Genomic DNA, 144179 nt, shown 5'->3' with positions numbered 1-144179 from the left:
CATGGGGCTCATAGCTGGCACAGATGCAAAAAAACAGAGATAAGGACAAGTTGCCAAAGATGACTACTGGTGTCTGGTACTTCAGTGGGGCGTGCGACTGATGAACGTGCCTCGCCTCTGTATCCAAAGGGCTGAAGAGGATGTAATTGAACCATTTGCTCAGTGTGAAGACAGAGTTCAATGGCATGTCTCGAGGGATCACGCTAAACTGATACTGCAGAAGATAATTAAATTGTGTGACAGTTTATCACAGGAGATGCCCGAATAATCAGTGATTTTAAAGGCCTTTAAATCATGGGTTTGTAGCCTGACTGTATTTATGAACTATAAGGAACTCCTGTGGATTTTGCTTGGCTGTTAGATTCTGTGGAGGAGCAGTCTATTTCTGTCCGGTTGAGTGATGCCACCTCATTAGAAATGATGAAGTACTGACCTGGCCATGGGCAGCAGACTCTCCTGCTTTCAAATCCCCATCTGGAATTTCACAGAGGGTTAAAACCATCAAACACTTAAGTGAATGACTTGATATGTCACTTCAGTTCACAACTTCTCCTTTCCTTTGTCAATTATTCCCTCTGCATTTTCCTTTCTTTAAGCAAATCGGAACATATTGTCTGCAACTCCTGTATTATTCCTTCCCTTATTATGTTTGTTTCTGCTAGCGGGAAAACCGAGCAACAGAACCTTATTTTGCAAGAGAGGGAAAGCACCTCTGAGTGGGGTTCCTGGTTGCAAGGGGTAAGGCCAGAGCTGCTGGGAGATTTAGAGCACAAATTCCTGGGTGATGCTTGCCACGCTTTTCAAACCAACCTTTCTTAGCTAGATCCCAGAGCGCAGGCATCATGGGAGAGACAAACCTGTCAGGCACACCTGATTTTGTAGCCATGGAATTGTTATTTTCATTTCCTCTGTCATCAGATTGAGCCAAAACCCTCAGCCACAAGTTAGGACTCAAAATGATTTGTAATGAGTTAACCCATGTATTTGGCAAGACATCTCCAATATATCCTAGGCGTTTTACTTTGCAACAGCTCCATCTGATCCATTTGCGTGCTTCCTGCACCACCATTTTATTTCTTCTTTTCTGTATATCTTCCTCTCAGCATTTTTTTAATTCCCGCCCTAGTCATGCACAGATGCAAATTTCTACCTTAGGCTTCCAGACCTACATTAGCATATGTCAAACTCATCATGGTGACCTGGACCCTGGAAGCCCAGAGCATCGCACACTGCGAGAGCCTGGGATTGACTGTCTGTATTTGCCTTGAACGTTAATCTGGGACCTTAGCGATCTTCTTTCCTTAGAATGGCTTTTTTCCTAATTAATCTCCATACATGACTAGGTGTACATAAACATATATGGAGAGAAAGACAAGCACAAATGTAGGTGTAACTAATGCTTGCCTTCGTACAAGTGCATTTTGTACGTGCAGCTTCGAGGCTTACAACACTGATTAACTACAGATATCTTGTGGGATTTTTTTTATCTGCAGTCAATTATTATCTAGTTCCTGAATGAGGAAATGATAAATTTAAAAGTCTAATATTTTTTTCTGTAAGAAAGAGGAATACTAGAAAAAAAATGTGCAAATAGAACTTTTTTACCCTTTTGCTATCTGTAAGTGAGTCTGTTGAAATCAGTGGAACTTGTAGCTGTACGCTTCTACGGGAGAACTTATCTTGGGCCGCATACCTCCGGGACACAGGGCTCTACCCACCCTGGGGACAGTGATGCACAGACACCAATATGATGGATACAAAATGTCCGTCTATTTGGCTGCGTCACACGCTTATATAGCTCTTGCGGTTCCTGTTCCTGCCACTCCTATGGGGAGGAGTCTATCTTTCCGTCACATCCCGTAATCTTCCGGTCGCCGATCCCTGTCTATTCCCCTACAGGAACTCTGTTCAGTTCTTTCGAGATGCAAGGCATTAAATCTGCTATTTGAAGTCCATAAAATAAATCAGTTTTTAAACTCAGAACCCAGCTGGATCAACATGAAAAAGCTGTCGTACTTTGCACATCCTACTATCACTTAAGCATTTCTAAAAGCAAATTCAGTAATTGTCTCCTGCTTTCAAATACTATAGTTGAACTGTGAATTTAAAATATGCCAGATTTAGCAATTCACTAATAAGACAATGTCAAGAACTCTGTATTTCAGTCTCTTGATTGCAGGAACAATACTGCAGTCAGAAATGCTTTGCACACTCTCTTAGTCCTGCAGCTTCCATCTGTGTATGTGTAAAGATTAGATTTGCAAAACACCTTATTAAAAGCAAGGATTCTAAGGTTCAAGCATCAAACATGTATAAAGTAGGAAATGCCAGAATTAAGGCAGCCTTGTGCAGGTTTAATTTGCTATCCACACCTTTCCTGCTGATATATATACGTTCTGGTGCAGTCTTTAAAGATATAATCAGTTACTCTTTTTTACCCTAAGCTTTCTCTAGGAGTTAATTAAGGTTGTATAGTGAATGAGATTAATAAAAAAAGAAGGGCCCTGCTTAAAAAACTTGGGAGGTATGTAAGTCCATAGAAAAATAAATCTTTTCATGAACTACAGAACTTATAAAATGTGTCCTCCCATGATTTCCAACCTTCTATTCCTTAAACACCTTTCCCTACTTCTTCTTCTTCTGTTACTTCTCTGTTTGCCTAAGCAAACAGCTGCCCATGTTGTGTCTGAGCCCATTCTGGGTCCTCACCTCTACCCAAGCGTGCACAATCATAAGAGCGTTAACTTATCTTTGATGTCACTGACCTTCTGTGAAATTGGGCTGAAACTGCCCAGCAGGTTCACACATCATCAGCGTGGAGTGGCAGGCAGGTGAACAGAGGGATGGAGAGAGAATTTGACTAACCTCAAGTTTATTATTTTTCAATTAACTGTAAAAGATAAATATGGTACCAAGTAACTTGATCTTACTTATACAACAGATTCCTGTGATATAAGTCTTTTAAGCCAAATTTTTTCATAGATAATTACAAACATGTATTCTTAATTTTCTGAGCACCTTGTTTAAGGAGACTGATGTGTGAAAGTGCTACAGCATTCATGGCTGCATTTAAAATCAACGGGACTGTGTAATGTTAACTAGTCACAAAACATCAGGCCTAAAAATCTTAAATTAGGCCAGAACATGCTGACGATTCACCAAGATACTGTAGGGATGACTGCCAGCGATAACCTCTGGGAAAATTTATAATGGTCCTTTTACCAGGGTTTGGCTGGTGATGTTAATAGACCTTGGGGCTTTATGCTAAGCAAGAAGAATGCTGTCTGTTGAATAGCTGCTCAGTCATTCAGCTCTATCTGGCCATGTACCAAATGAGGTATGTTCCTATAAGAAAAATAATTTGTCATCATGACCTAAGATTGTACCATTTTGAATGCAATGAGATGATTTCCCACAGGCACGGTATGAATGGAAAAGGGGAGAAGCAGGAGGTTGGACAGCCTTAATTCGATGCCAAAATATTTATTTTGCAGCTTCTTAAGTGAACAACATTGTTCTCAAATAAAACATGTTTATGAACAAATATAACATGAATACTTTTCAGAAGCTTGTTTCTAGTGGCCACTATGAATAAAGACTTCCTGCAAGTGATCTGTATATAACTGCAAAGCAGAGCAAATTTTGAAAGGCAGCTTGGTGCCTTTCATAAATCCTAAGGGTGGGGAGAAAGGAGGGAGCAGGAGGAGGGAGCCATGGTCTAGCAAGTCACTTGTTGTCCACCAAAAACCAGACCCTGATATTCTGTAGAGTGAAAGTGAAGCATGAGGGAAGGTAGTTCTAATAACCTGATATCCCTAGCACACAATCTTCTTCCTGAAAAACAAAGCCTATGATTTCTGTGTTAGAATGCCAGCTTTATCCGTACTGCTAAAGAAACCAAGCCCTTACCTTATAATAGAAAAAAACCCCACATTTTCTCCTATTTCACCATCCAGACCATACCAGAAGCATTTCCATCCTCAGATGCTTGTTCTTACTCACTGTGGCTCTGACACTGGCCAGAATACTGGTTTTTTTTAAATGTTATTTGTAGTTTATTCACTATGGGATGTCCATAAATATAAAATATGCCAGCAACTCCTAAGATGACAAAATATAAAAGGATTATAGAATTACGGTTCTGTCCTCCAGAAATGAAAAACACATTTTAGAGACAAATAGAGAAATCTTAGTCTTAAAAAATGAGCCCTTATGCCATGCTGGCAAGCTTGTTAACAAAGTAAAAGATATTTATTGTTTGCTGTCTGAATGCATCAGTAACTGTCAATAGCACCCAATATCAAGAAAAAATTAATGCCAGCTGAAAGCTTGAGTCCAGCACATTCAGAGACAGCTGAAAGAGTATGATAGTTCCTAACTGTTTCGTTTACTCTAGGGCTAGTCTGGAATATTTACACATCAATTGAGTCCCAGTTTCTTCCATGACAGCATCAAAATTCACTGATTCTGTTCTCTGCAGGCTTCCATGGTACAGATGATGATCAGGATTATATGGATGTCTAACAACTTTGGTAAGACTTGGCATAGTTTGGTGATCTACCCACACAGAGAAACTGAACCATCAGTTTCCCAATGTGCAGGTGTGCCAGGAGAATTAATTACTTCCTTTTAAAAACAGCAAATTGAAAAAGAAAGTGAAATGGTCATTTGCAGATTTCCTCTTAGCAAGCCACAAGTACATCTTTATGGTCCTTCATATAAGTAATTTTCACCATACCAGGAACAGCTGGACAAAGAAAACAGAAACAAGGATCATATGACTCACACTCATGTCAGCTCAGAGAAGAAACCAGAGGTAAAGTTCACAAGTTCTGAAGGGTAGGAAAATTGTATGAGGTGGACTCATAAGCTTGCTTTTTGCCCTCCATGGAGCAGAAATAATGAGGAGTGAGGAAGATTGACTGAAAGATTAGGATTTTACAAACTTTATTACTAGTGTGGGTAGTGTTGAAAAGTGTTACTGACAAAGAACTTTCAGTATAAATTTTCGATGGGGACAATATCAGCAGTATGCTGGGCCAAATAAAACAAGTCATCCACCAAACTGCAAAACCCCTGTCCCCGTCCTTTACCTTTTAGACAGTGTTTTCTTCCTTTCCCAATTTATTTTGCTCTTGCAGAGTGACTCCTGTACTCAGCCGTGGAATTTTACTCTTCCCCTGGAAAAAGCCATCATTGATCTAGAAGGTGTCAGGGTCTAGGATGACTCTACTGTGGATGTACATATATCTCCTGTGCATGACAGAGGAGCCTTTAACCTGGTAAGTGCCAGCTGGGTGCTCTACACCTCTTCATTCTTGCAAGCAAAGGCAAAAGCAGTGAGATCCATCTGTTCCTTGTTCCTTCATAACTCAGATCTGAAGCTGATGGAGGGAGCAAGAAAGTGAGCACAGAGGGTGAGCCATGTACTCCGCATTGATGACAACTAGAAGAACCAGAGCAGCTTTAAGGAAAGTAATTTCCTTTCATGCTCACATGCCCATTTGTATCTGCACAAGCTAACGTTGTCTCCATGGCGGTGCAAATAAAGAACACTTGGTGCATCTCAGTTGTTGCATTGCTGCTCCTCTGAGCTAGCGACGTAACTAACGGTGAAGTATAATTCTTTCAAAGGTCAGTGGCCTAGATCAGAATTCTGCCTTGCCACTTTTTCATATTGACACTCTTCTAGATAAGACAGAAGTTGCCCCTGAACTTTGAAGTCTGGAGCCAGGCAGCAGACAACACAAGGAGACATTCATGCCATCTGTTTTGGACTCTGGGATAAGATAGCTGGCCTGTAGTCAGAAATAAGTAAGAACACTTTCTGAGAGATTGTCTTATCAGTGTAGTAAGCAAGTTATTTTGCCTACAATTAACTAATATATTTCCAGTTGATTGTTTTGCTTGTGATTTTCTGATTTGCAAAGAGCAGTCCTTACCCATAGTAGTAAAGCAGAGAACTGTGACAAACCCAGGTGCAGTGATTTCAATTTTGGATCATGGCAGCGTGAGTTCAGGTCCTTGTCCAAGGGCTGGATCAGAGGCTGTATGAGTCTGTTTTTACTACATCTGTAGCAAGTCTGTCAGCCAAAAGTATCATGGCCAATCGTAAGCTATAAGAGTGATGCTGACTTTGTCCCACTTGCTGTATGGAAAGGATACTGGCGAGCACTGGGTTTGATCAAAAGTATAAAACAGGATCTAAGATCAAAGCTGAAGAAAGTAATCTGACTTAATAGCTGCTGCAATTCGTTCACTTATCATCTGCATATTGGCCCTCTGCAAAAGGAGTTTTCATTGTGGACTATGATACATGTTGAAAGTGAGTCCCACCCAAAATAATTTTATCCAGCCTCACTTAAATAATGCTTGACAAGGCAATCCAGAGTAGTTCAGCAGTTGTAGTTTGAGCTCAGCATCTATTTATTGGAGGCACACATGAAAAAAAAACTTCATATAATCTGGCACTTGCAGGATGAGCAAACAGTTAGTCAAGAAGAAGAAACGTGATCATTAAGGAATACGGCAAAACCTGGGAAAGTTCAGTGCTGAACAGATGGATGGATAGTGCCCAGATTCCCAGCAGAGATGGGAGATACAGAGTAAGACCACCCAAGTGAGCTGAAGAAAGCTAACACTTAAAGATATCATTCAGGGTGGAAGATTTTGGGTGTTCTTTCAGTTCATGACATGTTCATGACATACAGGGATGTATTTTAGTAACTCTGTATTTTACAAAAGGATTTTATTGGTTTTTTTTCTCTCTTCTCTACCTTTGTTTCCAATATTTTAATGGCTGCTTACATTCAGCTACAATCAACATGTATTTTCCCCTTCAAATACTGTCTGGTTTAAGAAAGATCCTGGGTGACTGGCAGGAACAAGGTGTATTGATTATCCACCACACCCACACTCACTCACACCTGGATGATACAGTATGCATTGAGGCCATGCATTTACCAAAGGAGCTTCAAGGCCACCTTAGGCTGCCACCATGGCAGTCTGTTACCATCAAACTACGCCACTCGACTGCCACTGTGGCGGCAAGTATTTAGTTTACTGCTTTCTTTAGAGACAGTGACAGTCTGGTGATGCTCAGTTTCATAAGCATCTATATTTGGAACTACTATGTTTAAATTCATTTCATACAGACAATCAACAAGCCAAATTCTTCTCAGCTTCACCAGCACTTGCTTTTAGCAGCAGAAATCACAATGAGAATATGCATGTTTGTCATTGTACACAAATCCTAATTTTAACTGAAAGTCTCTGGCCTGGAATATGTTTCTTGTCAAGTCTTGAGGAACGGGTTAAGAGTCGGTATCATGAAAAGTGAAGTTTTGAGGATAAATCTTTCCTCTAAATTAATGTGTTAATCCGTGGTCCCCTGACAAGGAACAGAGAGTTGAAGGGAAGTTTCAATGACCAAGTGTCTTCAACCTGTCACAGGCTGTAAAGAGAGAAGCAAATCAAGTACTTGTGGATGCTATTCAATACTGAGGCACAGGCAGCCACCAAGGACATGAATATTCAAGGGATGTGATTTTGCTGGCCCGGAGTTCATGCAAGCTCTCAGTGAGATCCATGCTTTGTATTTCATTTGTAATGCTTTGTTTTTCAACCTGAATACTAACTTCAAGAATCAGAAGAAAGTGAAGAGAAGTTCACAGAAAAATGATAATGAAAACAGTTTTCAGTAAAGCAATTTCACAGGAATTTTTAAGTGAAAAATCTATATGGTTGGTATGACATTTTAAACTGCTGTTTTTACCCACACTTCACAAGTGCAAAAAAATTACAAGTGCAATGTTGTGTCTGTGTTTTTATATATCTATATATGTGTACATACTTGTGTATGTACATCTGTATGTATGTACATGTGTGCATATACACATACACATAGTTATCAATGTCACTGAAGAATCTGAAAACCCAGTATATGTTCTGGTGTGTCAGGTGTATGAACTATGTAACATAATAGTTATGCATAAGCAGGGGCAATTCCACTTGTTTTGTCATTTGTGGGGAATAATTTTTGATAGATGCACTAATAGAGTGACTATAGTTGAGACACAAAATTTTCATTATGGTTTTCCTTTTCCATTTTATATTACCCTACCAAAACCCTTACTCTTCATTTCTCAAACCCATAGTAGTAATGCACAAGGGCCATTACTCTAGTAGTCCTTATTTTGCTATCCTAGCTTTTTCCATTCCTTCTAAACGAAGTTTTCAGACTACGCTGACCAATTGTGTAAATGTAGGTTTTGCAGAGAAGTAGCATTCCTTTCCCATTGAACACCGTTCATACAAGTAAGTGAAGAACAGATAATACACAGATACACCTTACAGTGGGCAAAAATTGTCAGGTAGGGTGACGATATGCATCAAGCTAGGCAGGTACACAACTGTTTTGGCTACAGAAAGGGGTTCCTCAGGTTTCCCTGGGAAAACGCCCTGCAGTTCCTCCATGCTGTCACCTCCAAAAGACTTGCTGACAAAGGCTGGATTGTCACAGTTAGCAGTCTTTTATGCGGTGCCTCCTCCTGATAAGAGGGAGCGCTGATATCAGGCAGGGGTGGGGCTTTCAAGTTTTTAATGAAGTGCACTTTGTAATTAATATGTGAACTGGACGGTGTACAGTGTATTCCCCTTGCCCTGCTCTGCAGGGTGGTGAGGGTAGAAGGACAACTACCCTGACCATTTGAGCTTAGCAGCCTCCCTGGCTGAGCAGTAGTAGGACAGACAGAGAAAACAAATGGTTTCTGGAGTATCAGGGTTGCTCTGTGGGTGATCTGAGCTCAAAGGACAGGGAGAAGTTCTTCACACGCTTCCATAAATGCAAATAAGGGCAATCTATGTCTAAATGAGATGTTCTCCCCACCCCCCACCCCCACCCTGTATTTTTTATGCAGAATATACAAAAAACCCTGGCATATGGTAACTGTCATGCCTGAGCTTGAATTCTTGTTCCCTTTTGTACTTTGAAAGGTTTAAACCAGCTCTGTACATTTTTCACTAGCAAATGACTCCTACAGCCCTGCTGTTCTGCCACAATCCATTGGTTTCACGGGGTGCAGCACAAATGCATACATTTGGTCTTGTCATAAATCTACTGCGCAGTTTGCCTTCTTTCTGTGATGTTCTCCAGGAGACCCGTACGTTCACTTCTAGGTAATGATCTACAAGCATAAAATAGGTTTGAGGGCCTGCTGAATCCGCACTACGGTTTAATTGTATAATTGTTGATCAATGTTTTTCCACCATATGCAGCCCTACCCATCTCTTTTTCCCCTAGCAGATGTAACTAATTGTCAACACACCTGCAAGCAGTGTTTTCTAGAAGAACTACCACATATTTCTCTGTAATAAAGGAGTCAGGCTGACTGATGATATGCATATGGATGTCACCTCCAGCATAAATACTGCAGGAAAGGTCAGTATGAAGTGCTACGCTAAGGGAAGGGAAATGAAATGTAGAAATACTAATTGGGGAATATCTGGCAGAGAAACAGCATGGCAGAAAACAAGGTGTTATTATAGAGGATTACAAATGAAATATAAGCCAGCAATGTGATGCCAAAAGGGGGAAATGATATTCTGGGCCATATTAACAAAAAATGTCATATAAAACATATGGGAGAGAATTACTGTGCTCTGCCCCTGCTGTAGAGGTCTCTGTGGGAGCTGTGTGCGGGCCTAGGTGTGTGCTAGCTTAGGTCACTGTGTTCTGAGGAGGCTGTAAGAAAGAAGAGCGGAAAGAAGAGGTTCAGAAAATAGGACCGATGAATAAAGGTTGAAACAACTCGCTGCCTTTGGTCTAGAAGCAAGGAAATTTAAGGGAGATACATGTCTCCTAACTCAAAAAGGGCTATAAAAGTTATAGAGAAGGGATCGATAAAACTGTTGCTGTGTAATTGTTTGTCATTTCTGTTAAGGGAAATGGCAAAATGAAATCGGTTTAATCTCTTCCCACAGTGCTATATGAGCAAAGAGCAAAAAAGTGGTACTTAACCACTCCAAAAAGTTAAAGACTTCACAGAATCACAGACTGGTAGGGGTTGGAAGGGACCTCTGGAGATCATCTCATCCAACCCCCCTGCCTGAGCAGGGACACCCAGAGCAGGGGCACAGGAACACGTCCAGGCGGGGTTTGAATGTCTCCAGGGAAGGAGACTCCACAGCCTCTCTGGGCAGCCTGTGCCGCTGCTCTGGCACCCGCACAGGAAAGATGATTTTTCTCATATTCTCATACTCACCAGAAAGAGACCACTATAAGCACTCTTCAGTCTTTTACTGTGAACCATATTAGTACAAACTAGAGTTCTGATTTTACAAAATCCATTTATCTTTCTATTTAGGTATGTATGTCCACAAATTCTCTTCTAAACTGTACATGCAAATGCCACACAAAACTATGGGCAGTGTTTGTCCCACGGGTAATAAGGTAAAATATTATTCCCTTTTCTGAATTCTATCACATATATTCTATCAAAATGCATATTCTACAGTCCTGTTTATGCAAACTGTGAGTTGTTATCAATACATTAAAACAATTTTCCTAGTTCAGCCTTAGATTTCCATCCCTTTAAAGCCCTTGGCTGCTTGATATAGACTTGCCCACATTTCATTGGAGACATGAATAGTGAAATTTTACAACCAAACAGTATTTCAGGGCCTGCAGTAACAAAGCTTTAGAGTTATATAGCATTAGCCTTTCATCCCTCCTTTGCCCCTTTGGCTGTTGCAATATATTGCTTCCCAAAGTGTTCCAGCCAGGTGAAACTTTTTTAGGTTCCCAGCTCCTTTATAGCACAATTCAGTATCTATACAACATGTGGCCTTTAGCATTGCCAGCATGCTATAAGGGAACCAAAGTCCAACTGGAAATCTGAGAAGTTTCTCATAAAATAAACGAAGGATGTTTTCTTCTACTAGATGTCTAACCTACTTGCTAGCAGCTGTATCTGAAAGTGTTGTCTCTAGCTGGCCTGTACGTATACAAGACAATAGAAACACTTAAAGTTGAAAGGTTGAGGCTAGAGCTTTGTATGCCACAGATTAAGACCCTGAAGAAAGGTGAAGGAACTCGTTGATCTTTGCCATCTGCCCCTGGGAGGGTGCCCAGCCAGGAAGGACACTGCTTTGCTGGTACTCTGATCCCCACAGAGGAGGTACCACAGAAGAGTAAGCGTGATTGTGGTTGCATGAATGTTTTGAGCTAACTTAAGTAATAGCTGCTGCTGAAAGAGATGGTTGCTACCCCCCTACCTCTGCTTCATGCCATGCTTTCCCTATGCCTCCTTTGTGTTGCCACTCAGATTCATGCACTCTCATGCAACTGAGGTTGGGGGGCTGCTCTGTCTGAAAACACAGCAAAAAGCAAGTTTCCAGCCAGATCACTTTTTGCTCTCCTTCATGCATGAGCACAAGTGCCAGTGCAAAGCTGGGAGAAGCAACATCTCCTGGGGTGCTGGGGAAGCGTGAGATCACACATTTCAGCTGCTGTCTGCAGCTAGACTGTCTTAAAGATGTCATGAAAATGCAGCCTAGTCTGTCTGCTGGTACACCTCAGGATATTTGGATGAACATGGCAGTCACGTTTAAGGAAGCTTGAGCTCCTTCTTGTTCATCTGCGGAAAGAAAGTAGTCATGTCTCCCTTTCAGAGTAGGCAGAACTTCTGTGTGGCCACCACAAGGCTGCAGAGCCAGGACAACTCACTGATATCCTAGAATGCAGCTCAGGTGGGTACCTTTGCCATGTGCTTCAGGTGGACACATAGTTTATAAAATATGTAATATGTATGTCTGAAAATTGAAGCTACAAAATACTTCTATGATTTAGCTTCCTAATTAACTTGTTCTACTTTACTGGATAAATTCATAATACGATTTCTAGTTTCAGGGGGAGGGTGTTTCTAGAGGCAAAAGGTTCTCTGACTCATTATTTCTGTCGTTCGCACATTTTGGTGATAGAAAAGGGAAGCAAGGAAATTACGAACTGAATGGCCTCATGAAATTATAAATTATAAATGAAGAATATGATCTGAAGTATGTGACAGGACATCTTGCCAAGCTGCTTTCTCAATCTTTTACTCTTTTATAAATAACTTGTCCTTTTCTTGGCAAGAAAACAGAATAATACACAGACATCATTTTATGAAATGGTTGAATACCTTTTTAAATTCCAGTGAACATTAAGTAATGTGGTAGGTGAATTCCTAGTTCTGCTGTAACATATTCTCTTCCTTTTTTGTCTTCTTAAGTTGTACAGGAAGCCTTTAAACCACCATGATTAATAAGGAGTTTTCTAAAGAAAATTGCTCTCGATGTGTTATTCTTTGTAAATAGGTATGGTATTCAGCTTAGTCTGCTATGAACGCTTGCTTTTTGGCATTGCTACTGAGTCTGTTGTGATGAGAGGTGAGCAGCCTGCTGTAATCTGAGCTCGGGCCTCCAGGCAACTTTGCAGATTTCTACACAGCTCATTCCTTCCCTGTTTCTATTACAGTAACATTGGGTGAGACATCTTCCACTTGACTGCAAGTCAGCCTTCAGTCTTCATCCTTTCTCCAAACCAAAGCTTCCTTATGTAACTGAAAATGGATGTTCGTTTTCAAAGACATGGCTTCAAGCTGAAGACAGGTTGCATGCTTGGGCTTTGAGAATTATCACGCACTTCTTGACAAGGGGGTGGAAACTTCTCTTCAATGGAAGTGTATATATCTCTAAATATAATATAGGTACTAGCAAAGCTGATTGCCATTAAAATTAGCAAAAGGCAAATGCCATTTACATACAATAAAACAAACGATTTGCTCCAGGACCAAACTGTGCTCTCGCTTGCACAGGGAAGATAGATACAGTGTTGTAACTACCTGAACGCAATGAGTAGTGTCTGCCTAATGCATCTGCCTGGAAAAAGCACTTTTTATTTTGAGAGTGAAATGCCAGTCTGTTTTATGTAATCAGGTTCTGTCCCTTAGATTTCACTTATCCTGAATTTTGAGGTTTGTGTATGCGTGCACAAAATCCAAATGTAATTCAGTTAAAAGTGCTGAACGTTACCTTTTTGGGGGTTATGTGAATGTCACATCTTTTCAATCAGTATCAAAAAACCTGCTGGATGTTTTTCCTCAGACTTGGAAAATATCAGTCAAGGTAAGCACAAAGAGTATCCTTTCTTTCCTATCAGTTGCTGCTTTTTCCATCTCCACTTTTGTACACATAGTGTGAAGGTTAGAATCCTGTTAAAGTAGGGATTTCCAAAAGCACAAGATTATGTAAGTAAGCCTACAGAAAATGGATATCTGACTTCATTGTGTCACAGAAATGCCAGTTGAAGGCATCTCTGGAAGTCCCCTTGGAGCAGAACTATTGCCAGCCATGGCCTTGCCTGGCCAGGTCCTTAAAACCTCCAAGGGCAGAGGTTCCACTATGTCTCTGTATCTTCCTTAATGCCCAAGCCAAACCTACATGGCAATTGCCTCTTATTGCACTATCTGTAACTACCAAGAGGAGTTTGGCTCCATCACCTTTGTAACTGCCCTTCAGTGACTGGAGGCTGCTGTTCCTTTTGTTCCTTTAAAATCTCTCCAGAACTATCAGGGAAAGCTATGAATTTTTTGTTTTGTCTGCACTAGAGCCATGCCAGCTTTCTGTGCTAGCCAGCACCTAACACAACAGCAGTCTCTGTAAAGTGGTAAATTAAATACTATCCTGGACTTTGAATAACTTGGCACAGAGAACTGCCTGTATTCAGGAGGTTTGGGACTGATTGCTCATCTTCCACAGCATGCTAACTACTAAAGAGACAAATACAGACATAAAATTCCTGATCTTAAGTATTTGCTAATTTGGAGACAGATTCTGTTTTGTTTTGGCAAATGACCAAGAGTGAGCAGTACTGGAAGATTTCCCCACACCCTGCTTGCACAGATCAAGCTTGTTCAGATTTAAATAAAACTATGATCGAGCCTTTGCAAAAAGTTTTTGAGCAGAAAAACTGGATCCTTGCCTCGATTCTTTTGACTCTACCCCAGGTACCTGGGCTTAGTATTTAAAAGTTCATCAGAGTCTTTTCATAGGCACTAGATTGGGCTTTAGATCCAGAGAATAATATGTATTTTCTTAGAGTAGTCCAATAACTTAATACTGGGGCTTTTGAAAACTTTGGGGAGACTATGATCATATTAAAATCCTCAAAAGGGAAACAACTGAGCATCACCCCAGAGCTAGAAAGTAACTGTTATAGCAAAAAGGTAGTATACAAAAAGAACGCCAGTTGGACACAGTAGTATGTAATATGGCAGAATAGTAAATTTGACACATTACATGACACAGTTTGTTTAGAACTGTATTTTTTGAAAAATATTTTTCCACCTGCCTTGCAACCACTTTTCTTAGGGGAGGACAAGGATTGTGTAGATGCTATAGGTGTGGGGATCATATGTTGCAGGTTGTTTTAATTTTGTTAACTTCTAGCTCTATTCAAATGTCGGCGCTTTTGCAAAAATTTAAATCCGGATGAATAAGGGGTTCTAAATGTTTGGCAGTTCAAGCCCTGAACCTACAGAATGTAAACTGCTTTTACTGCAGGATCAATGCCTCAAGCAGGACTTTGCTGGAGCTCTGGATTTCACAAGTTTTGAGCAGATTTCATTGTCACCACCAAGCTCTAATCCTCCTGCTTTTTTCTTTATGAGAAATCAGTTGTGATTTCCTTTAAAAAAATCTGACAGATTGTTTTTTATAGCTAGAGAAGCAGGCTGTCTTCTTTGCCTTGAGGTTGTGAAGACAGAATAATTTTACACTATCTAGATACAAAAGGAAAATGAAAATTCCTTCTACTCGCTCTTCCCTTTGTAAACCCAGCCGAAGGAATATTTTCCTTTCATTCTCAGTAACATACACACACATATATATTTATATGTACAGTTAAAAGTTAAAGTCATCTTATCCTGCCAGTTTTCTTTGTTCAGCTTTCATACCTTTCATTTTAACAACAAACCTTTATCTGCCTGTAGAGTACTCTCTTATCATAGGGGTTTTTCCTAACACATCATGGCCCTATCAGGTGCAGGGAACATTACTTGGTGTGACTATGTCTTGCTCTTCATTTTGTTTAGAAATTCGCCTATACTCTATGCAACAAAAATCTGCCTCACAAATGAATAAAAAATGTCCAACATAACACAAATTTACATCTGTGTCAAAAATGACACCTTTGTTTTCCCTGGCTTTTGTAATCATGAAAGAAACAAAAAGTGTCTCGTTCAGATACAAAAATTAAACACGTCCCCAGATTCATATTTGGAGTTTCCATATTTGTATTAGAATATGTGCTCATTATGAGACCTGTACTGACTTCCCTAAGACATGTTTAATTTCCTGATCAAAGGAATTCTTCTGATATTTTATGGTCTGAATGTATAGCCCTTCAAATCATATTTCTGTTAATTCACAATAACAATTGTAGGATTAGGCTTCCAGGCAACTGTATAGTAGACTGTTTATGAATACAGACTATAATTAAGTAATTTATAAGCAAAAAATGGGAAAATGAAAGAACGTTACTAAGATAAGAAAAAAGAGCAGTTATTCCACCTCCTCTCCTTTTTTCAGATGAGGCTTGTGCTCTTAAGGATCCTATGCTGCTTCTCATAAAAACAGAATTTGATCTTACTGGCCAAATTCCAACTGTAATTTGCCTAACTAATTTCTTCTTGTATTCTTAATCGGAAAAAGCATTCCTCGGTTTCCAATCCTGCCTAATTTACTTTAATAGTGTTCTTAATTCAGTATAAACCAGGGACATCCTTCGCCAAGAGGTGATTGATCTTTGAAGGTAGACAATGACACACTTATGTATACTAAGCATGTCACATATAGCTCGCAATGTAATATCACAGTTATTGCTTCTGAATATCCGGCACACCTTGCAAAGTAATGCTCCCTCCTATCACTAGATTTGATCGGTTCTGTGAAAATTATTCAAAGCAAAATCCTCCTTTCTGTGCCTCAGACAGGCATGCAAATGAGAGGTGAGTTAAACTCCTTTCTAGCTCAGGAGCAGTAGTGAATTGCCAGGGCTAGCTGGGTCATCCAGAGCCCTCCCATCTCTTTGTCCAGCGCTGCAGATCTGAGGAAGAGGAGAGACAGATGGCATCCAAGTGCTTGGTACTGCACTGCAGAGTAAGCTTTCTGCTATCCTCTTAATCAGTGGTGCAGTTCTGCCAATGTATCGTGTATCTCTTCCTCTCCTCCTTTCAGTCTTTCTGAGAGCCAGGCATGGAAATAATAGAATCTGCACTTGTTAGGGTTACCAGCTTACTGACCCAAAAATGAAATTCTCTCATGATTTGTTAAATTCAACCAATCTACTTGAAAGTCGATGCTGCCAATTACTCCTGTAGTTCTTTACTTACTAGGTTTGATACTTTTGTGTATATGAAATGCATGAGTGTTGGCAGACATTGAGTTACATAGTGTTATAGCCTAATACAGAAATACAGTTTTAGAAATTGCAGTTATTAATTTTGAAATGTGATTTTAAAATATACAAAGTTCCTAGTTAGGCAGCTAGACTTGGGAAATGCGTGACAGGAGAGCTGAATGGAGAGATCTAAACCGGCTGCTGCTACAACTGCTGCTGCTGCTCTTTGGCTAATTCAGGGGAATTCTGAGGCAATGTAAATTTTTACAGGTCATTTCTGAGTAGTAAAGGGTACACAGTTGAGAAAGCATCTGGGTTTTAATGAAAGCATAGCCACTGTTTTGTATTTTGAGTTCGGGAAAGGGAGGTAATCTATCTGTGCCTCAGTTCTTTTTCAATGAAACTGGGGTAAAAATACAATTCTTCTTTCAAAAAGATACTGGGAGTCAGTATACTGTATTTCCACAGCAGCTGATCAGACCTGAGGTCATTTTTCTCAGACTTGCTGCTTTCAGAGAATGCAAGTGCAGTACCAAGGGCACTGAGGTTGCAGCCATAGAAGGGTCCTTTCAGATCCCTGAAATGAGAGATGCTGCAGTAGTAAGTAGTGGCAGTCTCTCAGCTGAATGACCCTTTCTCCTCTTCATGCATTGTTGCTTTATGAATCACATGCTACTGCAAGACGGTACTGTGGTATCCTTCCTTCCAGTTACCAGCACCACCACCACCTCTGTTTTGGTATTGTCACTGGAGAGAGAGTAACGCTGACCTTTCCTATTCTGCTGTGTGTTCTTTGTCTTGTCCTCAGTTCATTGGTTTTAGCAATAAAATCATATGACTCAAGACAATAGTTATTTACAGCATCTATTTGAAGGCAGTTTGACAAGGCTTGGGTAAATATAGATTTGGTGAAGTACCCTACACAGATTCATAAGTGACTGCTTTACATGCTTCAAAATCTGACCCATTCTTTGAAAACTGGCTATTTTCCACAGGGTAATTGGTTCTGACTGTGAATAAGAATTTTAAAAATGCTTTCATTTTGGCCTATTGCTTGAGGTTATTCCATGTCAGATGTGATAAATTCATGGTAGGCTGTATTCCCAATGATGTGATATGTTGCATAACAGAATCTGCATTTATTTAACACCAAGTTCAAAAAAATAATGTATTAATAGAGTGCTAATTTTGAGAAAGTAGTAGGGCCACTGTAAATTTGTGAGCTTTTCTTCTGAATATACCTTTTTTTTTTCTTCAGAGTCCAAGTGGATTTTCAGTAAATACAACCTGTATCTGGATTTTGTAGGCAAGGTGTTGAAATCAGGAGGGGACTTAGTTCCTGCTGGTAGACATAGGAGCACAGATAGCAAGGAGAAGGACAGCAGAAACAGCAGCTGACTCGGAAGAGCTGGCACTACATATATCGGAGGCTTGCGGGGAAGCTGGACCCAAGGAGGAGGCTCACACCATGGGGAGCGAGGGACTGTAGCATATGCTTGTGAGAAAAGGCAGGAAAGGAGGAGGCTTGCAATAACAGGCTGGAGTGTGCAGTCTTGTGGAGAACAAGTGAGGACTTGCGACTTGGGAGAAGGAGTACTCTAGGGGATGGGGTAGTGATGGGAGGAGTGGGGAGCGCAGAGTACTGCAGATCAAGAGTCACTGGGGTTACTAAATGGTAGTCTCTGTCCTTACCACCTTGTAAAGCAGGCACAGGTGTGGAAGCACAGACACGAACAGTGTTGTTTCCCACCCCTTCTAGTGCTGCTACAGGGATGTTCTCCTCTCCACCCTGTTCCATCTTTTTAACTTTTGGAAATGTGATAGCTCAAAATAAGTACCTTAAACTCAGGCAATCCAAAACACTGGCGTAAATGTTTTTTAACCCAGTGTTATCTGACATATCCTGTATATTTAATGGTGAACAAACAACTCACAAAAGTTTCCTTTCAACAAGCATAGTATTTTATTTGGTGTAGGTAGGTAGGAACTCCCCTTGCTCTCATGAATCCATTGCATTTATTTTTCACCCTGTTGACAAACAAATGCAGCTGTAGCAGCCTTCCAGTACTTAAAGGCAGCCTACAGGAAAGATGGGGAGGGATTCTTCATTAGGGAGTGTAGTGGTAGGACGAGGGGTAATGGTTTTAAAGTGAAAGAGATTTAGATTAGATATGAGGAAGAAAGTCTTCACTATGAGGGTGGGGAGACATTAGAACAGGTTGCCCAGAGAAGTTGTGGATGCCCCATCCCTGGAAGTGTTCAAGGCCAGGTTGGATGGGGCTTTGAGCAACCTGGTCTAGTGCAAGGTGTCCCTGCTCACTGGGGGGGGTTGGAACTAGATAATCTTTGGGGTCCCTTCCGACCCAAACCATTCTATGATTCTATGACTACACAAATATCTTTGTAATGTATTCTGGCAAACTTTTCCCATATGAAAAATTGCTACGATGTAAATTTATTACAGGACTGAATGTAAAATACTATCAGTCAGATGTTTATCTCATTAATAGCACTGTATTTCATTAGCAATGCTCTATAACTACATTGCCATAACTGAAATTACAATCTGGTTCAGAAACAGGAATAGAAACCTTATATACATGAAAGGCTGAAAAAATATCTTAATATACATTCTTAATCTTCTCATGTGCTCAATTCTAAACAATTAGTGCTAGCTTTGTTATTCACTTTCTTCAAATTAAAAAAGGGGAGAAGATAAAAAATACAACTGTATTTCTTTGAAGAAACCTGAATAAAACTGAAATGCTTTGGGTCAGCTTTGTAGCTTGTGAAAAATCAATGTTGCTTCAATTACTCCATTGACTTCAATGTGCTGGTGTTGATTTACAGTAGTGGGGAGCTACACAATGATTAATAATAAGAATACCTTGGACTTTGATAGTGCTTTTTGTCTTGAGATTCGTAATAGCTTGTCAAATTCTCTCTCTGTCTTATAGTTTGTGAAGATGAAGTATTTTATTCAAGACCGCATAAACACTTTTAATTCAAGACAATTACAGATTTATTCAGATGAATGTCTTATTAAGAAATTTTTTTAAAATTTCCTTATTTTTATGTACATGATATAAGCAAGAGAAATGCCTGGAGGCAGTTGAAATTGTTGCATGTGAACAGTCCTTTCAAGCACTGCAAAACCTATTTGAAACTCAAAAGCAGCTTTCAATCCTGCTGTTGTGTTGCAGACGAGTAGCTGTCTTAAGTCTAAAATCTTGGCAAGAAACCCTACAAACTATCATCCCTTGAGATGATCCAGGTTACTTATCTACTGCTCACTCTGTGTTCCCTTCAGTTTGCTGCATAATCCAAAGACAAATGTGGTACAGCACTTACCTTCCTCAGCAGAATTTTTTCTTGCTCCCATTAAGCTTTCCTTAATTGTTTTGGGGGGGGAGGCTCTATATCTCTTTATTCATTCCATAGTGTTTTTTTGCATGGACTGTAATGCATTGCAGACTCCAGTTCAACTTTTCATGGATATTCTAAGGAAAGAGGGCATGAGGATGTTCCTCTGTACAGCCCACGTAGGGCTCATAGATAATTATAGTTATGATCAGCGTACAAAATCCTCCAGCTAACAGCATTAAAGCTTCCAAAGGATGCCCTATGGCAAGCAGGGGCTGGCCAGGATGCTCGTCTGGTGGTGCCCTGCACCTGGTCAGCACAGTATGTCCTCGCTACTGGTTGGACCTGGGGACATGGAGTCGCATCACGCCAGATTTGGTATTACGTATTTTCCTCTAATATATAATTTCCTAGGTTGTTGTACTCTTTTAATTAACATAATGAAGTTCTACTTGATTCTGGTGAAGGGACAAAAGCCACTTTGGCCTGTGAATGCCTCTGAAGAGAAAATATTTGTTTATCCTTCAGATCTACTTTCTCATTATCAGCACTCTGTCCTTTCACACTGAGGTGTATCCACCTCCAGATGTGGCCATATTAATATTATTTAGGGCCATGACAGCATAAAATACTGATGAATCTGCTGGCTGACAAACAGCAACAAGCCACATTATATCAACATAATTGAAGAACTTGGAATCTGTTTCAGAATGATACCAACAGTAAAGCACTCTGCACTCTCCAGGAGTAGAAACAGTGATAAGCTTTACCCAAAACTTTATCAAAGTCCCAAATATGGGACTCTGATACTGTGTTGTACATTTTTGTAGGTATGCGTGATTCAAGAACAAGTTTCTGTTTTAAATGGATGATTTGACAGGTTAGTGATACCCATTTGAAATACCTCTTAGACTGATGCTGACCCATTTTAATATATGATGACAGCAGTTCTTGTTATAGAGTACTCAATTATACCTATTGTACAAATATGAAAAGTGGAGCTCGTATCTTCCATCTGTTGAAGTACCTATAGCGTTAGGACTCTGATCCATGCTGAAGATGCCTAAATATTTTAGTACTTCAAATAACAAAGAACAATAGTATCAGGTACTTTTAAATTTATAGGTTGTACTGCATGTCAGATCCCTAACAAATTATTCACATTTGAAAAATCATAAAAGATTCATTGAAATGTTAACTGAAAATGTTTAAAATAAAACCTCATTTTCTTCAATAAACTGTCTGCAAGATGTAAAAACAAAACTCCACACTCAAAATCCCTCAGTCCCTGTTCAATAATTGTTTGCCTTGAGTATGAATGATGCAAATCTTCAAAAGCTGTAATTGCACATGTAATCCTAGAGTAAATAGGCATTATTACTACATCTTCTAGAGCACAGACAATAATTTAATGGAACTCTACATAACTTTCAATAAAATTACATTCTGTTTTATTACCCCTGTTCACAATTTGTTTCTTAACATTGGAACATTTTTGTCTTGTTTTGTAAATTAGTCTTCATGAATTAGCACAGCCATCTGGCTAAAGTGCTTTACGAATCTGCTTTGCAGAGTTCACCCTACAATACTGTTTCTCTGCTATTATGGTTATTAGTTGGGGCTGAATGTAGACTAATGCCATCAGAAACTAGCATGCCGTGGTTGGAACAGGCTTCAAAGGCTATGACTTTTATGTTCTGGACCCTTCTTTAGATTTGCCCTGAAGAATGTATTTGGATTTATAACACCAATGTTTTAGAGAAGCACTGCTTCTGAATAACTGTGTTTTTTAAGAAGCTGGGACATGAGCCAGCTGCAAGTGGACACTGAGATCATTCAGAGACTTATGGCAGACAGTGCTGATCAGTCACAGTCAGATGGTGAATGAAGCAGGGCTCTGTCAGATATTTGGCTCTAAACGATTTTTTAACTATGGGATGTGATACCAGGAGTGGTGGTACAAATGAAGAAAATAACCTCAGTAAAGGGATGGAGCAGTTAAAAGCTCTGCGGGAGAGGTAAAGTGCAGAGGACAACTGGGGAAGGTTAAATCAGTGGATGCCAGCAAACCCAGGATGGTTGTTTAGAAGGTAGCTTTATTTTGGGTAACAGTATTGCACAATTTTAATTGTTTCCAGTTAGCTCAAGCAGAAAAAAGCTAACTATAAAACTTTATAGAAATGTAACATTATAGCATCTAGAAATAAAACACATGGAGAATACATTATTGAGCATTTAGGAGTACTCAGACTGCCTAAATTTAGTCATATAAACTAGGTAGCTAAATTAGAGGGATAGTCTTCCAGGATTATTAATGGGAACAGAGAGGAAGGGAAGGGCTGGGAGTGGGAGGCTCCTTAAAGAGTAATTCAGAGACCAGTTTAAATGCTGCAGTTGTCCTCATAAGGAATTCCTCTCTCTCTTCACTGACTGTATAGGAAGCTGTAGGACACGAGCCTTCTAACTTAGTCATCTAAAGAAAGGTGTGTAAATATTCACCAAAGAGTACAGAAAGACATTAGAAAAATGGAGTCTGCAATCAAAAGGAGAAGAGACAAAGTGATAATTTGGGGAGACAATTCAGGACCTAATAAAAGACCAAATTATAATGGGGACGTGGGAGGAAAACCTGAGGGTAGCGTGCATGAGAGCACAAGTGCAACAGACAGGCTAAAATTAGTCCATGATGAGATAACCAGAATTTGCTAGCAAGAAATTATTTTGTCCAAAACAACACTTTTAGAGAATATACAATGCTCAGATGATGCAGTTCTGGTAAAAGAAGCTTCAGGCAGGAAGACATGTGGAGGTCAAAGTAAGCCTGCAAAAAAAGCAGCACATGCCATGGTAAATAACACAAGCTAAGCTTGGCTTGTTAGTCATAACATAAGATAGAGGAACTTCAGTGAACCATATCACTTTGCAAGAATTTGAAAGTACTAGCAGAGCACACTGCTGTACCTAAAGCAAAGGAGAATGACAACAGCACCTTTATTTCAGAAAAAATATCGCCATCATAGCAAAAGCTGATACTTAGAGTAGAAGATGGAGACCTGACAGTAAACGGGATACTTCTTCGTCCATTTTAATGGGACAAGGATGTACAAGACAGTAAGTATAATGACCCAAAAAGCACTGAAGGAAAGCCTATCAGCAGTTAAAGAAACTACTTTAAGCCCCTACTTCTGTCTCCATGAGGCATGTAATTTGCAATAGCATTACATTTAAAGTACCCATTACTGACTTTAAAATTATGGCAAGTTCTTGCTTTCATCAAGAGGCTAATCTCAGGTGAAGTTCAGGAGAACAGAACAACTGAAGAAGAGTTTCAGGATATCTTCCAAGGCAAAAGGAAGATCTTCACAGAGCAGAACTGAAAGGGTCATGCTGGAGACCAGGGTTTGCAACCCCAGCAAAAGGCCATGGTAAAGCATATGCTAAAATCATGTCTGAAATGCTTTTTCCTCAGGGAGTGATGAGACAAATACAGGGAATTACATTTCACATTTAAAGAAGAGTTGAAACGCTTCACTGAAGTAATGCTTCACATAGCAAAAATAAGTAAATATATAAAAGGGGATACTTTCTACTGTTTACACAGGAAGAAATTCTAAATGAAATTATGCCAAATATTTTTCTCTCCTTTTTGTATCTGTAGGATTCTGTTGGACTCTGTTAGCAAAACAGAGTGTATATTAGTGTACGCTTAAATACCTGTTTTATAAGGTGCTTGTCACACACTGCCACATTTGTTTTGTTTCACGTGAGGTGCTTCACCACAAAGTGCCGTAGATTGTTTTTGATGTAGCATAGAAAAGATTGTAGAGAGGTTGGCTTTGATCTAAGACCATCTGAAAAGACACATAAAAACTGGGGTAGCAACAGGATTACCAGGCCAAAGCTGAACAAACACAAATGTCAATACATGATAATAGAATTAGCATGCTAGAATTAGCAAATGCCACAACATATATAGATATTCCCTGAGGTATTGGTCTGCATCAATAATTCTTTCCAACAGAGAAGGGGTGCAGGTAGCCATCAGAAAAGAAATTGCTGTAGAAAAAACTCCTGCCTAACCTAGTTTGCCTGCACGAGCAATCTGAGGGCAGTGCTCTACCAGGCAGCCAGTACTGCAAGATGCCTGGGACAGAAAATTTCTGGGAATTTATGACACTGAAGGGTAATTAAAGAATCTGTCCTATGGCAAAAGGCCACAGATAGTTCAAGGTTACCAACACACTTTTCTTACAATCGTATAGTCAAACCCAGAGGCTGCTAATTTATTCCTCATTAGTAAAAACAGATAGGCACGCATAAACAAATAGACAAGAAGATGGTGGCCTCAGTTCCTGGATTGAAAAAAAAAAAAAAAAAAAAAAAAGAGAACACTGAGCCTCGTTTCCTAAGTAGATATGGCACATGTATTACGCTCTTTGCTGGTTCCTAATCCAGTAACTTCTGAAACTTTTGACTAGTCTCAGCTAAGTCTGACAGAGAGGCAGTTGTCTCAAAGATATGGTTGTAGAAGTTTTTGTGAAATTGGGTACTTGTGTAGAGAAGAGAGACAGTATTAGTCTCTTCACAGCAAAGACTGTAGCATGAACTCAGCCTTTACTAGACACCAGAGAAACCACATGAGAGGGATATTATGAATGCTCCAGTTGAAGGAAAAGCCTCAGTTACAGGCAGCACGTTATTAAGCAGCTGGGAATCCAACCACAAGACAAATCCATAGGCTTCATTACTTTTGATGCTGATGGAAATAGTTGTTGTGTATGGGACGCCAGCACTCGCTGAAACGGCCCCTTAACGACTTCCTGCCATAGCCGAAAGCAGCTTCACAAACAGATATTTTTTCCATGTACCAAAATATGATTTGCAAATTGGATACAAAACTGGGAGTGGTTTGATGTTAAAAAAACCAACAAACATAACCTTTCTGAACATCTGATAAAAGGATAGCAGAAAAAGATCGAGAGCTATGTTATCTGCATGCTAACAGCTTAAAAAGGGAACTGGGTCCTTACAAAATGTAGGTTTTGACTCACAGGGTCCCTGCTGAGAATGAGTTCCCACAATAGTAATCAAGGCTAATGCACAGGACACCATATTTACAGTTGCCAGTTAATTGGAAGGCCTCAGTAATAAGAGGAGATAGATATTTAAAGGCACCAGGTTGGTGACTCTGAAGACACTACAGAGAAAAGAAAAAACTTCTAGAAACTATCTGGAGGTCATTTAGGGATTTAAAAATCTATGGGAAGAGACAGATGGTTTTGTACTGGCCTTAAATGAACACTGACATTAAAGTAGTTGTTAGAGCTCTGTGAAAAATATAGAGCAAGTCAAGTGAAAGAGCCCATGTTGATGGCACATGAAAAATAGGTTTCCACGAACAAGAGATATGGTCCTGTGCTCTTTCATGGGCATGTCACTCTTCTTTTTTTTTCTGGTTTGGTTTTGTTTTCTCCTCAGTCTAAAATAGTAATTAATATAAAGAGTATATGGTCCTCTTTGTAAATGGAGCTTCTGAATCTCTAAGACCTTCTGTAGAGACAGGGAAATGACATTTTCCATGCTGTGTTGTGCACGTACTATTTTGTAGTTACACTTCCTTTTCTTTAAACTTTTGTGAAAGCTGCCAGGTGGAAACATAATATTTTAGCCAAGAGTCTTCAAACAGACGCTGCCGTATGGATGTTGAATGGAGGTTTTGGAAATTACAAAGAATTGTCAGTTCTCAAGCACTTATTTTCTAGCTACAAGAATTGATATAGAGCTAGAAGAGTGAGTGGAATCATAAACCAGACATTTTCTTTTTAACCTTGGCCTACCCAGTAATGATGGGTTTACAATGGACGAGCTCTGACTTTAATGACTTGCACATGACTTACACAGACTACAACAAAACACACTGGAATTCTTTCAGAGCAATAGTTTTCTCGCAAAAAGTACAGATACAAAAACAGTCTGTGGAAATTATTTTTTTCCTTGCTAAGCTGTAGAACGTACAAAGTAGCCTCTGAGAATGTGGGTAATTCATCTGACTTCTACTTTTGTAGCATATATTTTATAGAAAACTCTAAAAATTGCTTTTTGTTCTCTTCCCAGCTACGGTCAACTGTAAATCAACCATCATTCTGAGATACCTTCATACAGGAATACCCACTTCTGCATTTCCATTTCACTTTTTGAGAAATGTGATTTTTTTTTTTGTTTGCAACATTAAAAGCACAATTGTGGTCCACTTTTCTTGGATTTTACCTTAATTTCATACCGATCTTACATGTTTTCACTTTTGGCATTAGAGACTATTAAGATATGTTTCTATCTACAGATAGGTGTTCTCAAACACTCGTCAAGCATGAAATCAAAATCAAAAGAAGGCAAATGCAGAAAAAAAAGAAATAATTGAAAAATCTTTTTTACGTTTTCATGATCCTGAATCAAGAAATTATGTTCTTTGTAAAGTATTGCATTCATTTATGTATTTTGCAGTTAATGTCAGAGCTCTCCCAGAAGACTCTCCATATATCTTTTTCATATAGTTTTCTTCATATTTTCAATTTTATCTCCCTTATTCCTCCAGTCTTTCATGAGGAAAGAAAATCAAGTTCTAATTTTCTTCTTTCATTATCAAGGCATAATTTCTTCATGATGTTTCTTTCTATTCCTAAACTTGTATATATTATTTGTTTGTCTGTTTTGTCACCGCAGCACTGGCTTGGTTTCATAGATCCTTAGCTCACTGCCAACTGCTCAAAGTAGTTTCCCAGATTGCACCAGGCAAGCAGCATCTTTCTCCTCCTACAAATGCACCTCCCCAAGTCCTTGCTGTTTTTTTCTCTTCACTAATGTTCTTTTCACGCTGCACACTAGATTCATCAATGCACTGTAGAACCACAGCAGTGCCCATAAGCTAAAAATGTGGCTATGGGAGCCTTTCACATTTATGAAACACATATGTCATCCTTAAAGATGTAAAACATTTGTGACTTCTGTTTGGATTATTTACCGTACTAGTTTAATCAAATAACATGTCAAGTTATTTCTCCCAGCTCTGTTAGCATTTTCATTATCTGCTGTAAAGGCAACTACAGCTAAGTTTGGGGCATTTCTATGAATAAAATATCTTTTTTCATGAGCTTATTGAAAATAGCTGTAATACGCAGTATACCTACCAGATTGCAACTTTCGGAAAATGATTACTGTTTTTCCTTTGCATTCAGGAATACATTAAGCAAGTGTCAGTTTGGGGCTCCGATTCATGCGAACAAATTCATTCACAACACAGTCAGTATCATGAGCTTTGCCTCTTTTCTAACAAGTTCCTGATCCTGCTAAGAATGTGTCATGTAACTGTGAGACAAATGCTTCAGAAAATCAATTGTCACGCTTTATCCTTTTCTTGAAACTGGCAATTTTTTCATTGACTTCGTAAAACAATTGGTATCACCCATTTAGGGAAACACTTACAATCAAATTAACTAACCTTTTACACTCAGAAGTTATTAATCAAAGTATATGTGCATATATACATACATACACACATACATATACACCTACACATGTGTGTATATTTTTAGCAGGAACTATTTTTTTCTAGCAGGAACCATTTTTTTCTTTAATTAAATGACAAAACAGCCTTTTTTTCTTTTTTTTTTTTCCCCTCCCAGCTGTCTTTGATATAAGTACACAGACTAAACAGCTAATCTGTGTGCTAATTTCCCTTCAGGGCTGTGAAAGAAGCCATTACCTACTCCATTCCTCAGCACAGAAAATCACTCTGTGCTGCCAGGATGGCAGAATTCTGTGTCACTTAGATCTTCTCTTTTTTGTAGAAGTGAAAGGTACTGGATTTGTCAAGTGACAGAATCACTGACTTTGACCTAAATTCTCCCTAAATCATGACACGTAGAGAGAAACCCCATACGCCACATTAACTTCTCCAAACCTACTCTATCTACAGTTGCTTACTTTGACTTTTCTTAGGGAAGGATAAGCTTATTCACAGAAAGGAATAATCATATCTATAAACAGCAGAGTTGAAAGTTTCTGACCTATCTTAATTTGCTCATTATATTTCTACTTAACTGGAATTACCACAACTTGATATCGGTTCCTCTTCTGCTCACAACAAATTCCATGCATGCTTCAAGCCCTAAAGAAGAGGCACTTTTGGTATGCTGTCCGATTAGAGTTTTGCTTTTGTTAAAAATAATGAGCAACATTTGAAAATTATGAAAATATTAATCCCTCCCATTAGTTTATGAGCTTTTTACTGTGGCCATGAAAGCTGTAGACCCTAAGCTTTTTCTATAATTATGAAATAAGAAATAAGAACATTGAAGTTACTGAAGATAGACCAGTTTGATCACACTGTAAGAGAAAAAATTACTAACAGTGGTGAGTTATGTTATTACAGAACAACAGAATTAGAAATAGTTCCTTTCATCTAATCAAAATTCTGGAGGACTTCAGCTCACCTAATTTCAGTGTCCTCAGTCAAACCACCAGTGTGATATCATCTGACCACTGAGTAGTCTCAGAAGCCTATATTTTCCAATCATAAAAGGAAAATGTATTTTCTTTTTTTAATAAAGTACTACTGCTATTAATAATTTAATCAGCTTCAGTTAGGCCACTGTGGTGGAGCTAATGTGTCTAGTGCACGGAAATGTCACACTGAGGCTGTCTGATGAGACAAAATTTAAGGGAAAGAAGAAAAAGAGGCAGGGAGAGGAGAAATTTTTTTCTTAGAAAAACAGTTTAAAGTTACCGTAATATAGTTTGTTGAATAGTTACTGTATTTGCAAAGTCATGAACTCCAAATTTTTAAAAATGTTACAAATAAGACCACCTTAACCATTAGAATTCACCCTGCTTGTATATGTGCCTTATCATACATGTTTTTGTTACCCAGAAAGATACTTAAAAAGCAGGGATGAACCCAAGCTCAGGTTGTACAGGAATTGTGAAATGAGGGAAAATGTACTCTCTTAAGTTCCCCTCTTACAAAAATTTATTATTCACACTCAACATAATTTCTTGGAATGGAGGTGGGGTGGGTTTTTATTTTTTATGCATGTAAGTGAAGCTGAAACCTGCAAGATCCCATAAAATAGTAGCAAACACCCCCCCCCATAAATGGATGAATAAATAAATAAATAAATAAATAAGACAGATCAATCTCATTTCATGAGCATTAGAAAAGTATTGCATCATGCAAAATATAATAAGACAATTCATATAAAATATATATTTATATTTTTATATACAAAATATATAAAATGTATAAAATATAAAAAGGTAGTTCAGTGATTCAATAATTGAACTGATGCTTATTTTATTTAGAAATATATATTCAGCACTAAAAATTAAGAAGTCAATGTACATCAATATCATCTAGCATATTATAAAGTGCACCACTGAAAAGGTACATATATCTCTTCAGCAGTCTTACACTTCCTAGCAAATGCCATACTGAAACTAGGTCTGACTTAGTTTTTTAAACTAAGTTTCATCTCCTGAGATCAAATAGTGTTAAAACTCAACCACTACTGAAAGCCCTATGCTTTACTCTTTACTGATGGAAAAAAAATTACACAGATTAAAAATCAACTTTGAAGAAAAACCTAGGAAAGAAGAATTGGTTATGAGAATTTACATTATTTTCCTGTTTTATATTCTCCATTGTCTTAACAAGCCTTAATGAAACTGTTGGGATTTTTCAATTTTCTCATCAGTGACAGTGTGTTGCATTTTCTCCAGACAAACTGATGGGTTTGTAATAGAGGACAGTGGAAATGAGTACAGGCAAAGTTAGGTCAATGCACAGATAAAATAAACCAAAACCAGAGAAATATGTATTTTGTCAAGTCTCTTTGTTAGGTATTACTTGCAATAAAAGCACTTTCAAAGGGTTACATTGATTGATTGACAGAGTTAAAAACACAAGGGTAACACTACAAGATTTAGAAAATTAATGTTTGACAGCTCTGATAACGCAGAATAAGAATAATACCTTTGATATGATTTTTATACCCCTTTTTATTTTGTGGAACTGACTTTTATTATTATGATAATGTAAAACCTTTCTAGATATATGTAATTTTTTAAAAATTGTGGTTATTATTTGTTCAACACATACAAAAATAGCTATTTTCCCAAGCCTTTCTTCATATTTTAATCTGTTTAAATGCCAACCCATTTTCCTCAATGTCCTGGCAGTTCTGAAAGTGGTGTGAGGAAGGGCAAACAGCTTTAATACAGGAGCTTACAGTGACAGTAGTAGGAACAAATATTAGTTAGGATATAATTTGTGAAAGCTTTGATTCTAGACCATGAGAGCACATTTTAACAACATGAAAATAATCAATGATGACTCCGTTCTACAAGCACTAAAGGAAGTAAAATGCTCAGAAGTGCAATCGATGACCTGGAAAACAAGCTCAAATTCAAAGGTGACTTGATGTTACGAGCTTCTGAAAAAGTGCAGACTGAGGGATTTCTTTCTGCTATCAATTATAAGTAAATTGGTTATGAAATGGAATTAATAGATTTCACAAGCAGCTGATACATGCCCCAAAACAAAGAATAGGGTTTCTGCAATGTATCTGGTCTCAAACTAGGAAGATTTTGGAGTAGGAAATGGAGTGCTACTTGACAAAATCATTTATCTAACACAAATATAGACTGGAAGTCCCTGAATGGCAAATCAGTGAAATCTGGGAAGGGGTTCTGGGGAGTAAGACTAAGAATTTCTTCTTATACTCTTTGATATACCATGAGGTATTGGCCTCGGGCACTCTGCAGCATATAGGCATCAACAAGTACCTCTTGCATGTTAAGCATGCTGTCTACTGCTGGACTAAATCCCCAAGAAATAGGATTCAGGGCTATGTGAATCCTTGGTCTGATCTGGTGGGAGTGTTTTTATGTGCTTAAAATGTCCCAGACCTCATATCCTAAGATTGAACTGACGTCCCTAACATTTTTTTTTTTTTATTTTGTCAAGAATCTTGGGGACAACCACCAGATAATGCTTCATAAAGCAGTCGTCTTGTGACCTGTTAGCTGCATGGACAACCTTAGCACATTATTCTGCGTTCATTATATAGGTAAAGATGAACCAGCAATGTGGGAAGCATGTCAATCACTGACACGTACTTTTTCCATAGAAGCTGATGAAGCGCTGTAGGTAGTGCGGAGCACAAGAATATTTTTCAAAAAGTTCAGACAGAGGCATGATACATATATGAGAACACTGAAAGAATCTTTTAGGAAGAAAAGAAAGTGTTTATGTGTTTATGGATGGATGATGGTCTTTCCCCTAACCAACCACCACTGTCAGAATAGTTCCTCATTTTTATGCTTCCCTCCATGCTTCTCAGTTTGAAAACCATCATCCACATGAGCGATGTGCATTTGCAACATGACCAGCAGCCTTGACAGTGACAAGAAAGAAGCTAGACATTACCATTTTGTTCATGCACAAAGCATTTTTACCCAGGGAGGAGACAGCAGAAGAGACTGACTACAGTCATGTGATCCCACTCAGTTTCATTTCAAATCATCCTAAAATGCATCGTGCTGAGTCCTTGGTTACTCAGTTTGATAGAGAATACAAAGAGACAGTCAGAAAATAAAAAGAAAAAAGGACAGCAGCACTAAAGTAACAATGGTGTGGTATGTGTTTTTCAGTGCTTTTCTCTAAGGATTTGTGTTAGTGGAAAATATACCTGATCTGGCAGCCTGAGAGAGGCAAGGCTGCTGACACTCCATGCCTCCAGGTCGAACGAGTAGTGAGGCTGAACAGGTATTCCCAGTAGATACACGCACACAGAGCACATGTACAAATATATGTATATACACTGCTGGCCATACAGATCACAGACAGATGCACAGAGCACTCACACCAACACTGACAGCGCCAGCAGCCTCATCCTGCTCCCTGCTCCGTCGAGCAGGACAGAGGTCCATAAGTGGGAATATACATACATATCTACATGGTGGAGCCCTCCAGCAGCAGGGCTTACAGTCTGTCCAGTAGCTGCCCCTGGATCCCAGTCCCGCCAGTTGCTGCCACCTGGACATGCAAGCTCTTGAGGCCACAGCCCCACTCCAGCTGCTTGTACAGACCATCACATACGCATGCACGCGCGTGCACAGCCAGAGCTGTCCAGGTCTCCCCTGTTCCCAATAGCCACCCCCCTGTGCTCTCACCCCTACAGACATGTATCTGCTCTCACACCCAGAGGTGGCCCCTAGAGACCTCCAAACGTGTCCTGGCCCCCAGACCCCTTTACCTGCTCATTGGCTTATCTGGCATTTACCTTTACTAGCAATCACACCCACACTCACTCCAGTTGCTGCACCACAGGCACACCCCCCACCCCCATACACACAGGGAGTAAAGAGCCCCTTACTGGGAAACAGTTGAAGGTGGAGTTTAGTAAAAAGACAGGACAGACTGTGCTGGTCAGGTGCAGGGCATCACCAGACAAGTGTCCTGACTAGCCAACTCTTTACGCAGATGAACCCTTTTATTCCCTTATCCCACACTTGCTACAGCCCAAATCTCCTAAATCCCTCCTTTGGCTCCTCCCCTGAATGTCCCATAATAAATCCTGTCCAATTGCCAAAAGTTCTTGCCCTGCATCCCCTTCTGTGTCCCACAACTGCCAGCTAGCAATCCACCCTACTCCATGAGGTAACCTGGAGAGCTGCTCCCCATGGTTCATGGTGATGGGTTTCACACGTGGACGCTGGGGCTGAGGCTTTGCTGGGACAGCCCTGGGAGGAGGCCAGACAGGCTCTCCTTTCCTCTTTAATTTGGGTTTCTGCCCGCTGTTGTGCCCCCTGTGCTCCTCTGGGCTTATGAAGGTGGGCCTTTCACGGCTCTCCTGTGATGGATGTAGAGGTAACCCAGCAATCTGTCAATAGTCTAACAAACTGTATGTATTTAAATCTACTTAACATCTCTTATTTAAGCCTAACAAACTGAGAATGCAATAAATCAGAACAGGAGAAGACCATACACAAGGCACAAGAATAGGCAAACAGAAAGCCAGGGTCTACAGCCTCATACAGCTTTTGATATATAAACTGGCATTACAATTAAAAATATTTTGTCATGCAGCCATTCATTCTTGCTAGAACAAAAGGCACCACACACAACCAGCACTGTGAGAAGCCTGTTGGGGTTTAGCTTTCCTAAAGAAGGGCAGGATGCTCTTGTGTACAGGGCTACAAGATGTCATCATTTGTCTGGGTTACTGTCTCCCTCACAGTCTGTAGAGCACACCTGTGGCAGCAAGAGCTGGGATAACACAGGACTTCCACGCATACCTTTAATGTGACTGCCACCATCGGTCAGTAAAGATAAATGATAGGCACTTCTAAATACTTGATGAAGCCTCAACCTGAGCACATGCAGGAGCTGAGCATTTGTAGCCTTTTACCCTACAGCATAGTATTCTGTAGCAGTACAGTACCCTGAATTTGATCAGAGTCAATACCATGGGCAACAAGCAATGCAAGAGAGGATCTTAGAGAAGTTCTTGCATAAACATCTGGGTAAAGAGACCATAACTACAGTACTGGACTCCTCACAAGATGGAGCATCATGGCAACTCAAGGTTGGAGGCAACTAGCTGGGAAATGTTGTGAACAAAAATCCATACAAGGAGAGGCATTAGCCTTTATTGGAAACGAGGGTCACTATTGCCATGTTGGGGTCTAAATTCAAACGTGTGTCTTCTCCAAACGATTGGACTTTTCACAGGGTTTCCATTCAAATGTCAGACAAGGAGGCACTACAACTAATATTTGCTATGTGAAGTAGGATGTGACCAAAAATGAACCTTGTAGAGAGATTACATTGAGGAAAAATAATCAACCAGTGTTAGGCAGGGAAATTTAGTTATATTAATGTATATAAGGTGAATTCTTATGCACAAATTGACACAACAGCGAAAGACTGACCCATCATAGAGATACTACTGTTGTGTAGCATGTAGCATTTCGTGACATACAGCACTAAGAGGACATGTTGATAAACAATGTTCTTTTACGATACACAAAGGGTGAACATCCATGCTGTGAGCAGTTTGACAGTGTACCTCACTGAATGTTGTTGATTCATCAAAGAGACCAGGCAGGAGACTGTATGATGTTCCAGTTTCTTTTCACAGACAGAGCCCTAAGGATTGCAACAGGCCCTTGTCACAAGAGCTGTCTCCTGTGTGCTAATGCAGGACTTGGTCCTTTTCTCCTTCCTGTACAGCATGAATAAAATAACACAGAGAGACTGTGAAATGGAATGTATTTCTATGAGTGTGGTGTCCAGATGACACCCTTGAAAGATATGCTTGTTTTACACAGGGCTTAACCAATCTATGCAATTTACTGCCACAAGCTATTTTTGTGGCTTACAGTTTAGCAGGTTTCAAAGCAGGATGACGCTTTTACAGACATAATAAGAACAGCTGCATTTACATTAAGTCAGATAAAAGGAAAACACAGAATGGATATTAATATATAGAGAAAAGGTAAGATCTCTGGGACAAGAACCATCTGTTTCTATTTGTCTGGACAACACCTGAACTGATTCCTAGTACAAAAGTAACACAGATAAATAAGTGAAGGTTAATCTATTAGGTATAAACCAGCTTTAACTGTTTAGTGCTAGAGAAAATATACAAGCACATTACCTCACAGTTATATAAAGATTTCTTGCACCTTCCTCTGTAACATCTGATCTGAGCTACTGTCAGGGAGGGGATATCAGAATACTAATAGCATGAGTCATCATGGCAGTTTTTGTGTTTCTTCTTCATAACAACTCCAGGGCTCCTTTGATTATGACAGAAATATAAAAATCACACAAAATGCCAGAACACTGCAATATGTAGAAGTAAAACTAAAATAAAACAAAAATCTTTTTTCATGCATCCACTCCAACAGAGACTAAAGAACAAGTGGAGAATCCAGGCTTTTTTCCGTACTAAACTATTTTGCGATTTTTTTGTTAGTGGCTAATTGCCTCATAATTAAGTCCCTCCCAAAGAGGGGTTTTCCCGTAAAATCACAGAGTTAACATACTTTTGCAATTTCACTCATCTTTCTTTCATATTATTTCACTTTTTCTACCCTTCATTTTATGAATATGGTGTTTTAAGACTCTAAATTCTTCAATTTAAACACTATAGACATGGGAATGAAAACCTGAGCTAGTAAGTGTACAGGTGAAATGCAGTACCATTCAGGTTTGATACCTCATGTCCTGACTCTTACTTGCCTCCTATTGTTCTGCCTGGTTCAGAACTGAGCAGTCTTCTAGTTACAGAGCTCACATGAACAAAATGGATAGAGCTCCATATACTGTGTTTGTGGAGTTCCCAGCAGAATGAGCATCTGTTCTGGGAGTCCCTTTAATACAAATAGAAAATACTAACAACCCCAACAAGCACAGCAGAAATACCTGAACAGAAGCAAGTGACCCATACACACAGGAACAAGCTAATATTCAGCCCTGTGGTGACCTTGTATTAGTGCTGTGTTTTGTTCTTCTTCCTGTTATCCTTCACCACATTTTCTGATCCCCATTTTCTCTCTCAGTTCTTCCCAACAGCCTACTTGTTCCTCACCACTGCACTGCTCAGTACTTCTTTGATATGCATTTTCTTCAGGGAACCTACACAGCATGCATTTTTTTTACTTAGTCCTCCCTGTCCTTTCAATTTACATTGTTAAAGCAGCCATAAACTACTTTATTTTATGTACCTTGGGTATGTTTGTCAAACATACTTAAGGCTTACCCAGTGCTAGTGTTCTTCCCCTTCCTTGGCCAGGAATCACCTACAAGCTTCATACCTAAAGAGTTCAACAAGTGTAAAAGCTCCACCATCCATTAGCATGGCTGTGCATGGAGGCTGCAGTATCACTTGACTGGTTCCTAAAATTGTCACATTTCCAGCACTTGCATAACTCAAAGTTGGACCAAGGCCAAAGAGCGCATGAGAGAGAGCATTGACGCGGATGTTGTTTCTCCCCTTCAACAAACAGGAGTGTTTGCAAATCCTAGAGATGAGCCATGAAAATATTAGGTTGTTGCATAGCTCACGGCCACTCACCCTCAAATTGGTTTTGTGAACAGACTGTGAACAGTCCCAGTCAAGTGGGGTTGGTCTCCACCTTTGCTTTGAAGAAGTTACTTTGCTTTGATTTATCCAGACATAATTACAGAATGACAGAATCACAGACTGGTAGGGGTTGGAAGGGACCTCTGGAGATCACCTTGTCCAACCCCCCTGCCTGAGCAGGGACACCCAGAGCAGGGGCACAGGAACACGTCCAGGCAGGGTTTGAATGGCTCCAAGGAACCCCTCCGGGCAGCCTGTTCCACTGCTCTGTCACCCTCATAGTAAAGAAGATTTTTCTCATGTTTAGGTGGAGCTTCTGGGGTAAGAAGTTCTGGGCTGTTGCAGGTGACTGCGGATGAAGGTAATTGGAGTCGCTGAATCTTAAAGAGGAAAAGGCCCCCGAGGACCGGCCAAACCACGGCGGGCAGGGCCTGCGGTAGGGATTTTGGGGGACGGGGAGGGTGTGGGCAGCCCACGGGGAACCCCGCCGCCGGCCCGCCGGCCCGCGCCCCGGCAGGGGGCGCCAGAGAGCGACCACAACAACCACCCTGCCGTGTCCCGGCGACGGCGTCGCTGATTGGTGGCGGCGGCGGCCCGCAGAGATGAGCGGCGCTTCGTGATTGGTCCGCAGGTGCCGCTCGGAGAGGGCGGGGGGAGGCGGAGGGTATATGTGGAGCAGCGGAGCCGGCGGAGCGCAGGCACCGGGGGAGCGGGGAACGGCCGGGTGGGGTGGGCGGCGGAGGAGGCAGTGACTGCGGGCGGCGTCCGGGCGTAGGCGGGCGGCGGAGGGGAACGCGGGACGTGTGCGTACCTCCAGCCTGTAGCGACAGCTGCCGTTCCCCGCCGGCAGCGGCGGCGCTGGCTGGCCCCAGCCATGCTGTGCTATGTGACCAGGCCGGACGCGGTGGTGATGGAGGTGGAGGTAGAAGCGAAAGCCAACGGCGAGGACTGCCTCAACCAGGTGAGGGGGGGCTTTCCTCTCCGCCGTCCTTCCGCCCCGCCGCCTCACGGCTCGGGGTCCCGGTGACCGCTGGGCAGACCGTTGGTGCCTGACGGGCGCGTACGAGAACCGGTGGGGAGGGGGAGAACGGAGGAGGAGCGCGGCCTCGCCAGCTCGCGGCGCGCGCCCCGGCCGCTGAGGGCGGCGGTGGCGCGAGGCAGGGCCGTGCGGCACGACGGGGTGGCGGTCGCCGCAGTCTCCCCGCTTTCCTTGTGGTGGGTTTGTTTCCCTTCCCCCACCCTCCCCACACCGCATCACCCACCCCCCCCACCCCTCCATGTTGGATGCAGAGGTTCCTGCATCCCCCGCCTCGGGGCTCCCTGGCCACTTCTACCTTCTCCTTCCTCTAGCGCCCGTGGGAAGGGGCAGGCGGGGGAGCCTGCGGAAGGCCTCGGCCTCACTGCTGTGGCTTGCTCTAAACGTTCCTAGGGTCGGGGGGGACACGAGCGGGACCCACCTGGCCGGGGGGACCCCGCCCGGGCAGTGCTGAGATGAGCCCCCCTTGGCCTGCTGGAGCCACGCTGGCTGAAGCTGTCGTCTAGGTGCTTTCTCGCCTTTCTGTCGCCACCGCCTCTATGTGGCTGCGGCGGCTGCCGTGAGGATGCTGTAGAGAGCCAAACGTAGCAGCACAGTCTGTTTGTGGCGTCTAAATCAAACTTGTGGGTTGTACTTTTGTCTTCTTGCTTAGAAGGTGTTACTGAATGTGATGCTGAGTAACAGATACTCGCCTCTTTTGGAAATCCACTGACCCTCTTAAGTGCCTGTCCTGGGGGAGGAATTCGACCGTGGAAGTCCATGTAGTTTTCGATTAGTGTAGAAATTACCAATTTATTCTTGGTATTTGTCTACGTGCTGTTTTGTACACAACTTAAAATCCACTCGCTAAGTTATCTTTGGTGTAAAGGTGCTTACAGCATGATTTATTTTTTGCTTGAAATGAGCAGTCTGAAACACTACTTGATTCAGGTGATATTCTTCGTAGTTATGTTGTAGGCTTATTATAAAGAACCTGTTTGTTTCAGGTTTGCAGAAGGTTGGGAATTATAGAAGTTGATTATTTTGGACTGCAGTTCACTGGCAGCAAAGGGGAGAATCTGTGGCTGAATTTGAGGAACAGGATCTCCCAGCAGATGGATGGTTTAGCCCCTTATCGATTGAAATTAAGAGTCAAGTTTTTTGTAGAGCCGCATCTCATCTTACAAGAACAGACAAGGTAAGGTGAAGATGATTGTAAGTAGATTTAACTTATTTTGTTTCCAGTTTCTGTAGCTTATGGAAGTGATTACACACTGGTTTTTTCTTCCATCTTCTGGTAGTCTTTCTTCACTTTTCTGTGTAGTTTTAAAACCTTAGTGTTATTTAAATGCATTATTCCTTTTTGGGGAAAAAAAGAAGAGTAAAACTGGTAATGTTGTAAGTATTGTGCAGCTACCGGTAAGTAATGAGTGTGGGTAATTGCATAAGCACTTAGTGCTGGGAGTGGAAGGAGCTAAGCTAGCAGTAGCAAATTATTTATATGGTATTTGCATGCCCGATAGTAACCCCTGCTCAGTGGTGTTACTCTAGGTCATTCTAAACCACTGGTACAGGAAGGCAGGAAACAATTCCTCCCACAGAGCAAAAAACTTGCTGAATTCCTTTTCGTCTGGTATTATGTTACAGTAACTTTCAAATAGCTGCAGGCCCTTTGAGGCTACAAAAGAAGCAGCTGTTGTGCTTCTTCTGTGGCCAGTCCTCTTAACTAAGTTCTTATACTGTTAACCAATTGTAAGAATTAGTCTTCTGAGATTAGTAGTCAATGTTTGCTTTAATCCTTGAGTTTGATAACTCAACTGCAATTCATGTGGTAATGTTTAAAGAAAGCTGTGTGCACATATATTTAATGCTGACCTTTCAACTAATTTTTCTGTTAGTTTTAAATAGTTAATATAAATGGGGCATATTAAAATCTAGTGTCTATATGGTAATGCCAAAACATGTTTTTCACTACTCACCCTAACTTGGTACTTTCATAATTAGGAATGTGGATATAACACAGTTCTGCACAGAATATTTGTCTGAAGAACTTGGTCAGAGGTTGACAACATGATTTGGTGTTTATTCAGTAGAGAAAAGGTTTTCAGTTAGGAGTGTGCATTGATTGTTTTGTTTCTTGAACTAGTGTGCAGGGGAGGGGCTTTTGGGGAGCAGTGTTTTCAGCTCCTCAGTCCAGCTGAAGTTTTCAGAATGCTATGGAGTTGGGCTGTAGTTGTCCTATATAATACCTTTAGTTAGGCAAATGCATTCTAACCAAATTTCAGTTTTGCTGTACCTTATTTTGAAAAAATAAATTCCATGGCATGTCTTTGGTCTCTCTTTGAGTAGTTTCCTTAAAGAAATTTGTCTTTTGTTTAAATATTCTCAGTGAGAATAAGTATAACACCAAGTAACAAAGGGTTTTTATGGAGAACAAAAGGAGCAGCGCAATTTCATACCTGATGAGGCAGAAGAGACTACCCTGAGCATGTTGGATGTGTCTCCACACACAGACCAAATCAGGGTGGATCTGAGAAAACCTAAAGCTGATAGGTTTGGTGTTTTTATGCTATCCTTGATGAATGTTTGTTGAACTTCACAAGGTTTTTACAGGCACCTGTGTTTCTGCCTCCAACACTGTCAATGCAAGACTTGGCAGGTTGTGCAGGTTAACAGGGAGCTTGAACTGGTGAAATGTACCCCAAGGGCATAAAAGGCAGCTTGTATAGCTAGAACATAACAGCTCACATACGTACACCAAAGTAGTAAGTACTTCTCCACTACAAAGATCACTTTAAAAGGTTGTAGGTGGGACAAGCTTTCTTTTATGTATGAATTAAGACTGTTCTAAAACTAATATTTTTAACAAACAATTTTAAAATCAATTGAGGCTTAGTCATCAGAAGGTCTAAAATTCTGCTCTGGAAATAATTATCATTTGGGAGAGCAACAGGCTTTGAAACTAGTATTTAATGTCACTCTCTTGCAAACATGAATAGTCCTGAGGCTTCAGCTAAGCTGCTCAATCTACATTGAGTATTTCTAGTGTTCTTGCCAAAAACATACAAGTTGTAAAATAGTTTGCATTAGCTGCCTTTAGTTTTGCATGCCCAGTAGTCTACATGTAGCAGACCTAGAACTCCACAATGCCTGTGGTTAATGTATATTTCTGTAGTGTTAACACTGAGTTTCAGTAGATTTATCTTTTTCTACTTGGATCTGTTTGTGGATTTATATTTGCATGTAACTGTGCATTCACAGAGTTTGCATGTAAGCACATGTGGTATCAAGAACACAAACTTAAGCCTGCCACTGAACTTTGCATCAATAGGTGTTTCATAGAACTGCAAGGATTAGCTGCACAGTTATAGCTGACACCTTGTTTCTTACCTTTACTTGCAAAGTCAGTGTGCTGGTCGATGAAGAAATAGCAATGGGGGTAGCCATGGTTTCCTTTGGTAGTTATGTCCGCAACTGATGTAGGGTGTTTCTGGCAGAGCTGTTGCCTTCTGGTCCCTTGTGTGAAGAACGCTGAGGAAGTCTCCCAGTCTTTTACTTGCTGCCTCTGATGTTTTTACATATAAATAGATGCATATTGAGACTGCTTTTGAAATTTGGGAAGCTGCAAGTAATTCTATATTTTGTTGATATGCTTCATCATTATGATAAGTGTTGTGACAGAGTTGTTACCAGTTTTTTCTATATACTTTGGAAGCTTTGTCAGCCCCAGTTGTACTGCTTCGTTAGAGATACTTGTCCTGCACCTCAATTTAAAGCCAAGGTATATGTTTTTACGTAGCAATTTAATGTTCAGGTTTCTACATGCTGTGTGCAAAGCCAATCTGGCAACTGAACATCAACTTCTGGTTCTGGTACCTTTAATCAGAGTGCAATGCAGTGGAAGATTGCAACCTCATACATTTTAATCTTCTTATGGAAAGGAGCTTTCTTGCCACAGGGTGCAAAGGCAGAGCAGGTTATATTTGTACTTTGACCATGATGGCAACATCCACCTTCACTAGAAGTGCCTCGTAAATCGAATTGTGTGTATGTGGAAAAAACTTATTACCCTTTCTTTTTACAGGGTTAAAAGTGGTTTATTTTTATTGTTCTTTGGATACCAATTTCTAACTTTTTGACTGCCTGGTACTGAGTTTCACAGCAGGATTTTGTAGTTTAGAACTGTTTTCAGTGGAATGGAAGTCCTTTGGTGCAAGAATGCTATTCAAATTTAATCTGCTGTCAACTAGAGTTTTACAAACAAGTCTGAAATGCGGACAGAGCGCTTGTTTAGAGGAGTTTGAGTAACTACAGGTTTTTTGAATGGAGAATCACATTGGCCTGAAAAAGGCTGTTATCATTTTTGCTTAAAGATCCATGTGATGGTCCAAGATCTGGATCTGGCTTATGTCATGTTTGTTTTCATTGCTTTACTGATTTCTTGAGAGGTAATGCAACAGCTAGTAAAAGAAGTAAAAAGTCAGGGTTGTTTAATCAGAATGATTTATTGGGTGGAGTTTGTATCAAATTTGATTACTATGCACTGAATTGCAGTTTGGCGCTGGGACTTGGAGAAATGATTACACTTTGCTCACCAGCATTTTCAGGTGACACATTGGTGGTGGGAGGCATGGGGCTTGCTGCCAGGCCAGGAGGAGCTGTGCTGTGGTTGCTGTACTCCTTGAGGGTGGTGTTTGCAGTAGTGGGACCCTGGAGCATGGTGTAACAGTGGGTGACTGGGGCTAATTTGGCTGGCAGCTGCTCGGCTGGCCAGGGGAATCGATGACTGCAGCACTGGGGCATGGCCCAGCAGCTACAGGAGTGTAACCCAATTGGCCTGTGCCTCTGTCTTGGGGCAGTAAGTTCTTCTCTGGCCAAAAGCTTTCTTTGTGAAATGTGTAGCAGATAAGTTCTGAAACTGGCATCCACCTTAACAATGAGTGTTTGCTGAGCCACATGTCCAGCAGTTTGTGCCAAACAGTTGTCCAGGAGAACAACAGCTTTAAATCTGGCAGGATAAAGTCAACATTGCAGTGATTGCACAAAAGGAGAAATAATTTTAAAGTGAGTCATCTTTTGAGCAATATAAGATTTATTCAGATGTACTTCAAAATGGGCAAAGTTATTTGTCTTGTGTAATATGACTGGAAATCAAATATTCATATCTAAGCCATGACAACTTAAAAAACATGTCAGATTCTAACATGCCACACAATCTCATGAAGCATTCAAGAGCTGTATTTGCCAGCCTTGAGATAGGTTACTATTCTGGAAGCTGTTGAAAGTTGTGTGTGATATTTCCTAGTATTTGAATTATATTTACGAAGTACATTGTTTTTGCAGTGTTACCCAGTTGTATTGATGAATTAAAGTTAAGAACTGGCTTGTAAAATATTTTGATCAGATGGATGCATGTAGTAGGCAGAAAATAAGAAAAACATCTTATCCTATAATGTTGGGTAGACAGAGCAGCGGTGTCATATTTATTACTGTGCAATAAGTCTGCTGTAACAGACACCAGGGTCAGTTTAATGGATCTGTTTGTCTAAATCAGAGTTGAATTGCAGTTGGTAACCTTTCACCTGCTCTACTGAGAACAAATAAGAACAAAGATACTGAGAAACATAATTGTAACCGCTCCTTTGTATGAAGTGGCCTTATATCTGCTTTTAGAAACAGAATTATATTCTATTGCTAAGAGATCTTTATCAATATATTTTTAGGGAGAACAATAGCTCTTAATTTTGATTCCTGGACTGCGGAGTTGTAAATTTACTTCACAGTAGAAAGAGCCTTACCCTGTGGTAAGGAGTGTCATACCCCAAAGAGAACAGACAGTTCCTTGGGACGTATACTAAGATTCTTGTCAGTAGTCTGGCAAAAGAATGGGTTCTTTTGGCTAGATTTCTAGTTTAGGAATCATTAGTCATATGCAGATACTTTTATTGGTAAAGGATTGGGGTTTATCACTTTTTCCACTGCCAGTTAAGTTTAGAGCTTAAAACTTTTAATATAGTCTTTAGCTTTCCATTTGCTGTTTTCTTTTCCTTGATTAAAATAGTAGTAGTAACAGTTTTCAGTGCAGAACTTTGATTCCTAATGCACATAAATGTCCTCAATGAATTAAGAAAGATAAATTAATCTTGTGTTACATATACTCTACACTTTTCATAGTACTTATTTTGGGAGGTTGTTATTGCCAGTTCAGTTGGATGAACACTAACCAGGTGATTTGTCTTCTGTAGGAATTTCACTGTAGTGAAATACTGACATCTGTTTCTGGTAGTGGTGTTCAGTATAGTCAGCCTACATAATCACTTCACAGGGAGGCAAAAAGCAATTGATGTGATATCTAGGTTGTGACTTCGGTTTGGTGGCTGTAGTTTTTTCATAAAAATGGCCATCTGCTGAAATCTTACAATGTCCCCTTTCTACACTATTTGTATCAAATTACTTATGTGCAACTAAAATACATTAATCACACTGTACATTTGATTGTACTGACTGTTTTAATATGCACATAGAACTTAAATTGTGTGGAAAGCACTGGGGCAAAAACAAGGATACAAAGTAAGTATAAAATCACTAGTGTAACTAGTGCTTGAAGAAAGCATGTGATCCTGTTCTAATTCTAAAACAGATTTTTTTGGAAGGGAAGAAGTTCTGCCTGGGGAGTGACTAATGAAGTATAGCTCTGGCAAACTTAATGTTTTGTCCTTTAATCAGTATGTCTATGTACTGTTTTGAACTAACAAACTCAAAGGAAATGTTCTGTAACTGAATATACAGGAATATCTAGCTAGGATGAGGTTTGGGGTGAAACTAATGCTGGTTTAGGTTATATAGATTGTCTTTTGTACTAATGCTGTGATGTAGAACTTGGGCTACAAGTGCAATGGAAAGTTCTGCTTGTTCTTAAAGCTGTCACTAGTTGTTCAATGTCCCAGCATGTCTGGCAGGTGTTTGGATGCTGAGGAGCTGCAACAATTGATTGGTAAAGTTCAGAGTTTTGAAGCCTTGTTTTCTATGAAGATTTAAAGGCAAAATGAAACTTCAGCAAGAGTAGTAAAAAGCTGGAGAATGTGTTAAGAGAATATTGGGGCTGGGGGTAGGAAACATACCTTTTGTCTGACTTAAGTTACCTGCTACAAATTTGAAGTAATATTGATGTATCATGTAAAGCTGAAATAGTGAATGATCCAGAAACAAAACCAATTAGTTTCTTACGTGCAGTCAAACTAAGATATTCTACCAGCAATGTTGGAAATGTAACCTTTAGAGGACTTCAGTTATAAAAAGTTCAGCTTTCAGTTTTAAAAGTTCATTGTTTTAAAACTTGTTTGGTAAAAATTCCATTAAGCATCAAATATTAACACTGAAATAATTCTGTGAAAAACTGAGTACCTTTTTGCTGCGCAACCTGAGCATCTTTAGAGGTGGGAAAAGCTTTAACAATTTTTATTGTATCTAGATAGTCCTAGATAGAGGAGGGACACTGGATTAAGTGTTATGAAGTGATTAGGTCCCAATCTAATTTGCAAAAGCTTACATAAATACTTTCTGGTAACTAAGAATCTTTAATATGGCCAGGTTTTCTAGAGGTGGACTATTGGGTCCTTTAGACTTTGCAGAATTGGATAAAGAACTGCCTCAAGGCTCCTAATACTTTAGTTTTGCTTGATTATATTCAGCAGTAAAAGCACATTCTTTTGCCTTTCTGGTAAGGATCAAAAGACTTTCTAGTTCTGTGTAAAAATAAAAAAAAGATTAATGTGCTTTTGTAATCAGATTCTGGCTGGTGTCATCTTTTGAACCTTGAAGGGAGATGATTTTGCAATGGATATGAATATAACTTTGGAGAAATGCAATCTTAGAAAGACTGGATGTTGTATGCATAAAATAAATGGAAGGTACAGACATTTAGGTGTGGTAGTTGTAAACATGTCAGCTAATGAGAAGAAAATTGTCAGTTATTTCTTTGAAATACTGTATGTATAATTAGTACCTAGTTAAACTGACTGGAAAACCTGTTCTGGTATTAACAGAGGATCAGAAGTGAATGAAAAGCAATTTTATGAAATGTCAATCAGAATTTATTTTGGTCATATTGCTTTAGTAATTAATCAGATATTTTGCCTGGTTTTATGGACTGAACCCCAAAGGAAGTATGTACAACCTACGCATTTGAAAAGCCACAGCTATGCCTTTCTGTGGCCCAAGCCAAAAGTTACAAATTAGCAAGGTAGGAGAAAGGGATTGGAGCAGAGGTTTGGGACTTGCTGCAAGAAAAGCCTAAACAAGGAATAACCTGTTAACAGTGGAGACAACTGTACTGTCTGAAGTTCTGGTCTTCTTGCCACCTAAACTTGCATCCTGCACAGAGTGAGGATATTTGCTTCCACCAGACCCCCTCTAGACTGCTGATTGATGTCTAGACATCAGAGTGATGCAATTAGGCACTTGTGTCACAACTGCAATGAAGCCCTAACATGCCTCTAACTGCTTGCAAAAGGAGGTGTTGGAGCTGTGACTTGCTGCAGGAAATGGATTGTAGGGCAGCTTATGGGACAACTTAATACCTGTTTTTTCCTGATTGCAAAAGTTCTGGAGACGGGGCATCTTTTGGGCCGTATTTTCTTAGCTGCAGCATTTACCATAGTAGAGCTAAGAATGAACACAAATTTTGCAAGTTATGTAATTGCTCATAGTGGTGGAAAAGTAGCTCTACTTGCCTTGTGGCAATGGAATTGTAGGGTGTTACAACAGGATATATATAAGGTATTATCCAGAGTTCCTGTTGGAAGGAAAGCTAATCACTTACTAGCATCTTGAACTGCACTGAGTAATTCAGTATAGCTTTTTAAGAAAAGTAGGTTGTACTTAGTTTTAGAAAAAGTAAAATATAAATGTCCTGTTACTGTGGAAGCTAAGATAGTACCCTGTGGGTACTAGGCTTCATTTACTGTAAGACTTTTTTTAGTGATACATAACTACTTCTGCGTCTGGTTTCCCTAAATATGTTGAGTCTTAAGAGCAAATTCTAAGAAATTTTTATTGTCTTCCCTGAGGGGGAGATAAGGATGAATTTATAGAAGCTAAGGTAGACTGTAGGGGAAATTAGCATGCTCCTGTTAGTATTGGTGGACATTTTGATTTGTGTAATTAACTGACCTAGTAGATAATTAACAGCTTTGAATTTTTCAGCTAGTTGTCAAACCTGCCTTGATCCCAAGTGTAAAGGTTGGTCTGGCAAATATGCTTACGCAGTAGACGCTTCTGCATTTATTCCACAGTGCCTTTTCAGATGTTTCAAGATCTTCTGTTAATCATGTTGCTGCCAAAAGCACCATCTTACCTTTAACTGTGGTGGCAGAGGCACTTCAGCTGTGTAGGGAAAGTGTGGCTTTTCCTGTTGTGTAATAGATGTGTGTGCTGTTTTGGGCTGTTCTTCACAAATTTGCTTTTCTTTAATGCAGAATAACTTGTAAATGGCAAGAAATTGAAAGAAATTTAAGCATAGGAAACTAATCTGAATATATTTTATTGGCATTTTACTCACTAAATTGAAAGTACTAAGTAGCCTTGAGTTAAAGTAGTTCTTAAGAATGTGATATTAAAGCACTAATTTATTTTAATAGTGCTTTTAGATACAGTCTTCAGTTGTAGCCTCATCTCTACGTGAATAATAAGATGGAGGCCCTTTTCTTTCCCTTGTGCCAGACTTTCTCTCCTTGGAGAATTCGCAATGAAGGTACCGTTACCAAACATAACAGAGATGTTATTTGATATATATCTTGACTACAGACATCTCTTTAACATCTTCTGAAGCAAACATTTCTGATTCCATTGCAGGCATATGTTTTTCTTGCATATAAAAGAAGACCTTCTCACTGGTAATCTTCAGTGTTCTTCAGAGCATGCAATTGAACTTAGTGCGTTGTTGGCACAGATGAAGTTTGGAGATTATAACCAGAACACTGCCAAGTACAGTTATGAGGAGTTGTGTGCAAAAGAGCTCACCACTACCATTTTGGAGAGGTAAAAAAGAACACGGTGATATAACCTCCTTTTTCATGACCAAAAGAACAAGATTTTGTTATGCCCTTAACTGCTGATGCTATAGTATATCTTGTGTTAAAAAAGCCTTTGATCTCCAAAGCTGTCTAAATCATGGCCTGAATGTTTAACTAATATTCTGATTTCAGTTCACTTTAAGCTCAATTATGAGTGTTTTTGTGAAAAGCAAAAGCTGTTGAACTTTAGTAACCAGGGAAATATTGGAATCTAAATACATGGAGTGGGTAATCAAATTGCAAGTATGTCTTAGACCTACACTCGTGAAAGGAAGTAACAAGAACTTATGGCTTAGTACCCTTGCACTGAGAAGTAAACAGGATTCCTAAAACACCTATGCAGCTCAATTCCTGAATATCAAGACACTTTCAGTGTGTTATTCTTTTTCTATAGATTTTCTATTTTAGTTAAGAGCTTAGTAGTGGTGTAGGTTGGGGGTAGGGGGACTTGGTTGGAAAGCCATGATTACATGTAGCTTTTCAATTTCTAAGCAAATGCACAGTATTTTCTTCTGAACATTCTCAGGATGTTTTAGTAATTCTCAGTTCTTTCCAGTTTATGATTAGTGGAAATGTATAGCCAGATAAAGCAGGTCAGGAGCATTTACTAATCTGTTTAACTAGGTCATCTAAAAAGTCATGTTAAAACAAGCTGCTGACAGTAACAGCACATACTTGAGTTATTTCACCTACTCTTAATCTTTATCAACAGCATTATTGCAAAGCACAAGGAGCTAGAAGGCTTAAGTCAAGCTTCTGCTGAATACCAGGTTCTACAGATAGTTACAACACTGGAGAACTATGGGGTAGAGTGGCACTCAGTGAGAGATAGTGAAGGGCAAAAACTTCTTATTGGTGTTGGACCTGAAGGCATATCCATCTGTAAAGATGACTTCAGCCCTATCAACAGGTATGTGTTTTGTGGAACTGTTTTCATCTTACATTTTTCAGAAGTACTGAGCATGCCTCTGATTTTTACATAAATGTACAAACCTGCTCTATTAATTACTAAAAGGAGCTCTTGGAATGTAGGGTCTGAGAACTCTACCTGCTTATAATCAATATAATGGGCCTTAATACTCTACATTTTTGTAAGTATTTTTGAGGTGGCATCTTCAATCCAGCATTACAGACAACAGCCAGAAATCATTGTAACTTCTGATAAGTGCACCGTAGTAGTTTGTGGAAAATGCCCTTAAAAGCTAAATAACCTTTCCCTTCTTTATATTCATTTATAGGATTGCTTATCCCGTTGTTCAAATGGCAACTCAGTCTGGGAAGAATGTGTATCTGACTGTTACCAAGGAGTCTGGTAATAGTGTAGTTCTGTTGTTTAAGATGATCAGTACAAGGGCAGCAAGTGGACTCTATAGAGCAATTACAGAGACGCATGCATTTTACAGGTCAGTATTGCCACTGGAGTCAACTGCTGCTGATGGTCTTCACAGCATCTGAATTAAATGCTTAGGGAACCAGCAGTCTGACTGCACCTCAGAAATTCTCTGCAAAATGTCATTGTCTTTGCAGCATCTACTTTTCTCTTAAGCCCAGAAGCTGAAGCTTTTTGCTACTTTCTGTTTTGTGGGGTGGGAGCACAAGAAGAGCAAAACTACTTGGGCTACCACTATGAATAACAGGCTTCAGAATACAAACTTACTGTGTTCCTTGATACTTCATAAACAGTACATTTTTTGCCCCTCTGTAAGAGGGAGGATGGGAGAACAAAGGAGAAGAAAGATCTTGTCTTTCAAAATACCTAGGTGTAGCTCATATGCACATGTACTTGTTTCTCCTTTATTTGCCTCTTCCAGTTGCTAGACGATGCCTGTATGCCACCTTCCCATCCCCTGTATTTAATCTTCCTATGATTGCTCTGTCCTTGCTCACACGCCCAGGATTTTGTTTCATGCTGGCAGCTATCTGTTGCCTTTGTCCTATTGTTGTTTGAGGTAGGGGTGCTATAATCACTTGCTGATGGCTGATTTTTTTAAATCCCTTCTTATTCCTACTGTGAGATCCAACACTCATTGGTAGAACTAATTGTCAAAGACATTTAATTCAGAGAAAATGCCACTAACTACAACATATGTTTCAATTACTTTGTAAGAAGAATTGGACTTAAAGCAGAGGAAAGTACATACACTAGGCAAAGACCTGTCCAGCTTATTACAGTGATCTAACTTGATACTGTTACAGCAATTAACATCAACTAGTTGCCTTTATAACCACTGCAGCTAATCAGCAGCTAACTGCTGCTTGTTTTCTGAGCCTGATATTAAGCATGTCTTGTTCTGCTCTGTAACTCTATGCTCTTGCACTGCTGTCCTGCACTCTTCATATTCTCTTCCAGGCAATTAAAACATTATATAACTTAGACAGCCTTTCACTTTCTGATCTCTGTCTCTGCTTGTAACTTCTGCTGTCCTTCGCAGTTTCTGATTGTAATTTAAGCAGGCTTTTAGCTAGGCGATAGCATTTGGCTGTAAGCTTAAATCTTGGACTTCAGGCCTGGTGAGGCAGTAGTCCTTGGGTTCTGTGTCTTCTTTCCTACGTTGTCTAAAGAAATTATATGCCTTAACAGGCTTCTTCAGATTTAACTATATCACTGAAATGTGACAAGCATGGTTAGGGTAGCTGAAATACCCAGTGGCAAATAGAAATGGCTTAATTTAATTCTCTACACTGCATTCACACTGGTTCCCTTCAGATATAATGCTAGTATATAAGGTAGAGTAGAAATTTGGTTAAAGACATCGCTTGACTCTGCTAAAAATTTTTGAGCATGTGTAAAGAGGTGTTATGCCAAAGACTATTTATTGGAATTCTTTAACGCAATGTTTGGAAATTACCATATAAAGAGGTTGCCAAGCTGAACTGGATTAAGCAAGCACTGGATGTTCATATTAGCGTAATACCTTAAGTCCCTTCCATAGGCTAACTCTGTTCTACCAGACACTTCGCATATTTGAAGATGTAAAACAACTGTCACTTTTCCATTTTATACTCTTCACAGTAGAGTTGTCATGCAAACAACACTTGAGCTTAAGTATTACCTCAGACTGTTCTTTTTGCTTTGATTTCAATGCTGTTACTTCAACTGTGGGAACAGATTGTAGGGATAGGTTTATTGGTATTAAGTAACCAAGTTCACATTTGTCCTTTTCTGTAGGTGTGACACTGTCACCAGTGCTGTCATGATGCAGTATAGTCGGGACTTGAAGGGCCACCTAGCATCTCTATTCCTGAATGAAAACATTAATCTTGGTAAAAAATATGTATTTGACATTAAAAGAACATCAAAAGAAGTTTATGATCATGCAAGACGAGCTCTTTATAATGCTGGCATTGTGGATCTTGTTTCAAGAAGTGACCAAACCCCACCGAGTTCCCCTCTTAAGTCTTCGGAAAGTAGCATGAACTGTGACAACTGTGAGGGTCTCAGCTGCCAACAAACAAAAGCTCTGCAAGAGAAGCTGCGGAAGCTGAAGGAGTCCATGCTTTGTATGGTGTGTTGTGAAGAAGAAATAAATTCGACCTTTTGTCCCTGTGGCCACACAGTATGCTGCAAGACCTGTGCTGCCCAATTACAGGTAACTGCAATGCTGTTAGGATGTGATTTGGCAAATATGTGGAAGTTTTGGTTTTCTGTACACTTAAGTTGTGGATTAATATGTTGCTGTTGATATTCGAGTATAATTTATTTTCAAGTTCAGATGATGTGTTTGAAAGATGTTTTAGCTGGGCTAACTTACTTGCAGTGAGGGAAAGGATTAGCTCTGTGTGTGTCACAATACCCTGTTTTAAATACAGATTATAGAGAATCACTCAGTTATTGTGTACATGGAGGGAAGTCTCCAGTAAATGTAGAAACTCTCAAAATATGAAGTAAGCTAATTTCCTAATGTTTTTCCTTTCCAGTCGTGTCCTGTTTGCAGATCTCGCATAGAGCATGTCCAGCATGTGTACTTGCCAACCCACACCAGTCTTCTCAATCTGACTGTGATATGATCTACATACACACTTTAAACCCATCATGTACTTTTTAAGCTGCACTAATATGAAATGCAACCGTTGATTGTGAAGAAGGCAATCACTTTGGCACCTATCCACGATCAAAAGCAAAAATACTGCGTTTTTAACAAATATTCTTTGTTCAGCATGTCCAAAATGGTTTGGGACATCTTTTGGGAGCTGAAGTGTAATCTATTCATGTTACCTAAAAGGAGAATGATGCATAAGTTTGTAGCATGGCAGTGTTGCCAAAAAGCTTGGTAGCCCTGGAGGAATGTGGTGTACACATTGATATACCCAGCGAGAGCAATGCAGCCTTTTGTTTTACACTCTAAATCCTTTTTAGTACAGTCACTGCATTTATTTTAGTATTAAGACTAGCTTTTACAAATATCAGTTTAGTATGGCTCATAGTTTCTGCTTTTAGTAGACTGCTTTAAAGAGGAGCGAACTTTTAAAAAAAAAATTGGCTCTTAAACTAAAGTTACAAGGCTTCATCAAGCAGATGTGTTTAATTCAGAGTTCTGTTAAACAGCAAATGATTCTGAGAGAACAGCTTTGGAAGGGCAGGACAAGTTTGTTAAACTGAAAGTGGTGAGGGTGGGGCAGGAAAGTCTTCTGGTTGGCAATGTCCTGGGGAAGCGCTGTTATGGGACTTAATTCACAGCTGTCAGTGGGCAAGGTCCTTCCAGGCTTCACCCATCCAGCTTGGCTGGTGGCCTCAGGAGCTGCAGTCGGCTGCCTGTTAAGTTGGCTTTATTTTTGGAGACTGATTTTAGACTATTAAACATGTACCACCATTAATTTTTAAAGTAAGGGTTGTATATAATTTTAAATGCTTTCTTCAGTCAACAACTTTATTGGGTAGGCCATTTCCTGCAAAAATGTTTATCTCCACCCCCTACTTGGGCATTTTGGGCTCTGGTTTCCTAGTGTGTTCTCCAGGGTACAGAGGGAACTTGAGACCATGTTTGGGTGCAATACTGGCTTAATCAAAGCTAGAAAGTACACTGTCACTTTACTGAGACTTTCTGACTATACTTTTCATATTGCCTTAATGTAGCAGTAATGTGTGTTTATGCATCTGTTTCTTTGCACAGACATTTTGTCAAAATATTAAAACTCTACTTTTTTATGACACATTAGCATATAAACCTTACTCTAAGAGGGTATTTATTTTTTCACTTTGTAAAGAAAATTTTGTTTCCTCATGAAGCAAGAGCTTTGTCCTATATCGTAGGCAACTTCTGTCTTTTTATATTCAGATTAATAAAGGACTTTAAAAAATCTACTTTGTGTTATCAATAAGACTTTAATTGTTCTGAAATTCCTCTTGCAAGTCAGTAATGACCCAATACAGTGCGAAGTATTTTCATGTTTACAGTCTTGAGTGTTGTGATGTCATCTAAGGAGGAATGATGTTTTCTCAGGCGCATGCATATTTCAAGAGAGGGAAGAGAACCAGCATGGTATAACCACCTTTGTTCAGGCAGTATACTTAAACAGCTGACATATTCCAGCTGTAAAATAGCCTTTAGAATTGACTTTGAAGAACTTTCCTACAGCAAATTGCCCCAAATCTGGAGTATATTCCAGTGAGATGAGAGAAATGAAAAAATGCAGCTTGAGAGTCAGAGTTCTGGCACTCTTGTCTGGAAAGATCATAATTACAGATGTGATGTCTGTTTTTTTGACTGAAGCTATTAATGTTTACTGTCTTCTCACTGCTTTCACCTTTGTGAAGAGAAGGTGCTTGAGCACTGTAGCATGGACCTCTGGCTTACCCCCTTCAGGAAGCTGAGGCAGTGCTGGCGTCAAAAGCACCAAAGCTCTCTGGAATCTGTGGTGCTCTGTTCGGGTGAGTGTGAAGTCACTTAACTATGATACTTCAAAATCAGTTTATTGCTATGTAAATCAGATTATTGCAGAGTAGCATGTCCTGTTGTCAGGACTGTTCATCAGGGATTGAAGCTTGAGGGCCCTGGAGCTAAAATTATTTTAGGTTAGCTCTGAAACACTGCTGATGAAGGAAAGGGGGGTGGCTGCCCTTACAGGTAGGAGTAGGTGCACACGTGCATTGGTGTACAAGAGTGCTAGAGCAAACCTTCCTCTCTTCCCAAGATGACTTTGTTCTGTGCAAATAGAATTACATTAGTAGCATCTAATCCATCATCCTATGGCAGCTGGCTGCAATGGATTATAAATAAAAACTGATACTTACACAGGCATCTGATTTAAAGCATTCAACAAGATGAAGCTGTTCAAGTAGGCAAGCTTTAACTCTGGGCCCTTGTAATTAAATTGGCTATGTAATTAGACATACCTAATAATAATTCCAGTAGTTAGAGCTCTGACTGAGGTGGGGTTTGGCAGGTTACATGGTATAAGTGGAGTTTGGGCAAAGCCTGTGACTCCCGTAAACAATATCTGCCTCGTCTTGAGAAGCTGTTCAGGGGATTGGGTACGGGTCTAGGCAAGAGTCTGGCATGTCCTGGTTGCGCCTGGGACTTGGGAGTCTGGCCAAGGAGAGGGTGGAGCACAAGCAGAGCCTAGTGGCTTTTTCCAGTTAAGAGGGTGAGAGCAGTACATCAGCGTGCTCCACAACCAGCGCAGTTTTAACGGAATGCTCTTACCTGTCCTGAGCACCGGGTAACTTCTGCTGAGTGTTGCACATCACTAAAAGCCTCACCTGGTTTATGTGTAAGATCAAATGGGATGCAAAGCAGTGTAAGAACAGCTTTATAATATGTGCCAGGGGAGGTTTAGGTTGGATATTAGGAAAAGGGGCTTCCCCCAGAGGGTGGTGGAGCACTGGAACAGGCTCCCCAGGGAGGCAGTCACGGCACCAAGCCTGGTGATATTCTAGAAGCACTTGGACAACGCCCTCAGAGACATGGTGTGAATTTGGGGCTGTCCTGTGCAGGGACGGGAGTTGGGCTCGGTGATCCTTGCAGGTCCCTTCCAACTCAGGACATTCTGTGATTCTGTGATTTGTCCACAGACAGCTGTCTTCAGAAGCATTGTCTGAAATGGAGTTGACCATGTTACACTAGAAAAGTTGTGCTTAACTGCCCAAAACTGTTGCAGTATGCATTGTTCAGTGTTTGCGGTTCCGGTACACTGTTTTCTTATAAGCAGTACCGTGTCTGATCCATGTGAGCTGCCAAGAGCCGTGAAGAGTGTGAAAGAAACAATAGGAAATCTTGACCTCCACGTGCCACGTAGCCATCCTGCAGAGTCAGGTCTTGTTTGCCAAAGTGCTGTTCTTTCTCCTGAGTAGCTTTGTCTGAATGTTGTAACAGATGGCAGTGGGGAAAAAACAAAACCCCAAAACAAACAAACAAAAAAACCCCAAAATTTTGCTGTGGGAACAACTGGAGTTTGTGTCCTTCACACTTCTTCCTCAGGAGAGGGAGGATTGATTGCAAAGCTTCGTTTGGTGCCTCTCGCACCTCATCTTAGCGTGTCCATGCGTACCAGGCACTCCTAACAAAGCCAGTTCCTATACTGGTACTTGCTACCCAAAGCTAGTACAACTTGGCAAGAAAACTCACAGAAAATTCAGTTCTTGTTTATCTTCAAAATTGCAGTGCAGCTGCTGTAATCCCGTCAGGTGTGTGCAATGCCATTTTAAAAGCCTATCCTCTCCAGTTTCTGCTACAAGCACCTAAATGGGAAAACCTCACCTTGGGAGGCAGCATGGCTCGCTGGGTAAATTCAAGAGCAGGAGCCCTGTTAGTTCCTTGGACCTGAGAGTAGAACAGCATTCAGAAGCAGCCGTGTGGAGAGAGGGTTGTGAGTTTGAACTGTGGGAGAGATTCTTAGTAAAATACTGTTACACTTAAATGTTATTCATAAACCAGACAGGGATTTAGCAATAACTACACCTGCGCTACTAGGGCTGGGAGTTCCCACCCCTCCACTGGTATCTGCCTGGCTTTCATCCTCCCTGCACTGCATCTGTTTACGGAGAGCTCAGTCTGCAAGGGATTACAAAGGCAGGATGTCGAGGTGTTCCAAGTTACAACTGTTACAAAAGCACAGCTCTATCCTCCAGCATAGAGTCACTCATTTTAAGGTATGCACAAATGTTGAAAATGCTAAAAAACTGTAGGATGAAGGCTTCTATATTTTGAAATTATTTTGATTTCTTTCCCAAGTGCTGTAAAAGCACATACACAGCAGCATTCATGTATTTCAAGATTTATTCCCTTGCTAAATCAGCACTGTTGCATTCCTAACGCAATGCCCTAGGGGGAAAATTCTCATCCGTCAGCCTCCACTATTTCACTTCACAGCAGCACGTTGGCATGTTGATCAAAGACGGGGGAAAATTACAGCTCAGATTTCACGTATACGGTTTTAAACAACAAACTTGCCGTGGAGTGTTAAAATTACAAATTGACAAATCTTAGCTTCAGAATGCCTGGTCAAATATCCTGAATCCCCCGTTTTCACTGAAAACATGCTGTAGTGCCAGGGATGTGCTTCAGTCGCCTTTGTGCCCGTGGATTCAGCCAGCAGGAGCCTGTTAAAACAGAAGGTAGCAATTGACAAATGGGTTTAAAAGTGAGTAATCTCAGTAGAACTGTGGAGGGGAAAAAAACCAACCCACAACCAGGGCAGGCTGCCAGAAGAGGCTGACTTTCCACGGCAGGGCCTGAGCGCGGCTTTGCTGGAGGAAGCCCAGGCAGGGAGTTTCAAGGGGGTTCCCGGTGCAGGGTCCGGGGCCGTGGCTGCCTCTGGGACAGGCGGCCTGGCAGGGAGCGCTGCTGGACCACGGCCAGAGGATTTGAGTGGTAAGCAGTCCAGGAGAGGCAGGACAAGGCCGGGCAGGAGATGAGATGTGCCGGGGCAGGCAAGTCAGCGCTGGGCTGGTAATTTCCCCAGGGAAACTCCCACCGGAGCACACTCCAGGCAGGCCATGGACAAACCTTCCCATCTGCAAGGAGCTCATAACATCACACAACTTCAAGTTAAGCAGGCAGCTGGACCCCCTTGGTTCAACACTTCCATCAACAGTCCTGGGTGGTAAAAGCCATCATGGTTTCAGGGTCTTCTAGTTCCCTGCAAAAGTTGGTACGAGCTAGGAGGAGGCACCAGGAGGAACGGAGGAAGGGCTCTCAAAACCCCAGCTAAAGGAATCACTGGGTTGGTGCTGTAGTGGGAAAACAACAAACTGATAACTCTGAAAACTCAGTGGGAATCATGATTCCTCTCTGTGTGAGAGTGGGATGTGAGGGATCCAGAAGAGTGAATGGGGCTGGTGCTCCCCTACACCCAGAGATGGTGAGCAAGGTTCAGTGTGACCTCCTGTTCCTGCCAGGACTGGGGACTTGTGGGGGCTGGCCAGTGGCTAACTTTCATAGCAGTCATGCGTACAGCGAGTTCCTGAAAGAAAAAGGTCAAGCAAACAAACTATAACCAGCTTTCCGAGGGCTTAACAGGTCACTTGCTGATTTCTTGCCAACTAAAATGCAGAATCCTTTTCAGCTGCTTGGAGGCTGTGGGAGGGAGAGACACAAGTGGGAGGGGAATCAATCTGCCCCTGAAAGCTAATGCCTTTCTCTGCCTTCACTTTGACCCTCTCCTGCGTGACCTGATGTGGCCTGTCCACTATTTGCTGACCCTTCCTTACTCCTGAAGACCCTTCTGTTCTCTCACCAGTGATTTCTGGGGTCCACCACCAGGCTCTGAAGCCAACTTTTCTTCTAGCAGCTGTCCACATAAGCTCTGCTCTGTGAAAGAATCTGACTTTGGCCAACACCATCCAGTAAGGATCTCGCGCACACATGCACGCACATCTCTTTCTGTGCCTTGTCAGGAGCACAAAGGGCACCACCTCCCTCTGTGGCAGCAAGAAAAAATAATCAGTATAAATTAATCTTTCCTCTTACCATTGGGGTGCCTAAACAACGTTTGTCTATAGCTAGCCTTTCAGGGTCACTTCGTGGTTACAATGGGATTGACTAGGTGTGCGTATGTGTGAAGGTGTTTGTCATCTCTATTTCTGTCCAGTAGTTGGTGTCTAGCTTCTCTGCTTCCTCAAAGCAAATCAATGCAGGTAATGATAGACAGTAACATGGCAACTTTTTACATAAACAGGCTTGCTGGAGCCAGATCTTCCTCTCTCCTGCCAGAAAGCTGTTTGTCTGAGGAATCCATGCATCTGGCACCAAATTCCAATCATAGCACTACAACTGCGGGAATTACAGAGACATTGGCAGCTCATCTGAAGAGACAGTATTTGTTTTCCTTGTTTGGAACTATAAATAGTCAATAGAGGACTCTCATTCAAACTGTATTGATGATTGAAGTAATCCAGGCACAGAGACACAGCCAAAAATTGGACTTCCGCTCCAAAGCAGATCCAACTCTTGCTTCAGAAGGTGAAGTTCCAAGAGGTCAATCCAGAAAGCACGTGCCCAGCAGCAAACTAGCCCTGAAGATACACTGATACGCCAGGTGTTTGTGTTTGACCTTCAAACTGTTTGCCTCTGTTGTTGTCTGAACTGGAATTTTTTAAAACACCTTCGGCTCTGCTGTGGTGTGAGCAGCTGGCTTCCTCCTCCGTCCCTCTGAGATCCACAAAGTGAAGCCACACCAAAGCGTCCTGCGAGCACCCTGTCTGGGCAATGCACTGACAACGTGGGTGTTACACCTGAAGGGCAGTTGCAGGGTCTTTATATTTAGTACACTGGAAGTGGTGCTTCACTGCCTTGTCGCTAGGGCTTTCCTGCCCTGGGGCAGACGTGGCTGAAACTCCCCTGCAGCTGAAGAAGTAAATGACCAGAGTTTTATTCCCTGGGTGAACAATCCCTCTGCTGCAACAGGAGGAAGAGGACTATGTCTTTCTTCCCTGATCTTTTTAAAAGGGAAAAAAAAAGAGAGAGGAGAGAAGATTGCTCCATTTCTGTTTTTAAGAACAATTGCCAGCCCCTTACTGTAGGAGGCATTTGAGACTGGTAGGAATGATAGGTGTGGGTAAAATTTTCGAAGGAAAAAAAGGGACACAAATGTATTGCCACAATGAACACTGTTGCCTGAAAGACTGTGATCTTCGGTATGTGCCCAAGTGCCCAAATGCTGGCATTTCCCCCTCAAGTCCTGTTCCCTCAAAAGGGATTTCCCTCAAAATCAACCGTCACCTCCTGCAAGGCAACGGTGCTACTGCAAACAGTATTTTCTCTATGTGGCAGGAAGCTCTGTAGCATGTAAGAGGAAGAATAACACCAGAACTAGAGCATGGTCTAATGAATGTAAAATCAGCAGCATAGCTGTAACTTGTCCTGAAAATCATGTCCTTGAGCTAGAGGGGAACATGTGACTGTGGAAGGAGGAACCAACAAGGGTAAGGAACAAGTGACAGGAAGATAAAGGGCAACCCTCCCACAATCAAATACACTGCTGTGGTTTTTAATAATAAATGGCACTGTGTCATATGTTTCATTTCCCACTCTTGGCTATGCAAGCGTTAAATTAACAATCCCAGGCTGCCAAAACCTTCTTTATCTAATACCAGTCACAGCCACAGAGAAACAACGTTGCTTTGGTGGTGCAGATAACAAGGCTCCCGGCTAATTCTCAGCCTGAGTGTTGTCTCCCTGCATTTCTTGTGAAGACTGAAGTCCTTTACGATTGCACTGGGGTACATTTTTCCTGGAGCAGTGGAGTGTGTTCTTGCCCAGCCTGTTTGTGAAAGGGATAGAGCACACCCTGCAGCTTCACCTCCACTGGACTGGATCCCTACCAAGAAGTATCATCCGTGCGCAATGTGACATTTCAGTCTTTTAGGACTTTTCTGCACTCCCCTACCCTGTTGCAAACTCCCTTTTCTACCTTCCATTCAGCCCTATCAAAATACATTTAAGGTTAATTAGCCTGTGAAAATTTACTTTAGTAGGGTGTTTTATTCTAGTAAAATGAAGGTATTCAAAGGGAAAAAAGCTTGGTATCTTAGTGAAAGGATATTTTTTGTTGTAGTTCTGGCCAGCCTACAAAAATTGTCATAAGAACGATGTCTTCAAGTTTTACATATCCCCAAAACAGACCCAGATATTCACACAGGCACATGTAGTTTTTGCCTCAGTGCAAACATGAGCAGTTTCAGTCATAGGAAAAGGCATTTTCAGAAAGTTTTGCAGGTTGTTAAACAAGCAGCTACTAAGGGAACTGTTCTGCAAATTCAGTGATAATTCCCTCTATCACCAAACCATCACCAGACTGAAACTTCACCTTCCACACAGCATCCAGGGTAAAGCTCTTCTACCCTGCGTTACGGTGGCTGCTGCGTGTTTTGTTACCTCTCATATGCCTCATGGCATCGTCTTGATTCCGAAGATGGGATGTTCTGGCTTTACATCTGACAATCTAATGTTCTGGCTTCACCATGGTCCTCTGCTCTCCACAGCCACCAGTTTCTTTTCCTATAGTCTCTTTGTTCCCCCTCTCTCCACAAAACCTGCCCTGCTCATCTCCCCAGCTCAGTCTCATGCTTCAGATTGTCCCTTTCTGCACTCTTGATATCTTGAGCCCAAACCCCAGGAGCACACCAGCACCCTCAGCGCCAAATCATCTTCTGTCTGCATGCTATATTCTTTGCTACACAGCAATATTTTCCCTACTCTCCATTTAAGTCAAATCCCCAAATCCCTACGATCTTTTGGTTTTTCCTACAAATTGTCTTTCCTCGTGATCTTCTGCCTTTTTCACAAAGGACATTGCTGTATTTTTTAGAACATGAGATGCCACAGTGCAGGCACTTGTACCTCTGATGAACTGAGTATCAAAGACGCAGAAGACAAGCTGCTCTTCCAGAGGTGTGGTCCAAAAATGGTGCTGCTGCTACATCTTTTTGAGGAAAAAGCCAAATAGGGACCTAAACTACTGTCAGGAATTCTGGGATTTTGCTTGCGATGATCTTGAATTTACAAAAGCTTTGAGAGGAAACACGTCTGTAGCCAACTTGTCCCAGACAAGAAAGAATTTACAGCGATGTTTCCTGCACAGTCTCCAATAAATGGAAGTTGCTAATTGTTTAATCTGCCTAAAGTTTTGTTTCTCTCTGCTCTAAGTGACTTAGCCTGCAGCAGACTCCAGTCTAGACTGGAATTTTTGGGGTTTAGCCATCTGCCTGACGGGTTTTTGTGATACATATATTTCCTCTTTGTGATTTTCTTATTAAGTATCACAGTTTGCCACAAAAATAGGCCCAAGTCCGAGGCCAGCATTTGAGCTCTCTATACTTTGGTCCTGGCTTTTATCTATAAGGGGCACAGAAATGAAACCAGATTTTGGAGTTCCAAATTGAGACTGCTATCTGAGTTGGATCAGGATCTCAGCTGCATGGTTAAGGCATGCCCCTTGTTTTTGTTGAATAGTGAGACATGTTCTTTCCCCCGACACTCATTCTTTCCCTCTCATTTGTAGGTTGAAAAAATCAGGTAATTAATACCCCAGGGTTTCCATCCTAGAAACAGAAGTGCTCAAAGTGGGCGGGTTAGCTTTGCTTCTTGCTTTGTGTTTGTTTCTCTGTAAAACGAACATTTCCTCCAGAGCTGCTTAGGGCTAAGGGAGGTGAGTCATAAGTCTCATTTTACTCTGCAAGTCTTTACATGGACATTAATTAGGATGAGATATCAATTATTCTCTGAGCTTTTTTTTCCTTATCCCACCAAACCATACACTGCCATCAATGCCGCTATGACCAACTGGATTCCCAGTTTATCCAAACTGCTGTTAAACCAGCTGGACTGTGTAAAAGGGGCATGTCTGAGGTCCTATTTCATAGTGACAGAGGCATAATAGGACCTTCATTACAAACATAAGGACTGATCCAGTTATGTCTTTGTCTGGACATGGCCCCTGCTGGCATTTTCCTTGGCACAACACAGTGTAACGCCAAACTGTCACAGGGAGTAGCTGGCAGAGATGGAGCGTGGCAGCCTCTGCTGCTCCACCTGGACAGCCAGGCTTCTTTAGCCATACAATGGGATTAGAGGAATAAATGGCTCTGTTTTATGAAAATTAAGCCTCAGGTTGCTCACGGGCTCCTTGCTGGTTGCTAATGTGGCTGTCAGTTGGGTAAAGCTTGAGTGAGGATCATCACCTTCTGGAGCAGAAAGTCCTGCTTTTCCTCCTGGCAGGTTTGCAGTGGGAAAGGAGTGCTGGGAAAGTGCAGGGAAAGGACCTGGAGCCTTTTTACCATGGGGAGGCGAAAGCAAAGCAGGGCATTTGAAAAAGGCCCACAAGAGATGTGTGCACCAGCTCAGTGTGGGGAATGTGCTGTGGGAGATGTACCACACCATGGTCCCAAAGCTCAGAAAAAATGGTCCAGATGAAGAAGGACACGGGTGTCACCTCTCTTGGTAGTTTTATCAACAGACTGGTGAAAGTCAGAGTGAGGTGACTACAGAAACTGTGTGTGCACAGGTGACTGCTGTTGCTGGTGCTTCACCTCTGTTTTTAAAACACTGTACAGCTGCTCTGACAATAATACTTGAGTGATTTCCTCAGGTCTCTTTGCTTTCAAAAGGAAATTATTTAAAAATCATAAAATGTATTTGACATCCTTGATTGCATCCCAAATCAACAATCTAATGAGTTAAGAGTCTGAACAACAGCTCAAGGAAAACAAAGGAAATTTTGTATTACTTGCAGATGACAACAGTCCAGAAAATGGAACGGGCACTAAGGAATAAGTGAGACGGAAAGAATCTGATCCTCCTCATTAAACTGCTCACTCTTCAACAACAGATGGTGCGTTTGCGAGTGTTTGCCGTTAAGAAAGTCAGGGCCCTAGACCAAAGGGAAAATATAAGCCACATTTAACTACTTGCATATGTTGACTTTTGGAATCATTTCCAGCCAGATATAATGTCAGACATCTATACACTGACCCCTTGGTTTTGTTTGCCTATGCTCTTTCATTTGTTTGTCATTATGTTTGTCCTGTGACCCAGCACGACAGCAAAATGTTCAGTATTGTTTTACCATAAATAGTAAACAAGCTTGGACAACTACTTAAAAGAAAGGAGAGCTGCAGCTCATGGAAGATTTTGTATAGCAGAGACATTTTAATATAGGCAGGCGGGAACAATTATTATGTCTGCCTCTAACTCTATTCAAATAACTATGCCAATCTGCATCACTCAAAATTTATTTTACTGTGGTGCCTGTCTGTTTCAGGCTGATGGAGGCTTTTTTAAACCTCAGCTAAAATTTTCCAAGAATGACACTAAGGAAAAATATGTTGTTTTGCCATCCTAAAAACTCTTGCCTATGCAAACCCCTTGTGTGTGTACCATCCAGATCATAGAGATACATGTATTCACATATACCTATCTATCTGTGTGTATACATATATTTTTTTAATTCAGTTGTGGTTATTTTTCTTCCTACCCTGCCTCATTCAAATGGCTCTGACTTGGAGAACATGTTAGTGTTGAGAAAGGAAGGAGAAAAAGGCTTTATGCTTAAAGCAGCAATTCCCAGCATCGGAGAGCTGGATTTGAATTCTGCTTTTACGTGGAGCTTCCACACGATGCCAGCCATGTGATGTAGGACGCTTTTCCCAGCTGGTTCTTAAAACACATTTTCACTGCAGATTGCTGTCATGAACCTGCAGGGCAGCTGCTATACTCTCCCACGAGTACCTGCAGCAGGCCAGCGCTGTACTGCCTGGCACTTCCATCTAGCAGCACCCTGAGGTCTTCTGCCCGCAGATCCTACGCTGCAGACATGCAGCGCCAAGGGGAGAGAGGAATTGCCTTCTGTAACTGGATTTTCAGTCAGATCTGACCAAAGCCAGATTACATCTGAACCAGTCCTCTTAATCACTGAGCTGTTTGATTTAAGCATGTATGTCAAAATGGATTTTCCCCGCCTCTGTCAGTACATTTTGTCTTATCTTTGCATTAGGAATTTCTTCTGTATATTTTCTGCTGGGTTCTCTGATTCTTCTGTCTATGCTCAATAGACCTAAATTGGTCTCGGATGCAGGGATACTTATTCCCCCTTCCACTCCATGCACACCTAGTACATATGCCCTCCCAAGAAATGGAGACAACATGCGAAATGGTTGCTACTTTGATTCCCTCAGGTCCTGCTATGAGCACATGGGCAGCACCTGTAGCTCCTCTTCCAAGGTAAGCAGCACAGCAGGAAAAAGGGTGTTCCCCAGAAGAGAGCTGGGGCTTTGCTTTGTCGAGCTGAGCTCCCTCTGCCATGTGTCACAGCCTGGAACCCACCACCAGTGTTCGAGATGCTAATGGCAAAACTCACATTCCCGGTTACTTCAGCAAGGCTGCGCTAGTACAATTTACTCTGGAGTTTGGCTCATGTACCACCTGCTGTCACCATCAAAACACATTCTTTAATATTAGAGGAGTCCCAAAGGTGTTTCTGAAAGAATAAAAAAGATCAGCCATGTACTGTCTTTACTGGAAGCAGCAAAATGATTTCCATTAAAATATAGTATTAAATCTCACTCTTCCATTCCACTGTGAAATGACGGGAAAATTATCTCACAAGCAGGTCTTTGAAACAGCTTCACAGCCTTACCCCTGTCATGGATACTGTCAAATTGGCATACTGTATACCTCAAAACGCTGTGCACTGCACAGCCATAAATCCCACATGGATTTATCCAGCAGGCTTAGGGTCATTAGCCCCTGTTCTGAACAGGCTGCAGTGCTGAATGAGCGCATAACTTGACAGAGGTCATACAAGGTAGCAAAGACCTCACAAGAGAGCACAGGTTTCCTAACAGCCTCTCATTTTCTGAGTGTTGCTGGGTAAGCAGCCTGGATGCAATGCTCTCTCGCTAACATTTCCTTTTGCCTTCAACTGTTTCTACTGAGAATGCATCTGTGCAACATTCTGGGAAGCAAAAACATTTATCTGGCATTTTGTTGTCTGTTTTCTGACCCCAGAAAAGCTACCTGTCATTTTCCAGAGTCATTGCCAAATCTCAGTGTGACTGTCTTTAATATTCGCTGTAATTGTGTTAACATGTTTGCTGAGTGAGCAGTCCTAGCCTGTGCTGACCACTTGGAATTCAAAATTAGCACAGTAATTATATTTCACAGGCTACTGGTCAATGGGAAATTTCACCTCGCTTGTGAATTTGCATGTTCTGAAATAGGTTGGAGAAGCAGATGGCTTTGAAAGAAGAAAAAAAAAATGAGAAGGGCTGGGAGTCAGTCTCCTGTTTTGCTCGTTAGATTAAGCCCTTTCTGACAGGGTGAGTGCTCACATCCAGTTAGGTGGGTCTCTAGTATTGAGTGAATCATCAAGAGTGTCTCTGGAATTTTTCTGGAGGGTATTTTCTGGGTAGCTTCCAGGAGTATTTATGCACAGGGCATCTGGAAGTACCGGCTTGTTATTCACTGCGGCTCCCTGGAAAAGAACAGCAGATGAGCCTGACATCTAAGAGTCTGAGGGCAGAGGAAAAACAGTTTTCCATTACTATGATGCTGAAGTTGTAATTAAATGTAGGTGTTGCCAACTGTGAGATCTGTTAGATAACCAAGCAAATATATCTCTGGGGAAGCAACCTTGGCATTTTCCTCATTTCTGTGAACACAAGGAAAAGTACTAACAGCCTCTTCAAGCCCTTCTTTGATTATCATTTCAATCCCAATAATTAAAGGCAGTCTCAGTAAGTTAAAGTCCCTCAAGCAATACGATCAGGAGCTGACTGTGTTCCTTCAGTGTGTCAGCATGTTATGAGGCCTATTTTCCCACATACTATGGTGGGCTGAAAGACAAATAAAAACACTGCAGGGACACACAACCTACTTCTGCAAGAGCTTTCATGCTGTGTGCTGTATGGATTTGCCTCTTTTTGGCTTTCTGTTTTCTCTTTTGCTTGCCTTCCTTCCTACGTACCCACAAACACTTGATTTATCTCTCAGTTTAATAACATCAACAAAAAAGAACAGAGTTGCTTTAATGACCAGCTGTATTTTTGGAAAAAGCCAACCGTCATGCATAGTCAACTTGCATGCCAAGTCTTGCTCAGTGAAGAGGCAGTACCATATGGAAACCTGTCATGATGCCTCTTTATGTTACCTCTCCACTGTGAAATGTATTCAGAACTATCACATGGCCATGATATCTCTGCAGATAAAACTGCACTGCCAGCCATGGGTATCTGGAGACAACCTGTGGGCTCCTGATACAAAGATGCAAGCCCTTTCCACATATGCTGAAGGATAATCTCTGCTGGCCTTTGGCTGAACACGGGCCACGCTTATTGGATGACTCATCATGGAGTTCAGAGGTACTTATGTACCAAAATTAAGGCTTTTAGTTTCATATGTGATAAATTCACCTGGATATCCCAACACTGTAATACCCTCTTTTTCACTCCCTAAAGCCTGCAGGAGAAAAAAAACCACACGATTTTTAACTCATAGTTTGTTGTGCTCCTGCCTGTATGCAACAGACAGCTCACACATACAACTGTGTGTATGTAAGGAAGTTCCTGGGAAAAGCCTAACCCAAGAACTGAATTTTGTTTGTCAGTCAGAAAGCAATTAGTAATAACACCCTTTCTTCTCTTACGAAATGAACTCCACCATCTAAGTTGACTACATGAAGCAGGCCTCAATGCAATGCTCACCATCATCATGAACTCCCATCAATAGCATCTCAGTCTCACCTAAGCTCAGCCAAAAGCCACAGGCTTTTGTGCGTGCTGGTTTATCTGTGCTCTAATTTTATGCTAAGCATTGCAAAATCAAGAACTGATTGTTTATTTATAATTAATGGGGTTTTTTTCCCAACAGTAAGCAATGAGCCTCTTAATGACATTCAAATCGACTGTACATTGAGATGGAAATGGAGGATTCTTTTCATAAATACATCAATAATCCTTGTTAGTGGCAGCCTGGTGGCTTGCCTTGTCTGACAATCCACTCACAATGTATGTTTTCTTGTTTTGTTATTTTGATTCCCATTTGATTTATATATAGAAAAAATAATGTATCGATGTACAAAGAATGTATCCATGTCAAATGATTAAATCATGAGGTCGATATGAACCGCAGAACAATAGGGTGCCTGGAGTAATTCGTCTTATCATCAGCCTTGAAGAATGGATAAAAACATCTTACAAAATTCACAGCAAAAGTTATCTAGGATAAATGTGACAAAATGCTGTCAGCAAAGCCATGTAAAGAAGAACTAAAAGGAGTGAGGAAAAAAGGAAGAAAAAAAAATCAAAGGTACTTCATGCTGCACCTCAGGTTCTTCTGCCCTCGTAATTGTTTCCAATGGACTGTGACTACATTGTTCTTAAATTTTTCAAGGATCTTAATTCTTCCATACAGCAAAAAGGCAAATAAGACTATACTAATTATTCATGGTGTACAATCATTTCACTAGATGTTAATGTTGAAGCTAGAGCAGATCAGAAAAAACTATAGCTATGTTTTTGCATGTTTCTTTAGTCTATTTTTCATGGATAGGATTTCAGCTCAGTGATTTCTGGACAGAGGCAAGGCAGGTTTTGATCTGCCATCTTACCTACAGAACCAGCCTGCAGCAGACAACCCATCACAGCTCCAGTATCCCAACCCCTCACGGGTGACTGTCATCTCATGAGAATGGAACAAGACCTGAAGGTTTGAAGTCATATTTACATTCTTGTGAGAACAAACAAAAGAGGTTGAACATGAGATTACCCTGAAAGATACCTGGATGCTTTGGCTGCCTTAAAAAGTGATGGGTATCACTGGCAGCCCTTATTATTTCCTTGAGAAACCAACAAGAACTAGAAGAAGAAAGATAATACTAATTTGCAGAGATTTGCTATTCTGAGGGTTTGTGCAATCTGGAATGGCTACACCCATGGCAGGGTCTGCTGCTGAAGAGTCACCCAGACTTTTGCTACAGGTCCAGAGGTTTGGCTCAAAACTCAGGCTAGTCCCATATGGACTAGCTATTATTGGTTTCTTTAGGTGGTAAATCAAAAGCAGCTACCGTACCTCTAGCTGTCAGCTGGAGAAGCTAGCTTGCCTGGACCACTTGGCCTGATGTGTCACCAGTGTGCAGGATGCGCCTTCTCAGTGTCATCTGTGTTTGGAATAATGACAAGAAGACAGAGTAGGGGAAAGCCCTGATGCATGAAGCACACAGCAATCATAAAGCATATGAATGCAATTCATATCGCAACTAAATCCCCCAGTCTCCTACTGAAGAGTTAGGGAAACACTGAGCATCTGAATCGTATCCAGCAAGGTGCTCAGCTCTTGAGAGTGCTCATAAAATATTTGGGGAATGGAGCACGTGCAAGAGGCAGGACAATAAATGTCGCTGCTTTCCCAAGAGCTTAACAGAGAGCTTAACATTTCCCAATGCTTAACACAGGCAAAGTAACAGTAAATAGGAGCTACTTACACTCACCTGCTCCCCAAAATTGGAGCTATCCTTACCAAACAGTTCAGACTGCAAAACAGTCAGGTGAAGAAGTGGCAATGTTAGGGTTTATTGAGGGATCCAAGAAGGCAGGGACACAGTTATGCACCATTGCCTCTGCTGGTGAGGAACAGTTCAAGCCACCCCTAACGCTTCATCACCCAGAGCTCAGCCCAAACAAGGTTGGCATCAGTTGTTCATGAAGGCAAAGGGCATGGCTGACCTGGCCTCGTTCTTCAATAGTGTAATTTCTAGAGCTCCTAGCCCAAATTTTACAGACCTCCCTGCACAGCAGTAACAGTGCTAACTGCTAATTTATTTATATTAAATTCCTTTTTTATTTTTGGTTTTCAAAAGTAATAGAAAAAGAAGGAATCAGCCAGCAAGCTGACACAGAGCAAATATCTCCAGGGAAAACAGTGATCTGTACCATTGCTGTTGACTTCATTCGTCTGTCTTGATTTGACAGTCTAGGCTGCTTTTTTCCCTTCTTCCTTTTGCACAAGGAACATCCAGAGCTTGAATTCAACTGGTTTCATGACAGGTGCCAGGCATGTGGTTTGAAGCCCTCTGATGGATGATGGGTCATCAGTCCAGAGCCTTCTACCCTCACTGGGAGCTGGGGCATGTTTGATGCATATCTAGAGTAGAGCTTTTGGTGCAGTTTCTTTGAAAGGAAGCCTAGTCCCCATGTGCCAAACAATTCTGTGTACCAGAAATGGGAATTACCAGGGGGTTCATTTCAACACTACACTACTGCATCACATCAAAATGCAACTGCAGATGCAGCCACAGATAAGGCATTTCATGTTACTAACCATACATACTAACCATGTATGTGATGACATTGTTCAACCATATCTATCTGAAACAAGAGCAAATAACAAAAAAGGACTCGGATTAAGGACTGTGCTCTTTGGAGATGTCTTTATTTCCCCCAGATGACATCTATGACATGGGTGATTTGGAAATATCATGGAGAAGCCTGAAGGAATAACATCTAGAAAGAGCATGGACATTGCCTTAGTAATAAAGCATTCAAGAATCTCTCCAGAGCCTCTTGTAGTTTATTAATATTAATGGACTTTGTGAATTTTATTGTGTTTTACAGGCTGCAGCCTGTTTGTGAGAAGTCCCTGCTCTAGTGGGAGTTACAGTCAGAAAGAGGCAAGTGAATGGGATATTGTCTTCCTTTGCAAAACCGCTGTCAAGACATGTCATAGGTGCCTGTTCCCAAACAGCACAGGGACTTTCTTAGAATGTGGATCCAAGAGGTACATCCACCCCTACTTTCTTAAAATAAATATACTGCCTGTGTCTCACATTAGTCCAGAAGAACAAGCGTATCACCTGCTTTCTTCTGTTTGGGAGTGTTCAGAACCTGTAAGAGTTGACACACTAAGGAAAAGTGTTTAAGGTATTTTTGTGATCACAGAATTTGTACACTGAGGCTTTAAACTCATTAAGGAAATACTGTAATCTTCAGTGGGTTGTCATTTCAAACAGGTCTTATTCAGCAGGCCTGGGATCCTGCAAGTCATTTCTCTGGCTCCTTATTTGCTGACCAAGGTTTGCAAATAAATAACTTCTCCAGCTCTCCACCCTGAGACAAAACCCAGGAGTGCCCCAGAACTCTCCAGCTACTTTGATAAATATTTCTGAGAAGTGTTTCTATGGCAAGGAGCAGTTCTATTGTCCTCTGCTGTTTACTTTTTTCTGTGTTTTCACTACAGCTGGCCATAGTCCGAAATGGGCTCCGCAGAAATGGTTAAAAAAAAAATTCAACCATAAAGATTTCCGTGCAGCTTTTTTCCCAAAAAAATTCTCAAACCTTTGGTGAAAAGTTGGATAAGACAGCAAGAAAAAGTAGAAAATAATTTCGTCTTTAGTAGGTGAACATAAAATTTCCACTTGACAAATCATTTGGCTTTCAGAGTTTTTACAACCTCTGTAGAAAATCTGTCAGTCATCAGATGCTTCCTTCTTAAACTGACCTTGCTGGTATTTTAAAAATGTTTATTTGTTTAACAAGAAACTTTCTTTTGAATGACAATTTCATCTGAGTCTTGTATTACATTTTTACCTGTATCCTGTCCCAGAATAGCAGCTGGGTGTTGCAGGATATTTCGAGTCTATTTCTGAGTTGGGATCTTATTTATTTCATTCCTCATGGGAATTCAGAAATTCTTGAACATAAAACATCTGGGTTTCTTGAAATATCAGTTATCAAAATCAAAGTGTTTCTTCAGTCTGCTCCTCACTTAAGTGTCCAAGTAGCTGTTTTGTCACCTGGCCGTTTCCCCATGCAGCCCACTGGAAAGAGGGGAAAGTGCATAGCCGCAAAACAGAGGATACAGGCAGGTTTTGCACAAAAAAACACTGAGATTTTGTTGCAGAAAAAGAGGAAGCAGATGAGTTTTCAAAATCTCTGTCTTTCTTACCACAGAGAAAATCCTGTTCCCTTCTGAGTTATTTATTAGAGATTCTCTTTAAAAATGCCCCCTAATGGCTAATTGACCTCTGCAAAAACGCAATTGATTTTGCAGAGGGATTTTGTCTGTGCTGTTGTGTGAGCTTGGGGACTCAGTTCTACTAAGCCCAAACTCCCCATTGCCCATGCTGCCTAACTGCTGGCTTATCGCCTGCATCTAGACTTGAGTGAGCCAGTTGGATTTCTGGGCAGGATAACAAATATAGAAGACTCCTGCACGTATATTCCTGCAGGACACTATTACCTCCTTATAATTCAAGTGTTTCCTTGATCTAAAAGAAGCCAGCAATACAGCTGAACAGGCACTATTTGGGGTGAGAGGTCTGAAGGAAATAGGACAGGCTACACTGGCACTCAGCAGGAGCTCTGCTGCACTACGGCTGCTTACTGAAATGAATGAGAACAGTCAACACTAGCTCATTGCCTTTGATCTTTCTTTGCAGGTAATTTATACGAGTGTTTCTGGCTTTTGTGTGCTCTTGAGCATGACACTGATGGGCAAAGCAGCTCAGACTGCATGCTGACTTTTTATGCCACAGAAGAGAAAGAAAGCTCAAAAAAACCTCTAGGTAAAACCACATAATCCAGCACAGGGAAAACTGGGAAGGATAAATGGCTGAAATCAATGACCTTTAAAACTTATTTCCAATGCTCAGCAGTTCTTGCTGTGTTTTGTTTAGCATGAACAGTGGCAGGTGGGAGTTTGAGCAGGAGCGAGCTATAATTCAAGGCTGTGGTAAACAACACGTAAATCCTGTATCCCTGTGCCTCCCTTCGCAGGATCAGGTCCTGGTGCTCGAAGCTAGGTCCTGAAACTGTAGACAGCCTGAATTTGATCTTCATACTTCCATAGCAAATTAACATATTTTTGTAACATTCTAGAGCCCAAAATACCCAGTTTAGAGCTAAATTCCTGAGTGTTCCTGTCCTCTTTCTTCAGAGGGCTTGACATGTCACATAGCTTTCCCTTATGAAGGCAATTATGCTTTGCAAAATGAATATAAAATGCTGGTCCTGATACAGTTGTGGTTTATACCCACTGAGCAGCTCTGCATGGTTGTTACAGGCATGATGCTGAACTTGGAAGTTCTGGCTCTGCCCTAATTTGTCTTTTTACTTCAGGGCAATTCCTCCCTTCATCTTGCTTTCTTTCTTCTTCAATTCTTCATTCATTTTACCCCATTTGGACAAAAAAGGCTTTCAGGCAAATGCTGTCTTTTACTAAACGTTTGTAAAATCAGGCCTCCAGCTGAACTGCTGCCCTTACAAGCTACCAAAATGGCAACAGGAGTAAAAATTAGAATATTTGCACATCACAGAAACATCAGTGGTAAATCCAATTCATGAACTTTAGTACTCTTGATACCTACAATTCTATGTTGCTGCAGTTTCATGGAGCTACCTACACCTAGACAGTTTTAATGTACCCATCCTGGCATAAGCAGTTTTCTTCCAAACTCACCAGCCACCAGCTCTTTTCCTGTCAGGATACACCCTACTGGTACTGAGCAACATCTCCAGAGTTGCGCATGACATTGACTGCCTGGGAACTAGCAAAATTGCATCTCTCTAATCCTCAAAGCTTGCTTGAACAGATTTGCTGGCACCATGCCTGTGCTAGAGGACAGGAACATTTAAAATCACATAATTTTTTTGGCTCATTGAAACCATTCTGTTGCCCTGTTTTTCCGTTGCTATTCAGCCTGATTTGCAAGCAATTTTCTCAATGGAGCACTTCACAGAGGTTGGGAGTACGCTGTGCTCAATACTGCGTTCTAGCCGTAAGCCTCATTGGTGTTGGTTTATTTTCTGGCGCTGTCATCTTGCAAGTAACACTTACCTTCCCAGGTTTTGGCACAAAACATTTCCTATTAGTCATCAGATGCCCAGTGAAGCTTACTTCATTCAGACAGATTCTCTACTTCTTTTTTTATAGCTCACTTTCAGGATTCGCTTCTGCTTGCTAATGCAAGCCTCCGAGCATGCTGCTGCTGTGCATTTTTAAACACTTACCCAAATGTCATCTCTATTATTTCCAAACTCTCAGACTCTTTGGGGATAGCTTAGATGCAAATGAGCTGTCAAAGAAAGATTACTTGAACCAACATTCAGAATGACAAAAGGCTTACAGACTGCATGCACAGCACACGGCTTCCAGCTTCCCAGTCAGCTAGTTTTTGCCAAAATCAAGGGTTTATACACAGTCCAAAACACTGTTCAGCTTTGTTATAACAGGGCACAGTTATTCTCCATCGAAAAATTTAAACCTCGTAGATCTAGGAAAGTTCTGATTTCCATAGCTTCTCAGCTGTTGCTCAGCTGATAATTCAACCCACACATTCTTTGTACCTAAGAACTCACTTTGGGGCCAGCTGTCCTCTGCATAGTGGAGCTGTTTCTCCCTGTCACACACTTTTTGGGGTTGTTGCACGGGTAGAAAAAAAGAAAAACTCTACTCACCTTACCCTGTGCAGCAGCCTGAGAAACAGAAACAGTGAGCGCTGCTCCAACAGAACAAACAAGGACCTGTCTTTCAAAAGGAAGAGCCGCATTCAAGAGGCTCCATGAGGAGGTACAATGCAGACATGGAAAGCAAAGGCATCGTTTTGTGGAGTCCAGCTTTCTAACTGCAGATGGCCCCCCTGATTCTGCTGTGGTGACATACATTTTGCTGAAGAGCTGATTTCTTCAGCTGAAAATGAGAGAGCCCCAGAGGCAGAGGAATTTAAAACAAATCGTGACCTTCTTTAATGCTGTCTCAGTGTTACACACAGGAGATACATACACTCATGCACTCATTAAAATGGGATAGCAAGCCAAATTTGTCTCTCATACAACTACTGACGTCAACAGAAGGCCCACTGTGTTTGAACAGCAGCTGTCACAATTTGTTCCCTGAGTAATATTTAGCCAAAATTAAACCTGAATAGACAGCAGGTATTTTACAGATACTCTGGGTCTTGCAATGATCACTGAGCAAGCCCTGGAAGAGGATGGTTTGGGGTGCACAAGATACATTTAGCTCTGATTTCCTGTGACCACTGAGAACTCGTCCCTCTCCATGCTGGCAGTGGTCCAAATGATGCTTTTTTCAGCAAGATAGTCAAATGCAGCTTTAAAAGTAAATACATACATTGCACTTTTCATCTCAAGAGCCTAAAAAATGCAGTGTGTGCATTAATTAATCAGCACAACATCTCTGCAAGGTAAAGGAATATTTTTATCCTGTGTGGAAACTGAGGCATGAGGAAGTAGAGTATCTTATAAAAAGGTCAGAAAAGAACTTCGTCACAAGAAAAAAGAGGTTTTCTAATCGGTGATAACCATGGGCTAAGAAATACTTGTAATTAATGAAGATGTGTCCTGTGTTTTTCATGGTTTATTCCTGCTGAGAGGTGCTCTGCCCACAAATGGCTGCATCAGGACTGAATGTTAATCAGTATGTCATACCCTGTTGGTCCTCAGCCCAAATCACTGCAGTCTGCAACCCCTGCCAACACATTTTTCAGGTCTATGGCGTGAGAGGTTCAGGTTTTAAAACAGCCAAGACTCGGGCCCACAGTACCTTCAGAGATAACACCAAAGAACTATTGCAGCGTGGTCAGATTTACATGCTATACACTGCTGTCTTGCAGGAAAGTATTATTCAACTAGATAAAAGGAGTCATGTGGCAACTGCCGATGCTGTTGTTCACAGCATATGGAAAGGGAAGAGTATTGTTTTCATACGTATGTCACTATCCTTGAATGTGCGTCATGGGGGGACCTTTAGTATTTCCAAGCTCATGGATTCCTTCTCATGTCCTGACCTAGGGCTAGGCTGAGGCATATACCAGCACCGCCCCTCTGCCTGGCACCTTGCTTTGGGATCTGCCTCTCATTTTGAGCAGTGTCTTCCCACTGGTTCCTTGTGCCCTTACACGTACACCTCCTGTCCCCTGACTCAGACTGAAATTGCTTTATTCTCTCATTTTATTCTGCATTTGTTCAGTGGGATCCCAGGGACAGGATCCTCAGAACCAGAATCATTGTTAGCCTCGCTATCAATAGTGAAGCAGGGGTGTGCAGCAACCCAGGATGATAGGGAGGGGTGGGGACTGCATTGCCCGGACTATACCTTGTGCCATGAAAGCAAACCTCTCCTTGGGCAGCGCTAGCTGGGGAAGGGGGAGTGCGGGGTAGTTACAGTCCTCTCAACTTGCCTGGTTAAATTTGCTCCCTAAAGAATGATTCATGCTGACCTAGAAACTGTAACAGAAATGGCTATGTCGGTTACCAGGTTACTGCTGTGCCTTGCAAAATCGTGGCAAGCTCTTTCCTAAGGGATGACCTTTCACTTCCTGCCCCAAGTGATACTGTCCTCGGCAAGAACAGGGGTAACTGTAGTTTAAGTGGATTTAGTCACAGCACAGTTGAGACTACCTACAGGGTGGAAAAGACAGTAACATCTGTGGAAATAAAAAGACCCTTCTGCATAAAATTCAAAGAAAGATTTCTGCAGGAGCTCAGGCTACTCCTCAGCTTTCTACAGCTTTCTATAGCTGAGCACTGGAGAAAAGTCACAGTGGGCTCTCAACACCCCCAGAAACCTCGGCAGCCACGTCACCAAATCCACAAACAAGATTTTTTGGTGTTGTGTTGAACAGAATAATAGATTTCTTCTTTAAAGACAGGAAATGCTTTGGGCCCTGCGGTAGTGATTATTACTAACTTTAGTATCAGATTGTCACCAGTGTAGAACGCTCTGCCTGTATTCCCAGGCATCCTGAAACAATAGCTAGGAGGATTGTGAAGCTTGCCCATTTGTTTACTCTGTGACTCAAAAGGGACATTATGAACCTGTAACCTGCCGCTTGGTCCACTGCCAGAACTCCTAACCCTTTTTCCTATATCCATCATTTTCTAGGGGTTTGTGTTATTCTGCCATGCACTGCAGCATAGCAGAAATAGAAAATTTGAGGATTAGCAAAAAAAGAGAGGGAAGAATTTTTGATCTCAAATTAGTGCTAAAGCTGCAACACTGGATGTATTTTTTTTCCTTTCCATACTTAAATCAGTTCTGAAGAGGGATTTTCTAACTAATCTGCATTTGTTACAGAACTTGGAGGATTTCTACGATGTGCTACAGACCTAGGAGATCACATGGCAGAATTCAGGCTTCCCTCCCTACAGAGTGTACCAGTTCTTTGTTACGATGGTGATACTAAAAAAAAGGACAAAAAAGGCTGAACACAGGCTAGGAAGTGCTATATTCCCTGGGGTTGCGAAGAGTCATTTGTGTCACAGGTTTATGTGCCTTTATTCAGCTAACTTGTGTTAGCAAAAAAATTGCCAGGTCTGCAGGAGGTGGAGTAGCATTCAATTAAGTGACTCACCATACAGTTAGTTGGACAAAACAAACACTTTTCACCTGAAACGGCGTGTACCTCTCCAGTGAGCCTGGAGAGATAGGGGGCAGGGCTGAGCGTTAAGGGTGTAACACTTCTGATTTCAGAGTATGAAAATGACAGAAATCATCTGTGTGTGGGAAACGTGGCAGCAAGGCATTGTACATGCGAGCTCAAAATCTGGATTATTTTGTTTTTTCTGATGCTATTAAAAATAGCATTACGCATTCCAAGAGCCTATCTGAGGGAAAAAAAAACACTGAAAAAAAAAATATAGATATAAACCAAAAGATATTTCCCAAAACTGCTGGAAGTTTTTTTTCTCATCGCTGTTGTTTTGGTTATGACTCAGAAGTTTGACTTGGAAGGCAACTTGGTATTTTGTTCACTGGAACACTACTTAGTGCTTTGGATAATGTCTGTACAATGATTTGGGAGCTGATTTAGCAGGAGTAAGTACACCGAGTCCTGCAAACAGCACATTTTCCATCATTGCTTGCAGTGTCCCAGCTGTATTCGAAGCATTCACACCACGGTTAAGAAGAGCTGCAACTTGAGTATTTGCAGGTGAACTGACCTGTGGCATGCTTGGCCTTGCACATCCCCCACCTGTGCACAGCATATGCATAAGAACTCGGTGCTGCATGTATGGTCAGGCTTTTCCCTTGCAGAGTGCATGCTTGCATGCAAATAGTATAGATGAGAGGTAAATCCAGTCATGATCACAGGGTCAGACTTGCATTTCTCAGCACAGCCTGCATATCACTTGAAACATTGTTGTCCTTCACCAAGAAACAGGCCGTACTCATGTTGCCTCTGCTAAAAGACATCTAACACTAGCACACAAACTCCAGGGTTTGCAGATGCTCAGCACGTCTGAAAATCAGGCACTTTATTTTGGTACTTGTATACAACTGCCTTAGGGGTCTCACTTCAGAAATGCTATTTGCAAATCTGGTTCTAAATATTTTATCATGTCTATTCCCCTCAGAAGGAGCTGTGTAGATTAAATACAAAATGCTTGTAGAGTCCTCAGATAAGATGCACTACTGACATAGAACGTATTGTTAATTATGATTAATTATTATTATTCTGCTGGCTGACAGGCATCTGACTGACAGATACTTTCTAATCCCTATTCTCTCCCTAGATTTTCTTCCTAATTAGTGTCCTCTAGAACCTTGTAATCACATGCCATGCAAATGAACTGTATGTTATGTAGCCAAATAGATTATAGTAGCTTGGGTGTCACAAGTAGGCTACAGAAAAAGAAACAGAAAAATTACACGATGTAAATTGTTATTTTCTCTTGCGGGAAAGAAGGAAAATCAGCGCTGCTCTGAGCAGAGCTTATGACACAAAGCAAGCGGTGGAGGCCTACGATGCAAGAGTAAAGCTGCCCTCTGCAGGTTACTCTGTCACAAACAATAAATCACGTCACAGCATCTAAAGGGTGTAATGAAGTGGTGCAGAGATATGGGCAATAAATCACTTCCTACTGCGTTGCTAACAGATTACCTTAACTGGGAAAAACAAAACAAAACAAAACCCCAAACCCACCAAAACAGAATCTGGAAGATGTGGCGCCACCACTTGCCATTGGGAATCCTCCATACGTTGAAGCGCTGGCCCCGAGGCAAGGCTGAACGCAGGGACCATCTCTCAGCCTGCCCAGCCTGTGGTGCGAGGCGGGTGTCTGGCTCCAACCCTGCTGAGCCGCACAAGCCCTATACCCATGAGCAGGGGTCTGCAGGCTGGTGGCAGTGGGCAGAGAGCCAGAGCTGCAAGGAGCTTCACTGCAAGTGCTCATTCCCTTTGCGTCCTGGTGCAAGGCGCTGAAGAAAGAGTGTGGTACCTCTGACACACAGAGGGCATTTCTGGAATGGTCTGAAAGTGCGTCTCCCCCCTTTCTGGTTTGTGCATCCCCCAGAATGGCAGCGGCTCAGTTGCTCCTGGCTGCAGAGGTGATGCTAAACCTCCCTCACCTTGGTGGAGACTGAGCTGCTGCTAATGACTAAGAGAAGTTTGCAGTTCTCTGGCTGAGGGAAGCACAGTGGACAGTCCTCTGGCAGTCACTAATGACTTCCCACTCACTGACACCCTACCTCCCAAGCTGTCTAATACCACTTGACTCAGCTAATATTTGCAACCACTTCTGAACCCTTCTGCAATCCCTCCAGCACGCCCATAGTTTCCAGAGATGCTGCCACATATGTCTCTCCAGGGCACTTATGCCTCCGCTTGCTTCAGTGCCTGTGTCTTTCTCACTGGCACTCTGGCCAGCCATTCATGTCACCACACATGAAAGCAGGTCAGGGGATAAATAAAACTTCTTTCGCTTGATTATCTTTCAAGTTAAGCAGCACTTCTGATGCAGTTATTACGCAGAGGCATGGGCAGAGGGACTTCTGCAATGAAAGGGGTGTGGGGAAGCATAGAGGAAGAGGAGGTGGAGGAGGAAAAAGATGGGGCCTACTTAAGCTAGTTGGATCAATCCTGTAGCCAAACATGAAGCTTGAGCCTGTGAAACACAGACTGCCACGAAGATGCAGACAGGACTGTTGTGGCCATGCTGCATGTAGGCCAGTTCTTCACCAACAAGCTTACAAACTCAGTGTCACCAGTAGCAACCCCGACCCATCAAAACCCCTGAAGCCACAGCTGTGGCATCACAGACTTGTTACAAGCTGTGCTGTCGTAGAAGTGGAGATGGCTGCTGTCAGTCATTGCCCGTTTGATGCCTCTACATTATGTAATAGACTCTCGCGTCGGCTCTCGGTGAGCTTTCCCTGCTGGGTGCTTACTAAATTGCTGTGAAAGGATCAGATGTTCATTCCTATATGTTATTAGGTCCACAGGTCTTGACAATGCTTAAAGACCTTTTCGAGGTCTTGCATGTCAATGTAGTCCATTTGCATGCTTACATCGCAGAACAAGGGAATGGTTGAGGTTAGAAGGAACCTCTGGAGGTCATCTGGTCCAACCCTCCTACTCAAGCACTGTCACCTAGAGGTGGTTGCCAAGTACCACGTTCTGATGGCTTTTGAATATCTGAGCTTTCTCTTTGATGCTCCCATCCAGCTGCTTAGGCACTAGAAGCATTCATGTCTCCCTCGAGTTTCCATTTCTCCTGAAGGCCACCTCTTCAGGAACATGCACTTCTGTAGCATGTCACAAGCGTGGCACATACTCCCTTCAAGGCTCCACCAGTCCTTCTAGTCAGAGTCAGTGGGGTCAGCTGTAATACCAGCCCTCTGCAGCCTGAGGCTGAAAAACTGGGTGACCAAAGTAGAAGAGTGCCTTCTTTGTTAAGTACAAGGACCTCTACCACATGATTTTCATGCTCAACAAGCACTCTCTGATAAATCTGTACTGGGGTAGAAGCCAGCTTGTTGCCTGGAAGAAAGCAGCTCAGATAGCTCCCCTGTCAGGGCAGCCTGATATCTCCAGCACCGAAGATTACAGTCCAACACAGGAGAAAAACAGCAGCAGGTGTCCAAAATGGAGTCCAGTTCAACTGGTGGTTATGCATAAAGACCCACACATAAAAAACTGAATTTATAAACTATACCTAAATAGCTTCCCCAGATCATTCCCTGTGCACAGATTTGTAGGGGAGCGACACAGCTGGCACTCCTGGTACTGCTGTGTAACCCGTACCATGTAATGGAGGAGTGCCATGCAGCCATGCACTCCAACCTCTCAAGCTCTCCCAGCCCATGCTAAACAAAATGCCAGACCTATATCCAGCCAGGCTGGCGAGCTCATGGAGCTCACCAGTGTGGCCAGCATGGTGTATGGGGAGAAAGCACGTGCCATTCATGCCAGAAACATTGGTTCTGATTACTCAGTCTAGCTGCAGAAATTAGCAAGAATTGAAGAGACATCTGCAAGTAAGAGGAGACAAAATTCTAGACAAGCTATAATTGGCAAACCTGAATGAGAACAAGGAGTGAGCTAAGATCTTCACCTGATTAAGTGGTGTCTGGAAGTGTTTCAATGATGCAGTAGGAATTTTTAAGCAGCAGCCATATATACTTGTCAAGATTGCATCATGACAAAAAACAATGCCAAGATTTCTGATTTGCCTGTCACTGAAATAAAATTTGACTCATTCAAAGGCACTTGATCAATTATAAATATACGGTCTACATCCTTCGGAAGAGCTATACCCGCTGAAGTTTAGCCTGCATTTCCCAGTAACTGGAGTCCCATTCTGGTCTTTGAATATTGACCAGTTCCTAATAATTTCCCCAGTCTGTAGGCTGCTGCAGTAGGAGTGTTTGTGATGTATAGTTTTTGTACATATGCACTCTGCGTATATCTATGTCCCTATTGTTCTCTAAAATGCAAATTTAAACCCACATTATGCTCTGGCATCAAAGGCATATAAAGGAAGAAGGCGCCATCTGCAGCATGGACAGGCTAGACAAATCTTGGACGTATTTCCCCTCCAGCCAAGCCCACCACCATATATCCCATCACATCCTGCAATGTTATCATGGGCCACTACTGGGCTTAGAAGTCAGTGGCAAGCCCCCTCCTGGATGGGCTGTTGCATGACATGGCTCATTGGGAGCCAGGGGCAGTTGAGCTTTGAGCATGTCACGGCATTTTCCCTGCCCTCTGGCTTGCACTCCCCATAGTAGCAGAGGCCAGTGCTCCTCTTCAGCATGATAAATGGAATCTACATCCTCCCTTCAAAAACATTTGGCACACAACCCATCATCCCTCCATTACCCTTCTCCACCACCCAACTCACTTCCCATGTTCATCTGATCAACTGGTTTGATTTTCCTTTTTTTTTTTAAACCACACTTGGGCCAGTAAATTTAAACCTAGCCATTACCAGTTTTTTTTTCCACAATCTAGAGTGAGCAGGGGGACAAATAGACTGTGGCCTCCATACTGTTGTGATTCAAAAGGGAATTAACATTGTACTCTGTTCCCCCCTTCCACCTCACAGCTGCGTGCAGCCCTGCTCAGCTGACATCCAGAAACAGGCTCAGACTCCTATCAAATAAGAAGGTTATCATCAACATTTTATCACATTCTTTTCTCCAGACCTCCTGTTAGTAGCCAACTAAAAAAAAGTGACAAGGCTGGGGGCATGGAGGGAGTTCTTAACATTCCAGAAGGAGAAATCAGCTTTCATAATAACATCCGATGGCCCAATAATTGATATGATATCTTAATGTATACACTCTTCTCATGGCAATTAGATCTGTAGTCTAAGCATTTCTGGACTTTTTGCCAGGAAAGAATTGGGAAATTAATGAAGGCAAATTAAGTATTTGTCCCCATGGTTGCTGATGTAAGAATACAGCTGTTCTTTATCAGCATAATTCATTATGAATGTCTCCCAAAGCTCACCTCAGATATATGCCCATGTTCTTCACATGCTACATTTCTGTTCTGATTAAATATCAAATGGTTTTAAAATATCAAAATGGTCCTGCATTTCTGAGCTCTGTTCTGAGTTGTGGAAAAGAAAAACAAGGACTCCTTTTGATCATAAACACATGAGTTTTACGTGATGACACTATCACTGGCTCCTACAGACATAGTCCCAGTTTACACTTATGTAAGTGAGGGAAACTAGATTTTATGCCATGGAATATACCAGTCTCCTACACCAAATGTAGCTTGTAGCTACACCAATGCAACCCAAATGTAGGCTTAGGAAGGTAATCAGGAGTAAAGAAAGGTGTCTTTTTGCCAAACTGGGCACCAGACACAGTGGTTCAAGTGGATCAATTTCAGACATCAGGAAATCAAATGTTTATAGCCATTTATTTATTCCTATCTTTTTCCCCACATGACAGTGTAGCCCCACACATCTCATTTAACAAACTCAACAAGACTTGTTTGCCTGGCCCCAAAGGGACAGTGCAACTCATTGATTTTCTTGACAGGCTCTTGTTCGGATGAGCGATATATTACCACCTGACAGCAGTGTGTCAGGGTGAAAAGAAGTAGCCTGCAGTTGAATGCAAGAGGGTCCAGAAACAGGGGAGCAAAAATAATTGAGCTAAAATAATGAGGACTGAAAAAGGGGGAGTGTGAGGAAATGCCTCGCCATGTTCTGCGTTTACCATCTGCGCTCTCTAAGGGCCAATTGTGCAGCCTTGGGTGGGTGCCACAGCAGTGCATGAGAAAGAGCAGGGAGTTGCGATGTGGCCACAGCTGGGAGCGGCTCGCCTACTCAGCTGTATTTACTGTGGGACTGGCTGCAGCTCTAATACAGTGGGGTCAAGTAAGGGGATTGCAGGGAAGGCAAGGGGCTGCTGGCCCTGTAGCTTAATGAGGCTAATTATTCCCTTTCCATACAGAGCTGGGCAGAAGGGCTCAGAAAAGCAATTGTGTTTTGCCTCTTTCTTTCTGAGAAGAGAATGAGGTGCTGCTTAGGTAGCCTGGAGAAGCTGATTATTGCTTTCCTCACAGCGCTCTGCCTAAAGAGGAAAAGCCTTTTCCATCTAAACACAGTGGAAGGAAGAAAGACACACACAGGGCTCAGAAGTCCAAAGAAATACCCTCTTTTTGCTCAGGATACAGGATCAGCACAGACTTTACAATGTACAGCAGGTGAACTGACATGGCAAATGGGAAATGGGACCTGAATGAGATCCAGAGGATTAGACCAAAGCAAGGAAACTCAAGGGAAATTGTAAGAGAAGCTATTGAGGATGATAAGAATAAAGAAGCATTTGGTAGTAGGAGAGTCAATTGTGTGCCCAGAGAATAGCCATCCTTTTGTAAGGACGGAGCTAACAGAACAGTGATTATGACTGTGCCTGAAGCAAACATTCACGGTATTACTGAGATGTTTGACAATTTAGTCAGGGGAGCTCAAGATGAAAGCAAAACCCATTAGCACTGTGTGCGCTGCAGAAGAAAAGGGAATGAATGGTATCCTATATTTATATCATACTTTTCATTCTGAAGGATCCCAAAACACTCCCCAAATGATGTACGAAGTGACTTCTGCCTTTGCTGAAATATGGACAACAGGGGTGAAACATGCCAACTCTTCTAACATCAAAAACCAGCACTGCTGCATAGAAAAAGGGATAAAGGGAGAGACAGGTAGACAACAAGCAAAATGCAAAATAATAGACAATTTGTTAGGCAAGGATGAGGAAAACCAGGCCAAAAATATGCAGTATTTTAGGAAGTATTAATTATACTAATGCAAAAGGACTAATCAGGATCCATGCCTTACTGACTCTGGGTGCTGCATACACACTGCGACAAATAATGTTCTTGCTCCACAGAGTTTTCCAGCAAAGGCACTTCATATGAGACTGAAATGTAAGTAGGGAAGTGATCTTGAATTTAGCCTCTTGTTCTCTTACCAGAACAAAATCCCTTAAATTCCTCTGAATTTTCTTGACAGACTGCATATATCTATCTACCACTTTTAAGGACCGTATTTCATATTAGTTTACCCCTGGATATATATATTTTTTAAAAACATGCATGTTCACAAGAAGGAAAGAACAGCTAAAGAGGACCTGCTTTCTTCCTAAAAAGGAGGAGAGCAATTAATGAGATTTGATCCATGAGTTTCACATCATATTTGTCCTATTTGATTACTGAAATATCAAGGACACCCAAACCGCCTGTTAGACATATGCCAGTAGCTATGGATGTGCAGCTACTGTGGCCTCACATGCTAATAACCTTACTTTTTAAACAGCCTTGCAAAACTAGTGCATATTTTACAAGCTCTTAGGCATTGAATTTTCCCTTCCCATTTTATCATGCTGATATATGAGAATATTTAGCAAGGTTTTATTTGCTGTGGGAAAGAGAGGCAGCATTTTCTAGGTCATTTTAAGAATATCTTTAACTTTAGGCAGTGAGGAATTACAGTAGGAGAGGCATAGTGGTGACAACTGAGTTGATGTTAATCATGATCCTTGAGGTCCCTTCCAACCTGGTATTCTACGATTCTATTCTGTGATGATCCTTATGTAGGTGTCTTTATGAAAAAGTAACTGACAGCTGATAAATGCATCAGCTTTTATCTACATCCCATTAAACTCTTAAAATGCAATAAGGGTCCAAGCCAATCCTGTTTTCTATTTCCCCATGATAAGATGCAAATTAACTGCAAATCTCCCCGGCCAAGGTGTACGAGGCATTTAAAGTTTTGGGAAATGTAATTTTAAACCCCTCATACTTCCTGAGATTAAAACTGGAAAATTACAGTTTTATTTATTATTTGCAATGATTAAAGAAAGCACTTAATACAGTTCTAACATTTTGTAATATCAACATGGGGGTGTTTTTGCCTGTAGATGGTGCAGTTGGGCAGCAAAGTTATTAAGTCTTTCTTTCAATAAAGATTAAATTGGGTTTGAAAGCTAGTCATTACCAGATGTTCATAGTTTAGAAACATTTCTCCAGTTTAAAATTTGTAGCAAGATTTCCACCCCTTGAAAAAAATGTCAAGGAAAGCCCAGAAAATAAAGAGAATGCCATTTGGTTTTAGAGTGGGTTTTCTTTAATTAATGATGTGCCTTCTTTTATATAGCAATGGCAGCATGCTTATTCAAACAGGCTATGGGCACCAAACCAAGAAAAACAATCACCAGGGTTAAAAGAGGCAATGTCCTGACCCTTCTCCATAAGCAGGAAATAGACTTTCAGGACCTTAGTCTGTCTTATGCCCTAGGGACTGACCAAACCAGTGGTCTTAAGCCCAAGAGAACTATTTTTTTTCTTTTTGGTGTTAACCACTTTGATCCTGAGAAACACAAACTCAGGGATAAATCTACAACTCACTAATTCCATAAGAAACAGGTTAACATGAAAGAAGCAGGATATTGATACAGGTATGTTAAAAATGAAAATTAAAAAAATTAAGAGGCAAATTGTAGTATTAGTATTTGTGCTGCCCCAGCAGTGCTGTGACTTCTCTATTGCATCCTGTAAAATCAACCTCTGGTGAAAAAAACACTTTGCAAAATTGCTTCTTGAATCCAGTATTACCCTCTCTTTACATGAGCCGGTTGAACTGACAATGGATTCTTGGGAGTTTCTAGGCTAGAAATGATGGATGAAGCTCAAGTGGAAGCTTGCATCCAAGTTTGAATGCAAACACTGGGTGTAGGAGGGGGTACGCCCAGACCCAGTAGAGTCTGGCTTGTCACATGGTGAAATTGTCATGCACTGTCATGACAGGAGGTGATTTGCTGACAAAAAATCATCAGCTGGTATGCAGGCAACACCAGAAATTCATTTTTGCTGAGTTCTTCTCAGTCCAAATCCTTTTGCAATTGTGCACTACTGCTTTTATTTGCTTATTTGGAAATTTAATTCCTTATTTACTGAGGCAGTTTTGCTACCTCACTTGTGTGGCTGTTTGGTCCAGTATTGTTTGGAAAATCCTGCTAAATCAGCTTATGTCCAGTCAAGACAAAAGACCTCCATCCCCTTGGTCTGAGATGGGGAGGCCAAGTAGGCAGGCTGTCTAATGATTTTAGAGAACAACAGATGCAAAAACATGGGCATGCATGAGACTCCAGGGCCAAAGCAAGATTCTGAAGGAAGAAAACACAGGAAAGGCCTAGAAATGCCCACGCCTCCCAAAAGGAGTCCAAGGAGCCACAAATGTCACACCAAGGAACTTTTTCAGAGGTGTAAGGAACAAGAATAGATAGGGTCTGTTGTCTGAGAGCCCTTTTCCTACAGAGCTTTGTGGTGTTGTGGATAACCTCATTGGGTGCAGCTAGGAGGAGGCTGATGAAGAACTGGCTTTGTGGGCCCGCAGGCAATGTGTATACAACACAGAGACAAAAACTCATGAGAGCAGAGGAGGAGCTTGAACAGAGAGCAAGACATGGAGTTCTTCCAGGCTGAACATACCCTGAGATGAGCATTGAGAACTCCTCTTTGGTTTCAGTACCAACCCTAAGAATGACTCTCTGTATGACTTCGGCCATGAGGGCTTACAACTCAAGGCCAAATTTCACCACGTTTTGGTGGTATCAAATCCTAGTGATGCTAACAGGAGCGAGTCTGTTGTATTTGCTGCCTGAAGGCAACTTGCTAGTAGTGCCAAATCAATGTAGGCTATGGTGCTTTCCCACTTGTCCCTGACGAATTTACTCCACAGCCTATTTCTCCTTGTGGTGGTATTAAGCAGCGACAACTCCACTGAAGTCAGAAGTGTTCTACTGCTATAAGGCCAGTGTAAGATCATCAACAGAGTTCTGTGTGTAACTTGGATAGGATTTTGCTTCACCCCTGAATTTGTCTTTTCATGCCTTCCTCTCACAAAAACGAGCTTTAACGATGCCTATGACCATCAAATAAAGAACTCAATTACTTTAAGTTTTAAAGCCTCTTGAGATCTCGCAAGGGAAGATACTCTCTAATGACAAAGTAATGTACAGAACCACTGAGTCACAGAGTGGCTGAGGTTAGCAGGGACCTCTTTAAGATCATGCAGTCCAACCCCTGCTCAAGCAGGTTCAGCCAAGGCAGGTTGCTCAGGACCGTGTCCAGTAAGGTTTTGAAAATCTCCAAGGTCAGAGACTCCACAGCCTCCCTGGGTAACCTGTGCCCTTGTTCTGCCACCCTCACAGGAAAAAAAAAAAGGCATTTTCTTACGTTCAGATGGAATTTCATGTGTTTCAGTTTGTGCCTATTGCTTCTCATTCTGCCAGTGGACACCACTGAGGAGAGGCTGGTTCTGTACACAAAGTTCTGTAGCAGCAACAGAATACCTGTTCAATCCTGTGAGATGGCTTAAAATTTCCATGGAGAGTTTCTCACTTTCTTTTAGAGTATGTGGGACTTGGATGTAATTTACAGAAATGCCAGGTCACAATGGATAGTATACAATAGGTTTTGTCCCATTTAAATAAAATCTACAGACCTTTTTCATAACAGTAAAGCCCTATAGTAAACCAAACTGGACAAGTGCATGGCCATAAGCTCTACCATCCCATGGTCTGCAATCTTTAATTAGTATTACACTCCCTTAGACAACCTGGCCAGCGAGCACTCCTCCAGGTAGTATGAGGACGGTTCAGGGAACAGCATCAGACTGTTCCCAATATGCAGTTCACAGCCTTGAAGTTCACATATGGCATCTAAATGGATGCTACACGTAAGCAACACTGTCCCTTGCCTTGCAGGGACAGAGATTGGGCTTGGTCCATTTTATTTATCAGCACAGCCAGACTCTAAACATATTTCATAAGCCAAGGAAGGTCAGAGTCTCATTAATGATTAATTGCTGTGATTACTTATAATTAGCATTTGAAACCTGCAGAAATCAAATGTGAATGGATACTATCACCTACTCCTAAGTAAATTGTACCTTGACTGTGAGCTTGTCCTACTAAACTCAGCTTATGATTAGTGGTCTACCCTAAGACCTTTGAAATTACTGAAAATACTTATGGCACGCAGGTCTTCCCTTCATAGCAAGTGATCTTCATGCAGGTGACTGAAGTCTGCTCGACACAGGTGTGTAAGTCAGGGGCATCAGCCCTACTCCTCCCACTTCTGGTGGCTATCAAGGCCAGCAAAAGCCCTAGTGTCGATGCTGTAATTGTAGTGATAGTTCAGAGAAACCCCCTTATCTCCACAACCAAAAGGAGTCTTCTGCTTGCATTTGCAGGGTTTGCCAAGTTAGGTCTCTTGATCCACCGATGGGGAAATGCTATTCAGTGTAGATAATGCCCAAATTCAAACAGAATAATAAAAGTGATTTATATTTCTCCTAAGGAAAACAAGGCTCTTTTCCCAAACCTACTGCTTCTCTTTAACAGTGAAAGATCTTCATCACACATATCCTGTGGCATGTTGTTCCTTCCAGATATTGGGTTTTGCTGGGAGCTTGTAACACAGTTTGTGGGAACACTTGCCAGCTGAGCAACGCTTTCACTACTGCTCACCACACTCCTTAAACACACACGCTAATTATGTTACAGGCTGTCTGTGTGGAGCTATATGAGGCTATAGGATTTTCCTAGGAACCACAGCGAAGAAGTCAGCATGTACCTTCAGTTGTGTCAGCTGTGCATCTGCTGTGACCAGAGTTTATGTTGATAAATCATGACAACCTCATTAAGCATTTACCCTAAAGGTGTTTCTGGTGCTCAGAAGTACACATACTTTAAGGTTACCACTGACTACCCTTTCTAGCACCAAGGAGTTGGTGAGGAAAGTGTTCTTATTTAAATTAGAAGAAAACCAAGCATGGATAAAAAGGGGTGTTCTTAATGCCATGTAGAAACACAGAATCATAGAATGGTTTGGGTTGGAAGGGAGCTTTAGAGATCATCTAGTCCAGCTCCCCTGCAGTGAGCAGGGACATAATCAGCTAGGTCAGCTTGCTCAGAGCCCCATCCAACCTGACTGTGAATGTTTCCAAGGATAAGGCCTCCACAACCTCTCTGGGCAACCTGTTCCAGATTTCACCACCTTAATTGTAAAAAATGCTTTCATTATATCCAGTCTAAACCTACCCTCCTCTAGTTTAAAACCATTACCCCTTGCCCCATGACAACAGGCCCTGCTAAAAAGTTTGTCCCCATCTTTCTTCTAAGTCCCCTTTAAGTACTGAAAGGCTGCAATAAGGTCTCCCTGCAGCCTTCTCTTCTCCAGGCTGAACACCCAAACTCTCTCAGCCTGTCCTCATAGGAGCGGTGCTCCAGCCCTTGGATCATTTTTGTGGCCCTCCCCTGGACCCGCTCCAGCAGGTCCATGTCTTTCCTGTGCCGAGGGCTCCAGAGCTGGACGCAGCACTGCAGGTGGGGTCTCACCAGAGCGGAGTAGAGGGGCAGAATCACCTCCCTCGACCTGCTGGCCACACTGCTTTTCACGCAGCCCAGGATACGGATGGCCTTCTGGGCTGCAAGCACACATTGCCGGCTCATGCCCAGCTTTTCATCCACCAGTACCCCCAAGTCCTTCTCCACAGAGCTGCTTACAACCCCTTCATCCCCCAGCCTGTATTGATATCAGGGGTTGCTCCAACCCAGGTGCAGGACCTTGCACTTAGCCTTGTTGAACCTCATGAAGTTCTCACAGGCCCACCTCTCCAGCCATATACAATTAACCTGGAACACCAAAAATGGCAGACACCAGCTGGACTTCATGTCACTGATCACAACACTTTAAGCCCAGCAGTTCAGTCAGTTTTCAAGCCACTTCACTGTCCTTTTAGCTAGTCTGCACTTCAGTTCGTCTATGAAGATACTATGGGAGTCTGTCAAAAGCCTTGCCAAAGTCAAAATAAACAACATCCATTGCTCTCCCCTCATCCACCAAACTAGTCATTTCATCGTAGAAGGTAATCAGGTTAGCTGAGCATGATTTTGTCTTTGTAACTTAATGCCAGCTGCTTCCAGTCACCTTCTTGCCCTTCATGCATTTGAAAATGGTTTCCAGGATTGTTTGTTCTGTCACCTTCCCAGGCATCAAAGTGAGGCTGACTAGCCTGTAGTTCCCCAGATCCTTCCTCCTTCTTGCTCTTCTCAAAGGCAGGACTGACTTGCTTTTTCTAGTCCCCAGGAAGCCTTCCCCTCTCCCCGCCCCTCCTGCTCTTCTGAGGGTAAGTCTTTACTGCTCCTGACTTTCCCATGGGTCTCAGAGGCCTGGGATTCCTGAGGTAAATCTTACCAGGGAAGACCAAGGTGAAGACTCCAATGAGTACCCCTGGCTCTTCCATGTCCTTTGTCACCACGTCCCATTTGTGAATTAATTTCTGTTATTAAATACAACAGTATTTACAATTACAAGGATGAAAATCACAAGGACAACAATAACTTTTATGTAATCATAGGCTGAAATCAAATGGATACTTCTTGAGATATGGTTATAATTCTTTGCATTATTATGACCACTTCTCCCTCTTCTCAAAAACAACAAGCTCAGGAAACTGTCAGAAAACCCATGAAGCTGGCATTGGACTTTTCAGCTACAGTGGCTGATAAATTCTCTTCTGAGTGCATTGTTCCATCTGCTTTTAAGTATAAATATAAAACAACTAAGTAGAGAAAAGAACAGCTCTGAAAGAAAGTAGCTGGAATAATTTACATATGCTAGTTTCTGAAATAAGTAATAGCTCATTTGCACTTACAGGATAGATACCAAAACTGCATACAGCCTGGCTGAACAGCTCTTTCTTCCATAGCACAAAGAGGTAGCATGGGATCACTGCAGGTGTAAAGAGGAATAGCAAAGATACATAACAAGGTGAATTTCATTTCTGGCTGTGATATTAATGTGATTACTGATCACAGCCTTTCTGGTGTCCACACTTCAGAAAGGACACTGAAAAAGACAGAGGTGGTTCAGCAAGAAACCGTAATTTTAATTACAGAAAGTATATCCTGAAGTGAGAAACTGGAAGATTTTGTAAATTTTCAAGATGACCAGAGCTGATCTGAGACACCCAACTAGTCTGTTGGTACATGTACATGGGAAGAATATCAGCTATTAGCAGATACTGTAATCTACAGAAAAAATAGCATGGTGAGTCCTGTGAGTAGAAACTAAAATTAAAATATGGAAAATGAAAACAGCATCAGGCATGATTTTCTGGGGCTTACAAGAATCATTGCTAGCCTCCATCTCCTACTCCCCATGACAGTGCTGACTTTTTGCATTCACAGTGCAGCGCAGTAGCTTCTTTCTTTCTTCTCAGCATCACATGCTGCCATGAGGGCAAAGAGAAGACATGGTGCCAGGCACGGACAGAAGGCATTTCTTTTTTCTCCATTTTCAATGCTCTGCTACAGGCATGCTACTTTCACAAAACCCATTGTCATCAATACTCTCTGCTCCTGAACAAAACACTAATTTGTTACTGAACAGTAAATGGTGTGAGATGTGACTATCTGTCTGAAGGACACATTTTAGTAGTTCTATTGTTGAATCCAGTGGAGAAACCAAGTGAATGGCCTCTTATATGCAGATGAGACTAATTATAAAGGTCCTGTTTCACCTGAATATTTCTATGAGAAACACCCACAGTGGCAAGGCTCTCCTGGAACATTATCTGGAGTTCTGAAGCCTCAAGGCTCTCCAGAAACCAGATTCAGTGCCTTTCAATCTGGACATTCAAAACTGCAAACACTCAAATGACCTGCCTGCTGCATAAAGCCCAGGCCTCATGCTCGGTCATATTGATTTATCTGGGACGCTTGGGTAAAGAGGTGTAAAAGACCTCTGCTGGAGGCAGGGTGTTGACCAGATGTGTGCAACACTCAGATAAAGAAGAGAGCACTACATTATCCTGTGATGTGTCTGAGGAAGGGAAGCCAGCCACAACCCTCCCGAGCTTCAGTTGCCAGTCACTGACAAGGCTTAGCTCATGCATCTTCCAAAGAAGTCCAAACCTTACAACCCGCTGACTTCATAATTAATTAGACTTTAAGGCTCAAAGCTCCTGTGAGAGTCATCTCATATGATATCTGGTAACCTTGTATTGATCCCTGTTCCAATGGATGTAGATGGACCCAGCACGTGTAATTCTGTTGCTACAGGGGTTTTGCAACTGCATGTTGAACAGTGGCTAGCCATAGAAACTGATCATATAGTCACAAATCAGGCTCCTCTATGCTACGGAGGGCAAACACACACATCCCACCCCCCCCCACCCCCGTTGCTTCTCTACATGTACTAAAATAGGAAATTATTGTGCAGAGGCAGCTCCAGGTGGCTGGTGCTGTGACTGCTCTCCTATGACCAACCAGCTGCACATTTCTCAACGTTTCTAACGCCAAAAACGTTGAAAAACGAACAAAAAAAGCTCCAGCCCTTTGCTGTACAGTCAGATGGGGAACCAGCTCGAAGGGTTCAAGGAGCCGGGCAACGCTCAGTTTTACCAGAGGATGACAAGGGAGGGAGGGGACCAGGTTTGGGTTCAGAGCGGAGCACCCCGGAAAGCCGGATTTCCACCAGATCCCAGGGAGACCAAAGGTTGGCCCTTTATAAGGTTGGAGGCACAAAGTTTTAAGCCGTGCCGCAGCCACCCGAAAAACCGTGCGGCGCGTCGCCAGCCCCACTCCGTGTGGCCGCCTCCTCAGGGCCACCCCCGCCCCGGGGCGGCGGTTGATCCGCAACCGTCGGTCCGCAACCGCCGCCCCGGGGCGGGCAAAATGTCAGCTCAGTCCCTCAGCGGCCGCCCGGCAGCGCCGCGCTCCCACACCCAGCAGCGGCGGCGACAGCGGCGCCGCCCCACTCCATCGCTCAGAGGCGCCATTTCCTCTGCCCTTGGTTTGTCCTTAAGGCCGCCGGCCCTGCCCGCACTTCTCCTTGCCCGGGCGGGAGCCGCGTCCCCATCTCCCTTCCCGGCCCCGCCGCCACACACGGCGTGCCCAGCCCGGCGGAGAAGCCGGGGTGGTTACAGCGGGAGAAAGGGACAGGGGAGCATCCGGCTACTCAGCTAAAAACAACCCTCTCCTAATAAAGTGATGGTGCCCGGGCCGCCGCGCCGCTCTCCCCGCGCCCTATAAATACGCTCCGTGCGCGACCCGCCGGCTTTGGCCGGCTGGGCTCTGCAGGCGGCGCGGTGTAGCGGAGCGCAGCGAGCGCAGGGGGGCCGTCACTGCCGCCGCCGCCAGGAGGGCCCCGGCCCCCGCCACCCCAGCAAGATGCCCCGGGTAGACGCAGACCTCAAACTGGACTTTAAAGATGTCTTGCTCAGACCTAAAAGAAGCAGCCTCAAAAGCAGATCAGAGGTGGGGGCATTCAAACCCAGCATGCTTTTTCTCCATTCTCAACGCCTAACTTCCTTAATCCTCCTTCCCTTCCCTGTTTACTTTTATTCCCCACTCTAACGTAGCAGTGCCCTCCCCGACCGAAACGCCCTTTGCCTGGGGGGGGGGGGCGGGATGGATGATGTTGCTGCTCCGGGGAGGAGGAAGAGGAGGAGGAGGAGGGGATCGGGGTTAAGGATACAGCGGCGTGTCCCCCCCGCCCCGAGGCGAGGCGAGCCTCGGCCCTGGCGGAGCAGAAAGCAGGCGGGCGCTGCAAGCCGGTGCCGCGCTGTCCTCCCCCGCTCCTCAGCAAATATAAAAAGCTGGGAGGGTGGGGGGTGGTGAATAGTTTGCTCCGAACAGGTGCTTCTGCGGATTTCTGCGGCCCTGAGCGGGGGGTGACCTCCGGTTTCTGTGGGGGCTGCCTGCTGAAGGGGCAGAGGTGAACCGACAGCTCTGCCAGCCCGTCTCCCGGGAAGGGGGTGTCCGGTTACGAGCCCCGCAGCTCGGGCGGGCCGGCTGGCAGCTTCACCCTCATCCCCAGGACTTGCGTGCGGTGCTGCTACTGAGTAACTAACATGCGCCTTTTTAAAAAAATAGCAGTAATAAAAAGCAACAAGCGAAGATGCTGCGGAATGCTTAAGTATCCTGCCCCGGGGCTGGGATCCCGTCAGGTGGAAACCTGGGGCGGTGGGGTGCCTTTCACCCTCATGTTAACCCCTGCTGCTGCTGTGTGACCTATGCCAGCAGAGCCCAGCCATCCCACCTCAGAGGCTGCCCAGGACTCCCTGCTGTGGTCCCTGCTGGCCCAGGGCCACCAAAAGCCAGGACATTGCTGTAGTTTTTTTTTTTTCTTTCTTCTCAGCAGGGATCAGGAAAGACCCCCCCAGGAAATCCCATGAGGATTGCCTCCGCAAAAAAAAGATGGCTGCCTCGGGGTTGAAGGTGCCTTCTTGTTTACCTCGTGTAACCCCAAGGTTAACAAAGGATTTAGTTTGACTAATGAAGGAATTACGTCGTGTTGGGGGATGGAAAGAGGATTAAGCTTTTCTCCAGGGGTTGTAAGAGAGAGACTGAGACAAATCAAGTGAGGTAGAAAGACAAGAGTGGAAAGAGAAGCAGGATGGACACATTTATTACGGGCCTATGGCCAGGGATTTTAAGGGCAGCAACTAAGCAAAGTTTTTTTGCTGTTATGAAGGTGTAAGATTGGAGAGATCCCCTCAATAGAAAGGTAATCTCAGGCTAGTCATTTTTAATTTACAAAGAACTGTGTCCTGGCTGAGTAACTCCTCGTTGTGTGCAATTACTGCTCCTAAGGCCTGTCGGGCCTTTCCAGCCGTTTGCTTGGAGATCTATGGCCCTCTTTAAAATTCACTGTGCTGGCCTGGCAAACAGGTGGAGCTGTGCTCCATCAAGTGACACATGGCTCCTTCAAGTGCAGTGTCTTGTATATTTAGCTGCATGCAGGCTGTGGAAAGAAGGGCTGCTGGGAAGGGAAAACGATAGGAGGAACTCGAGCTGATATGCCAGGGTTGTAACGGGCGGCTATGATGGACTGTTAAAAACATTTCACATGAGAAAAAGTGCATGTCATGAGGAGGTCAGTGAAAACCGACGAAGGTTAAGAAATTGGACACCATCACTGAGGCTGTAGCAACAGGAATAAACAGTGTCTGTGAGAGCCAGATCTGAAATAGACAGCCCCAGTCTGCTTCAAAACAAGAATATAAATAAATAGTTCTGGCAGAGGAACAGAGGCAGCATACTACAGTGCCTGTTATCCAGCAAGCTGCTGCTTTGAAGCTTATATCAGCAAGTGTCTGCTTCTCTGGTGTGAATGCCTCATTTTGCCCAAGGATAGCTTTTTATGCAGTATCTAGGATTAAGTCAGCTTCTTAGAGAGGCAGTTTGGGGTGTTTTTAGCTCTTCTTGTAGGTCTGCTATGTTGGTATTTGGTTTTGATTCCTTGCACTGTCTTCATTTTCCATGATTGCTTTCTCTTTTTGAAAAGATACCATTAAATCTGAACCTTGAATTCAAGTGTCAAGGTTGGCTAAAGCAATGATTGGAGCAAGAGCAGCATTATCTGTCTGTGGGGTCTTGGTACTCACGTAGTCTGCTATTCTTGTCTTTGCTGGACTTGCCTCTGCAAGCTGTCCATTTTAATTTCACCAGACAAGTATCCTGCAGGAAGTTTAGTCATTAATTTAAATTTGTAAATTCAAGTAAGTCCAGGGGCTTTAACAGAATAGCCAATGACCTAGTACTTTTGTGTGTCGAAGGTCTAGGTAGAAGTTATAAAACACATTTCATGATTTTCTTTCTAAAGAAACTTTTACTGTTGTTGAGTGATGGTGAGTGGCTTCTAGAGTCAGAATTTATTTTCTCATAATGCATAGAACAATGAGCTGTAAATTAGCTGTTACCACTCAGGAAAGAGATAACAGGCTGCCCAGAGAGGTGGTAGAGTCACCATCCCTGCAGGTGTTAAAAAATCTGTAGACATGGCACTTCGGGACATGGTTTTGGAGGCATGGGGGTGTTGGGTTGACGGACTTGATGATCTTAGTGGTCTTTTCCAACCTTAATGATTCTATGATTCTATAAAGAAATGGTAAAAATTGCTACTAGAGGAACTAAGGGAAAAATTAGCTTTGTGATGCTCCTTGGTATGTTCATCTTGAGAACACAGTTCTGGTGATCCCTTCACAAGAACAGCATAATGTGCTAAAATAGGTACAGAGAATGGCAGCCAGGATTGACTGGTTTCCACATGAGGAAAAACTAAACATACTAGGACTATTCAGTATGGAGAGCAGCATCTGTGGAGGATATGCTAGAAATCTATGAAGTGAGGAGTGGAATGGAAGAGGTGAAACTGAGAAGTGGCTGTTGATTGTCTCTCTCAAAACAAGAAGTAGGAAGCACTGAATGTAATTATCAGGCAAATGTAGTTTTTATGCAGCGTATAATTAATCTTTGGTATTTATTGCTATGGGATGTTGGAGAGGCTAAAGGTGTGAAGGATAAAAAAACCTACAAGGCAAGTTCTTTGTCTATGAGTGGCTATTTAGCACAGTGGATTGGAGGAGACCTTTGTCTTCGAAGGTCTCTAAACATCAGCTTCTTGGGACCTGGAAAGGTAGGCTAGGGAAAGAGTCTTTCAGAACTTGCCTCATTCTTATGTTCCCTTCCCAGGCACCTGGTAGTGGCTGTTTGGAGAACTAGGGCACCACATAAACATCTTCAACGCAGTGTGCCATTTCTCCTGTTCTTATAGTACAAAAGCCTCATTAGGGGCAGCCCCACAATGATCCCTCATAAATGCCTGCCATTACCGTATTATTAGTTGTGTGGGTAATTGCATGAGATCCATCTGGCTGGCTGGCTAAAGGAGGTCATGTATGAGAAGTTACAGTAAGTGGAGGTGAGAATCACTGAAAGAGTAATGGCCTCATGTTCTGTGCATAGCTTTGCATCTTGACTCAGTCTTTTCTTAAACATACTCTTCCTCTCTGCTTCTTTCTTAAGTTCATTTGAAAGAGATGGTTTTCCTCTGTAAAACTGTAGGGCAGTTGTTCTGGTACTGTTGTCGTGTAGAACTGGTTGTGCAATACTCTGTGTTTTTTTTCCGTGGTTCTAGTTAATAAATTGCATTAAAAGGGAGTAAGATACATTACGTTTTCATACTTATTTCAGACCTATCTTCTTCATACTCTTTTCTCATGTTAGCTGCAGCTGAAATTCCCATAAGAATGTTATGTCATCAGTGATAGGTGGAGAATTGGGCCTTTCTGATAGTAAATGGGAAGAAGGGTGCGTCTCCATTAAGATGTGTCTTAACTTGTTCACCATAGTGACCCTTCCCTTATGAACTTACACAAAACGAGAGTGTATCTCTGAGGCACCAAGTTCTTTCTCTTATACAAATCAGGAATAAACCCGCCACTGTATTAATCAGTCAGAATGTAGCCTGCAATGTGTGCAGTGCTCAAAATATGTTACAAATAGATAATCAAAGTGCTGTGTTCTTTGTATTGCTTCCTTTCTGGTGATGGATTTCAGTTCAATTCAGGTCTCTGAATGTTCCTGGACTGAGATTGAAGTGAGGAGTAATGAAAACTATGAAAGAGCCTTCATTTTCACTGTTACTAAAGAAACTAACCTAATATCTTACAGCTGTGCATTTCTTAGAGGGTTTTTCTCTTCCTCATTTGCAAGATGCTAAGTAGACCAGCAGGAACTGATCTAAATTTGATATTACCTCTTGCAAATGTAAGGAACAAAATGCCTGATGTTACCATGATCATTTGATGATGCTAAAGAAGAAATAACTTTGAAGGTGAGGGCTGACGCAGTTGTAAGAAATTAACTAGCAGCTTCATGGTTTAATAAGCCAGGGTATGATTGTTAATATTATATGCCAAGAGTGCTGGTAACCATAGCCAAAAGTAAGAGCTTGCTTTATTATATTGTCATTTACATTAAGGACTGGGACAAAGCCCTCTATGCCCTGGGGACAGAGGGAGTTTCAGTTCTGGCTTCCGTGGAGTTAGGACTTCAACTTGGGTTTCTCAGGCAGCCAAACAAACAGCCGAGGTTACTTCTGTATAAAATAATCCACAGTCCTTATTGTCCATCCTTTCCTTTCCAATCCCTTCTGACTTTTTTTTTTTCCAAGTTTTGATTCTCATTTTCTTCAGCAAGAACTCAGAAAACATTATTTTACTTTTGTATTTTCTTTCTTATTTGGAAGGCAGAAGTTGTAACAAAATAAATAAATTAAGTGAGGTAATAGTAGAATGAAAGGTGGAGGAGTTGGAAATGCGAGGAAGATTCAGAAGCGGTGTCCAAACATGCTGTGTCTGAAGTCAATGGCAAAACTCTTCTTAGGTTGTAAATAATTACTTAAAAGAATGTGTGCCTATTCATTCCAGGTTGACCTCATGTGCACCTTCACCTTCCGCAACTCCAAACAGACTTACACAGGAATTCCCATTATAGTGGCAAACATGGACACTGTGGGGACATTTGAAATGGCTGTGGTTATGGCAAAAGTAAGTCTTGATTCTTATTTCTGCGACAATTGGGAAGCCACTGGGTGACAGGGAGCAGCCTTTGTTAATTTTTAGTTATGTTTGTTGGAGAACAGGGGCGCACGAGTTAAAAAATCCAGAACAAGGTGGTGTGGTTTCACTGCAAAGCAGCTGTGCTTTTATAGCAATACAGTTACCAGAGACAGGGCTCCAGATATAAGATAGTTTCAGTGGAGATGCTTACTGGGAAGCTTCCATCCTGGCTATAGCTCAGCTTCAGGTGGAGCTTCTGGAGCTTAGTTTTTGAGGTCTATATTGTTTTCCCTTCAGAAAAAAATTATTACCTGACAACAATTTTGAAAGTGTAGGTTACTGGATAAAGCTGCGGCAGTCAGGAGTCACTAGTTAATTAGCATCTGGCCTCAAGGTTCACCTTAATTTCTTGCAGTGCTTAAAGCACATTACAAATATTGACCATCAGAAACCTGATGCTGAAAGGTCGGCTAAGCATGCTAAGTTACCTTTGAAGAGCCACTTCGAGTTGCCTGGTCTGTTACTGTTTCTTTCAAGCAGGATGAGCCTATACTTAAAATGGGAATTTCTGATATCTTGTTATTCTGCAGCTGAGAGAAAGATGACTAACTCAGACATTAATATCAGTTTTCTTATTTTTGCTAGCATACAATGTTCACTGCAATTCACAAGCATTATTCTCTAGAAGAATGGAAACTGTTTGCTGCCAATCACCCAGAATGCCTTGAGGTACATTTTCATACTGTAAATTATTATGGTTTATTGCTTTGTTCAGAACTCACATACACTGGAGTCTCTTGGGAAACTGTTGTCAAGTGAGGTTTTGGGGAATGAAGATATTTGCTGTTTTTAAATGCATCAAGGCAAGTGGCTTGTCCTGGTTTAAAAAGAACAGCTATGTGAGTCGATTATGAAAGTGCTTATATTAAGATGCAAAAAACCAAAGTTTATATATGCCTGGAATGGAAACAGAGAAGTATCCTGAACAAAGAAGGAGGAAATACTTGGGAATAGGTCTAACTGCCATGCTTCTGTTGCTGTTGGGAGCTGTGGTAGTGCTGATGAGGGAGAAGCCCTCATAGAAAGGAATACCACTCAGCTGTATTGTATCTTTACCTGTGGCACATTTTAGAATTGTATTATAAAGAGTACTGAATACAGGATTGTCTGAAAGCCAGTCTATCACATAGGTTCATGAGGGTTGCTTATATGCCACTGTAGGGTAGAAAGTGGTCCCAGGAACATCCTGTGTCTGAACACTTTGGCATGTAGCTCATTTGTGGATATCCTAGTGATTAAATACTGACTTGCTCTGTGACCTTGGATCTCTGCAGAGGTTTTGGGGGCCAACAGCTGTGGAAACTATTTTTGTATTGGAAAGAACTCATAGGAAGACAAAGGAGGAAGCAATCTGCTTGTTTTCAACGGTGGCTGACCCTGCTTGAGCAAGGGGCTTGGACTACACAGTCTCCAGAGGTCCTTTCCAAACTCAACTACTTTGTGATTCTGTAGATCAAGCGAGTGTTTGGTGAACTCAAAGACCCAGATTCCTCTCTCTGACAGTGCCCCAAATCTTGCCACTCGACCTTCCTGGAAATATACCAAATTAGGGCTTCTTCTGTGTTTGTGTTAATTTGGGTGTGGCTGAACCTTCATCCATCTCAGGTGACCATATTTGCATATGAGAATCCACTTGTGAATGAAGAGCTGATAAAATGCTAATTTTGATTTATTTTAGAGCCTTTAAACAGATCAGAAATGATACATTGATATTCCCAATAAGGTATTAATTTCATATTATGTAGTATGATTTTTACTAGTTTCCAGCACAAGTCCTCCCAAGACTATGCAGAAAGAGACATATGAAGTGTGTGTTTATCCCAGTTTTTACAAACTACTACTCCCTTTTGTTCTCCCTGTCTTTCTAGCATGTAGCAGCAAGCTCAGGTAGTGGAAAAGCTGATTTGGACAAGTTAACAAGTATTCTAGAGGCCATTCCACCTATCAGATACATCTGCCTGGATGTGGCAAACGGCTATTCAGAGCACTTTGTGGAGTTTGTGAAGTCGGTCCGTGCCCTGTTCCCACATCACACCATTATGGTAAGTGTGTAGAAAGGGTGGAGGGGGTGTGTGGGAGTTCTGTTCACGAACAGGGCCCAGAGCTTGGTTGGTAGGCATCAGAAGCTCTGTGGTAGCTCCATCAATTTCTGAGTCCTCATTTAAAACAGGGAAAGAAAGAGAGAAAGAGAAAAAGAGAGAAAAAAAGAAAGAAAAAAGGAGTCTGACTCAAACCTCTTGTCTTCTAGACAAATGTATGTGGACAGATACCCGTCTGAGAATATAGAGGGCAACTCTATTCATTTACCCTTTCAATTCAGCAAGATGTTTACTCGGAGCCAAATGACAACTGTTTAATAACATGTTGGTGTTGTCAGTCTTCCATTGCTGATAATTTCTGTGGGATTGTTCAATGTATGCTCTGATACAGCAGTTTGATGTTGGCATGGCAGGCTGGGTGGATCCAATGTTTTTCCTGCTCACATCCTCCTTCCCACACCAGATGTGACCTTTAATCATCAAGTGTGTAGGGTTTTTTTTGTGATTCCAAGCTGAGGGTTGCTGTGGGAATGTGCCAATGTTTCTGGCCAGTTGAGGCCAGTGGCTGGTTTTGTCTATTAGATCACTGTGAAGACAGCTGAATGTAGACTAATCCTTGCCAATGAAAAGAGTTATAGGGGTGTTGTGCCATTGTGAACGGGGTCATCGGGGGCTTTTCATGTGCCTTCTGTGATGTTACTATTCCTTCTCAGAGCACTAATGTCATGCTTTCTCCAGCCCTTTTGCATTAAGAGTAGGGTGTTTGCATCGATATGGGACTCCTTGCAGCAGAGTGCTACTGCTCCTGGTTGTTTCCCAGGGCCCTTGAAGAAATGGGTCTGAATTTGTTTCCATGAGAATAGCAGAAATTCTTAAACAAGCAGCAGATTCTTAATGAGGCTACCAGCCTTTCTTCAAGCCAGTGCAGCAAAAAATCACGTGCTTAGGCAACACTTTCTCACTTTTTCATGCTGGACAAAAGCGTCACACATGTAAAGTAAATGTGAACTAAAAATGGTCATAAATGTGCACTATGACTTGGTTCAGTAGGGAACTGTGCTTTCAAGAGCTCAGGGGAGACTACATTTCTTCCTCCCATGTTGGAGGAAGGCAGTTTTTCTTGCTTCTGAATGATGGGGGCATTGGAAAATGGAAGTAAGCTGGAATGCCTGTGGTGTGCTGGGTTACCGTAGGCTAATGAATAGGCATCTTTCAACAGCTACCAGCAGACATGGGAACCTTTTTGGTGTGGCCATATTTCCCATGGCTTTGGGGAGAGCTTTTGGAAGTATGAAATGATAGATGTGGGCTTTTTGAGCTTCCTGCTGCATGTTCACTGCAGTGAGGGAAGAAGCTGTTTCCTTGCTTTTGGATCTGAAGTATTGTCCCTAGTGATGCGATTACTCCAGTGTTTTTGGCTCAAAGAATTGTGGGAGGAAGCTTAAACCACATAGTTTAAAAAAAAAAAGTCTTCCCTATCAGGAGTGGAAAGAAAATTGTGTGTCATCCCCTCCTCCAACTCCCCACAGACTGCTGACTTTGCTGACTGAGGAGGGAACTCAACCAAGATTAATTGCCCAGAAGGCACAGGAGGTCAATGTCAAAGTCAGGTATCAAGCCCAGAGTTTAGTTCAAGGTCCTTAAGCCAGTCTCATCCACCTCCCACGTCTGTTAAGCCACTGCTTAGTTTCTCTGCTTCTGTGACTAAGGTTATTGTTATTTCAGGTCTCATTGTCCTCACAGCACCACCTGCTTGAGTGCATACACAGTCCTGACCTGTTCAGTTACCTGCTCTGATTGTAGCTCTGTCGTGTGTACACAGTTTAGTATGGCTCATGTTTTTAATCTGCTGCACATGGATAATCTCCTTTCCTAAAAGCGTGCTAACAAACTTGGGGTGTTCAGAAACCTTCTGTTTTCCAAAGCCTCCAGAGTCTGTGCAGTCCCTGAAAGTCTCTGATTCAACCAGGGACACACACCTCTACCCTACTTCCAAATGAGTTTACTTTACACTCTGTGCCAAAATGGCCTTTTGAAGCTATTCCTGGCTGAAATGCAGGAGCCCGTCAAGGCTCCTTTTTATGATACTCCGGAAGACATGTCCTGCTGCTACCTGTTCTGTCTGCTTTGATGTCTCTGTGCTATGCCTGCAGCATGCTCTCTGCTGTTGTGGCTTTCAAACAAAAGGGTTAGCAGTTAAATAGAAGGCATAAAAATAAAGACGCTTTCTCATAGCTGAAAGTGATCTCCAGGACCTTGCAGGCTGTCTTGTTTGCTTTCCTCAGCATGACCATTCATTCCACAGTCAGCTGCAGTGCAGTACATAACAGTAACCCAACCCTGGGTCTCAGGGAATGTATGTTCCCAGGGGCCATGTCATGGGTTCAGGTCTGAGGTTGAAAGGTGATGTGCAAAGCAACTGTGGTTAACGTAGTACTCTCTGAAGCTGATATTCCAGTGCAGATGGAAGATGTCTCTTGTGTAATGACCTTTCAAATATATGTTTTTGCTGTTTTAAATACTGGCTTTTATAATCACATTACCCTGTTTTCTTCTGCCTGGCTGTGACACAAGCTCTTTTCATTCCTGCCTTTCATATTAATTTACAAAGAAGATCAATTTCTCCATGGAACACAAAGGATAAGGCAGACAAACAGGGGTACAAAGGTACAACATGACTTGCCTTAAATCACTCATTAGATTGAGGATGGAGGAAGAAGCAGTATTCACGTCTCCTGAGTGTCTCACAAATGCAGCACTGCCCCCCAGAATCAAGAGTAATGGTCCAGTGGTGGGGTCCACACACAGCATCATGTGCTTGGGTTGTGCCTACTCACTGAAATTAAAGCAAAACTTCAGTTGATGTTCATGATGGAGAGTCAGAATCTTTATATTACAGTAAACGTAGGCCTTATATATTAGTGTAATTGTAGCTGTTAGGGTTCTTCCATTTCACTGGAAGTCTGTTTAGCAAGCTGAGATATCTTTGCCAGCAAGCTTTGCCAAGTTTTTAGATGGAATTTTTCTTTTCGTAGCATTCTCTGTTCATTATACAGAAGAAATCCTAGGGGGAGGGGAGCAGAGGCTGTGACAGGAAGGGAAAGGTTGGGGCAGGAGCATACTTGCAGATGCAGTAGCACCCACAAGATGTGGGCCAGAGAGGGAGGCAAATGGAATCACAAAGCAGGAGCAGAGGTCAAGCAGCACAGGCCAGAAACTGTTGCTCCCCTTGGAGTTACTAGCAGAACTTCTCAGGGTCTTTATGGAGGCAGAATTCAGTCAGAGAAAGCCATGCAGACTGCTCCCAGTTTATCTCTGGAACATGCAGCAGAGTCAGTCCAGTCATGGCGTGTCCACCAGGGCTGGGGTCTCGGAGCAGGGGCCAGCTATGATCCCCGGGCAGGAGACAGCAATGCTGCTGAGGTTGTCATGGGTCAGTCACAATACTGAGTGCAAACACCCACCTGGTATGGGTCAGCCTCATAAAGGGCATCATCTCTCCATCTTATGGTAAAGCACCCCTTGCTTTGGTGGGTGGGAAGTGTCCTTTGGCAGTGTTCCTGATAGTATGGAGGCACAGACTGTGCTTTCCTCTAGGATACAAGAAGAAAGTTTGAGAACTGTTGCCACAGACACTTCTCCCCAGCTTGATCCATTGCCATTTGCCAGCAGCTTTCAATCAGTGCAGCAGTGTTCCTGTCTTAGTCAGTGTGAGTTGATATTTATAGCAGGCTTTTATGAGGCACAGTATCAAATGCCTGACTGAAATTCAGAGGCACTGCCCTACTGTGTTCACTAATTTTGTATCTCTGTCAGAGAAGCTGTAGCCTTTATAATCCTGTTAGGTGAAATCTTGATCCCATTAAAGTCAGTAGTGAAACTCCCTTTGACTTTTCTGAGGCCAGGATTTCCCTCAGGACTGACCCGCAGTTCAGTCATCCTGGATACTGCTGGAATGAGCTAGGGTGATGCTCATGTGAAACCTCAGACTGAGTGATGGTACAGCTGAATGTCGCCCTGAGTGTGTAAGGTCCACAGCTGGGGTAATTTGTTGTAGCCCCTAATAACTGACCACACTGAAAGCACGGTAGTCTATGTGCCTTTCAGTTGTTACTGATGCTGTTATTTTACTGCCAGGGGTAGCAAAGTTAGATAAGCTGTAAGGTAATTACTGGGCTATCTCTCTTTCAAGAAAGTCAGTTCTGCAGCAGGTTAGAAATGCATTGGTACACAGGCTCGTCAATAAGATGAGCATGGTTTTCTCTAATCCAATAATTTCACCAATTACTATGTTCCCTGACTACTTGCCCAAATACACTACAAAATGTATTGTCTGTAGAGGCTTTTTTGTACAAGTTGCAATTACTTTACTTGCTTTATAGTCTTAGTTAATTTTAAGGGAGTTTCATCTCTATGGTCTCAGTCTTTCTATATTCACCTTTTCAGATTTTTTTTAGTTGAAGTATTCTGGCTTTACCTTACAGGTGCTTTCAAAAGCCCTTTTGCCTCTATTCAGCTATCATACTGGAATCAATGGTAAAGCAAGCACTGGTTTCAGTGGAAGCAGAGTTAAACTGGATGGGAGAAAACAGGTTTCTGTGCTCTTCAGCTGTGATACTAGGGTCTCTTCACATAGAGATAGCTGTGCCTCTCTCACAGTGGGTTTTTTTTTCTTGTGCTCTGAGGTCTGCAAAAGGTACCTGAAAGAAGCAAGCCTGTCATTGGCAGGTTGAAGCCTGCTATGTAGAGCTCCATGTCTTCCCTGAAAATTTGTTAAGGATCTGCAAATTCAGAAAGACAGAAGCCACTGATGTGTGTACATGCATTCCAGGAAAAAATGTATGCTGGGGACATAAGTGCTTTTCCCTGCTAGGATGAGCCTTTTTGAATCAACATATGCAGTTCCAACATTCTCTAGCAGTAACTTAACATTAAACGTCTGGTTAGCATTTCTGAAGAGACAGTTTGACAACCCACTATGATCTGCTAATAAGAAGACATTGCTGTTCAAGTTAAATACATATTTGATCCCAAATCTCATGGAGCCACTGACTTTAATACCTGTTCATTCCTGTTTAGGAATCTGTTACATGTATTCCAGTATTTCACCAAGTCATAATGTGCTGTGTGTCATACTGCACAGGTAGTCATCTGCCTTCTAGATGTAAACTGCTTCCTTAATGGTGTAAGCAGCATGCTCTCCGTCACCCCACCTTGGAGTGTACAACACTTAGTATAACAAATTACCAGTGAGCACAAAGGAAGCAGCACTTAGCTGGAAACACTGTACCTATTATATATTCTTTATTTCCTGGCTGCTCTATTTTATTTTATTTTTAATCAATATCATGCAGTTTTGAGCAAAGTTAAGTGGTCCTGTGTCATAGACCACAAATTGCTGCCTAACAGTATCACTGTTTTTATAAGTGCCTCAGGTGGTGGCTTGTCAGCTGTTTCAGGATAATAAAAGGGGAAAGTAAAATTCATTAAAAATAAATGGTGAAATAGGAGCCAAAAATCAGTAAGTGGAGAACAGGCCTTGCCCAACATTCCCTGAGTAGTTCCTGTTGACTTCAGCAGGAGCTTTGTTTCAATAAAAACGAAGAAAACATTAGGTAAGGATTTTAGGATTTGCTTCCTGCTCTGCCCATATCAGTACTGCTAGAGACACTTGCTAAGTCCTGGAATATCATTACATAGGAAGTATTCTGAACACCTCTAGATCCTATATTCAGATCTCTACAAATGAATAGCCCATCTCAGTACAAATGCAAAATGGGTGATGTGGGTAACTGGACTTGTGTTTCATGCAGGTTTATTTTGTGCAGTTTTTCTAGTTAGGAACATGCCATATACATGAGACAAGCCACAGAGCTGCAATCCAAACCATACTTCATTTACAAACATCTGATGGAATGATGGGCCTGATGGGATTCATCCCAGAGTACTGAAGAAGCTAGTGGGTGTTACAGCAGGACGCCTCTCAGTTACCTACAAAAGGTCCTGGGAGTCTGGGGAGGTCCCTGCTGACAGAAAGCTAGCCAACATTATTCTAGTTTGCAAGAAGAGCATGAGGGAAGACCTGGGAAACTACAGACCTGTTAATCTGACCTCAATAGCTCCAAGAACTGTGGAGCAGATCAAACTGGGTGCTCTTGAAAGACACATAAAGAACAATGCAACATTCAGGCATAGTCAACATGGGTTCACAAAGGGAAAGTCCTGTTTAATTTAATATCCATCTGCGATAAGCTCACCTGAGGAGTGGGTGAAGGGAAGGCGGCAGATGTAGTTTTCTGGATTTTAGTAAGGCTTTTGATACTGTCCCTCACAGCATCCTTCTGGACAAGTTGTCCAACTGTGGGATGAGCAGGTACAACTGTGCGCTGGGTCAAGAACTGGCTGAAGGACAGAGCTTAAAGGGTTGCAGTGAATGGGACTACATCTGGCCGGAGACCAGTCACCAGTGGTGTTCCTCAGGGCTCAATTCTAGGGCCAGTTCTGTTCGGTGTTTTTATCAATGATCTGAAGGCAGGAGTTGAATGCACCATTAGCAAATTTGCTGATGTTACTAAACTGGGAGCTGCTGCTGACTCTCTTGAGGGACAAGAGGCCTTGCAGAGGGATCTAGAGAGTTTGAAGCATTGGGCAATCATCAATGGCATGAAATTGAACAAAACCAGATGCCAGATTCTGCGTCTGGGATGGAGTAATGCTGGGCACAAGTATAAATTAGCAGAGGAGTGGCTGGAGAGCAGCCCTGCAGAAAGGGACCTTGGTGTGCTCATTGACAGCAGGCTCAATACAAGTCAGCGGTGTGCCCTGGCAGCCAGGAGGGCAAACCACATCTTGGGGTGCATCAAACACAGCATAACCAGCCAGTAAAAAGGGGTGATTATCCCACTGTATTCAGTGTTGGTGCCCCCTCACCTTGAGTACTGTGTGCAGTCCTGAGCCTCACAATTTCAAAAGGATGTAAACCTTTTCAAAAGGACATCAATCACCTCTCTAGGAAGTCTGTTCTGGGTTTGAGCACTGTCTTGGTAAAGAAATGTTTCCTCATGTCAAGTCTGAACCTCCCCTGGGGGATGCAGCTTCGAGCCATTCGCACGTGTCCTGGCACTGAATCCCAGGGAGAAGAGCTCAGCACCTCCCTCTCTACGTCCCCGCCTCAGGAAACTGGAGAGAGCAATGAGGTTGCCCCTCAGCCTCCTTCTCTCCAAGCTAGACAAACCCAGTGTCCTCAGCTACTCTTCCTAGGGCATGCCTTCCAGCCCGGTCAGCAGCTTTGTTGCCCTCCTCTGGACACATTCAGGCACCTTCACATCCTTTTGAAATTGTGAGGCCTAACTGATGGGATTACATTCCTGTACTGTGTTTCTCCACAGTATGGGAATGCAATTAGTACAGCTATAGCAACTCATTTCAGGATGTGCTACTTCAGTATGCATCTGCCTTGTGCGACCCTTTGCAGAGAGGAAACCGTGGTCTTAAAATGTATCAGTTACCAGTTTGTTTACAAGAGTAACTCAAAGCATAAGTTTTAGCTCATAAAGTTCATGTTTTTTGAAATCCTTGGTACTTAAAAACTTTTTCCTAAAAGCCTTCTGCAATGGGGGCACTCCTGGCAAGGAAGTTTGTCTCTATACTCGCACTGGCTGCTGATCCACCAGATCCACATTTGGACACATAAAAGGGCCTGTCTCGTCACACTGAGCTTGCATCAAAATGTTGAGATTAACCGAATAAACATAGCCTGGCAGCTTTCTGCACTCATTGCACCAGTTTTGCAAACTAATTACAATGTGTATGCTAGAAGTCTGTTTTTTCATAGTTTCTTTTATTAATTAAATAAAAAAGAAGCTCCTTTGTATCTGAATAACATCATCAGTAATTTCATCACACTGATGTTCTCAGGGTGGTTTCAGGTGGACATATAAAAAGCAAAAATCTTCAGTCCTTCTTTGCAGCTATCTTACAGTCATTGTAGGGACTCTTAAAGAGAGGCAGTTGCCTTTTAGTGTCGGATGGCCACCTGGCCAGCCAACTCCTTACTCACATCAGTGTGATCAGCAACAACCTTCACCTTAAATAAACACATGCAGAATTAATTTAAAAACACGGTGACCTGTATTTACACTCCTGGAGAATAAAGCTTATCCCCACACACAGTAGTGCCATGAACTCCATCGTGCTGACCCTCCAGTGTTTTGTCTCTTGTGGCTTTTTCAGTGTCAAATCAGCCTATTTGGCACTTTCTCTAATTAAACTTCCAAAATGGAAGTTCGGTTAATGCAAGCTGTGTTTATTTCCTTTCCTAGGAGGAAACATCAGTTTCTAAAGTGATTGGGCTGCTACCACCAGCTTCATGCTCAGAGCCCACCCACACAGCCCGTTTGTTGCTCAGCCGGCCAATGGAGGGCTGGATCTGTTGGTCATGTGGAGCTGGGCTCCAGCAGCCTACTGATGGGTGAAAGCCTCATTAACATATCTCTCAGGCTCTACCCTTCATGCTTTGATGCCATCAAATGTATGAAAGAGTGAAGTTTAGGTCAGGTCTTCTGAATTTAGATTGCAGAAAACCATGGTTCAGGAAATGTAGGTTTGCTTGTCCACATCATATTCTGGATTTCATGGCATGCATAAGCCAGAAAAAGCTGTATCTCATGGTATATTTCTACGTCCCCCAGCTGAAGCTCTGAATGAAGTGATAGCCTCTACATCAATAACTGCAGAGTAGAAATAGGTAACACAATGTCAGGTGGAGTGCCATGAGTTTCTGCTCCAGTTTGGAAACATCGGAGAAGACAAATGTTCCTGGAGGCATGAGTAGATCACAGGGTGACTATGAGCTATGAATATAATACAAGCAAATGAATTCTTGTGAGTCAGGCAAGATACTTCTGTAGGAAAGGCAAGCATTGTGCAAAGCCCTGGTGAGAACTCACCTGTGCCACTATGACAGTTCTCATTCCTCAGGTTCAAGAAATACACGTTCTGTCTGGGGTGAAGGCAGGTAAAGACTAAGCAGTTGATTAGGGGCTTGGAGGGCCTACAGAAGAAGGCAACTTGAGAGAGCAAGACAAAGACTGAGAGGGCTGCCATCACTTTCAAGAAGGGTATTGAGGATGAAGGCCAAAGGAGGAAAAAAGCTATGGAAATGCAAGGAAAAATATGGTAAAGAACACAAAACACTTCGGGACTTCTTTTCAAGACGAAGACCTCACCATAAACAGCATTCTCTCTACATTTCTGCAAAATTCATGCAGAGGGAACCAAACCCCTTTCTTTCACCTCTGGCATCACCACAACCAAATGAATCTATATGGTATAAATGCCCTTATTTACATAGTCTGAATGTACATGCAATTTTGGCACCAATGTACAAAATGGCAAGAGTAGTACCTTCCTTACTCTTTCAGTACCCAAAATACTAAATCCTAAAGGAAAAAAGGTTTTTTTCAGGAGTTTAGATAAGATCTGAACATCCTCGCAAAATGTGAGGCAGGCAAATGGGATGGAGGGCTGTAGGCTGTTCAGGAGGGATAGGCAGGGCAGGAGAGATGGAGGAGTTGCACTGTGTGTAAGCAAGAGGTTTGACTGAATAGCCCTTATGGTTAAGGGTGATGTGGTTGAGAGCCACTGGGTGAGAATTAGGGGGATTGAAGACAAAGCAGGTATCCTGATGGGATCTTAAGGATTGGGGTTTACTGGACCAATCATGAAATTCATTTGAATCAAGACTACCTTTATGATTTCTGTAATCTCTGTGGCATGCACAATGAACAATATGATGAGCTATATTCTTCCCAACTCTGAACAGTTCAAGTAATAAAAGCTCTGGATAAAGCTCTACATTATCATCATTAGTCTTTACTGCAGTAGTCTTGAAATCTCCCATATATGTGATATTGTTCCTTCTGTCTAGGCAGGCAATGTGGTGACAGGAGAGATGGTTGAAGAACTTATTCTTTCTGGAGCAGATATTATTAAAGTGGGTATTGGACCAGGTAAGTCAAATCCAGTCAAATAAATGTGACTTATAGTAACATTGGTGGGGGAGTTGTCCAGATGGAACCAGTGTATAATGTTGCTTGTATGCCCATTAGGGTGCATGGACCCACTCAAGTCAATAAAGGAACAGTGCCCTTGGACATAGTATATATAAGAAATACATGGGCAGGGCGCTAGTGTTTCATACTGCAAAGTGTTACATATTCCATCTCCTGGCTGTGAAGATGACTATTATTGGAAGCACTGAGTTGCCTGACTTGCTGACATTATCAGTGATAATACGTGCTGTGTTTAGGAACACTTTTCTAGCCTGTTGAAAAGAGGCTGAGTCATCCCAGCTCAAAGGATACTGTGTTTAGGTATCCACTTCTATAAAGGAAAGATAGGTTTCTAAATAGCTTTGTGATTTGTGTTCTGAGGTTGCCCATCTTGTCAATGTCTTCAAAGATGAAATGGCATTAATTGTGAAGTATGGATGACATTGCTTCTACCTGTTACTATTGTCTGGGAGCTGTAATACTTACATTAATGCACTTACATGTTACCTGTCACGGTAACCTTCCTTTGGATAAATGGGAGGACCCTAAACTTCTTAGAACATTTTTCCTACCTTCCCTTCCCTAATATTGTTGTCTGGCATATATTGCCATATTGTTTTCCCTTTTTTCTTTCCCTCCTGTGTGCATTTGTTCATGTGCTCCTTCCTCTTGCTATCTTCTTCATAGACTGCAGCTGGGCTCACCATGCGTGGGCTAGATTTTAAACTGGCTAACGCAAGTGCCACTGACAGTATAGCCAGGGCAGTGCAGGCAGATAGTTTACTCTACAGTGCCAAATAGTTATGGTTCAAATAGAATGGATAATTTGAGCAGAGCAAATGATGTAATAAAGGTTGCAGTTATGCCCAGGAAGACAACAATAAATACTGCAAAATACGTGAAGAATAGAATAAATAGCAGAGGTGGTGTGGTCACAGGCAAGTTCAGATATAAAAGAAGAAATACTGTAGTTTGTAGCCTCAAAGTGGAAATAGTTAAGAGTAAATGCTGTGTAGCCCTCTCTGAATATCTTCCTGAAAAGATCTGTACAAGTTGACCACCCAAAACCACAAGTAACGAATGTTCCTCACAGAAGATCAGATCTTGAGGCCCTTTTCCAGTTAATGGTCCATCCTGTGGAAAATGGCAGTGATTTATTACAAAGCATTACATGTATAAGTACATACATTGTGGAGGTTAATTTAAAACTAATTTTCTTCCTACTTTACAGAAATACTTCTCAATGTTTTCACCTTGTCGCTTCTTTGAAAGATCTTTGGAAACTTTTACTTTAGGGGTATCAGGAGTATACCTGGATATCAGCTGGGTGAAAGGATCAGATTTCACTGCATTTGGTTTGGAATCTGTTTTGAAATTCTTGTCATCTTGCAGACATTTATGGTCTGTATCGTAAATTATAAGACCTGGACTGGTAAAAAGCAGTCCTCATTTTGACTCGTAATTTGAGGAGAAAAATAGAGAAGGTATTCCAAAAGATCTATAGCCATGCTACCATGTTGGACTATATTTGAAGTGGGTTTTTTATATATGTGTATACCTTTATTTTTATATATGTATATATACATGTACCATTTTTATATACATGTATGTATAAATGTATAAATAATATAGTTTAATAATCAGGTATAATTAGTATATTTCCTGTAATATTACACTATACAGCTTTCTGATGATTACTTATCTCACTTTTTAAGTGCTGTATGCTGATTTTCTTATATTCCCAACTGTTGCGATCAACCAAATTTTTCTGCTTTAAGTATTAAGCAAAAGATGGGTTTCTCTCCCGTGTGGAAAATCTCCACAAAAAAGAAAATAAAAGCACAGATCTTCCCTGATCATTATTTTATAAAACATAGGTAGAAAAGAGATAGAAATATTTAATGGAAGAAATATTCAGGTATTAAATGCTGCTGCTGAGTCTGATGAGTTGTGACTGGTCCTTTTGTCCTCCTTCCCTTCAGGCACCTCAGTCAGATTTGCTTTCTCATGATGTAGTAATTCCCTCGCCGGGAAGCATTACTGATGAGACCTAAACTGAGAATTGTGCCCCTGGAGAAGAAAGGGGGGATATTAGTCACGTCAATTACAGCTCCCATGAAGTGGTGTGATAGCATTTCAAAACTCAAGTTCCTGTGTACTCCTTTTATCCATGAGAAGCCAACGTTGGCAATAGAGACTTCTTGAGGGAAAAATAATACAGATAGAAACACATTTTTACCACAAGAAAAAGAAAGCAAGCTGTATCTTTTCTGTCAGCCTAATGGGCTATGTTTTTTCCCTCTCATTCCCTTGTCTAGGTTCTGTGTGTACCACTCGGATTAAGACAGGGGTGGGCTATCCACAGCTAAGTGCTGTTATTGAGTGTGCAGACTCAGCACATGGCTTGAAAGGACATATCATCTCTGTAAGTAAATATCATCTATTCTCAGATTCTCCCTGTGCAAATTGTTGTGGAATAAGAGAATCAAACAGTCCAGTACCCTGCATGTTAAAGGCTACCCTTCTGTCATCTCCAGCTGACCCCTATCCTAGCTCCTGGGGTAGTCATTGGAGATATAAATGTAAAGAAACCAACTCCCTCTAATGTTTAAAAAGACTTGGGCACCTTACTCCTGTTTGTGTCTTTGGAAAGCTGCTTCCTGCTCCCTGAATGGAGGAAGCTGTTATGTGAGCAGAATAGGAAGCTTGATAGTGTTTTCATATTGAAGCAAACAGTAATTCCTATGAAAGATTTCTGAAAAATTAGTGAAATGTAAACATGTCTTTCCCCAGCAAGTGGGACTGAGGGACAGGCAGGCTGCAGAGGGAGTAGAAGTTAAAACGATATGAGACCAACTATGCCCTTGTACCTGGATTGATTCAGATAGCATCCTCACAGAGCTCTCTCTGCAGGGGCAGGAGTGTTTCAGAGGTGGCTCTGTTGAGCAGGCTGGCACGTGAGCCACTTATGTTCTCACAAAGCTCTGGGGAAATAATAAGCCTGTGGAGAAGAAAAGAGCACGTATCTTTATTGCCTGCTAATGGCAGTTTCCACTTTACCAGCAAGACCAGATTCACCTCACACAGAAAAAGTAAATCTGTAAGCAAGGCCTCAGACTGAGCTAGATGGCAGCCTACAGCACCCAAAGTCCTGTGTGCTTAGGCACACCCAGCCAGTCTGTGTGCCTCTGACTCTGTCAGTCTTACACAGTCTCTGCAGGCTGTCTGTGAGGCAGCTGGTAATCAGCAAAGCATAGGGATCAGCCAGCTTGCTGTGCTCACAGGTACCCTCACAGCCAACAGTCTCCCTCTGTGGCTCTAGAAGGGACCACACACTGAATTTTAGATCTACTGCCAAGTGAATCACTGGAAGGCCTTGATTTGTTTGACCCAGTTGTGACTAGTATCCATGTGAGGAATGGGGGGTATGTTGTGTTGTTGAGGAAGGAGGGGAGAGGGGAGCAAACTGACTGTGGGTGGGCAAAGGGCTTGACTGTATTTCTTGGAGCTGTGGGTATAATGGAGCAGGAAAACAAGTATGTGTTACAGTCGGATCTCTCTTACTCTTCGTTGTTAATGCATATGCATTCCCTCCTCTCCGTGGCTCTCCTATATGAATTCTGCAGAAAAAAAGAAAAAGCAGCCTGTGATTTTATGACTTGGGCAGTATTACAAATGTTTATGTCTATAGCAGACAGCAGAACATGTGTGCAATAGAGCATGGAAGACTGACTCATTACTATGAAGGCTGGATAACTATAGGTGTCATCCTAGCAGTGGTGCTCAGAGACCCATCCTAGTTTTGCAATAATCATTTTCTGCTAGCAACCCTTAGAAGAATTTTATTATCCTGATTTTACAAGAAAACAAGGAGTGCGTATTTGGCCTACTGAAAAATGAGATGGTTCTGTACTATTCCTCCTTTCCTGCTTTGGGGATGGATCAGTTCCTGACCTGCTTAGATCGTGTTGGCTTCAGTGAGCCCACAGTGATCGACCCCCTAGCCATTACAGGGGGAGTATAGCAAAGAAATTTAATACCTGTCTGCTACAACATCTAGGCTGAAAGAATTAGCTTGAGCTGTAACTGGGGTCTCTAACACCAATGCAACTCTGTCACCCAAGCTAAGGAGACTAAACCAAGTGTGAGGATATTATGCCTGAATTCTGCAACATTTAGATAGTTATTGGTGTGTTTAGTTGGGAGAGAAAAGGCTGGACTGCATGGTCGTTGCCAGAGCTCTGGCAAGAGTATCACAAAAGAGACGTATCCTCCTGAGGGAAAAACACCTTATGGGAGCAAGCCTAAGTATATAATTGGGTCTAGTGGCAACAAGTATATGTGACATCCCTCAGAATGTCTCACTACTCTGTTATGTAGATTCAGGAAGGGGCACGCTCTGCCTGAGCCACAGGAGACCTCTACAGGCAGGGTCTTACCACAGCTATCTACATCAATTCAGCAGGAGAAAATACGTCTAGCAGTTTTTTGTTATATTGATATGGAAGTGGCAGGAAGGATGTGAAAAGATTGAAAGTCTACCAGCTATCTTCATGTATAACTGATGGTGTCATATGGGTTAGTCCCTTGGGATGCTTTCTTGCATATGCTTCTGTCTTGTCCAGTACCTTCATAGAATTTCTCCCCTTTCTTGTTATGTTGGCTCAGCTTATGTATGAAGGCAAAGAAGTTCTACTCATGGAATGGGAAAGTGACAGTGCTGAGCACAGTACAGGCGCTGCAAGAACACAGCACACTTGAAGCCATTCTGCAGGAGCTTTGCTAGGATGGCAGCACAAACTGGGATTTTAAATGTTTGTATTATTGAAGTGATCATGTATGATTTTTGGAGCTGATATGCTGACAAAGAAGGTGGCAATTTTTAGGCAAATGTGATAGCCCAAGTGAACGCCTGGTGTCTCTCTAGAGCCACTTACACAGAGAAGGGGGAAGTGAAATGGCACCAGTTACTTTCCTCATGCTAAATTGTCTTTAAGATTCAAAGCTCACCTCAGAAATGAATCTTTCATGACTCACTGAAAGAAGAGAGGAAACCCTCTCTAAGATACAGGCACTGTTTCTGTCCCGTGATATTTGTCTGGGAGCCAATAGTCTCAATTTTCAGTCTCGCTAATCCATTGGCCTTGAGAAAGTGCAGCAGTTAGTTACAGTGGGAGTGGCCGTTTAGCAGGAGAGCTCCTTCAGAAACGCCCTACTTGAGATAAAGTTTCTTTTTCTTGTAGGTCAGAGAACTACTCTGCTGGATAGAGAGGCAGTCACGTATTCTAGTAAGCCAGCAATGTGGGGAATGCAAAGCAGCCTTGCATGTGTCCTCTCTCATTTGGCTATCATTTGATAGAAGTCCCTTTTTCCCCTTCACCCTGTCTGAGTGATGGGCCACAAGCGTTCAGTGAAAAGGATGACTAAGGGGTTCTTCACACAGCTACTGCTGTACCATCTCTTCCTCCATGCAGGACACTTTCCTCACAGAAATATGCCCAGCATATGTAGTTCAGAATAAAGCACCGTATGTATTGTTTCTACTGCTGTATATTTCACATACTTTATAGATCTTCTGCATAATAAATAGCTGTTTGCTGATACTGTAGGAAGGGCTGGTTATACAGTTTATTATAAAGGTTGCTTAAAACGTATAAATCATAGTTATAAGCTTACTATAAGTTGCATATAATATTAAATATTCAACCAGTTCATACTGGTTTTCCATGCTCTATTTCTTTTCCTCAGGTTAAACTTTGTTGTTGTAATACGGTTTATCTGTTCAGAGAGCAAGGCTGGGGAAAACATCATTTTAGCCACGTTAAAGTAATTCTGTTGACTGAAAAGCTGTTTTGCCCTCTCCTTCAGCTTAGCACCCAGTTATCTCTAAGTCAAGCCCTCTGCAGGCCCCACAGCCACCCTTTCTAGTAGGCTTACTTCAGAATAATGCCAGTTTTCCTGAATTCACAAGGGGATTTGTATAGATACATTTCTGCAGGGCTCTGAGTTAGAGGGTGAGCCTGCAACAAGCTCTGTGACTGAAGCCCGGCAGTTCCACCAGTCATTTTGAGTCCAGAGCTAGGCCCCCATTGGGACAAGATGAACTGCAAGGGGAAGCTTCCCCAACCATACAGCAGAACAGTCTTATTTTTTAAATAGAGTGCTTGACTTTTCACATGGAATGAAATGGTTTAATGCATACAGCTTTGTTATATAGCATCTTCTGGCATAACTACTTAGTATGTCACCTTTTTGTTTCCCTTTCTGTGAATTGTTAAATTTACCTGCTTATGTGAAGTAAGTGGAGATATCTACAGATAAAGAAGTGCTGTGAATCATCATCATTGGTTCCTTTTATCTTAAATGGTAACTCATGAGCTTTTGGGAAAGTCTCTTAATCTGCTTAGCATTTTGTAATTTGGTGACATTCAAAGTGATATGTTTTTGAAGCCGATGATTAACCATTACACACTAAGGCCCCCATCCCCATGGTACTTCTGAAAGCATAAAGCCTCCATTACTGCCACTGCTGGGTTAATTGTAAGTGAGACACGGAGCCACACAACAAGAACAGACTGAAACCCATCTACCAGAGAGCATTCATAGCCAGTCTGCCTCAGACAGTAAGTGTCAGGCAAATTCCTGACACTACTCTTTGAAGATTAGACCCCTCTTTCTACCTCGGCTCTTCCTCCCCTGACACATGCACACACACTCACACCCTCCCCCTGGCTCTGACAGACTTGTCAGAGGGAAAGACTTACACAAGCAGAGCCCTTAACAGGAGAGAGATTCAGCTGTCAGCCCAGCACTCCTTTCTGGAGCTGACAGCAAGAGTGTCTAGCTCAACAAAAGGCATAACGTGCTAGAGGTTATCAGCAAATGGAATAAAAGCCTTTAAAGTTCTACCAGGCACTGTTTGCAGTGGGATGCCCTTTGAAAAGCCACTCACTTTCGGATCCACCTGCTCAGTTTGTGTCTGAATCCTTTTCTGCTCACAGAGGGGTTCTAACACTCAGCCCCACTGCCAGCTGCCCGCAAAAGCCAGCTCTAAAATGGCTGATGGTGGGGGTGTCTGGCTGGGCTCAGCCACAGGTCATACATAGGCATGCACTTCTGCCAACAGGGAGGAGAAACAAAATGAAGTAACCATACGGTCTGGGGAGTAGCTTCAAAAGCAGGAAAGCTGTTGGCAGTCTGCAACAGACCCAGATCATCAAAGGAATGGGGAGCCCTCTTGGTACAATGACTGTGTAAAGTAGAAGGATCTTTCATCTGATGCTCAGACCTTTACAAAACCTAAAGAACTGTAGCATATGATGAGCTCTGCGATGTGCCATTCCCTTTCTACAGCCCTATCATACAAACATAACGTCTCTCCCCTCAACCAAAACCCCCTCATCAGCCACTTCTTTGCTCTGCACTGAAACAGAAACACACAGATCTAAAGTGCTAAAGACCTCAAAGTGCTGTTGTTTCTTTACCAAACCCAATAGCAAACAGTGAGGAGTATGATGAGAGATTCATTTTCACTTACCAAAGATTAGATTACCCAATTTGCTTAGAGATTATCAGATCAAAATCCAACATAGCTGATGGTATATTTCCTCACCCCTCCCACTCTGACCTTTTAATGTATTGTAAACTGCTGAGAAAGTTATTTTAAATGTTTTGGGTGGTTTAAGGTAGGGGTTTGTGGTACCTCTGCATCACACAGCGTTTAATTAAAATGGCAGGGAATGATTCAGATCATCAGAGGAGGTTTTGTTTTCCAGATTCTGGAATTTAGGAAATTGCAGTCAGGAATTTGCATTGCTGCTGTTACGAGTGGTATTATCAGTAGACTATACGGTAGAGTAAAAGAGCCTAAAGAAGGAAAGCAATAGCAAGGATAATATGGATTCCCTAAAAACTCAGCCAAGATGATGTATACCAATGGTGCACAGTCAGCTTGTGGCACGCTGTTCCTGAGCAGGGGCTGCAGGTTGCAGGGAGCTGGTGCTTACCGGGTCCTTGGGTGAGCTCACTGCCACTCAACTGTCGTCTTTTCATTATGCAGGATGGAGGATGCAGCTGCCCAGGAGATGTCGCCAAAGCGTTTGGTAAGGACCGTGTGTAGTGCCACCCATTACACCCCGCCTATCTCCAGCACAGTCAGCAGTGATGCAGGAGTCAGTTTGACCCTGAATGTGTACTCAGCAATAGGTTACATTCGTCCCTGTGGGTGACTCCAGTGAAATTAATACACCAGACATGAATTTGCTCTTTGGACCAGGCAGTCCAAATTCTGCAGTGCAAAACGTGCAGTGGTCAAAGTCCTATTTAGAAACTATCTGCCAGGTGTGCATAGGATACAGCCACTGGGACAGTAATACAAAGAAAACTGATAAGGGTTTCTTCTGAGTAGGGTTCAAAGATGCCTGTAACATTGCCAAATCTGGCTGACCTGGGCCTCGAAGGGACGAAGAGATGGTGGAATGTGTGTTGGACAGAAGAACAAAACAAAAAGGCAGGCCAGATCCCTGGAGATGTTCTTGGGATCAGCTGTCCGCTTGAAGAGATGAGATGTTATTTATACTGTATCCCCTAGAGCTGAGCAGATGTCTAAAACATCTAAGTTAATAATTAACAGATTTTGCTCTCATGCCAATGGCTTCAGTGAATTGCACCAGTTCTTGCTGATAGAGAATTTAATCTGTGAGTATTTTCTGTCGGGCATGAAAGTTACTTCGGGATGGGGTCACGGTCAGAATTGTCACTTAGCCATAACCTTGTTGCAGCAGTGTATGTGAACCAGGTGCTAAATGCATCCTGGGCTGGCAGGATATTTAAAGACACTCCCCCCCCCCCCCCAGAATGCCAGACCCTTTGAGATGCTGCAGTGGGGCAACACCCAGAATACAGTGGGATAAAACAGTCTCTCACTGGGATTTCAGAGTGGTACAATACAAAAGACAGCACATTATGATACAGCATGTCTGCTTGGCAGGAAGCTTTGCAAGTATGGAAAGCAGGGGCAGGCCTAAACTCAGATTACAGACCTGCCAAGAAAAACTCTTGGGCCTCCTGGGAAGGTTGAAACCAAAATCTGTCTTCTAAGTTTGCAGACAGCTCCTGCTTTTAGACAGGTCAGATGACAAGCAAGACGTAGAAAATGTAAAGCATAGCTATGGAGTGATTGCTACCAGCAAGGAATCTGCTCAGTCACGGGATTTCGTGTCACCCTGTGTTACCCAGTGGGTGATGTGATGTAGGGAATAGATATTTCCAGTTGGGTGATTCTGATATAGCTGAACAGCAGTATCCACCCTCTTTGACAACAAGATTGTATTAAAAAACCACCGAACCTCTCCTCAGCCCAGCCCACTCTGACATCATGCCGCCTGCAGTGAGGCCTTTGTTCTGCCTGACCTTCTCTGGCTACATAGCTTGCCTGGTTCTTGCTGGTGGTGTTGTCATTGGGAGCTTGTGAACTGAGACTGCGACCTCCCTGCATTCCCAGCTGCCTGCACAGAAACCTGGCCCATGGAAAAGGTCTTTCTTCAATGAGAGCATTTCCAGAAGTTAGAACAACAGGAAGCAACTTCAAAGTGTTTAAAATGTTTTCTTTTGTGATGTTTCCAGCGAGTCTGAAGGGTCCTTGTAGTCCCTTTGGGCTAAATGAAGAGAAACTTGCTTGAAACCTGTGAGAGGGCAGATTCTGGCCTTGCTGATTGTCAGGAGGTGTTGGGATTCAGTGGTGCGTGTTTGAAGGCTACCACAAGTTGCCCCTGGGACAGAGGAGCATCAGAAAGCTGAGATTATACAGACAGTAGTTCTACTCTGACAGTAGGCCAGACAGATCAGTCCAAGCTGTGTGTCATGGGTACAGGGTTGGAACTGATAGAGATTAACCTGAGGCAATAAACTTACCATATCTGGTTATGTATAATTGAGGTAGACACACTGTGGACATCTTGCTGGAGCCAGGTGTGCATTTGTCAAAGGTGGGTGGCAAAACAAGCTTCTAGATGATGTTATCACTATCAGTATTTATTGAATGCTATTGAGATGATAGCTATGTGAGCCACGTAGAAGATTGCCTCCCTGCCCATCATTTACAAGCCAAAGCCTTGATACTGATACTGAATTGTCTAGCACAGACCTCTGTGATAGCAGAGACCAGGTGATAAAACACGCAGATGTAGAATTTCATCCTGGGGGTGGAGGCCTGGACAAAGCATGGACAAGAGACCCAAAGAGGACTTTTGGTTAAAGTGACTCTACTGTCTCATTCTGGTGGATCATTGCAAAGTCTTTATGAAAGGGATGTTGAGGTGTTCAGTGTAAAGCAGTGACAAAGCAGCCATTTGAATCCTAAAAAGTGTGAGGGAGTCCCAGATGTGAAGACTAGCATTGACAAATGGCTAAAGATGTGACTGGAAGAGGCAAGTTCATGGGAACAGGAGGAGTGGAGTGGCTTGAGTGCAAGTGAGGAATTGTGAAGACCATGAAGAAGATGCTGAGAAGCTTTACAAGTGGAAGGTGACACCATTGACTGGTGTCAGGAGTCAGAGGCAGATTGGGCATTTTGGCAGAGGGGAAACAAGGTAGAAGCCTATTTGAAAAGGCCAGGAACAGAAAAGCACTGAAGGTGGAGGTCAGAAATGCTGTGAGTGACAGATACTTTGGGAGAGATTGCTGGAACTCTGGAACTGCTGGATGAGAACCTGCCATGGATTTGGTAAACTGAAGATGTTGCTGCCATCTGGGTATTGGAGATGATAATGGAAAAGATATAGACTGATCAGGAAAAAAAGAGGTGCTTCAATGCAGGAATGAGAGAAAGCATGAAAGAATTTTGTGCTGGGCTCTCGGATGGTTCACATAACTGCACCCTTGGAAAGGGTGATAACATGAACACATTTCTCAGAATGCCCCAGGGAGGCACAACTGCCTCTTTTTTTAAAGATGAGAAGTCAAAGCACAGAAATACTAAGTTCAATTGCCTGAGGTCACATATATTTTTGTGACACAGCCAGGAACAGAATGTGCCTTTTAAATCATATGCCAGCATCTTTTAACACAATACTGCTGTTCCTTGCAATAGTGGTGAGAAGAAATAGGGGAGCAGGGAAGGAAAAGGAAGCAAAAATCATGTGGAAGAGTCAACTGGGGACGCATACTGGTTCTAAAATATACCTGATGGATCATAGTGGCTTTTTTTTTTTCATGCTTTCAATAGCTGTGTGTATATACCTACTGTTGCAAAGGCTTGCTAGCTCAGCTGGAGCACACGTGAATGTTGATTTCAGGACCAGCTGTGGCCTTCTGTAGCCTGGAGGGCTGCCCAGGCTACAAACCCAGGCTGACTCCAGCTGAATTTATGCAGAGTCAATCTGGTTATCAGTAAGTTGTATTATCAGGCATACAGAAGACATCTGAGGGACCTCCATCCAGATCTAGCAGAACTGTGCAAGTGCTGCAAGATTGGCTGGCGTCAGCACACATATTCTGAAATGGCTTGAAAGAGAAGGCGTTGTGAAATGTGAATGAGCAAAATCAGCCCAGATATAGTGTAGGCCTCAAGGGGGAAGTCCGTGCATTGAAGTGGCATTGTGTAGAAACAGAACGAGTCTAGCAAAGTCTGGGTGAGCTACTGAGAAGCTTGTATGCAACATACCCCATCACATCCTGTATTATCCAGGGGGTTGTTGCCAGCTCTTCCCAGTACCCCACAACTTAAAATAACAGCACCTTGTCTATCTGTACTTGAAAATGAAAGGCTGCAGCTGGGTGTTGCAAACATGACCAATGCTTCTGGTCATACAAAAGACCATGCATAAGTAAAGAAAGACCATGCTAAAAACTACAGCCTCCTGGTTGGATGTTAACTGGTAGAAAAGTAATGGAACGGACTTGAAACTTTGAGATATCTTTGCAACGCTGAAGCAGGGTGGAAGGTTCTGGAGAGCATTGGAAAAGTGTGTTTAATATGGACTTGTCACTCCTGGAGCTGCAGGGCAGTAAGCATGTATCATTCCAATGTTTAGACATGCCGTGTCTGCTGTAACATAGCTTCTCTCTTCTGGAGGAGCTTGATGAATTATGTTGTAGTTTGCAAAAGTTACTCAAGTTGGATGAGTTTCAATCCTGTAATTCTTCCCAAAATATGCAGCCAAAAGAAAAATAATAAATGGGTACGTAAGTGCACAGGAACCAAAATTCTATGATTCTGAAGTGTAGATTTCATGTGACTGTTTTGCATTAATAATTTGGAGGCTGTGAGACCCAAAACCAGAGACAGTACTAGAATTAGGGATTGAGAGATAGTATTGACAAGGCAAAGAGTCCAGAGCGTCCTTTGGCAGGCCTTTGACTTGTTTAAACGCCCTCTTTGAAACCTTGACTCTAAATCCGTCCCTCCTTTCTCATGGGGTTTTTCTTCCACCCATGAAGAAGACATCAACTAGATTTCCCAGGGTACTTATTTTTTGCAAAGGTGGAGTAAGATTGTGCCAGGTAGCAACAGGAGCTCCCCACCAGTAATTGAGAATGTCTGAAAGGATGAGCATTCCCTTTGTTTTTGGCAGGTTAATAGCAGTATCAGACGTGAGTCAAACCGAGGCTTTAAAACTCAGCCATCTGAAATGAGAGAGCTCAGGAAAAATCTGCCAGGTAGCTGGCATGATAGGATACCTGAATGGGTGCCTGGCTATAAATTTGCTTGTGATGTGCTCAGCAGTTTTACACAAGCCTCATTTTTAATATCCCTTTACCACGGACATACTGTTCCTTTCAAACAACAACCAGGCAAAGGGAGGTGAGGTCAGCAGAGCAGCTGGGTGCTCTGCTCCCGGGCATTGCTGCTAAGTCCACTCTTTGGCAAAGGGGTGGAGGGAGGGAGCTGGCTTTTATAAATCAGTGCACACTGCACAGTTGTCATGCATTATAGAATCAAAATATTCCCAAATTCACGTTTGTCTACAGAGCTTTTAAACAGATGGCAGAAGTAGAGCAGATTTGATGATTCCTCTTACTTTTCAGATTTCAAGGTCCAGTGCTATTGTTTGGATAGAGACAGAGATCAGAGCAAATCCTAATGCCAGACTTACCTAGCCTGGGATCTCCCCAGAGTTCAGACATGTTCATAATGGGGTCGTGTTAGCTCACCTGCTTTCTATGAAGTGAGGTTTATAACCCTGTTCTTTTGCCAGCTCTGGGAAGGAGCTGGGCAGAGGGGAGGCCTGTTCTGACACATACACATTGAAGAAGTAGAGAGTCTGAACAGGAAAATGCTTTGTTTCAGGGATAGGTCACCACAGGCTCATATAAGAACAAAAGCCAAACTTTTCCAAGCAAGACTAGATATGCCAAAATATCACAGGAGGGGCCGCTGGTGGAATAGTTCCAGCCCAGCTGGAAGTATTGGAAATCACAGAAGTAAATCAAAAGTAATTCCAAAAACCTTCTTCCTGATCTTTGTCCCAGTGGAATTGATTTAATGATTTGCAAAGTGGGGGGAGAGGGACAGACTAAACAGGCATGATTGAGTAGTCAGTGCTGTTATTCAGTATCTGGAACATATTTAGGAGCTGTAGCTATGGGTTAGACCTCCTTTGTGGAGAACCACTACAGGGGTGGTGGTCCTTGGCCCAAGGTTTTTAAACAACAGGACCAAATGCAGACCCATCCAGATCTCTGACAAAGGATCACGCAGACCTACACTGAACACATATGGCTGATGGACTTGAAAAATCCATAATTTCATTTAAAAATCTGCTTCTTTTTTGTCAATTTTGGGAGGAGTACATTACATTCATAAGTATGCCTTCCTTCAGGGTACATTCTGCTCACAGATGGTAGCCTAGAAAGGTCTTGAAGTAGGAGCTGTCCTCTTCTCTGTACAGCACTGAGCAACAGGTCCAAGCCCTGTGACTGGGGCTTCCGAGTACTGCAGTCACATTGGTAGTTAATAAGGAACTGTGCTCAGATACTATTATAAAGTAAAGGGTTAAAACTGAATTTGAAAATAAAGTGTGGGGTGGAGTAGCATAATCTATATCTTTGTCATCACAACAGAAAAAAAGTATTTCCATTTAAAATACCAGAGAAATGCAACTCAGCATGTGCAAGTTCTTCAGTAAAGCATTTAGTTTCTTGTGCCTATTACAGAAGGGGACTCCCTATACCAAACTAAGGGCTGGCTCTTGTTTTTGGCGGCCACTGTGTTCTTGCTTTATCTTTCACCCTCTTCTCCCTTCCCTACTTTCTTAATGTGTCACTTTGCTGATCACAGGAGCCGGTGCTGATTTTGTCATGCTCGGAGGAATGTTTGCAGGCCACGACCAGTGTGCTGGAGAGATTATGGAAAAGAATGGCAAGAAGGTGAAACTCTTCTATGGAATGAGCTCTGATACAGCCATGAAGAAGCATGCAGGAGGGGTTGCTGAATACAGGTACGAATTCCACACAGGAGCAATTGCAGTGAGCCAGCCATCTAGTAACTTCTGGAGCTGAATTGTGCAAAAGGCATCTGTTGGAAACAGGCCCATGCCTCTGTTCCCGTTTAGGAAGCTGTTACCGACATTTATGGCAGCAGATCTGAGGGAGGGATGACATTAAGGGGGAGACAAGGAGAAGGTGCTGGGGGTGGCTAGCTGAGAGCAACCGTGTTCGCTCAATTGCAGCCAGCGCAGTATGCTGTTACTGCAGCAGTATCTGCGTGGTCTGGGCAGTCATTAGGCACTGTTCTGACTTATGGCTCTCTCAGGATGTGTATGAATCAAATGCTGGAACATGGCATACCAGGCTGCAGTTTCTGGCCCTCTGCTTGTCCAAGTTGGGTATTCTGTTGGTGTACGGGTTCCCAGCTGGGCCACATGCTCCCTTCTGTCTGCAGAAAGTGGGTGTCTGGTGAATCGGTGAACCTCAGCTGGGGTTTCCCCAGTATAGAGTTGAGTTACAGCTGTAACACTAATGAGGTCCCAGGACCTCCAAAGCACTCTCAGTCACAGGCAGTAGCTCCAGGACTCCCTCCTGCATTTGTTGGGCAGCCTTCTTAGGCAGCAGAATCCTGCTGTACAGATTTCCCACCCCTTGTTGGGTAACAGAGCACCAGAGTAGCCCCAGATCATGCAGCACGCAGGAGCTTGGGTTTTAAGCTAAAATCCTCAGGGGAGAGGAAAGGAAGACAGGCTTTGCAAAAAAATCTCTTGTCCCTTACTATTTTACTCTGGAAAGCGCTGAAAATTTTGACTTTTTGAAAAAGCAGAAAGCTCCAGAAAACCTCCATGTCTTTTCTCTTATGAGTGGCAGGTATAGTCGCTGTCCTTAAACAACATGGTTCTTGCATACTTCGTTAGACAATGTTTCCTGTCTTACAGTATATACCAGTTTATTGAGGGGTTCCTTTTGATTCTTCTCCTCTGCTGGGGTAGATTCAGGCTCTCGTCCCATCTGGTAAGCTGCTGTTTTTAAGAGTCTCAGAGCCAGTGACCTTACCTACTGTTCCAGACATTCAGGACTGATGGGTTTTGTTGGCCTTGTCTGCTATAGCTACTTCAGCATGTGGGTTTTTCCCAATGTGTCCAGCTGCTACCATGGGTAAGAGCTGCAGCGCTCTGAAGGTGACGGTACAGAATGTAAAGCAGAATGGGATCCACAAAACAAAATGGAATTCACACGTGGACACAGAGACGTGGTGATAGGACCACGACAGTCCCAGACAACACGGTAGATAGAATGCATCTTTCATCCCACCTCCTATCCTCCACCCTGACATTGGTTCTTGTGGTGATTTTTACCTGCCACTTCTGAATAGTTAAAATGCACCATAAAACTGTGCATTAGTTCACCTAGTAATTTACAAAGTGGTAAGACACAGTCTACTTCAGAGCATTCACACCTGTCTCCTTTGGCCTGAATCATAGAATGGTTTAGGTTGGAAGGGACCCTTTGAGGTCATCTAGTCCAACCCCCCTGCAGTGAGCAGGGACATAATCAGCTAGATCAGCTTGCTCAGAGCCCCATCCAACCTGACCGTGAACGTTTCCAGGGATGAGGCCTCCACAACCTCTCTGGGCAACCTGTGCCAGTGTTTCACTACCCTCATCATAAAAAATTTCTTCCTTCTATCCAGTCTAAACTTACCCTCCTCTAGTTTAAAACCATTACCCCTTGCCCCATGACAACAGGCCCTGCTAAAAAGTTTGTCCCCATCTTTCTTCTAAGTCCCCTTTAAGTACTGAAAGGCTGCAATAAGGTCTCCCTGCAGCCTTCTCTTCTCCAGGCTGAACACCCAAACTCCCTCAGCCTGTCCTCATAGGAGCGGTGCTCCAGCCCTTGGATCATTTTTGTGGCCCTCCCCTGGACCCGCTCCAGCAGGTCCATGTCTTTCCTGTGCTGAGGGCTTCAGAGCTGGATGCAGCACTGCAGGTGGGGTCTCACCAGAGCGGAGCAGAGGGGCAGGATCACCTCCCTCGACCTGCTGGCCACACTGCTTTTCACGCAGCCCAGGATACGGATGGCCTTCTGGGCTGCAAGCGCACATTGTTGGCTCATGTCCAGGTTTTCATCCACCAGTACCCCCAAGTCCTTCTCCACAGAGTTGCTTACAACCCCTTCATCCCCCAGCCTGTATTGATATCAGGGGTTGCTCCAGCCCAGGTGCAGGACCTTGCACTTGGCCTTGTTGAATCTTGTGAGGTTTACATGGGTCCACTTCTTGAGCTTGTCCGGGTCCCTCTGGATGGCATCCTATCCCCCAGGCGTATCAACTGCACCACTCAGCTTGGTGTCATCTGCAAACTTACTGAGGGTGCACTTGATCCCACTGTCTTTGTCATTGATGAAGATATCAAATTATTATGAGATCCTAGACTGCAATAATAATGGACACTAAGGAAGGCTAGTGGTAGATGTTGCACAGGAGAGACCTGGAGACAAATGAAGTCATTAGCTTTCCTGGTCTGGCAGAAAACCCAGGCTCATTGAAAGAGAAGCCTATGTGAAAATAGGGTAACAGAGAGCTTGTGGACGCTGCACTTATCTGATAGTCTGTGCCTACTAGACACAGTCTGGTTCAGTACTGCTTTCTGAGGAAGACTTCTGCAGAGAAGAAAATCAGTTGGACATAGGGATGAAAGATGATATTAAAGAGTTTTTTTCAAGGGCAAAAAAGCTTGTGATAAATTTGGCAAGTTCCAAGGGCATTTGTTTTTTGCAGAAAAAAGGAGAAAGGTGGTTTTTAACATGCAAAAATATACAGTGAATGCTGTAGTTTGAGGAGAACAGGTATACCCTGGCAGATTTTTAAAGCCAGGATTTTTCTGCATCTAATACGATGAGAATTGGACAGGGATACCTTTACCTTCTGTCTGAGGAGGATGTGCATGTCCTTCTTGCGTGGAGTATACCCTTCCTACTTTACCTGAGCCCACGTACCACTCTCTGAGGCTCAGATCACAAGCTAGTGAACAATATGCAAGGGTTGTTTTTTTTAATCTCATGTGGGGCTGCATCTGTACCAGTTAAACGCACCGCTATCTGCAGGGTCTCTGGCTGTACTGAGGACGGCCAGTGGATTGCTTAGGGGAGCAGCCTGTGTGACTGGCTTTGCACCTGGTTGACCTGCAAAGCTCTTCTGGCACTGCAGGTTCAGTGTGCTTTTGCTTTCAAGAACAACTGTTTGTTTGCAGAAGAACGAGCTGCACAAGAATCCATCTGCGTCTTGCATCTGAGACAAGCTGAAATGATGCACCAGAAAGATGAGCTGCCTGCCTCTGAGCTTTGATTCACTCTGGGCTCATATGCCAGTTCCCAGAAGCAGTGTACAGTTTTGGGGCCTTTTTGTCCCCCAGCGAATCTGCTTGTCATCAAAGCTTCTGAACAAATGGTCTGAGTGGACAGCACTAGTAATTATCTCATAACTTAAAAGTGGCAGCTGCCAGATACACAGAGGCGCTGGCAACCTTTTATCTGAACTATGATAACTTATTGTCCTTTGCTACCCTGTGCATGTGTCAGCTGGAGTGTGGGAAAGGCCTCATTGCTGGTCAGGCATGTAGTTAATGGCAGCTTCCTGAGAGATCACGGAGCAGCCCAAGCATGCTGCATAGATCTCAGTGCAGCAGAGTCATTTGGGGCCTGGCCACCACAGAGCTGGTCAAAGTTGCAGAAGTTTGCTGTACCTGTAGGCCAAAGGACTAAGGCAGCTCCACCTAGTTAGGGGGGTGTGTGTGGTCTGGCAACAAAATTTATCACCAGCAGGAGAATTGATTGACACTGGTCCCCCTTAAAAATGAGATAAAGTGCAAGTATTATATCTTGTAGGAATAAAGTATGTACAGAAAGGTGCTGTATTTGGCTCAGTCTAGGTAAACCCTTTCAATTCCTTATGGGCAATACTACACAAATTCTGCTTGATCCATAGCTGTATTTTGATTTGCATCCTGATTTGAGAGTCCCCTGGGGATCAAGTTCTGAAACCTTCTCAGTAACAAGGGAGCGGAAGCACAGTCTGAAGCTTTTATGTTGAGATAGTGCCTTTTTGTGCCACTAATAGGTAACATAGAAGGAGTCCTCCAGTCTACTGCTAGCTACAACAGCTCCAAACATTACATCTGTAAGCCTTGGCTGTTAACTGTGAAGGAGCTGATTCTCATCTTGTTCACATTGCAGCCACGATGCAGAACTGGCTATCCGTACTGACCTTGGTCTTGGTCTTGCTCAGCCTGTCCCAGCATGAGTGTCACTCTGGTTTAAAAATAGCAACTATTATTTATACAGCATTGTAAATGTGCTGGGCACTGAAGGGATGATTGGAAACAAGGCAAGGCTTTGCTTTGAATTACTCTTATAGGAAAAGTTACAGGAAGTTTAGTCACTTACTAGTTTAGCTTATGGCAAACTTGAACCGAAAGGGTTCTGAGTCAGCACTTTAAATGCTGCATCCCCCAAACAGGTCAAGTCAGTGGGGCTTCTTTATATGCATTTAAAAAGCCCGGCTGTAAGTCTGTATCAGTGACCTCAATAAGCTCTTTTGTCTTTAAAAGAGCCTGAGCACTCACAAAGTTTTATTCAAGCAGTGGGGAGCTCAGTGTGCGCAGCCCCCTGCAGAATTGGACCGCTTGTCACTTAACTTCATCTTCTCAAAATTATACATTTTGGCTGGAGAACCTGAGCCTCCAGCAAACAGTTAAATTAAAATTGACAGGTAGGGTGAGATGGCTGTAGCAGGGAATTAGGTCATGAGAGTAATTGTTTTTGTAATGAATATGTCAAGTTGATCCCATTTAATTTTGAATGAAATCTGTGTACGCAGTTTCATTACTTTTATGTCATTTATGTATTGGTTTATTTTTACATTTTTACCTCCTTCCACAAGGAACATGGATCAGAGCTGGGAATTTCTGAAAGGCGATTATTAAGTTTCTTTTATGGGAGAAAAGAAATAAGGCAAGCAGGAACAGAGACCACACACAGTATTGTTCAGTTAGAGCCAATTTGCTTTTGTTAACCCTTTTGAGATTTCACAGGTTTTGTGTGAACGCTGCAGTCCTACTGTGGTCACTCAGCAATTCACAGCTGCTACTAAGCTGGGTTTTGGCATGTCATACTAACTTTAGGGTGGAATTTGGGCCACAGAGACAGAACAGCACCAGCAGCAGGCTGCTACTTACTGTCTTTTTCTGTATCCCAAATGATAGCCTGGAAAACCTGCCCCCAATTCCTGCCATTTCTTAAATGCTCTACTCATAATGTTGCCTCGTGCAAGGGTCAGCAGCCTGACCCCTTTATCCCAACCCACATTTTACTGGGCTGACAGAGCACCATCCCGTGTGCTTCACCCCCTCCACCCTGCCAGGATTCCCACCCACTGTGCACGCATCCCTCCGTGCCAGCAGCCGGCTTGAGCTGGCTGGGAGTTATGGGCATACCGCAGATTGGACCCTGTGCAAAAGGTCTAAAGCAAACAGTTCTCCCCTTCTATTCACCATTCAGTGGCTAGCGAGAGACAGAGTCTCTTCCAAGAGCACCTGAGCACACCTTTCCCAGCTGTTGGAAGTCCCAATTGCTCCGTCTTCACCTTTCTTTTCTGAGAAAGGCTTAGTTTCGGGTCATAACTCCAGGAGAGATGTCTGCCCTGCAAATCCCTCTGCAGCTCCTGCTGACTCGCTTATGCAGTGCTTTGCCAAGCTTTTGTGCCACCCCTTGTAATCCATGCATGGCCTGTGTGCAGGCATTCATTGCTGGCAAAAGTCTCAACCTGGGAATTTTTTTACTTAATTTCATTTATTGCCAACTAACACAAACTTCTAATCCCGGTTGGGTAATTAAACAAACACATAAGTAAACACCTTTCCTCCCCCTTTTCTGGACTCCAGTTAAGCCAAACGCCTGTCTTCGCCCCACCATCTCTCAGCTCCCCTCACTTTCACCACAGGTCGTACTCAGTCTGTCCCAATTCCTTCAGTGAGGAAAGGTGTGGCACAGGACGTTGTGGTCATGTGTGTAACGGATTCTGTCTGCCACTCCTCCCTCTTACTGTGCCTGCTCCATTGTGGGCCACCCACAGGCCACAGTCCCTTTGTGGGTGTCCCTGCTTTGCCACGGGTCACCTGGCACTTCAGTCCCTTGGGAGTTGCACACCTTTGGCATGGAGCACCTCCTTTTGAGAGCACATCTCCAGCTGCATGTCCCCTCAGGCATGTCCAGGTCTGTCTCCTCTTCCAGTAGCTGCTGCTGTTTCTTAAATACACTTGAGCAGAGGTGCCATGTGCTGTCTTGACTGCCTAAAGTTTTGGTGGCTCACACCATTTTCGGAGCCAGGTGGAACCGTCTCTGTGGCTGGCATGAAGCAGATCATGGCCTTCTCCCACACAGGTCATGCCAGCAGCCCTTGCTACCCAAACTCTATCATATGTGCCCAACACAGCACCCATGTGTGTAACAATTGGGTGCTCATAGGTAAATTAACTGGGTGCTCATGCATTAACAAGTTGGGCACTCATGCATGTACGACCAGGGTGCTTGGGCATACATTATTTGGGTGTACATGCATGAACTAATTGCATGCTTATGCAAAAATTAATTGGTCGTTCATGCATAAATTAATTGGGCACTCATGCATGAATTTATTCAGTGCTCATGCATGAACTAATTTGGCACTCACACAAGAACACAGCAAGCCCAGCAATTTATGGCCCTCACCTCTTTGAACGTTAATCCATTATGAACTCTTTCAACATCGTCAAAATCTTAATGTGCATCAGTTATAAACTCCACTCTTCCTTCCTTTGGGCCAGACAGGAGGGATTCATACTGTAACAGTGTACTTAGTAAAATGTCACTCCTCCATCCTGGGCACCACGTTACAGGGGTTAACATCACAGTTTGGTTATATAACCATCACAGACCCCAGCCCTGGACCAGACCACAGTGTTTAATAGTACGACGACATGTGCATACACTTACTAAAATTCTACCCGCTCTTCCCTGGGAACCAGATGACAGGACTCATCAGCATGGGCTGGGCAAGACGTTATCTGTTATAAACTCTGCCCCTTTCCCCTGGGGACTAGAGTATTGGGGCTAATGTTAACACAGCCTGAATGTATACTCATCACAAACTTCACCCCCTCATCCTTGTGGACAAGACTATGGAGGGTAATATTACAACAATCTGAGCACATGCTTATTACAAACTTCATGCTTTGTTTCTGCAAAACACATAACCAAGAAAGCCCAAACAGTTTGAATATATAACCATTACAAACTCCACCCCTTGGCCCTGTGGACTCCTCAGGGTTAACATCATAATAACCTGAGTACTTGCTATAAATTTCAGGACTTGTCCCTTCAAAACAACTGACCAAGAATGTAACGACAGTTCAAGTTATTCACTGTGCTTTAGCATAAAAGCATATGATTAAGATCATCCAAGCAAAAATTAACAAACACCACTGTTGAAGGTGCCAATAGGGTCATGAGTTCAGTAGCTGCAGGGCTTCATTTACATGCAAAATGGTGGAGGTTGGGGGTGAGTGAACAGTGTTCACATACAGCAGGGTGGGCATGTCCCCATTTGGGGAGTAAGGTGACACACCAAACGGCTTCACTGTCTTGGGGCTTGCTCAGCAGCCGTAACATTAAATGAGCTCTGAACTTTTTGCTGCGCTTGCAGTTGCTTAAGTCACAGCTCTGGATTTCTGTCCCACTTCCATCCTATACTCCTCCTTTTCCTTCTGGAACATCTGTTATTCCAGCATGTAGGGTGGGAGCATGGAGAATTTTCATCCCTTTTTGACACTTTTTTCGAAGCATAAACATAAAACTAGACTCTAGGCATTTTCCGTGGAGCCAATCTCACACCTCTCTTCCAGCATGCTTTGCCCAGTACAGTATCTATAGGTTACTCCTTGATCAGCAGGACATCCCGCCAGCTTATCAGCTGGTACCAGAGGAGCAGTAGCTGTCAGAGCTTTGGGGCTGTGACATTATATGTTCACCACTTTTGTAGCTTTTGGTCTTCAGAGCCAGAATTGGCATCCCACAAGCTCCAGGTTCCTCACACCACCATAGCCACTGCAGGGGCATCTCCCAGGGGCAGTGGCTGTAAGCGTCCCACATCTCTCTGCTTTCACTCTGAAAAAAGGGACCACCAAATGTTCATGCTCTCAGGAGCAATATTCCATCTCTTCAGGTCTGTTGTGCTGCTGTAACTGGGGCTGCCTTTGTTTGCAATCATCTCTCTGCTATCAAAACCCTGCAACTTATGCCCCACATGATGCTCAAGCATGAATTAACAGGGCAGCCGTGTTTGAACTGGTGGGGCATTCATGCATAAATTAATTGGACTGGCATGCATGAACTGAATGGGCAGTCATGCACGAATGCAGTAAATCCTGCATTTCTTGCCCAATACAGTATGCAGAGCTCTTCAGCTGGCAGGATCTGGTAGGCAAAACTGGCACTGGTTTGCTCAGATCCCAGACATGCACTGTCTCTCACCATCTCAAGGGAAGCTCCCCAGAGGCCAAGCTGAACCTCCTGACTTTGACTAGAGGAGGTGGGGATGGCCAAAAACCAAGCTGCAGAATGGTAGCATGACTGCTTTTGTGATGTTTTGTGGGCCAGGCCTTCTCTTCCTGCTGGCACTGGAGCTGAAGATAAAAGCTGTGGACTCCCAGCAGCGCAGGCCCTACAACACACCACTGAGCCCCATGCAGTCTGCTAGATGGCAGTGGTACATACATTTTTCCATTGGCCACTTATTACAGTGTTTATTTAAGAGTTTCAACCAAGAAAGAGTCAATTACTCATCAGATGTAGGGAGACTAATCATCGTTCCTTATTCACATGGCATATTAACACTTCTCCTTTATTGCCTCCCTAGGGCTTTGACCTCACAGTTAAACTAACAGAGTGAAATATAGCCAGGCTTACACTGAAGTACCTCCACATAGCCACAGTTGCTGTTGTTAATGATATGCAAATGGAGCCTCCAAACAGGCATGCCCTTGCTTTCTTGCACTATCCCCTAGACAACGTGTTTAAGGGCGAAGTAAATAAAGCCACATTTACAACAATGACAGATCCCTGATGCGATTTCTGTCCCCTCTCCCCTCCGCATTTCTCTTCGATGCCCCTTCCCAAGGCCTGCCTCTCCAAAGGAGCTAGCATGCCATGCAAAACAAGCTTGCTCTAAAACCTAGTGAGATCACCAGGTGATTGGGGAACGCTGCTGCTGGAGGACTTCCTGAGCATGAGGCTGGAGAAAGCTGATGGGGAAGGAGTGAAAGTTATTTGCCTGGATTCTTCCATTGTGTAACTCTTCAGATGTGCTTTTGGGAACGGCGCAGTCTGTGCTGGCATGCACCTGTACGTGATAGTATTCACAGCACTGCTGTTTTTTTCTGGCCTTTTTGCCTGGCTCTGAACTGCGCTAGCTCACCTTTGAGCTTCAGGGGACAGCTCTGCAGTGGGTTTCCGTAACAGGTTTCCCAATCCATATCTGTGGGCTCTGGAGACTCAGGCTGGTAGGAGACAGCCAGAGCATTTCCATCTGCATCTGGTCACTGACATGGGACAACCCAGGGGCTGAGAAGCCTCTGTAGAGCTGTGCTGAGTTGTGCCTGCTGAGAACCAGCCCCAACATTTCTCTAAGTTGCCTGAGCCTGGCCATTCCTTATACTTTAAAGCTTGCAACTCTAAGGATCAAGTAACTTTTCAGTAAACTTGGAAGCTTTACTTTCTTGTAGGCAGATGGTGGAGAGAAGGAAGGGGCAGATCTGTAAATACACTCATGGGATATTGGGGCATCTACAAGATTTGTCTGCTTCTAGTTCCCAGTATTGGTGGCTACTGGAGTTGAGGAGTTTCCATGCTTGAGAGCATCAAGCAGCAACAGGCAAACAAGCAATAAAGCTGGGGGAACGTTTGTAAACTGCAGCGTGCAGAGTATTAAGATCCACGTTGCTCCAGTAACCACACTGTTATGATGTTTTGCATGTAAGACATAAAGGCAGTAACCCATCTCTTCTCCAGGGCTTCGGAGGGCAGAACTGTGGAGGTACCATACAGAGGTGACGTGGAACTCACCATCCTGGACATCCTTGGGGGGCTGCGCTCCACCTGCACCTACGTGGGAGCTGCCAAACTCAAGGAACTGAGCAAGAGAGCGACATTTATCCGGGTCACCCAGCAGCACAGCCAGGTCTTCTCTTAGCCCAGGCCTGGGGGGCTGGAGAGAGAGGGGTGGGGGAGAGGGGCAGGAAGGGCTGCTGTTTTGTTTAGCTTTCTTCTCCATATTGTGTTAGTGGCAAACTCTCCTCTCTCTCAGAATGGCAGTGCCATAGCCATTGGAGGGGCTATGGCTGGGGTTTGGAAGGGGAAGGTCATGCTGTTAACACAGCACCATTGGTTCAAAATGCAGTAGCCTCATCTTTTATTGTTGTGCCTATTTTGATTTTTAATCAACATTTCTTCACCTGATTTTCTGCCCCTCTGATAAATACCTGCTGAAACCTCAATTAACAAGGAATTGGCTTGTACAGACATGGCTGTTACTCCTGCGCACATACACACATTCCCTTTTTTAAGACTGACCTGTCAGCTACCACCTCTTCAGGCAGTGCACCCTCCAGAAACTGCAGGCTGGGAGAGAAAAAGATGCAAGGAATTGCAAGGAGAAATAAAAACCATACCATATTCTCTTAATCTTTGTTCTGGCAAAAGAACGGATGTTTGTGGCATGGCTGCCAGCCTGCAGAATGCCAGAGGCGGATGGTGGATGAGGCCTGCTACTGGTGGCTTCTTACTGTAATGATGAAAATGCCAGATCTCTTTCACTCCCCGTTCACGGGGCTGGTACTGCTGTTCTTACTTAAATTTCCCTGTTCAATGGACTTGCCTCTCCAGAGATGCTGGCATTGAATGTAGCAAACCCGTGCTGTCCCCCCTGCCCTCATCTGTGGAGATAATTCAGGAGAAAATGCCTCAAAGCTTGCCTGCTTTTTTGTGCATGCAATTATTGAATTACTTAGGTTCCTGCTTTTACCTGCTCTCTGTGAACAGATGTTTAAGGCATTGAAACCAGGGGGAGATTTCCCTGCAGCCCTCCCTGTTGCCTTGCCTGTTCATATCCATTTAGCAAAGGCATAAAAACACTGATGTGCATTGTCTGTGGCCAGGTGAATGAGGCTGGAGGCGTCAAAATCACTTTTGGTTATTTGGCACTGCTCCTCTGCAGTCCTCGACACTGTGAAAAGCAAAAGAGAGCTTTCAGCGGAATAGCCTGATGGCGAGACGCTGGTAGGCTGAGATGAGTTAAAGCATTTGCTCTAAAGGCAGTAATGAATGTTTAAGACTCTGGGTAACACTTTAATAAAGTGTAATGGCCCGCTAATTAATTGATAAATCACAATGAAATTTCTTTGGAAATACACATTGCATCCACATGAATCCCACAGTAGCTCGTTATGATAAATGATGTAAAAGTGAGCGCCAATGAATTAATAACGCTTGGCCGCTTACTTTAAAGTGCTGCTGAGATTGTAATACAGCTGGTGTTACTTCAGAGTTGTACTTTCCCCTCCTGTAGATATCTGTAGAAAGAGGTGGGCTTCCTTTGAAGAGCAAAAAAGTGATCTGTAGGAAGAGGAATAGCAAACAGGAACTCTAGAATTAAACTCATACGCCAGACTGCTCAAAAAGCCGTGCACAAGGGCTGGTACAATTGACCATGCTGAGGAGCAAATCTAGGCCACAGGCTGATCCCTGGTGATTTTGATGTGTGTTGTGCACATTAGAAAAAGCACAGACTACCTTCCAACTAGACCGATATTCTAAATGGCTTCCATTTAATGTGTAGACCATAATTATTAATTGTGGTATGACCCCTTCCTCTGCTTTGGAGGTGAACGAGGGCCTTAACGTGAGCACAGGTTATGCTTGTGCTGGCTTTAAGGGCCGTTTGTCCTGCTCACATATCACAAAGGGACCTGAACGCAGAAGAGGAGCAGGCCCTGTGAATAAAGATCTCTGTTCCCTCCAGCCTGAAAGCACCACATGAAGAAGGTGCCAGGCTTCTTTATCACAAACCCTAGCGCAGGCCAAATACTGCTCTTACCTGCGCTAAGCCCAGAGTATGAGTAATGCCAGTAGTGTTGCTACTCCGCAGCGGTAGGGCTGTAGGAGGCCACTGTTCCTTCGTTTACATGATGTGAAGGGCAGGGGTACAAAGGCAAATGGACACCTCCATGAGGAGCAGGATTAGACTGTTGTGTCACAGGCCTGAACACAGGCGTGTCTCCACACTCGTGCCTTCATACGGGGGCGGTGCAGCAGGCTGCTGCTCTCGCACCCATTCTCGCTAGTGCTTTTCTACTTTTTTTTTTAGCTACATTTCTAAATGGAATTTAAGAACTACATATATTAAAAATATATATTTGTAAACTTTTTTTTTAAAAGATCATACGCACACTAAACAGAGCAGCTTCAGGACATGCCTGTGGAACAGTTTATTTTCCAAAGGGCAGTGCTGGGGACAAGGTGGGGCTGCCTCTCCACAGGTGTGGCAAGCATGGACCTCCTCCCCAGGCAGGCTGCACGCTCAGACCTGCTTTCCTTCCCCTTCCACACCTATCTCTGACTGACCAGTGACTAATAGGGAAGGATGGGGATAGGCTGATCATAAGTTGTCCCCCGAATTCTCCAGGCTGTGAATGACATTGGCACTAAGAATAGTTACTGATAAAGCTTTGAGTTAGGCTATTTGGTTTTCTATATAGCAGCGCGTTTTCTGTTTCTTTTTCTCCTTCTCCAAAGTGAGCGCGAGGGAGAAATGGGCTGCAGAAAGGCTGAACTGGTGGCACACCTGTGTCTCACCCAACATTATGTGCAGGTTTTGTTCAGGGATAATCCTCAAATGTGTCTGCGCTCACCATGCACACTGTACGTGTCCAGCTCTCGGAGAGGCTGGAAAATGGAAGAGAGGCGAGCTGGAGCCCTCCTTTAACACGCAGCCCTGTGCTCTAGTCGTTGCTCTTATCTTCACTTAGCCCCAGGCCCTGTGCCCTGCTCAAGCCCGCTGCCACTCTCGCAAGGAACTGGGGGCAGAGAAGGGAGCTGAGGACGCGCTGTCCCTGGCAGGGTGGTCCAAGCAGAGATCACAGCTGCTGACAAAAGCCACGTGCCATTTGTGGATCTACCTCACCTGCGCATTTAACCGGGGTCTGCGTTTCTTGGTGTCCTTCTGTGGGCAGTGTCAGTCATAAGCGCTTAGTGTAGGGTGCTTGTGCATAACCTGGTCTTCTTTAATCCTACCACCCCAAACCCATCCTGTCTCGAGGAATACTGTGGGTGTGACAGCCTGCGCTGTAGGCTGAGGTCATGCCTGCTTCCCCCAGCCAGGCAGCTGTTGAACACCTCGAAGCACTGTTGAGGTTCGGCCCGGTGGCGCTGCAGCGATGTAGTGTAACATGCCAAAGACCTACAAGCAGGGATGCTGAAAAGGGGGTGGTTAAAGCATTAAAGCAATCCCTGCTGAATGTTCTTACGCTTCTTGAACCGTAAAGACACATAAAACACTCCCCACTACTCCCACTCTCATTCTGGAGTCACCTTGCTGCAGCGTGTTTCGCAGGGTGGGCTGGTTGGCCCTGCTACCCACGCAGCCTGGCTTACCGCAGCGCCCCTCGGGGAGGAAGGGCTTGGCACAGCAGCCGCCTCACTTGCCCCCGAGTGACTATGTGGTGGCTGCAGGGAGCACACGTGTAGACCCCTTCGCAGGCATGAGGCCAGCCTGTTTGAGGAGCAGGTCTCGAGCCAGCATCCTGCCAGAGGCAAAACAAGCCACGCAGGGCTCCTTTCTCTGCAAGGAACACATGAGCATGCCCAGCGAGTGCGTGCCTCCCCCTCGGCACGGGCACAGCCGCTCCCCGCTGCCAGCCGTGGGGCCAGGGCTTTGGCTCTGCTCTTCTGCGCAGCTTTCTTCTCACCTTGGAGCGGGGGGGGGGTGTGTGTGTAGGACGGGGCCACCTTGTAAATCTGGAGTTGTCAGTAGGGGCAAGAGGAGCCTCCGCTTATGTCTGGGGGAGCTTTTCCCATATGACATGTGCCTGTGTCTTCCTTTCAGCTAGTCAATAGCGGGGGAGAAAAGATGGGGTGAGCAAGAAACACAGTAGCAATTACCCAAGCCCCACTGCACTGTGGGGTGTGGGGGAGTGTGGAGGGGAGGCTGGTGTTTTCCAGTCATGGGCACGTTGCGTTTGAAGCCTTTTTTGAACTAAGCACTCCCTAGTTTATATCTACTGAGCTCCACCGTCTTGAGCAGACACTACAGCTTTCTGCTGGTGTACGTACAGTGTCTGCCCAGCACCGCCTCCCACCGCTTCACCCACGGGATGTTGCTTTTTAGTTGCTAGTATCAGCTTTATACCAAAAGTTCTTTGCTGGAGCCAGAAGGGCTTTTGCAACCAGTCCCAGGTTTGGCCTTGCTTGTGTAGAAAAGAAATGGAAAAAAAAAAGCCATGGCCCAAGAAGAGCCGGCGGGCAGGAGAGGGCTGGGCCCTTCCCTGCAGGCTGCGAGCTGCCCCGGGGGCGGAGATGCTAAAGCACTTCTCGGTTCCAAGCTGGCACAGCTCTGCGCCCCTAAACACAGCGAGGACCAGCCCCCTGCAGCCTTTGCCTCGCTTGCGGTCATTCAGCTGTTCCAGCGGGCCCGCCCCAGCATTTACCTAGCACCATGTTTACTGGTTGACGTTTTCGTACATAAATAAATAATTGAGTCCAAAACTCCTTGGTGTCGCTTGCAATAACTGTGAAGCGCTTCTGTGTAATCGGCCAAAAAAGAGCTGATGAGTGTTCGATGTTTTCCCGGCCCGGCTGCGACGGCAATGACGAGCGCTGCCTCCCCTCACCCGCAGCAACCGCGCGCGCCCAACGCCTGCGGCAAAGGTGGCGCAATCATTTAAAGTGGTCAAAAGTTGTAAATGGAAAGTTTTGTTCTGCAATAAAGAGCTTCTTCACTCTGATGGTCTGGCGAGGGTTTTATGGCCGTGGACGGGTACGTGCGCGTTTCTGCGTCGCGGCGAATAAAGGAAGGGCTCTAAAATGCACTGCCGAGGGCAGGGAAATGAAATGGGGCAAATGACTTCCCGCGGAAAGCTCTCTCACCTTGAGTCACAACTCATGAAGACAAAACACGCATTTGCAATTGGCACTGTTATTTTATTAGTACGAGTATACTGAAACAATAAACTTGTACTGGTATACAGACAATTTCTTTAAAACAATTTTGTTCAAATTTTGAATCAAACATTGTTTTATTATAATAATGAAATAATTTCTACCTAGAAAACCTGCAAGCACCATCAAAGAAAGGGACCATAAAATTCAATAAACAGACGCGAGTGTATCCTACAAATAGACACACCACCATTAGAAAATAGAATATGAATTCTTCCATTTTTTTAATATTTGTTTTAAAAAAGCTAGTGCAAGTACAATATTTTACACTGGAATTACAGAGAGTATGCACGCATATGGAAAAAAGCTCTCCTGTCACAATAAAAGCTCTAACTATGTCTGTATGCACTTAAAATCTCCTCTTTTCAATAAGGTGCAAAACGTTATTCCCTCCCTATTTCTCCTTTGTACTGGCCATGTCAGCTCATTTTCTCCCCAACACAAAGCTGCGATATCCCTTTTGCTGGGCCTACACTAGGAACTACACTGGAAGTGTGATTTGCAACAACCCTCATTAGTAATACCAGATGATTTAAAAAAAAAAAAAAAAAAAAAAAAAAAGACCTTAAAAACTACGGCTGTAGAATGGCTAAACCTTACCCCGGCACAGCCCCGCGCCAAGCGCCGCCGCCGGCTGCCGGGACCCGTGACATAGCTAGTACAAAATGATTTTCAGTAGCTCACCCAAACTGAAAAAGGTTGGGAAATTTACCCCCCACCCACCCCTTTTTTTTTTGAAACACTGTGAAAAGAACAGTGTTCAACAAGTTAATATATTATTCCAACAAAAAAAAAAAGAAAAAAAAAAAAAGCAAATACATACATTAGTGAGTTTCAACATTAGCCGACTGTTGTGAAGAGTCTTATCTACGCCTTAAGAGATCAGTAACTTCGCTAAGCGGCCAGCCCGACGGCCGGGCAGAAGACACAGACTGAGCCACCCGCGGCCGCCCCGGGCCCGGTTTTGCCCTCAGCTACCCAGATCCAAACCCGACCAACTTGGACAGGCGTTTCTGCAGAGCGTGTTCAAAGGGAGAGAGAGTGGGTCCTGGATTTTTAAAAGCAAACGCCAGGGCAGGATCCCTTCGCCGGCTGGTGTGACGGGGCAGCGCAGCACTGCCCGCGGAGCCGGCGGTCCCACACCGGCTCCACGCCGGCCGAGGATCTGGGCCCTGAAGTTTCTGCTCGTCAGCAATCCCGCAGTACAGCCACGACAGCTTCAAGGAGTGACTAACGCTCGCTGCAAACAACACTTCCAATGCATACCTACTGTGTGGTCGAGGGAAAGGGCACAGGAGCTTTGACCGCTCAAAACAGAAACGAATGAAAAAGAAACAACCTTGGATGAAGCCTCCATAAAATCCTCAGTGGAAGACTTGAGTCCTTTCAGCTAACGACAAGGAAAGAAAAAACTACAGAAACCTTAGAGACTGTTATTGTATAAATACTACCTGTTGGCTGAATGCACTTCATCGTTACACAACTGGGGCCGGTTTTCTGAGCGCCCGGGGGTCACTTGGACAGGGCGAGTTATCTCCGCCCCGTGTGCCTGCGGGAGCTGAAGCTTGGGTTACCTCAGGGGAGGGGGACGGGGGCAGCCTGGAACTTCACCCGCTCTGCCCTGCCACCGGCTCCCAGCTGCCCAGCTCAATCTTTGGACAGGAAAAGGACCCCCTCCTCAGAAACTGCTTGAGGATCCTCTCCTTTTGGCTTCTGAAAAAACAGCGGTCTCGCCATCGGTCAAGACCGTCATGGGGAACGTGCTGTGTGTGACCAACTGCTCCCCGGCAGCTCTGAAAGCAGAGCTGGGGGAGAGGGGGCAGTGTCGGGGGCAGGAAGGCCGGGTTGCCTTGGGTATCGCTCTGCTGCTAGCGCTGGGCTAGGATCCCTTGTTACAAGCACTTCTTGCTCAGGGTTATACTCTTTGGGTTTCGTCTGGAACAGGAAGTGCTGAAAAAACATGGAACAGCATCCCAGAGAGAGGAAAAAAAGGGGACTGAAAGGCTTCAGGCGGGAACTAAGCAGGTCGCGCTCAGCCGGCAGCGGCTCGCCACCCTCGGAGGGCTGCTGCGGCGCTGCCGGCAGGGCCTCGACACCGGGTCCAGCCCGGCCCTGCCTGCGAAGGGCACGGCCGAGGCCTCCCTCAAAACCGGCCTTGCCCTGTGGGCTGCCAGGGGCTCCCTCGGCGCAGGCAGGAGAGACTTAAAAGCCAAATCCAGCTGGCGAGTGAGGCTCTCGTTTTGCACAGTAGCCACCCTTTGAAGTGCCCGGTAGCTGCACTCGAGAATTGCTGCTCCAAGGTATATTTTCAGCACAGGAATAAACAGTGTGAAGCATGACTCCATTCCCCAGAAATGGGACCCATGTAATACGAACAGAAAATTAAGCACAGTTGTTCTTTAAGAGCCTTTTAAGTAATAATTCTTCCTGGCCAAAGCCAATACAAATCAGATCATCTAGACATGACATTTTCTATATACAAAAAACATGTAACTTTCAACCTTTCTCTGCTTTTGTATTTAAAAACTTTTTTTTTTTTTACAAACAAGGTATGAAACTCACTGTTCAAACAGAGCCATCTCTTTTTCAAACACTGAATGAATCATTCCAACATTCATTTTTCTTTTGTGCAATTTTTTAAAACATTACCTGTACTCCTCAATGTGAGTGCTTCAAAAAAAGTTTCTATTTTTAATAAGCTTCTCAAATTAGGTTTACATCAAAAAATATTCCCACAAGGTATAGTGCTACAAGAAAAGATCCTATCAGTAAAGGTAACACATCTGAAGCGAGGTCGTCTATGTAAAAGAAATTGAACTCTGGAGTAGAGGTGTGCAACGCGTTTGGAATTTCCCTACCGACACAAAGCAAGGCTGTCCTCAGGACAGGGAATCGAGTGGACACGTAGGCATACGTGTAAAGAAAAAATTCACACATATTTATTCGTGTGCAAACAGACACTTCTGTCTGGGGTGTGTGTGCACGTATGCGTATCTGCATCAACAAATTCTCGTTTTGCGATGTATTTCAGGATTTGGCGGGGTGGAAGGGTTGGGTAAACCAGAAGAAAGGGAATTACTGCCTGCACTCTGGTGGTGTGTTTATTCCCCTTGCTTTTCACATCAGCACTGGCCAGAGAGCCCAGAGCGGACTCTGCTGTTGCCTGCGATGACGGGGAGGGGGAAGAAACGGAAATCATTTGTACGAGTGCATGTCCCGTTTTGCCATTCATCGAGTTCCTGGGACAGCAGAAGTGTTTCAACGGGCCAAATCCCCCCCGCCCGCCTGGGGCTTCCGCCCTGGCGAGCCTGGACGAGCCCCAAAACGTTTCCAGCTGCCTGATTAGGGTCAGGATCTGGCCCCGACCGAACCAAGCTTCAATGTCACAAAGATTTATACGCGTGCTTCGCGGCAAGCTCCCGAGCAGCCTTCGCTGGCCAGCCCAGACCCCCCGTAAGCACGTGTACAAGTGTTTGCAGACCTGGGTCCCAGGACACGCAGAGCACTGTGCCAAGAACCCCCTCTTTGAAATAACACTATTAGTGTTTAAAAATACTGAGGATTCGCTCTCTTTGACAGAGGCTTTTTTTTGGGTTTTTTTCTTTTTTTTTTTAGCAGTTGCAAGTATTAACAGAATTTCACCGTTTCCTTTTTACTATTGGCAACACACTTTAAAGTAAAACAGATCTCTGCAGAGAGTGAATTTTCGTGATAACCAACAGCTACAGTTCGCGCTGAGCCTGCTGCTTTTGTATTGCAGTCTGGGTGAGATCTACAAAGTTTAAACCACGAGATGCAGGAAATCCAAACTTGTCTGTAACATTGTACATCCCTACTCCGGAGCAGTAAAAGTGCTGCTTCTGGTCACATCAGTGTACCACACACATGCCAGCCCCATCCCTGAGTAAAAGGTGTGAAAGGTTTCTAAATGTTCCTTGATTTAAGGGAAACGAGAGTAGTGATGTCACTTCCCCACGCCGAGAAAATGACGGGAACGACAGGTCAAACGAAGCGACAGCGGGACAAAGGAATTAAAGGAATAAAAAAAGGAACGCGCGCGCGTGCGCATGCGCGTCCGTCCCCCTCCCGAGGTCTGCGTCTTCGAGGGAAAGCGAGCCCAAGGGCAACGTATGAAATGGTAAAATAGGTCACCAGCGACTCCGGTTTGGGTCTTGACCAGAGGACTCGAGGTAAGTGACATCAAACTCAAATTCCCCATGATGTGGCCCAGACAAACTGAAACAATGCCTAAGTTAAACACTATAAGGAACAGTCATTTTATATATATAGATCTATAGATAGATTAGATAGATAGACAGATAGATAGATATTTTTTTTTTTTAGAAATCCCTATAAAGAGGTTCTTGTTTTATTTTTCTTTGCCCTGACTAATTTCTTGGTGATTGTATGCGTTTCGTTGTAAACTAAACAGCCTGCTACAAAAGAAAGAACAAAAAAAAAAAGACAAAAAGAAAACTACTGTCAGTTACTATTGCAAAGCGGACGCCGCGCAGAAGCGGCGGCTAAACCTCCTCCGCCGGCTTCACTGCAGCACCTCTACGCCTGCGAGTGGTATTTTTGCACGTGCCGGGGATCGATGGTACTTCCCGGGAGCGGGGACTCGCCACAAGGGATGCTCGGCGCCGGGGGGAGAGGCAAAGCCCCCCCTTGCAGAGGACTCGGTCCCGGGGGGATTTTCCTCTCCCCGGTGGGAGGCAGGTCTCGCCTGCGTGCCGTCCAGGCGGAGGGCAGCACTCGGCTGTACAGCCATGCGGCCAAGTGCCGCCCTCCGCCTGGACGGCATGCAGATATTAATACATCTTTTTTTTTTTTTCCTTTTTTTTTTTTTTCCTTCCTGGATCTTTTTTAACATGAAATACAAAAAGGGTTGGTGTTTCCCGGGGCAAGGGATGTTTGACCCTTAGTATGTTGGGTTTTTTTTGCGGAGGGAGGATAAGGAGGGTGTTAATAAAGGGGGTGGGGAGGGGGGGAAAGGAAGAAGGAAACTATTCAAAAAAGAACAAAACCAGGGGAAATCAGAAGTGGGTATGAGATCTAGCTACCACCACACGGGTGAGTCTAAGTTGGCACGTAAAGTATTGCACATCCTACAAAAGCCAAAGCATGGAAAGGGACAATTGTTTGGAAAGA

The 144179-nt window shown here is 43.0% G+C and overlaps 2 protein-coding genes and 1 long non-coding RNA gene across 4 annotated transcripts; 2 read left to right on the top strand and 1 right to left on the bottom strand.

The window, feature by feature from the left end:
* Positions 1 to 21889: 21889 nt before the first annotated feature.
* On the bottom strand, positions 21890 to 35826 carry LOC135311730 (uncharacterized). Its single transcript, XR_010371316.1, has 3 exons — positions 35626 to 35826; positions 23516 to 23652; positions 21890 to 22622 (listed from the first exon to the last, which is right to left on the bottom strand). It is a non-coding gene; the product is annotated as an uncharacterized LOC135311730 (long non-coding RNA).
* Positions 35827 to 36657: 831 nt separating this feature from the next.
* Positions 36658 to 52339, top strand: MYLIP (myosin regulatory light chain interacting protein). Of its 2 annotated transcripts, none has more exons than XM_064443642.1 (7): positions 36658 to 36910; positions 38020 to 38162; positions 46817 to 47002; positions 47750 to 47947; positions 48276 to 48440; positions 50207 to 50627; positions 50956 to 52339. In XM_064443642.1, the coding sequence occupies exons 1-7, from the start codon at positions 36824 to 36826 to the stop codon at positions 51043 to 51045; spliced, it is 1290 nt and encodes a 429-aa protein (XP_064299712.1). In that variant the 5' UTR covers positions 36658 to 36823; the 3' UTR covers positions 51046 to 52339. The 2 variants fall into 2 exon arrangements, with proteins under 2 accessions (XP_064299712.1, XP_064299711.1); XM_064443641.1 differs by having other exon boundaries at positions 37972 to 38162.
* A 39234-nt stretch (positions 52340 to 91573) lies between these two features.
* On the top strand, positions 91574 to 138811 carry GMPR (guanosine monophosphate reductase). The gene is made up of 9 exons (XM_064443639.1): positions 91574 to 92057; positions 97016 to 97135; positions 97793 to 97876; positions 99076 to 99249; positions 109175 to 109256; positions 111617 to 111723; positions 117358 to 117400; positions 123577 to 123736; positions 133827 to 138811. The coding sequence occupies exons 1-9, from the start codon at positions 91971 to 91973 to the stop codon at positions 134005 to 134007; spliced, it is 1038 nt and encodes a 345-aa protein (XP_064299709.1). The 5' UTR covers positions 91574 to 91970; the 3' UTR covers positions 134008 to 138811.
* The last annotated feature ends 5368 nt before the right edge of the window (positions 138812 to 144179 follow it).

This window comes from Phalacrocorax carbo, chromosome 2, assembly GCF_963921805.1.
Source record: "Phalacrocorax carbo chromosome 2, bPhaCar2.1, whole genome shotgun sequence".
NCBI classification, from domain to species: domain Eukaryota; kingdom Metazoa; phylum Chordata; class Aves; order Suliformes; family Phalacrocoracidae; genus Phalacrocorax; species Phalacrocorax carbo.
This window is presented reverse-complemented; position numbering and strand designations above follow the sequence as displayed.

Bases quoted from the DNA above. Each gene is read 5' to 3' on its own strand.
- MYLIP (XM_064443641.1), top strand. From the start codon at position 36,824: ATGCTGTGCTATGTGACCAGGCCGGACGCGGTGGTGATGGAGGTGGAG. The intron at 36,911-37,971 runs GTGAGGGGGGGC...TGTTTGTTTCAG, and splicing joins GCGAGGACTGCCTCAACCAG to GTTTGCAGAAGGTTGGGAAT. The intron at 48,441-50,206 runs GTCAGTATTGCC...CCTTTTCTGTAG, and splicing joins GAGACGCATGCATTTTACAG to GTGTGACACTGTCACCAGTG.
- GMPR (XM_064443639.1), top strand. From the start codon at position 91,971: ATGCCCCGGGTAGACGCAGACCTCAAACTGGACTTTAAAGATGTCTTG. The intron at 97,136-97,792 runs GTAAGTCTTGAT...TATTTTTGCTAG, and splicing joins TGGCTGTGGTTATGGCAAAA to CATACAATGTTCACTGCAAT. The intron at 111,724-117,357 runs GTAAGTAAATAT...TTCATTATGCAG, and splicing joins TGAAAGGACATATCATCTCT to GATGGAGGATGCAGCTGCCC.